Here is a 144,179-nt window from a genome sequence, read left to right as displayed (position 1 = left end):
CCTTTCTAGCAATGAAGCCAGGCAAGATGTCAGTTAGGAAAACAAGTACATGAAGTATAGTAGACACACTTACTGTGCTGCATTCTGTTATTGATCCATCACTTTGTGTCACCGATCCCTGAAATGCTTATGCCATTAGCATTTATATTAAAAGTTCACATGGGCCAAAACTGTTGCGTTTTGCATTGCCCATACTCCGAACATGGAACAAACCTTTAGCATTTTTAATACAAATTCCCTCAGGGTTTAAAGCTCTAATAAACATGAGGGGGGAAAAAAAAAGCAAAGCGAGTGATTTAACGAGGATCACAGGTAAGTTCAGGGTCAAAGTGATGGATACATCCTTCATTTCAAACTACTTTGCCATCTTCTACTCTGGTATTTTCTTACTCTGTCTCTCATGCTCTCTTTCTCTCTCTCACGCTGTCTCATGCTCTCTCTTTCATCATACTTCTCAAATGGCCACCCGGCTGCGTACTGGCTTGTATCCCACCCTGCTTTGCTGGCTGGGAGAGGTAATCAAGTCTTTTGTATACAGGTAAGCAAAACGTCTGCCAATAGTGTGGAGCTGGCTCTCTAGCCCGCTGGCTTTTAGCATGAAGTTCCTGACGCAGCCGACATGGACAGCGTGGTGCGTGGGATTTTTCATTGCGTTCGCTTCCATTTGAGGGTTGCTTTCTGATGCCGTGCCCTCTCTGGATCCGAGACTGCAAATAACACTACCGTGAACCAGAACGAATTCATATTACAGGGCAGGCAGCTTCAAGTTGAAAATTTTGCTGTTGTCAAAGATGTCTATATGCCAGCTTATCTTAGAAGAAGAAAGATCCACCTGACCCTCATACCTTTGCATATGCTGTTTTCTAGCAGCTGGAAGAAACCTTTGAATCTTTAGCTTAGACAAAAGGTAATGGGCTCTTTCTATCCAAGCTTTTTTTTCCTTTCTCCTTTTTTTGACCAAGTCTAAATTAAATTCTGACAAAATGGCTCACTGTAATGGCCTTCCCTTCATACAAGATACTGTAATACTCTTTATCTTTTATCTATCATTTGTCCCTTTGTTTTCTATGTGTCTGCATTGCAAGCTTCTTTATTGTTTCTTCCAGATTATGCTCCTCAGGGACTTTTGTATTAGTATCACTGAACATCGCTCGCAGCCATGCCAGACTGTGCTGTGATTTTATTGGATTTCACAAGCCAAGGTTAGGCCAGGTCAGAACTTGGTTGAAATAACGTAGACTACAAGATTGCCTTCTAGCTACTGGGAACACACACAGCAAAACCCCAGCCTAGCTGGTGAGGGAGGCAGCTCAGGCTGGCTCAGTGCTGTGATGCTGGTGTTGGGGGATCCGATAGCAAGGGGAGGTTCTGACCTGTACCCGTCACTCGAATTTGTATTCTACTGGTGGGGTGAAATAGTTCTGAAGTTTTCATTGCTTGCCTGATCTGAAACAAGATTAACATTTGGAAGATATTTCAGTGCCTTCAAATGAAAGAGCTCAGAAAGGTAAAAATTATTACTAAAAGTAACCTATGCAGAAAACTATACTTGAGCTTTGCTTAGAGTTGCTTGAGGTTTCTGACCAAAAGATTATGTAAAGATGAGTAAGTCTGTTCAGGCTCACTGAGTGCATACTAGATGGAAAATGGTATGCAATTATGCTGGAGTCAAAAATAGCTAGTTACAAAGGTTCATTATGTAGATCAGGGATTTTCTAATTATTATAAAGGTATTTGGACCTGTCTGTATTTTATTATGCGTAAGTCCTGGGAGTGAGCTGTTAAAAAGCCTGTAAAATAAAGCTGTAAGAGGCCAGAAAGTGACATCAAATAATATGTGATGGTGTGAATTAAAAGCCAAAATAATTTGGCCTTTTCATGTGCCAACCTTTGTTTCATCCCACCCCGCAGTGAGTCTGAGGGATGGCTGCTGGGGAATTCACTTCGCCTGCACCCATGCTGAACTGGTGCTAATGAAGTTGAGGGAAGAGCAGTGCAAACAGCTAGAGATACCTTGGTGTTCATAGATGTGCACTGATACACCTCGAGCTATTAGAGAAGCTTACTATATATAGCTGAGCAGCAGCTGTTGAGTACAACATAGCTGCTGAACACATTTAAAGAGTGTAAATGGTGAAGCTGCAGAGGAATTAGTTAACAAGGTGCAAAAGGGCAGAGTTGACTGGGGGATGAAATACTTCAGACTGCGTCAGGAGAAGCTTCCTGTTGGTTTAGGCTGCAGACTGATCTCCCAGGGTGAATATGTAAATGTGTAAAATTAGTCTGAAGGAAGAATGCTGTAATGTGTGGTACCTGCTGGAGCAATTTTGCTGTTGCAGGATATGGAGCGGACGCTCAGGTGTATACCGCTCTGGAGTATTTTCAACATTTGAAGGTTTTTGGTTTGCTTTTTTTAATTAACACCTGTATTTTGATACAGTCTAACTTACGCTTTTTAATTGAGTGAAACGTTGAGCTCTGTGACTTTAAAATACAAATTTTATGTCTCTACATAGACAAACTGGGGAGTTTCCAGATGCAATAGAAATATTGGATAAAAGTTGGGATTTGCAATCTGATTGGAAACATTTGCCCATTGGCTATTGAGCTTAGCCGTAATTGTTCTTAATTGGTAAATTATCTCTGTCTCTGATAATCCTAATTGTTAGTGCAAAGCTTGGCACTGCCAGCAGAGATATGGAAGGGTACTGCAGCACAGGGAGGGAAGGGGTCTTTTATCTCTGCCATCCCTTGTCAAGGGCTTACTGTACATGCAAATTCATCGGCTTCGGCAGTGGGCAGCATTTGCATATTTTGAAGAGGGTGAAATCCGGTAGTTAATGGCATTGTACGCTGCAGGGGCCCTTCTGCAGCACAAGGATCTGCAGGATGGGACCATAGTGGCTGGTGTTGCTGCAGCCCTGATAAATATGTAGGGGAATGTTCTGCAGAAGGGTATGAAAAGCTTTGCTGATTGATTCCCTTCCTGCCCCCTCTGTCTTAGAAAGATCCAGGCTGGCTAATCTTTATGAAAACAGCATGACTAATGTTCGCCTGCTGAACAGATATGTTGGATAAGATTTTTTTGGCTGTTGTTTTCAGCTGTTACTTACTGGATCAATAAAAATGATTTTCCAATTCAGGGCTAATTTTTTACCAACATGCTGCACAGCATGTAAGGTTGGAGTATTGGTTCTGCTCTTCTTCAGAACAAGTTAATTTAAAAATGATAGAGTTTCCAGCTCAGAATTAGTTTTTCTCTAGTACTAAGGAGACACGCATCTGGAAGAAACACTTGGGGGGAAGAGAGAATTGTACTTCAGAACCATTGCATTACACACTGCCCATGGATACTTTAATTTTAACTGCTGTCATTTAAACAGTAGTCACCTAACTATATACAATATTTCGGTGACAAATGCAATAAGAAATTTTAATAACAAAATGCAGAGTGGTTTTATTATAATCCTAGTTCAGTTTCTGTTGAGGTCTGTGAAAATTCTGCTGTTGACTTTATTAGGCATTGCTCATGCGCTCTGTAAAGTGCACTACGTTGTTTTGTGACTACTTGGAGAATATATCTTGCAATTGTGGAAGGATTGCATGCCATTAGCAAGTGTATTCATACATAAAAGAGAAGTTCCAATGCCATTCATTCGCTTTGCACACAACTCTTTTTGTCTAGTTCTTTTATGACCTGTTGGGAAAAGTGCATATAAATTAGACAGACAGACACACACACACACGTGCGCGTGCACGCTCTCTCTCAATATATATTACATTCTTTCCCCCTACATCCACCCTTCTTCCCCATGTGGGCTTGACTGTGCTCTTAAGATAAGAGTCTCCATTCTAAAAACACTGCCAGAATGAGACTTCTGGAGTTCTGCCTATACGGTTGGGTGAGATAGAGCTTTAAATGAGTAGAATCATGCATGTATCATTTAATAAATAGGAGCCACCACCTAACATCAGCAGAATTTTTGCAGGATAAGAACAAAATAACCAGCAAATGTTCTTCCATTTGCATTCATTACAAATGAACTTTACAGGCCAGGGATATTTCAGGATATTGCCTATAAAATATGCAGTTTGTGGAAGTCCACATAAAAATCAATTGAGAAGCTTTAGGTTCAGTCCCAAAATAGTGTAAATCCTCCTGTTCCATTTCTCTCAAAGTCTATGCATCTGTACATTTTATTCATATTTATAGCAAAAAAAAAAAATTATATACACAGTTTATGATTCCCCTTTCCTCCTTTACATATGCAGTGTATGGGGAAAAATGATGAAAGGCATATCTTTTTTTCTTATTTTTTTTAAACAAGCATTCAGCATTTAATGGTGAAGATTTCTTAAAAAAATAGAAGAGATTTCTCTTTATCATTAATAGGGTAAGTTTTTCTTTCTTTAAAGGATGAATTATGTCCTTCCACTAAGAATCTGGCTTTTGGATAGCTGTGTCAATGATAACAGCTACTGGCAATAGAAGCTTTCTGACACTCAACTGCTAGTATGTTAAAAGAATAATAGGAACAGCTGTTTTCAATTCATAAAATGTATTGAATAAATGGTACATCCACTTGTTATTTCAATTCCTTTGAATTTTAGTGAACTCATTTGGGGCTAGGTTTTCAAAAGAGCTTAGCCCACTGTAGCCCCACTGTTCTCAGTATAAACTTGATGACGAACACACTTGAAAACCACAGCTTTTAATGCCTAAAGGGGAGATGCTAACTACTGACAACGTCTAAAACTCTGGCCCACGTTTCTGGTCACTGAATACTGATCGTTACGGCAGGTTCATACATGCAATCTCTGAGTAATGCCCTGCATTTATCTGTGGTTGTATATATGATGGCTTCTTAATTTACTATTGCACTAGGCATTTTAATTTGAATTATGCTAATAGTATAGGATTAACTGTGGATTATGATTCTAGCATTTATTTTCCTAAAAGCAGAAGAACCAGTTCTTTTGCCTTATAGTCTCTTTCTCCCCTCTCATTCTGATATATAACGTTTTGTACTCAGGACTGGCCTGAGATTTTGATGAGGTTTCTTGTATTAGCTGATGCAATTGCTTAGGAAAAGGAAACCGGGCTCTTTTTATCTTCTGATGACACACTTGTATGGTGCTGAAGTGATTTGCAGAAAACTGTGGTTTGGATGGGCTCTTGCCAGCATTACACAGTGAGCAGTTCTGGTTTTGCCTTCGTTCTTCTATGACAGGACAAGGCACGTGTACTTTGCTTTTGCACTCTTGGCTCAAACACATGTAGGAGGAATCTAGTGCTCAGGGTTGTATTAAAACCTGCATAAAGGGTAAAGAATAAATAATAGATGCAACAGGCCTGAGCCTTTGTGTTGGTCCTTGCTAGAGGGAATAGCGGGAGGCCTATGCCGTCTGCTGTCTCCGGTACTGAAAAAAGCTTTGTAGTGGTCTGAGCTTGCTCTTCCTGAAGTATAACCTCTCCAGAGATCTCCTCCACTCCCAAGCTACAGATGGGCTGGAAGCACAAATCTGCCTTTTTATGTCTGCACTCGTTTCATTGTGTAGCAGCCTCGGATTCTAATGGCATGCGGCCCGTTTGCATAAGTGACTTGCTACTGAATTCATTTGTATTCCTCCAAATCCCACATTGGCTGCCTTTTTGTGGAGTGCCTGATGTTTCTGATGACTTTGTCTTATAGCAGCAGTCTAAAATTTGCCTTCTTCTCACTTTTTCCCTCCAGCTGATATTATTTCTACAGTCGAGTTCAACCACACTGGAGAGCTGCTGGCTACTGGTGACAAGGGGGGTCGGGTTGTTATATTCCAAAGGGAACCTGAGGTATGTGCGTTACTGTTGTAGTCCCAATAGCTTGCTACAGCCTATTTTTCTTTTTGATACTTTATTTGGATCTAACCAACACACTTGTTTATATTCTCAAGATTTAATAAATACTGAGTGTCATCTCTTTGGAAAGGAAGTGAAAGAGGGTAAGAGTCTTTTATTCAGAAGTTTGCTCTTCTTCCTGTCCCAAACAGAAATGCTTCAAAGTTCCAAAATGCTAAGCTAAGAAACAAGAAGATTATTTTTGTTTTATTTATACATTTTTATTAATAGCCTTTGTCTGTTTGATGGAACCGTTCCATTTAAAACAGTGCCTCTGCTGTGATACCTTTTCTGCTGCACTCTTAGATTCAGTCCATCTGCAGTATCTTTTGTACAAAGCTTTACAGAATAATCAACATTTCCTTAAAAAATCTGTCTGTTATTAAATGTTGCTTCAATACTTACAGGAAATCTCATTTCTGTAAAAACAAATCTGTCAATATCATGCTTCAAAGCAGAAATTAAATTACACTTTCAATATTTCTATGTTTATAATGCTGCTTATCTTACCCAAGAGCTGGAGATAATATATTACCATCATAAAACACGTTTTTGTTGTTCTTATTCTCCACAGAGTAAAAATGAGCCTTACAGTCAGGGGGAGTACAATGTTTACAGCACTTTCCAGAGCCATGAACCTGAATTTGATTATTTGAAGAGCTTGGAGATAGAGGAAAAAATAAACAAGATCAAGTGGTTACCACAGCAAAATGCAGCCCACTCACTTCTATCAACAAATGGTAAGATAGAGGAGACTATATAGCATGTATCAGCATTTTGCTCTTGTGCATTTTAGTGCTAACTGTATACACGTAAATTCCAGGTTCATTTTATTTTTTTTTCCAGTAATTTCCTGTGTCAGAGTTCACTGAGGCTGTCATGTTAGTTCTGATATCTGTTATTTATATATTTTACTCACAGCTGTAGGCTTTTTCCTATTGACTCTCCATAGACATTTAGAGAGCTATCCCTTGCCGCTATTGTGCAGTGCTATCCTGAAAGTAACTGTGAAAATGGCATCACCTTACTGAGCAGTGCTGTTTCATTAGGTATTTAGAATTTTGTCTGCTGTGTTTGTCATAATTTTTATCCTTTATAGATATGTAAATGAATGTAGGTGAGAGAGGTGAATTTCTTTTACTTTTCATTCATTATCATCAGAATGGTTCATTTAAGTTCTGAAGAGTTACCCAAGTCTTATACAAAGAAGGCAGTAGGAATAATATGAGGATATTGACACTGATTCATCTTTCCAACATGCTTAAGACCTATTGATTAAAAAAATAAAAATGCAATATCATAGCTAACAAGGGATATGCAGATGTGACATAGTGGGAAGAAACTGAATAGATCCTAAGATGTACAGGTGTCATTTAGGAAATACTTGGACACCCACAGCCTTTATTACTGCTGGAGATGCAAAAGACAAAAATACCTAGTTTAATTCTTAGATCCCATTGTAGTCGGAAAAGAATTTCTCTTATAAAAACTTGAGCATAATTGGGAATCGCTGAGAGAAAAATATTGTAATCTCATCTTTGGGAATTAACATTTTAGAGCAAAGCGATTACCTCTAGTTAAACTTTACAGCAATAAATAACACCCACATTAATCTACAGTAGATAGTTTATTATTGTATGTTTCATAATCTGTTTTCCTTAAAGTTGTCTTCTGATTTTTTTGGGGAGCACTGTCACAGTAGTTGGAATGAAATGTATCTATTATAGTTAGCTGTAATCTGTGCTAGTTTAATGATTCATCTGCTAATTAAGTTTGCGAGTTTACTTCTGCAATTCTACCTAGTTCCAAATATCCCTCCTACATCAAAAAACTTTTATCTAAGAACTGCTTCTTCCAAGAGCATGATACAAAAGCAGATTTAAAAAAGTAAACCTCTCCCTTTTCATTTTAAAATTTGTTTTTGGAATCACTGAGCAGTGCAGCCCAGTCCTCAGATATGCTGCATTTGCAGTTGCCCTAATAGACCTCACTTTTCTGCTTAATATTAATATGGGAGGGGAGAAGGGAGAATACCTTGAAATAATCAGTCTCAGTGTTGCTATCGGTTAGTCCAGTTTCAGCTAACGTTGAGCCAGACTAGGATCTGGCAAAATGCTTTACCCTCCTTCCTAATTCTGGAGCGTCCAGGCAGACCTTTTCCGGGAGGAGAGCGGAAGTGGTGCCACTGCCATAGCCTGCGGCTCTTGGCTTTGGGCTCCAGAACATTTTTCGTGTCCAGGAGAATTCCAAACTTCCTGGCACAGCAGGGTTAAAATCTGGACATTAATCTCATGGTGTACTCTTGAAGGTAGTTTTAATTTTAGGATACGGAAGGCCCATGTTGAATTCCTTGCTCTCAGGGATTTCCTGTGAGACGTCATTTACAACGTACATCAATTCCACATCTGTGGAGTGGGGATGATAGTGTTCTGCCACTTCGTAGAGAATCAGTGCACTGACAGTCGCACACGCTCACATTGGTCAGGTTGAAGAAACTCCTTGACTACTAGTTTAGACTTATCTCTGAGCCTGGTATTTTAATGGAATTTTTGAGATCTTGCCATGCGGTAGGTTAGCATCTGAAGCACAATTTTGGTCAGAAAAATGAGGATGGATAAACAGCATCCTATTATTCTGTAAAACTTCTCCTACAGAGCATGGTCTTTCCCCAGATACAAGTGCATATTGCCCACTGAGTTCGCTGGAAGAAGCATCTGTGTGTTAGGGAGCATGAGGGGAGAGTCTATCTAAATTTCACTCACAATATATGTGAGATTCGACTTGTCTGCACCTGCCCACATCTGTTTCCCTTTAAGGAAGACCTTTGTCTGAGGCTGCTCCTGCACAGGTCTCCTCGCTACCAGAGTGGGTCTTGATTCCTTTCCTGTTCTCACGTTACCATCAAGTTATCAGCTAAGCTCTGATTGCAACATCTTAATTAATGGATGCAGAAGGAGACCAAAGGGGCTTTCAAATCCCACTGTAGATTTGCAGTGCTTGCAGTTAGCAAATTCCTGGTTTGCCTTGTAAAGTGAACTAGTTTTGTAGTATGATAATGAATTATTGTGATTCATTGGTATCATTTGCAGCAGATATATTGGGGAAAATATCAAATGTAGCTCACATTGGACAGATCAGAATTTGGCCCATACAGCTCCTTTCCTCTGAGCGTTTGAGACTGCTTACCAGACATTAATTAATTTAAACTTCACAACACCCTTGAGACTGAATGAATACTGAACCTCACAAAGACATTTCTATACTTTGCAGAACATAATCCTGCTTAGAATTTCTAGGGAGTTTTTAATGTCTGGAAGGCAGATGAAGGAGAAGAAAACCAATACGTGCGATACACTAATAAATAAAAGTTTTCCCTCAAGAAAGGGATAGATTTACCAATAGCAGTCAAGTCTAACAATGGAAAATACACTCCTTACTCTTTCTGATAATATATTTTAGGATTAATTTAGGAAAATTTCAAATATTACAATAGATAAGCAGGAATGCACTATTTACACTAATAAAAAGTCTCATGCATGACATGACTTTTATGTATTTTTAGTAATTAATTAATTGTGATTGATACAAATGTATTGGATATTTAAGTGGAGTTTCTCAGTTGCGGATTGGAATATCCTGCAGACTGGTAAATTGTAGGATTTTTGTTGCTTGAGGATTAGCAAAGCAAAATCTTTAGGAGATGCATAACAGTAAAAACATTGGGATTAGTGGATTTATTCATTTTAAAACAAAAGAAGGTCTGAATTAAAGTTGCTATGGAAATGAGAAGTGATTTGTTTCCTATGATTCCTACATCCTGCCTTTAAAATAACTTGTACTAGCATTTGAGAAGTACTTGGATGACACATGTTGGGGGAGAATTTTGCTCCACTATGTGCTTTGGGGAAGGAGAGGTGAAGAAAGGGAGAGGGGGAGAATAAGAGATGATGCAGGAGCTGAGGTTAGTGAAGGCTCTGGCGGCAGCTAAAGTGCAGAGGCTTTGAAAGGATGTTGACTGCTCCACAGACATATGAGTAAAATAACTGCTAGAAGCTTGGAGAGAGATTTTTTTTTTCAGGGAACTGACATTTTTTCAGCTGACATTGGTTTTTCTGGGTAAGGAATGTTAATGTTGGCAGGTTGGGTGCATGACCAGAGTGGGAGTAGCCTACAAACAGTGTCAGGGAAATCTGCGGCTTTAACTACTATAGAAAAGAGGAGAAACCCCATCTAAAATGTTTAAAATGCCTATCTGTAGGCTTCATAGGCTCTTTACTAAAATAGAGGCATCATTATTCTACCATACATATGCTTCACCTGTAATGAAAAAGGAAAAAGTTTAGATTTAATTCAATTCCCTATGTGATTGGGATATTTTTCTCCCCACTGCTCTCTCCTACCCTTACCACACATTCCTCTCAGTTTCTTTTCCTGCTGATTTCCCTTCTTAGGAGGGAGAAATGCTGCTTTTTTCACGTGGACTTCCCTTTGCAGGAGCTTGTGATGTTACTCTTAAAACCACTGCCTATTCCCACAAGAGGCCAGCTATCATTGGTCTCTGTCTACTCCATGCTTTTCTTGCGCTGTTTATGAGTAACCCAGAAAACTGGCTTTAATAGCGAGATTATTTCCCTACAAAGTCAAATTGTGAAGCCTGAGCCTCACGCAGTGAACACAGCATTTTTGGTCTGTTCCACCTGTGAACTGCTGAGTTTGGTATGAGAGCATGTGGTCCACGCAGTCTGCCAGCTGCCAGGCACCTCTGACTCGCTTTGGAGCTATGGGATGTGCTTTATGAGTGTCTCTTCAGTTGGGAACATTGTTTGGACCAGCAAAATTGGGAGACCCAGACAACAACACTTCAACATAGGACTTGGCTAAGCCAAGCTGCAAAAACTTCTTTAGGGAATAACTATTTTGTGAAATGTGAGTCACTGAGTTCAGAATTCCTATGCTAACAGAAAACTGTTTTCTTATAAAGATAAAACTATCAAGTTATGGAAAATTACTGAAAGAGATAAGAGACCAGAGGGGTACAACTTAAAAGATGAAGAAGGAAAACTTAAAGATCTTTCTACAGTAACATCACTACAGGTAAGCTCCTGTCTTTGTTCAAAATATGTTTTTTTATCTGTACAAAGAAGCACGTCATTGCACTGACTCAGTAAAAGATGTAAATATGTACCTAATGTTAAGCAAATGCATGATGATCCTTATTGGAGTTTTAGTTGCCTTATACATTCTTGAATCCATCACACATTTTTCAAGGCTATCACAAAAATGTTTAGAGAGTTTATCATCAGTTTTATTCTTCCTGGTGAAGTTCTCTCAAGCATGGCTTAGCATGCTTTCGCACAGCATTCTTTGACTTAGTGTGCTGGAAACTGTCTACACAAGAATTAATTTTAAACAGTGTTCTTGCCTCATTCAGGGCAATTGAGTTAAAGAAAATACACCAAATTTCAGTCTCATCTTTTTGTCAGTAATAGAAAAAAATTTGCAGTAGATTGTGCCCCAATGAATGCTAGTGTCTGCACAGCTGAGGAGATGCAGTCATGGAGCTCGTAAGAGTGGGTATGATACTGTAATAGATTTCTGCTCCCAGTCTTTAATGGCTGAATTCACTTTTGGTGTTTTGGTAAAGGAGGTGGCTAAAGGTAAGAACTGGAAGGCCATGTTATATATTGCTATTATTTCTTCATTGTTTAAAAACAAACAAAGAACGCCTATCTCCAAAACAAGCCAATATATTGAGAGAAACTCAATATGAAGAGGAACACATGGATGGACTACTGATCTTTTACATATAATTAGGGAAACAAAACCATTTGGGATAGCTTATAGCCTAAGAATTTAAAGACTGAGCAAACCACTGTTTTTTTAATTGATAGGCCATTCTTTGTTCCTTTAGTGGCAGGCTAAATTCCAAGCAACTTATCTGTGTTCCTTTATAAACTATCTTGTGAAGTGATGTATGATAGATTGTTTTTGGTGCATGTTCAGCTACATTGAAAAGCCCCAGTCATCAACCACAGCCTTACTGTATTTAATGCTTTACCGAGAGGGAATAAATTGACAGTGTCTAGTTATTGAAGCATGACATTGAAGTGACAGACAGGGAAATAATGAGAGCACAATGGTCAGTGACAGTCTGTGGTTTATTCTTTCTAGGAGTACATATGTATGTACAGTATGTCAGTGCACTTACTGGCTTTGTTTTTAAGAAACCATTTTTTATGTTTTGGGGAAGTTACACCCTGTTCGCTACTTTTTTGAGACACACACATCAGGTTGCAAAAGAAGTACTGCCAGTGATTTACAGCAACTCTTCAGGGACACCAAAATACTAGGACTCCGCTGTCTGCTTGCCGGTGCCAGAACCTCCTGCATATGTGGGACAATAGCTCCTGCTGTGGGACTGGCCCGTTCTGTGGCAGCCACCAGTGTGTCCCTTCTGACAGTCCAGACTTTCCATCACTCTGCCTGGCTCTCCATGGCTCTTTCTGTCTGTGCCTTCTCTCTTGGCAGGGATGGCCTTGCCTAGCTACTCATCCATGGAGAAATTCGATTTGCATACACTGCTGGGAAGTTCTATAATGTCACTGTCTTTGAATGCTTGCTGTCATCCAGGCTCTCATCATGCCAGCAAAAATTTATCTGAAATTCTTACTCTCCTTCTGGTTTGTGTTTTGTTTTTTGCAGGTGCCTGTATTGAAACCTATGGATTTGATGGTAGAAGTCACTCCCCGGAGAATCTTTGCTAATGGTCACACCTATCATGTCAACTCAATATCTGTCAACAGTGACTGTGAGACATACATGTCAGCGGATGATCTCAGGATTAACCTCTGGCATTTAGCAATCACAGACAGGAGCTTCAGTATCCTTTACTGTGGTTCCTTGCTTAGTGTTGTGAGTATTGGTGGAGTTTAAGAGGACCTTTAAGATTAAAATTTTTCTGGAGATTTTAAATATATACCTTACACTCATTAGAATCTCTGCAGTATATATAAGAGAAAATGCTTAGACATCATAACAGACAGCTAAGAGGTAATAAAAAGCAGGGAATTTTATGTGAAAAATACAAATCTCAGAGTTGGTTAATTGCAAATAACCAGGAAACTGATGCCAATGGAGCGGTAACTATCCACATGACTATATTCTCTCTATATTCTCTGTATTTGTATTTCCTGAAAACATTTCATACTTAATTGCTCCATACTTCAGTCAGTCCTTACCCTGGCTGTGTCCCCTGCTCTCCATCATTCTGCTTCCCAGAAGCCTAATGTCTGAGCCGGGCACAGTTCTGGGCTTAGGCTCAGCTGCTTCATGCAAGTTGTTGTGTCTGCGATTAACTCGGTCATTTCTATATCGAGTGCTGGCACTGTCCTGAAAGCTGTGTTGTGGGATCATTGCAGTCATGTGTGAGGCTACCCCCTGCACAGCAACAGGATGGCTTGGAAGAGGAGCAAAAGAAAATGGAGCCAAGGAAAGTGATTCTCTGTGTTTTGCAGAACAAAAAGGGACCAGTAAGAAGAGAAATAGGTTATTTTATGCGACCAGCTGAGAATACTGCATTTCTTTGGTGATTTCTCTGTGGATTTGTATGAGGGACTGTTAGATATCAAAGTGAAGTTGTTGACCTACTGGGTGCAGATTCCTAAAAGAAAGCACTAAAGTGAAGGGAAGCTTGGAGTTTTTTCCCTGTTCTTGATGGTCTTCCCCACCCCCCTATCCCAAATCATCTATGGAGCTTGACTCACACTCTGTTAAAGTCACAGGAAGAACTTTCATTAAGTTAAACAAGTCTTAGTGTCCTTAAAAAGCAAAACCAACCTGAACTACCTGTGCAGTATCAAATGGAGGTGCTTTTACCTGGGAATTGTAGGGAATATCTCAATTAGTTTCCAAACTCATACTCTTTTTCTGTCTTCCACCTGTCTAGATTAAGCATATTAAATTGTGCCCTGTTTAATAAGCTTGTTTTAGGCACCAATTTCTAAGTGGTCCCAAATATATATAAATTTTCATCCCTTAAAGCATAGCTATGCCTGCCTTTAATATTCAAGCAACAGTACTACTGTCCTTTAGTATGAGAGAGCAAAATGGGAAAATTGTTTGCCAGCCCACCTGTATGCGGCAGCAGCAGCGTGGCTCCTGACAGCATCCTTCTTGCTGGGGCTTCACCCTTCAGTCTTGTGCCTGTTCTGGATGCCTCTGTAGATGCCTGCAATATATTTTCCTTCTCTTACCTCTACAGCAAAGCAGTGCGTTAGACCAAGCATGGGAATCTTGTATGTCTGTGTAGGATAACCAGACCAGCTTCCAGGTACTTATGCAAGATAAGTCTTTGCTTTTGGTGATCCTTTTGGTTATGTGAAAAGCTGTCTTAAAAAATATGGATTGGCAAGAGAAACATCTCTGACAACTTTTTAAAAAACAAATATATATTTATTGTATTTCATGAGTACAATATGAATTTTTATTAAGTGATTTCCCATGCTAAAAGCTTACTGACTGAAAGAAATATCAGCCCCAAATGAATTTTTAGACTCCAAATACGAGTAAATTCTTGAAAATAAAAGGCTTACTATGGAAATATTGAAATAATCAGAGCATAAGTACTGTGAATATAGCAGTGAAGAGTAATTGTTCATGTTCATGTAGAGCCTTGTATCTTCAAATCCTTTATACACATTGATCAACTAATCCTTACAAGAGATTAAAAGGGTGGTAGATAAATATATTTGTCCCCTAATCTACAGATGAGGAAATTGAGTCCGAAGGTTTAAAGAAACTGCTTATGAAAACTATACATTCCATAGCTGTGACTAACTGTTTTATTTTATTTGACCTTTTTATGAAAACTCTTGTATACAGTCTTCAGATGTGCTTGGCTTCCAAAGATGTTTCAAATTCTAGCAAAATACTAGGAAAGAGCTGAAAAACAGACTTTCCCTTATGATCTTTACTGCTACCATATACTTGATGGAACAGCATGGACAGCAAAGGTATTTGGGATTGAATAGCTCTGTTGAGGATGTTATTACTTCTACTCCTGTATGTTTAACTGTTGTATTTGATCACAGGCATCAGCACATTCCCTTTGTGGAATAGTTACTGGTAAAATGTTTTTGAGAGTTTGTGATTGAGTCATTGTTTTAACCATTAATACACTACACAGTTCATATATAGCAGAATGCTCAATTTCTAGGTGTGTTCTGAGATTGCTGAAGAGGGGGAAATGAAGAGTATGCTGCTGAGGGTTAGGATAGGAAACAGAGGCTTTAGGATACTTACCTGGATAACTTTGGGATACCTGCATTTGTATCCTGGATTCAGATATGGATATTACTGCTGCTTTTAGGTAGGCTTGAATGAACACCTGGCGGGTTTGTGGTGAGAGAGTTTAGGCAATGATAGGAGAGAACCTGAGGTAAATGGATGCTCACTATTTGGAGACACACAGTTCTTGCTACACAGGCCACGTTTGACTTTTGTGGCTGGGCACGGGCACGTATTCATGGGTGTAGTCTGGGGTAAACAGATTGTATCCACTTCTAATTCAGATGATACAGATTTTATCTGTACTCAGCTGTCTGATCCAGAGCATCAGACAGATGAGTTTTACCTACTGAACTTGTGGATAAACAGAAAGTTGAGATGGGTATTCCCAACTAGGAGAGCAGGAGAGCTGGAAGGAGGGGATGAGTGAGTTAAACTTTCATCAGACTTTCAACAGATACCTTTTTGTCCCTAGCAAACCTCGTAGGTCCTTGTAAAACTGCGGGGACACGTGTTCCACTGGATTTCAAAACCTGTCCCATAAGGAAACTCCATTTCTGTCCTGTGGAAAACTCAGCCGCATAAAGCGCTCTTGGAAGTAGATTAGCCCCTGATAAAAAAACATGGGGTGTGCAGTTTGCAATTAGGACTTTTAATGTGTCTATATTAAAATGAAAAAACTGTGCCAAGCAAACAGTTTAAATTATAAATGAATGTTGCTGGGCTTGCTGCCTTCTGCTACACACTTAGAAAGACTAAGCTTGGACAGCTCTAAAAATGCTTAGCTCGTACCTTTAGTAGATGAAAAACAGAAGTGAAGCATCTTGCTGTTTTATGTACAAGGTTTGAATCCTTGAAATACATGTTTAAAACTATAAATAAAAAATATTTTAGTCTGAAGTGTCATTCATTAATAAGGAATCTGGCAGCGATATGTGTTTGTCTTTCTACTCTCCCTCTGAGGCAGCAGTGCTACACGCAGTGAACTACAATCTGTTTACCCGAGAGGCTGGTTGCGGCAATGACACAGGCAACAAATACAGCATTAGAGTTTCTGGACGTTCAGCCCACGTTTGAACGTCTTTACAGGTTACATGGGAAATGCTGGAGAAAGACTGTCAGATTAGCAGCGCTATGCTGAGTTTTTTTCAAGTAAAATAATTTGCCTGTTGGGATTTTATTAGAGAAGAGTCAGATTTTAGCCATTATTTGGGCAGTTTTACTGAGCATTATTCATTTCTTTGCTGATGAAAAGACAAAGCACTGCAGATCTCTAGGTTGATTCTCCTTCTGGCTCTTTTGGAAAATATTTTAGATCAGCTTTGCAAAATTGACCAGAGTATTTGCCTTAGGTAAAGCCTTAGGCAAATAAAATATAATTAGTGGTTTTCTGTTTTGCTCTTCATTAGCATAAACACCAACTAGGGTGAGAAGCAGACAAGTGAGTTTTATGCTGTGGCTAGGTACCTTTTTGTGAGCAATATAGGAGACTTCTGTACATTGCTTCTCACTTGCAAGCAGATTTGCTCAGTATCTTCTGGACAGGAGGAGGGAAGGGAGAGGAGGTGAGAGGAAAGGAAGGAGGAAGGTCAGCTGGTAAATAATTATGCATACAAGGCTTTCTTCGCTAAAAGGTTTAATGTGTTTGGTTGTGTTACAGAGAAAGAGAGTCTGTCCTTAATTATAGAAGATACTCTGCACAGCAAAAGAAGTGAGGTGGAGGTTGGTGCATTTGTTAATGTTCTGTCTGAAATAGCTTAGCAGCGGTGCCCGTAGCTTAAGCCTGTAGATAAGTCATCCTGGGTGTAGTGAATGAGAAAACAGGACTGCTGGAAGCATACTGATAAGGCTTACTTCACATCAGCAGCAATCTTCGGACTATCTAGCTGTACTAAACATTCTTTATGAGAATGTATTTGGATTGCTCACACAACTCTGTAGCTTATAGCACTTGAGCTCCCTTCATTTCCTGGTAGCACACTATTTCACTCTAGAGGCTGTCATGGCATTGCTATGGAAACAACATCCCCATTTCCAGTATGTACTCATCTTGAGACTCATCTTGACTAAAATACTCATTTCTCAGTCAGATCAATATAGTCCAGGGTTATCCTGTTTTAATAAAAAAAAAAAAAAAAAATTCCTTCTTTCATGTCCCAAAAGGGTTAAGCTAATTAGCAAATCACCATAGGGCCTTTTTATAATCTAATGTATTCCAACATTTGAGGCATATCGTGGATATTCACATTGTTAGGCACTGTATCTTGGGGAAATTAATTTACTTAAGAAGTAAACAGCAACAACAAAAAAGCAAAGGCTTTGCAAGATCAAAGTAAGATGGTACACAGATGGAGACCAAGTTTGTGGCAGGTATGACTGCACCTGAATAACACAGGGCAGACAGAGGGCTCTGGGAACAGCCCCGAGGCTGGGGAAGTGCCTAGGCTTGCACAGCTCCTCCTCCAGTGCTATGCAATTGAATGCTAAGCTGAAAACAAATATGCAGGATTCTCTTGGCATCTGTGGAGCAGTAAGATGGTAAATTTGGGTCCTCAAGAGAGATAAGGTTTCTATAAAAATTCGTCAAACATGATGACTGCGCACAAGCTGCATTCACAATGCATTCTCTGCCCCCTTGAAAAAATGCCTTAAATGCATGACAGCCCGCTTCCCCCCTAGTGCTATTTTCCTCAAGCATTCACCTTCTGCTTCAAGAGTTTACAGACATTATTTCTCTTCCTTCGAGGCCTCTGTATAATACACTTTAGTACTTCTTGCTCTATCAAGGAAGGTTCTACCAAGCTCATGTTTTTAAAAGGTGTATGCTACACCATGGAGCCAGATTCCAGTTGAGCTGCTTCTAGCTAGCTCTGGCTAGAGCTTTTCCTCACATTTGTGTTCTTCTCTTTTATTCTTTACTTCCCAGAGGAGTCTCACCTTCTCCTGCATCGTCTCTCTCTGTATCTTGCTCTTTTAAAGGCAAGACGAGGATGCCTGCAAAGCTAAAATCAGGTCTGTAACTTAGAAGCAGGGGATTGTAGAGGTACTAGTTACCTTTACTTTAGGGGTGGCAAGCTCTTGTACAATACAGTTGTTGGGAAGTGTTTGCTTTGCTCTCCAAATGAAAACACTCCTAGGGAAACAAGTGAGGGGAAAAAAAAAAGAGTTTTCAACAGGCTGATTAGATTCTGGATTAATGTAATGTACTCTTTAGTCTCCATTACTTCAACAGAGGAGTACTGGCCTTCTAATAAAAATAAGAGTCAACAGTAGGAGAAAGATAAAGATTTTGATACCTAATTTACATCTGACCAATATCAATTGGAGATTTTCTGTAGATTTTGATGAACATTGAATTATGGTCTACTGAAGACTGCTGACTAAAAAGACTCCAGTGCCCTCTCTTGCAAAGCCATAGTGAAGAACAGTGTGTATATGAGAAAAAATTAAAAAAGAAGAAATTTATCTCATGAAACTTGTGAATACACAAAATTTGCACCAAGTACCAACACTTAACTTCTAGTTGCTTTGTTGCAGTTCGCCATTTCTCATCTGATATTTAGATTGCAAGTAGTTTGTGCTAAAGATCTTTCACTATATTACTGAAGTGCTCGTCATACTTTAACAAAATAAAATGCTTTATAATAATAATATTTTAAAATAGTTGTACTAAAATTTTAAGTTACTAAGACCTAGCCACACTTAATGCTTATATAAACAAAGATTGTTAGGGCCAAATAGGAGTGGTGGAATTTCAACCTAGAATCTGAATATCACGTGGTGAGATCCCACTTTACATTACTTCCATCCATATGTGGGATTCTTCATTAGAAACAGTGGCAAAATGTTCAGGAGAAATCTTGTAAAAAACAGAACTGAAGAAATGATAGGAATACTGTTTTATTTTGGGAAAATGTTAGTCAATGCATCTTTGCTCCATAGAAGGCTGTTGAACTGCCATGGTGTAATGAATGGGAGGGAATTTGACTGAGCATCAACAAGAGGTTCGTTGCTAGGGATCAGTTTTTTTCTGCATAGAGCAAAATGTGTGAAGGTGTTTTTTGTTTTGTTCATATGGCAACACTAACCTTGCAAAAATGTAGTCAGAAGCAAATACTTTGTTGTCAGATATAAAATAACGTTTGTTGCCAGTGCTTAGTATTTAGTCATTTGATGATGAATTTAGGAAAAGAGTCATAGCACCTGAGCCTATTTATCTCTCCCAAGAATTTACCTTTTAAGTAACTGTTTTCTGAAGCAATGTAAAGTTTTTTCATTTGAAAAATGACTGTGCTAAATAGTTGGAAATTCATGGTTAGCCATCTAGCAATGATCAGTGATTAATTTCAGATTGTTTTTAAGTGGCCAAAATTTCAAAGCTTTGCAAAGTGGCAGTTTCCATTGACTTTATCTGTTCACTTTAGGATTTGAAACCTTTCAGCTTAGACTATTTATGCATTAAACAGAAATGGTTTTGCAGTTACCTATACAACTGTAGATACCAAATCACCCGGTAATTTGAGGATTGTTTACACTAAGATAATTCAGTGTTTAGTTTGGCTAAGATGTAATTAATAGGTTGGCAGCATGTACTGCAGTTCTTATATAGTTCTTATCCCTAATGGTGAATCTTTCTTTGGCAGCAAGGCACTATATGTATGACTGGCAGTATTGCAACAGATCATTAATCAGCACAGTCACCGACTGTGTCCTGAGCCTCAGAAACAGGTGCGTGCTCCAGCACAAAGTGTACACAGTGTTGCTGATGGGACTGGAAGAGAGTGCTTTTCTATAAACACATGGTTGATGCTTAAGGATGCTTAAGAGAATTCCTGAAATACTGAAAAACAGTCTGTCATTTCTGGAAGGATTCTTTGCATTCAGCAATTGAGATTGGCTTTTTCTGATGCTCCAGAAAACTAGAGGATAAAGTTCTCTTCTATAATGAGGCATGACCTATTTTCCATTTCTAACCAGTATTTTCTCGCTCTTTCCACACTGATCATTCAAAGCTTAACAAGTATGCCAAGATTATAAATGGTTGCCTGAGTTAAGCTCTTCTACACAGTATTTTGGGGCTTTTTCAGTTAATATTATGGACCTGGAAAAGCAAGCATGACTGTACTATCTGATCTGATTATGGTACCTATTGAGGAAGGAAGAAGGAGGTTTGCCACCGACAAGATTAAGTTCTGCACATTTGTATCATTTCTTGTCTAATGCTCTGAACCACCCATATTCAGATAGTCTCCTTTAATTTTCCTCTTGGTAGTCTTAATCAGAAGTAAATCCTTGATTACATGAAAGTAAAAATCACTTTGTATTTTCATTAGTTGTTGGGAGAAGGACCATTGATTTCTTAATTGTGATGAAGAGTTCAGAGGTCAGTATCATTAATAAGCCCCAATGGAAATTAAGATACAGGTTTGTAGTTGGATGGGTCGTAACAGCCTGAGTTTCCAAATATCAAAAGTTTGTGTGTTCTCCTCGGAGATACAAGAGCTAGGAAGGTAACTGAATCGTTGTTAGCAAATTAGAGTTAGAGTAAATTTCATTGGTGGATCATGGCGGGGGGGGGGGGAAGGCACAGCAAAGTGTACTTTGACCTCTCTTTTTTTTTTTCCTCTCATACATGTTCATGGATCAGTTTGCTTTTATATGGTGTTTGTAACAGTATGTAACAGTAAATTAAGCCTCAAGCTGTTATGGTTTAAACAACATACAGTAGTCACTTTATGCTAAAATATTAACTATGTACCATACATTGTACAAACAAAGCTAGGCCGAGTTCCAATATCAAAATTGTTCATGCACTGTAAAAAGTATATTTTAACCTACATTAAACTGGAGAAAGACAGCTCGAACTTGGAATAAAACCCGATCATCATTTTAATGGAGCTGTTAAGCAGTTTTACTAGATATAAGTGATCAAATAAAGCCTGATTTTTCTTTGAACTGTTTTAGATTCTGTAGGGGTCCACACTAATTGGATATGTAACACTAGATAAATAATAATTAAGAATATAAAAGGAGGAAAGTATTCTCTCACTGCTAGGCTGGGGACCACCCTGGGTCCGTGGGTGTGTGGTTAAGCAATGTATCAGGCACCTGTTCTTTTAACTGCTGTAGTCGAACATGGCGTAAGCTAAAGAATTTCAGGCTTGAAGCAAAATATCGCATGTGACCGCCAGAACAGGATGAGGATTTTAGATATGCGATAGCTGGGAAATTCCTTGATGTGTGCTTTTCCTGCTCATTAGGAAGTGTGCAATAGGGATTCTTTTATTTAAATCACACAGGAAATGTTATTAGTGTCAACTGAGGAATAAAATTAGTAAAAAAGGAAAGTATGTGTAACTCATAAGTTGTCATCTTCTCTGAAATGTGTAAAATCCTGATAGTAAACAAAGCCTTTCTTGAACTCTAACAGATTCATTTGTAAGAAAAACTGTGTGTGTCAGTAGTGCAAAGTGGCAAGAGGGAACTGCATTTCTAGGATCATGTAAAAGACAACTTCTTGTAGATGATTACACAGATACAGCTTTTACAACAGTGTCGTTCCAAAGGAATGAGGCATTCAGTTGGCTCTTCTGCTTCTGTTGAGGTAAAACAATGTCCAGTTTGGACACGACATTGTTTCTAACATGCTCATCATTTATTGTCGACTGTCTTAATTGAATACAGTTTTACACTTTTCAGGGCAGGGACAGTCTTGTGTTCATACCTTAGCTTGTGCAAATTTTGGTCTTTATCTATAACTAAATACTGCAATCCAAATAATAGCCTTACTGGTTATAATTATTTTCTATGTGAATAGTGACTGTAAGGACCTAGAGGATGATTTGTTTTCAGGAAATACAGAGAAGTCTCAGTACCTTTTAAGAGACTAAGTCCAGATTTAGGGAGCTATGAAAACTATTAATAGATTTACAAAAGTAGTCATTCAAAACTTTTGGTTGATTTTGTCTTTTGGCAGAGGATACTCTATTATCCTTGGCAGAAACAATTGCTTTTTAACTATTCTCATCACCTTATATTGCCTCCTGTCTCAGGAATTTGGCTATCAGCCAGTCAAGTAGAAACGGATGAAAGAGCACATGCCTGATAGAGGAAAGATATCAGAGCTAGTTAAATAGTATTTTATCATTGAATCACTGTATGAGACCATTCTGAGAGATAGCTGAACTGTGTGTTGTAGCAAAAGCAAACAATACATTGCTGGAATATTGGATATTAGTGCCTTTGGAGCATGAGATAGAACTATGAAAATACTCATATCTAGCTGCCTTCCAAAAATAAATGAATTGAAGGAGCTGAGTCTGACTGAAAATCTAATTATAGTGTGTACCTTTGCATTCTCAGCAAAGACAGTCTTTTCCTTTACTGGAGTTGCTTTTAAATAAGTTAAGGTGATTTGAGCATAGCTATAGCCTTGGGATAATTACTGCACTGCAGATTTATTGTTTAATAAAAATATTAATTTGTTAATCAGAATACCTAATTTTCTTACTTATCACTACTGTCCATACACAGTTTGAATGAATATGATTAAATTATCCTTTAAATGGATTTCTCCTTTATCTAACTCTCCCTCCTTTTCTCTAATGCAGTCGTCCCCAGATTGTCTCTGCCCATACCTCTCATTAAGTTGCTGCAGAGGTAAGGAAGAACATAGCCAGAAGCATTAAAACATGCTTGGTTTTCAGAGCTGTATAGTGAATTGCAAAAAGGAAATTGGCTGGAATTTCAGCAGATGATAAAGAATAGGGTGAAATCTTGGGCCTGTAAAAGGCACATACCTCTCCACAGAGTGAATTACTTTCTAATTTACTTGAGACTGTTGTTCTGATTGTAGCAAACAAATAATTATCTTGTACCCAGGAACTCTATTTGAAATAACATTATTTCAAGCTTTCTCCAGTTTGTTGTTGTTAGAGAGAGAGAGAGAGAGAGAGAGAGTACTTAGTACTGCTGAAATGAATGTTAGCATCGCAAGCCAGACCTCCTCTTTCAGCTTAGTAGATTTTTCCATTAGAATATTCAGGTTTTATCCAGAATTTGAGATTCTTCAGCAAATGGAGACTTGGGAACTGTAGCAAAGAATATTAAATTACAGCTAAAGGGTAACATCATGAAACTGATGCAAGTAGGTAGCACTCACATCTTAGTATAATGTGGTTGCAGTCAATGAAGTTACTCCTGTGGAAGAGTGTAACAGGATTCAGTCCAAGATTTATTGTTTTACTAATTTTATTTCTTTAGTTGATGAGTTTTAATCAGTATGGTGTCATTGTGGAAGCATTTAAATTGCCTGTTTCTGTTTCCCTCTGGATTAATTTCTCATTGTACCATTTTAAAACTGAACCATTCTGTGTTGTCACAGGTGCAGGCGGTGTATCCAACTTGAAAAACATGTATTATGAATTTATTGGAAGTTAGTCAAAAAAAAAAAAAAAGCCATTTACACCATTCTAGGTACAATTATATGAAAAGATAATGTATAAATAATTCAATCAGCTTTGCCAGAGGGGAAGAATTCTCTTAAATGTGTCTAATTATTCTTGTTCCCATGTGAGTTTGGACTTGAAATTAACCTTGCAAAGCACAATCTTTTGCAGAGTGTTAACATAAAGAAGAACAAAATATAACTTACTTTGCTCATCAGCTGAAATCCTTTTAGTGTGACAAGTATTTCATACAAGAATGGAGATGTAACAAAAATCCTCATATACTCGTCTCAGGCATTGAAAACCATGCAGTCTGTACCTCTGTCTTCTATATGAGTCTTTAAAATCTGAGGCCCTGGAAGTTTTTGTTGCTATTGAAGAACCAGAGTAGTTCTCATTAGAATAGACATTTCTATTTCTCTTATCTGTTATCACCATCCACACTGGAAGGGGCTGCATTTCCATAGTACCTTTGCATTTGAAATTGCAATAGTTTGCTTTTAGGGCCTTTGGAATAAAAATGCTCTATAAATGAAGACAGTATTGCTTTTAACAAAATTACAGGACCAGAGATAAAAATATGCCTATCGTGGCTGTTTTAATATTGAATATGAACCATGCAACTTGCCTGGAATCAATATTCTGAAAATAGATCAAGCAAGCAAACATCTGTATGTTTACCACTTACTGAACCTCTTTGCCTTGGAGAGTAATCTTGGTGTTTAAAACTTCGGAATCCATATCTCTTTGCAGTGCCTCAATAGCAAGCTGCTGGGCGTTTTTGTAAATCCTTTTGGATAGATTGAACAACTAGAAAACTCCTGCTGCAAGTTTTTAAAGAGGTGTGTTATGTAATTTAGTATAGATAGTTTTGAAAACTTTCACTATGGGGATTCTGAGAACTGAATCTATTCTTCATTTTCATTTTCACATCGCTCATTTTCAGGGATTTCCAAACAGAAACATTGGTATAAATTCTGAATGAAAGCTTTTATTAGTATTTTTAAAGTACCTATTTTTCAGAAGCATCTGTCTAGGTATTTTAAAGTTAGTTGTATTTGACTGCTTATGCAACAAACATGCAGGGAAATGCAGAACGTAATGCTCTGAAAGACTTCTGGCTAAATGAGTCTTTTGTGACTTTTATTGTAACTTCAATTAAAATTCAGAATTATTCTACTATACCATGGTAGAAATACCGCTCTACTGGGACAAGGGCTTTCTGCAGGGCATGCAGAAGATTAGATTACATATTGGGACAGAAAAATCCCCCCCAACATACTCTAAGGGACTTCCTCCAATCGGAAATTATGCCTATGCCTGTTAATAGACAGATCTTCCTAAACTGTATGGGATTTTAATAAGTATTAAGAAATTACTTGGTGGTGATACCTGTTAGTGTATAGATTATTCTAAAAAAAAAAAAAAAAAAAGAAAGAAAAGAGACATATTTCAGTTGTGCTTTGCTGTAAGTGGCTTGGGAAAAACTCCCTGGTTATTTTTAAGATGGAGTTTAAGAAATTATGTATGTTATATATGTATCCAGGGAACTGGACATAGAAAACCAGGTCGGTCCTCTCCCGTTCTCTGTCATTGAATTCAAGAAGGTATTTTTGTGAATGATAAGAAACTATGGTAGTTTATAATTTGTTCTTGTTATTGTATTGAAGTTGTCCCCTTTGCTGGGAATACTTGCTAGTAAGCAGTACGAGGTGCCACTTATCATACCGTAAAGATGAATACTGCTAAACAGAGGCTGAGCTAGGTGACTTAATGGGTCTCTTCCATTCATAATTTATATGCACCTGAGGCACTTCTGGTATCTGATATGTTCCAAACATAACATTAAGCATCCCACAACAGTTTCAGACAAATGATAATTAATTACACATGCAAATGCATCAACTAAATATGACTTTTCAACCTTGCAGTGATTGAGTACTGTACATTGAAAAATATAGACGTGCGTTTAAGACAGGCCTTCTTCTGTTGACTGACCCACTTAATTTTGCTCTCAGCTGAGTGTGCATGTGTGTGTATGTATGTATGTGCATGTATAGAGAGATTTCTTTCCTCTTAAATTTGAATGTATATGTGGTCGCGGATAAAGTAGGCATCTGACTTTCTACAGATGAAAATGCAGATATTCCTTTTAAAAATGTACCTAAGAGTCACTTTTTAATTAAATTGAAGTTTTCTAGTGACTACTTCTAAATTCATCATTCTGTAAATAAATTAATCATTGGTATGCATATGAACAGGCCTATCTATGAGAAATTTTGGATGTGACTTGAACCATTGTAAGTACTGTTTCTTAGCAGTGCTATTCCGCAAGTCTCTGTATGCAGCTCTTATTCAAATATTGAAACTGCTTGGAAGGCAGTTTCACTTGTATATTAAATCTGTTTTTTTTTTAACTGACATACAGCAAAGTCTGTGCCTTTTACTAAATGTACTGCAGGAAAAGTGATTTCCCAAAATGTGGCTGATTAAATTTAAAATGTTGGGTTGATTCTTTTTTCAAGTAATATTTGCATATTGAAGATTTCGGGCTTCTGATCTTGCTGCTTTCTGATTTTAATCTAGTGAAATTTTATGGAGACAAAGTAATTCTGATTAACAAAGATCAGAATTAAATCTCTTAAGTTCAGAATGAGTCTTTAGACTACTCTGTGTTCTAGGGAAAAATTTCCAAAGGAGAAAAATACTAACAACAGAAAAACCTCTCACAACCAACCAACTAAGGAAAAAAAATGAGGGAATAGTTGCATGCTGGAAGTAATATGGGTAGGGAGGGGAGAGAGCACTATATTAGAACCCAGAGCTATGGCTCCTGCTGGCCATTAAACTGACCTTTGCCAAGTCTTTGCCACTTGATACCTCAGTTTACTCATCTGTAAAATGCTGACACTGATACAGACTCTCCTTTGCTTTGAACTTAATGAATGTTGAATGTTTTCTATCACTACTTTTAATTTCTTGCTGAGTGTCTCCAATTCTGAATGAAACTTGTGATGGAAAGTCCAAGAATTGCAGCTTTGGTTCAGAATTTTGCAATATTGTGCTCAAGTTCCATCACTCGTTTGCTGTTCAGCCTTGAACAAATCTTGTCAGTCCCTTACTATGTTTCTTATAAGCTGCCAATGAAACCACTGAAATATTGGTACCTAAACACATTTAAAGGATCTCAGTATTCACGTCCTGGTTCTTCATGGGTAATAAAGGTAATAAGTTCCAGAAGTACTCCAAGACTGTATTGAAAGAGGACTACACCAAATGAATTAAAATCATGTAATACTGATATTATGTGAAATGAATAAATACAATAATTTCTTTTACAGAAAGAATAGAGGGATGAAAAATTTTGTAAATTTTATGATATCAGGAAACATTAATAGAAAGCTAAACTGGGCATGAATCTGGGTGAAGCTTTAGACAGGAGCTTGCGAGGAAACATGGGCCACCTTGTACCAACAGTGTTAAACTGAGCATAAGTGTGAGGCCATTGCCCAAGGAGCAGCGCTGCGACAAGCAGACCTCCTTTAATTATCCAGTCATGATATGAATGTGCTTTACTACCAGTAAGAGAGGAGGATATACTTAATATATCACCTTATCTCTGAGCAAGCTCGATGGCAATGTTAGCGTTGTTTTGGTACCTCTTGGTGACTTAATGGCCTATTTCTGTTTTCTGGCTAATTCTAGCTGAGTAGCTGAAAAGCGCATTGCTGCTACAGCCTCTTTGCTATGACCATTCCTTTTATTCTTCCCTTAACTTCTCTTTTTTGTCTAACTTAAGCTGTAATGCTTGAAGTAAGAAGCCTGAAGTATACTAAAAGGTCTAAAGGTCAGCAGAAGTCTGTTAGCATTACTTAATCTCCTCTAGCATTCTCCATATGCACTTTGTAGTTGTTCTTTATGTTATAAGCCATCTTTTTACTTTGCGTTTGTGCAGCATTTAAAATAATTGTCCATAACTTGACCTTCCATGTAGAGCTAAAAGGCCTGTAGGAGTTTTTTTCTGTTTTTCTACCTCATGATCCTGATGCGAGGAAAAATATAGCAAAAGTTATCAGAAGTCTTTGTACTATCATAATGGCATCATATAAATGCCTTCAATGTCAGCAAATTTTATTGCCGATAACAGCAAGCCATTTAACTTAATTAAGTTAAGTTAATGTTTTGTTCCAGCAGAACACCACCAGTGTGAGACTGCTGCCAGAGTTCCCAACTCCAGTATGATATTTGAAGAATCATTGCTGTAAAGACCATGGAATTAAAGAATGGAATTGGGTTGACGTTATACTACTAAGTCATCTTTGAGTACTGGATCAATACCTTGCATTAGCAGATATTAGGTACAAGACAGCTCGAAGGAGCACACACTCATGCAGCAGTTACTGTTCCTGTGGTTCAGAAGAGCCAAATGCTACAGACAACGTAATTGCAACTGTCTAGGCTTTTAATAAAACCTATGGAGTACAAGCTTTTAGCGGAGCAGTGGTAGAATGGTCTGCGATAAAAAGCACTGATATTGTGGCTATTAGGGGTACTTAGAATATAAATACTGTGTCATCTCTCTTCCTAAGTTAAGACACTGGAATTTGAAGAAAAGGTCAAATCCATTAACCTATTGATAATACATTCCAGAAACCTTTAGCTCTTGCAGAACAAGTCTGAAAGATAGAGATTCAGAAATTGGACACTGTCCAGTGGCATTGTTACTATCATGACATGCCTATTGTAAAACTGCTGTTCAACAGTGAAAACTACCGGGTATCTTTAAGAAATGAGAAGAAAGGTGCAAGTCGATAGTTATTTAAAAGTTAGGACTTGTTTCTTTCTTTTGTAGTAAGATCAACTAATCAAATCATTATGTTATCAAACGTAGTGAGGCCAGATTCAGTCCCCTGCTCCCCGGATGTACAGAACCTGCACGAAAGAGTGTGGACACTTGAAATGAATTTCCTTAGCTGAGGCATGGCATAGGAATGACACAACCACCATGTAGGAAGTGTCAAACTGGTAGAGCTTGATTTGTAGGCATCACAGCTCACTCCTTACAATGAAAATAGTGTGCACTAAATGACTAACAGAGAAAACAACTGAGGGATGTGCTTACATTAAAACAGTATAAAGCCTCAGCAGGGCCACAGTAATCAATTATCCTAAACCAAAGTCCTGGCAGCTTCTACGAATTGCTATTGATTTCGACTACTAGTCAGTGAATCTTCCTAGGTCTAGACTAGAATGGAAGTGTGAAGTGCAGATAAAATTAGGAGCTGGAACAAATCTCTGTGGAAAACACGAGGAACAGCCAGGTTTGGGGAGAAATGCTATGCTGAAGTTTATTCTTTGAAAGAGCTTAAAAACTGCAAAGACACAAGTCCCACGCAGGGCTAAAAATGCAGTGTTGCAAGAGCATATATTGAAATAAGGTGAGAATTTTTATTTTCTTAGGAAGCTTCTATGGAAAATTCTTCCTGGCTTTCTAAATAAAGCCTTTGACCTACATAGCAGTTGAATAAATGGGGTTCAGTTAAATTTTTTCCTGTAGCCTGAATCCAACTGTATTGATACTGTCCTCCTGATGGTGAACCCACAAATTCTGTTAAAAATGATTCCAAAATTATGATGTAAGACTCAGTCTTTTGTGTGCTATAGCTAATGAGTTAAAAGTTTATTTTCTACAAAATCACATTCCTTGTAGTGTTCCCTGATGGTTTCTGGAAGAAGCAGCAACTATTTCCTTATGCATACTTTTCACTTCAAAAGAAATTTAATCTATTATAAGGAAAAATAGATGGCTGTTTCCATTATCATACAAGGAAACACATCCTGGAACCTTTTTTGCTCAGCAGGAACCTTGTGTTTTTTCCACGTTCTCATTATACATGTTTTGGCATGAGCACAAAGCAAGCATGCTCATTTATATTCTAGCTGATCAAGTGAAGAAGTCTGATTAATGTAAATTTTGGATCAAGGTGAGGGTCATCTTTGTAACCTGAAATGAAAGAAACTATTGAATGCCTTCTCCCAGAAGGGGATATTTCTGTTAGATAAGTGGCCCAAAGGCAGTGAGACAAATCCTTCTCTTGCCATCTTCGCTTTCATATCTGCTGCATAACAGCAGCACAAAATACTGGATTAGGACTGAACATACCATATAACAGAATTCTGTACTCAGATTGCATCCCTCACACCGCATGTGAACTGCATGGTGTTAATCACGCCTTTCCGTATGCTCGTTCCTCTTTCCTCTCGCACTGTTTTGCTTCCCTCCCTCCTCCTTCAGACCTTTCTTTAAAGCGTCCTTGCTCTCTCGATGAGCTCCTGTCCTGCCTGCTGATGTTATACTTCCTCTGCTGTGTCAGATTCGGCTGGCGCTCCCCTGGGTCAGGACGTGGGAAGGAGTGGGTGCGTGGCACCCCTGGGTGCTCTGGAAACCGTTCTGATGGGAGCCGGCTGGGACTGCCTGGACCAGGCTGGCTGTGGGGAGAGGTGTGGAAACTGTTCTGGCTTAGGCGGGTTGTCTTCCAGTGGGCTTCCTAGCTATGGAAACCTACCCTGTGTTAGCATCCGACTTGCGTAGAAGAGGGGATGCCCTTCTGTATCACTCTCTTTTCAACCCCCTGGTAAGATGTCTTTGCCTGCTACTAGTGATGTAGTTGCAAGATGGATCAATGCAGGATAGTACGATTAGGCAGGTCTGCATCAAGTAACCTATAATGCGATTAAAGTTGGTGTTGTGGGCCTTGTTCCTGAAGATGTGCACAGCACCTCATATAGAAGTGTAACCCTGAACTTGGGCTGAGGGTGTCTTTGCTGCCTTTACCACAATTAACTCCTGGTCTTCTAGCTCTACCAACTCAACTATAAGAATGTCATCTCTCACCAATGTGGTCTCCAAGCCTGCTAGGTTTTCATTTCTGTTTTGCTATGGAGAGCATCTGGAAAATCTGTTGACCTCTTCATCGCTTTATTCCATTTCACTGAGCGATGCAATAGAGGGGAGACCTGGTATATAAAAAGATAGTAAATGACTGGGTTAGGAGAGTCTGAGACCTGTTCTGTTTTTTGTGAGCAAGAAGGTATTTTATGTTGCTTGTTTCAAAGTTAATGAATTAAAAGCCTGCCAGTGCATCCCAGGCTTCAGAGACAGGGAAAAGCTGCCATGGGAAAGGTTGAAGTAGTGTCCGTGTTGCCCGTCTGTCAGAGGAATGCCTACTTCTAAAAGCTGGCAGCAACAGGAATGGCAGGAACATGTGCCAATTCAGCCTTCCCTTTGTGCGAGCGTCTACCACAGATCAGACTGCCCCATTCTTGGCAAGCGTGCACGTGGGTGACAGCAGCGTGAAGATCTTTTTCATTTTCCCAGGGAAAATCCCACCCTGGGACACTGGGACACCAGCATTTTTAGGACAGCAGAATTATAGCCCAGTGCACTGCCAATGGTAAACTGCTGTTTGGCCTTTCTGTCTCTTAGAAACCTTTGGTCTTAGGATTTGTTTTTGTTTGTTTTTTTTTCTTTTTCCATGCTACGTGTGGTACAATAGGAGTCAGATGTGAATGTGGTATGTCAGATGTGAACTGAGGGAGAAGGACTGTGAACCACTGAAGACATCCCGCCACGAGAGACGATTGCAGGGGAAGTAGTTAGCATAGGAGGTGGCTGACCCTACAGATTTGTGCCATTAGAATACTTTTCCCTTTAGCAATGGGATTTTCATTTAATCAGTTGCTGCCAGATTCCTCTTTGAACTCTTCAGGTTCACCAGAGGGCCTGTTTCTGAAGCGTGGTGTCTGGTCCAGTTGTTTTTATGTTTTCCTGCCATGCGATGTTATTTGTAAAAAGAAAAAAAAGACACAAAAGGGAAGATGGAAAAATAGAAATGCAAAGTGTCTCATGGGAGGTGCTTGCCCTTACCATGTCATGCTAGCTTAAATACAGTTCCCACACATCACATGTCAAGCTGTACTTGATTGTTTTCAAATAGATGGCAAAAATCATGAGAGGAGGAAAATGTTCTTTTGTGTGACACGTTCTTCTTTTGATACAGTGGTTTCTGTAGCTGTCAAAGCACAGGCTGTTTTTCCATCTATTATTACAAATGTACTTGGGGGTAAATCTCTTCCTCAACTCTTTATCCTTTCGATTGTTTTACTTTATTACAGGTGTTATATCGATTATTGTATTTTTTTCTACATATAATGAAACAGGGAGTTTTTTGTGGTGCATTTTCTGCATGATCCTCAAAAGGCCATGGGGTTCTTGCTCTCTCAGTGGAGATTTAGATTACATGTGGAAATGCAGTCTGTTTCAAGTATTTTATGCTTTTCTACTGGGAGGATGGAATATTTAATTTCATTATTCAGCATAGGATTATTCATTTTATGCAATGAAGGGAAATTCATCAATATTGTCTTCAGCTTCCAGAAGAATGATACTTACCCTGACTGTTTCACACACACTATTTATATTTTATATCTTTTTCATCACTCAGCAATTATTCATCTCTCTGCTGAAAGGTGAAATACATGCAATGAGTTACTGTAATTTTTCTGAACTCCTGAAAGCAATTCAATCACTGAAAGTAATTGCTTTTACTTAAAGATATTTCCTGAGACCCATTCACAATACAAAAAACTGAATAAAGTTTTTTTTTTCTTGTTATTATTCAGGAATATTTAGTGATGTTTTATAAGAGGAGGTAAATCGATGTTGCTGTGTCTTAACATTCATTGCAGTAATATTAATCATGAGGGATTCTTGGAGATGGATGCAAATGTGATACTGTAAGTAAGTGGGAATGCAGTTGAAATGCAACATTAATTCATTCCCCCTTGTTATTAAATGTCACAAGATATTCATTATTTTGCTGATATTTTCCTTTTAAAATCACTTGGTGTAAAAAGAAAATAAGAGTCGTTGTGATGTTTTGGTCTATGCAAAGTTACCGAGATCCTTATCTCTAAATCTTTCTTATTGTTATGTTTAATTTCACTGTAGTGCCATTAAATCTACATTTTAGGGAAAGATCAAAGTATCAGTGCCCTTTTCCCACAAAAATCAGTTAAAGGTTTTCTGTTTTCTTCAGTGGGAACAAGAACAGGCTTAATATCGTGACATATGGCTTGCCATCAGTAAAAGAGATTTCCACATTTATCTTATCCCCTGAGATGTTTAAATTTTGAATGTCAGTTGATTCAGATTTTATGGGGAATCCAGGCACTGAGATGATTTGTGCGTAGGGCGCAGAACTGGAACTCAGTGATCAAGGTTTGTTCTCTCATGTATTTCCCGTGTGACCTTATGCAAATCATTTATTGCCTCTCTTAGAGCCTCATCAGTAAAATAGGGTAATGTTACTTTTCTTCTTGTTTGAAGGGTTAGTTAACATTTGGATGGCTTATCTACAGTGAGATTGATAAGGGCAATATGAGAATGTACAGTCTTATTTAAAGGTACTGCTTTACATATATATTCTTTCCTTTTATGTCTCCATAATTATTACTTTCTTACAGCTCTCTTGTGGGACTCTTTCTTTCATTCTTTTCTTTATGAGCAATCTTCCATGAGCTGGCCTTCTCCTCCAAATATGCTTGTCAGGTCTTTCCTGGGTTTTATGCTCACCCAGGCAGGTAATGTATATGAGTGGATATATATCTGTGCATAATGTGAGCTATACTTTGTGTGAACAATCTTTGATGATCAAACTGACAGGCCTGTGCTCAGGAAACTAGATCTTTGATATATTTTTGTTCCGGATGTGTCCAGTTAAATGATTCAGGTGTACAGTTCTTAGTCACAGAAACTCATACTGATTTCAGGAGTAAGCATCTTTCTTTCCACAGTAGTAGATAGGGGAAAAAAAAACTAAGAAGGCCATTTCAGATTCTTCTTTCTGAAGGATTCGGGGCTGAATAGCAAAACCAATGCACAATGTTATTTTGTATCAGTAGAAACCCTGATTTTTTTAAAAAGGAAATTATATTAGTATATGTTCACACAGAACTTCCTACATACACACCTCTATGTTTGTCTGCGTTTGCCTTTGCAAAAATGAACATTTGTTGTTCTAGGCCTTTAGCTTAAGGTATGTGTATTATTTAAGTTAAGCTGCATGATCATAAAAGGCAGCAAACCCTTACCAGAGGGAACAAATCTCAGCTGTGCATTGTTCCCTATCAATCAGTATTATCTGAAATAAATCTTTCAATAGCAGTTATGGGGAAATAATGCTGGTTGTAATTAACAGGGAAATACAGGAGCTACCTGCTCTCTATTGGTTTTAACGGAAACTAGAATTCCAAAGCCCCTGAAATATCGTTTCTTTGACATCCTTTTTGCACAGAATGGGCAGCTGACCTACTAATGGCATCTGCTGTAAAGCTGTTATTGACTCTTGATGGGTTTGTTCTAGATGGGGCAGATATGGAATTTAAAAAAAGCCCTACTGCCAAATAAATGAGTGTACCTTTATCTAAAAGTGTGAAATGCTTGGACATCTAGATAAGCATACTTCCTTCAAGAAATGGTGAGAGTCATCATTTGCCTGTGAACAATTACATTTTCCTTAATGAAACTTCTATTCAGACATTGTAGATATAAAGCCAGCCAATATGGAGGACCTGACGGAAGTGATTACAGCCTCTGAGTTTCATCCCCATCATTGCAATCTCTTCGTCTACAGCAGCAGCAAAGGATCGTTGAGACTCTGCGACATGAGGGCATCAGCCCTCTGCGACAAACATTCCAAGCGTAAGTCCAGTGTCGTTAATGGGTCATTATTCATGGGCAGCGTGTGTAGGTGTGCATGCCACCCATGCTTCTTAGTTAGCTTCCTAGTTCTGGGCACGGTTGAGAAGAAAACAGCAAAAAAATACAGGAAATTTTTCTGCTCCATATGAATGTTTTCTGTGCACTTGAAAATGGTCACTTCTATGACTGGTCCCTCTTGTGATTCTTACTGCAGGGATGAGTGAAGAAGCTACAGCTGTCCAGCAAAAGACAGATGATTCCCAAGCAGTATTTTGAGTATGGATAAATAAGCAGATTATCATATTGTTTTGAATACACAGCTACTGTTCTGAATACTGTAGCAAGTAAATTTTGTCATTCAAGCTGCCTTCAAAATTTTTAATTTGTTTTCTAGATTCAAAAATGTTGAAGTCTTCCTGAAAATTTCATCTAGGCCCCAAATGTATTTTTTTGATAATATGTTTGTTCACTATAGGAAATAGTTAATGCACTAACTAATATCTGGCAACTCAAAAAAATGATACTGTGCTGCCATAGAAGGTGGTGTCTTGTCCTAATATGATCTCACGTGGCCTGTGAGATGTATTTAGAGAAGGTGTAACCAATTTATGACAGTACGTATTTGAAGGCTTCATAAGAGCAAGGAAGTAAAATGTGACATTGTCTTTGTTCTCAAAGTAAGGGATGAAGGGAGATACATGTTCATACTGTCTGCCTATCAACTCTTCATAGCACAGATAAGACAGAATATGGTTCTTCCCACCAGTAACCTGACAAGCCCAGGCACTTTGCCTTGCACAAACAGCCTGTTTCTTCCTGATCTTCTGAGACTGAAAAACACAAGACAGAGGCATTATGTCGTGTGACAGTCTCCTGTGAGGAGCTGAGAACTTAATCAACATGGTGGATCTGCTTGAGCCAGGTGCTTCTAGGACACTTCCATCTCATAGAATCTGGTCTTCAGTTTCCTTGGCCATGTTGAATCCTTGAGAAGGAAATTAGGAGGAATTCTCTTAGCGCAGAGGGCACATAAGAGGTTTTCTTATCAATCAATTGCTGCCTCATCCTTTTGAGGCACATGGGTCTTATTACTCGGAAATAAAAAAAAATAACTCTGAAGACTTAAGTGAGACGTAAGTCATGCACATACTTAGCACAGAAACTTTTCTTTTTTTTTTTACTGGAGTAGATGTAGTAAAGAGCCTTTGTTTAGACCTTTTGGCTACATGGAGAAATGGGCACACTCAAAACCTCTTACAGTGTGATCTCCAATTACATAAAATAACCTTCTGGGCAATTTACCTTTGTTAGCAGTATCCCCTTATACTTGCAGGGGGGGATTCAATACCATGGAGTGAGATGGGAGCATGACACAATTTGGGGCATTGTTGTGAGTTATCCGGTCCCACTTACATTGTTTTGTTCCATAATACTTTCATTTCTTTCTGCTAATAAGGCCTCCTTGCCCCTGTAACTCAGTGCCAAATGCCAATCATAACATCTTAAAACAACAATACAGTAACCATGGATAAAAAGAATGCATTTTATGCCAGAAGGGAGCGCAAGGTCTAATGGTCATTGATTAAACCCTATTTTCCAGATCTATGATTTAGAAAATAGCCATTTAATGTAGCATTGCTGCACTGAACCCAAGTCAAACTCACTGAGAATTTGAGTATGTAGAGCATGTGCAATGCAAAATTGATAAGGTGATGGTAGACCTTCCAGTGTGTTACAGGGAATATTGCTGATTGGAGTGGTTTGAATATAACTCTCAGAGGTATGCAACGCTAATTATGTAAAGCCTGTAGCAACCTAAATGGAGATGCTTTAAAAAACAAGCAATCAGGGAAATCAAATATTTGCAGGATCATCTCTCTAGTACCTTCCCTGTGAATCTGATTCCTCTTAGCACTTGCTTTATACATGGTGCACATGCGTGATCAGTACCCTACTCTCCTAGCTCAACTTGCATCCATACCCTTCCCCATAACTGACTCTGCTTCTTAGCTAAAACAGCTATGACTGTGATCACTGTGCAGCCTCACTTTCTGCCACACAATCCTACTTTCTTCTTTCAGTCTAATATCACTATGGTCTGTATTTCAGATGCTGTTCTGACACTAATAGGTTTCGATGTTTTTAGGGATAAATAAGGTCCAATGAAAAACTTGCACAAACACCTGGATGCTGAGCATATGTTGTGAACTTTGGGGTTTACTCCTTTTTAAGTCCCTTTTGTTACCTGAATCCCTACAGTTGGGCTAAAGTCAGTTGCAGCTTTTGGGAGAAGGGTCCTTCCATTTGTACGAGTCTAGAGAGTGCCATAAATAATTACTGTGCTATACTGTATAAATAAATTACATACTTAATATTTGTAGTGTAGGTCACTGGCACAGGATGTTAATAAGTCACAGTTTTTGAAGATTTCTGGTTTGCTAAACCCAGTGGCAAAATCTCTCTGTTCAGGATTAGTGACAGCAAAACTACGAGGTTTCCCTTATTAAAGTTTCATGGCTCTGACATGGAAGAGAGGAGAGGCTTCCATATCTGTTCAACCTTGGTGCTTATGCTGAGATTTATTAGCAAGCTGCCAATTTGTGGGATGAGTTGTAATGGGGACCTCTGTCCCATAGAAAAATGGGCTTAGGCCACCAACTCCATCCATAAGGCATCAGGTAGCAGTATCAGGTCAGTAGCCGAGTTTTAAGTCGTCATAAGATACCGATAAGATGTGATAAAATGTGTTGTTTTTCCAATGGAAACTGGTTCTTTATAACCTCTTCTCTTTAATGGATTGTTGAATGCTGGGCAAGCAATCAGAAACAAAATGTGTGGCCGTTACAAATGGATATACAGGAAAGCCTAATCTGTAACAGCAGAGCAGATACATACATAATACTGTCCCACGTTATTAACAGGCTTTGCAAGTAGTGGGAGAGAATTCCATGAACATATTCTGGAGAGGAGGAGAAAAAAAAAGAGATGCATATCCTTGCTTATTTGGAATATAGAGGGATGGGAATAAGAAAGGTGGTGTTCCCAGCAATCCACAAGGTTATGGGTAAAGCTTTAAAATGGATTGGAATGGCAGTCTCAAGCAGGAAGAAATAGGGAGTTAATTTAAATAATAAGGGAGCTTTCATTTAAAAGCATTTAAAAATGGCCCTACATGGTAAAACACCCAAAGGTCATCTTTGTGCCATTATTCAGGCAACATGCATGGCAATGCAATGTAGAAAGAAGGCAGAATGCTGGAAATCTGTGGCAGTAGTGAAACAATGGTAGTAACAGCTGAAAAAGTGTCATTGTTAGAGCAGTTAACTGGCAACATCCAAGAAATAAAAGAACTCCCTGCCCCCCGCCAATTCCAAAACTATTTGAAATTCTCATGGAAGGGATTCGGATAATGAAGAAGACAAACAAAAAGATATTGTTGCAGTAGGATCATTCTGACTAAAAGAATGCTTATAGCACTATAAAACAGAAATGTTCAATTAACTGATAGTTACTAATTTGGTTTGATCTTCTGTTGCTATTATTATGCTCCTTATAAATGTGAACGACGATAATATCCATCTTCCAAACAGTTTATAGACTAGATAGGTACGTGTGACTGTTTTAAGAAATCATCTGATAAAGCAGCTTGTTAAAGAAAACTGAGCTTGAGTATGCGAGAGAAATGAAAAGCTTTCTTCAGTAGTTCATCAGAATTATTAAACTTAGAATTATTAAGTGATAAATAGAAACTGCACATTTCTGCAACATGGAAATTTAAGTGACTCAAGAGTATAACCCTGATTGATATTCAGTGTAACAGCATTAATATCTTAAAGTCATTGCATACTTCAGAAAATGTTGCCTCAGAAGATGTAATCTACTTAAATGACATAAGTTGCTTTGCAGCTTTTTTTTTTAGTGTTCATTTCCTAATATGATTTTGTAGACTAAAAAACTATTTCTAATTATCCATTACCCATGTGCAAAGTTTGCTTAAAAAAAATTAAAGGAAGAAGGAAAAGCTACAGTTTGAAGTTTATTGCTCCACCAAGAGTGCCACGGTGGTCTTTAAAATGCAAACCTTTGTACATAATGCAGGTAGTTCACATCTTTGATCCTCCATTCACACTTGAGAAGCTTCTAGCGGCTGAGTCTCAAGTGGACCATTTTGAGGACCTGTTTGTCTCCACGCACTTCCCAATGTGCTAAAAGCACTGGCCAGCTTTAAAATGAGCTGGCACATCCAAAGCCTGTTGTGTGCCTTCCTGGAGAGCGTTTGACTAGGGAGGCATGTGTAGATAGATGACAGGCAATCTTAACATCTACCTTCTCTGGACTCTTCCAAAGAAGGGGCAAAAGACCTCAGCAGATGCCTTCCCTAATGCCATAGGATAGATAACAAACATCTTAAAGATATGAACTGGACTTCAGAGCAAAGCAGAGTAAATTTTGGGTTTGGTTTGTGACACAAAGATGTGGCGGTATCATTTTTTTCCTTGAGAGCCCTTTTCTACATTTTTATTTGAAATTCAGACATGAAAGAAATGCCAACCCTTTCTTTAGGATAAATGCCATTTTTCTATCGGTTTGGCAGTTAACTGAGTTTGGTTATCTCCTGTTTTTTGAGATCATCTTTGGTTTTAAACTTAGGAATTCAGGACCCTGGAAGTAGCCAAAACACAAATCAAAGAAAGACTACTAGAACATGTTAAATTTTAAAACTGAAATGAATTATATTTACTAACCTTTTATGGGAGGTTGCAATTGCAGAGATGAGACAGCTTTCTGACCTCTAACTGAATATGGATTATCCTTCATTTGAAACAGAGAATAACCAGATGCACAGAAAGCTTGTGACAGAACACCCCTGCTGGATTTGCTAATTAATATTGACCTTTCCAAGCAAATGATGCTTATTGTACAACTAGAAAAGAGACATGTTTTTCTTTTATCTAAGCTTTACATTTAAAATATGCTTTTTATTTCTGCATCTGGTCTCACGTCAGATTGTCATCTGAGAGACAGCCAGTCATTCCCCCTTTGTGCATGAGAGGCCACTGTCAAAGTAATGTCCACTTCAGGCAAAATCTGTGAGGTTTCATGTGACAGGAGTGAAACTTATCTGAGCTTCCATAATGATTTGATCCCACGCTTTAATAATGTTCTCCTTAGCCTAATTCTGGATTTATTTTCTAAGCAGGCACTACAAAGGCATATATTCATTGCTGGTTTTATATCATCAGTGAAAATGTGCGTGCGTTCTGATAATTTTGTAATTATGACTGTCACTAAAGATCTGTTATTACAATTTCACACATACTAAACTAGATCCTGAAAAGGATCCTTCCCTGTGTAGGAATCCCATTGAAATTCGGTATGAGACTGCCTGAAGCGTTGGCTCCAAAGCTTCTGTTCTGTTCAGTTTAGATGAGTGTATAATAAAGACATTAAAAACATGGGTAATGAAAATGAGAAAGTGCTGCTACAGAAATAGGATTGTATCTGTATAGTGTTTCTTCCAATTGTATAAAATTTGTTAAAATTAAATCAGAATAACAAAAAATCTTACTTAAGTACTTACAGCTATCAAATAGTAAGAGGAAGGAGAAAAGCCTGAAGCAATGGTAAATGATTTATGATTGAAGAGGTGTTTCATTAACCCCTCTTCCCCAAACACACACAGATAAAGCAAATAATTGCTGAGAGATTGCTTTAATTATTCAGTCTATTAAAATTCCTGTCTTGTTTGCTTAATTTTTTAATAGCAACAAAAACTGCTTTTTGTTGTGCCTTGAAACCAACATTATTCTGTCAAGATGCTGTTTTACTGGGGAAAAAAAGCATCTATTGTTAACCTTATATATCAAGATCTGAAAGACTTATTGCATATATTTTGCTGTACACAAGGAATAGTTTTATGTCCCATTAACTTCCATGGGATTGCTTACGAAACACGGCATTAAACATGCACATAAGCCTTTGTGAGACTGAGGCTTAACGATGCTTGATCTTCCAGTTCGCCCTCACATATTTTCACTTCCTTGTTGTCTTCAGCACCATTTCTCTTTATTAACAAACTCACTGGCAAAGTTACATTAACATAAGCAGCTCGGTAGTGGAGCTCCCACCCACTGATCTTTAGCTATTGATCTGGCTTTGGCTTTCAGTGCTAATGCACTGTCCCTTGGGGTTTGCAACGAGCTGCAGCAACTCACTGCAGATGGTAAAACAGATTCTTAAATATTGATTTGAGGCTCCAGTTTCAGAAGTCACACTCTCTAGGGGTATTGATGAGAAACCTGGTTTTAATAATGGGTCATTGGATAAGGGAGTGCTTTGCTGTAGGTGGGATTTCAGGCTCGAGGTGTGGGTAGCTTCAGAAACTTGCCTGTGCTCAAAGAAGGAAGATGATATGTAAATGAACAAGGTGTGAAGAAGTGCACTCAGAATGGATTTACTGGAATATAAAAAGATAGTAACTTTTTTGATTTATAACAGGATGAGCAACTACAGAGTGCTTGGGCTACAGTAATATAAAACAACGTTAAATAATTCTGGTTAGTTATTTATACTTCATGTCATCAAATAATTGTGGTTTTGATTGCATATTAAGGTAGATTCAAAAAATTTCATACGCAAACACCTGTATTAATGTAGAACAGGAAGGTAAGATTTTCACATTAGCAAAACAAACCTGATATGAAAGAACATCTGAGGAAGGTAGATGTATGAGTGGTTTAGCTTAATATAAGACAATAAAACATTCAGGGATAGTGAAGGATAAAGTGAATAATAATAGTAGATTGACCTATTATCATAAACAATGAAAATAATACATCTTAAAGAGACCATGAATTTCAGAGACACTTTTGCAATTGCTCTTGATTCACTTCAAATGAACTTGGGAGCTATTTAGTATGAAATCCTAAAGGAGATTAAAAGCAGTGTGTAAGAATAACTATACTGGGGCAGACCGGAGGGCCTTTTATTGCAGTATTATGGCTCTGATAGTGGTCAAAAGCCACAGCAGCAGAAAACGCAAGAACAGGGCAAACATAAAATCTTCAGCCTTGGCAGTTTGTATTTGTAAACTTGGGATTCAGGGATTTTAGAGAGAGATAGCTTCTTTATATTTGACAGTGTTCAAGTGGATGGGGTTTTTTTTCCCTTGAATTTGTACAGTTGCTTTTGAACCTGTGTATAATTTTACCACTCAAATATCTTTTAGCAATGACTTCTGTAGCTTTAGTAGGCATGGCATGAAGAACCATTTGCTCCTGTCTGTTTTGAATGTACCCTTTCCTAGTTTCATCTGGTGAGCCTTCTTGTTGAGTGGAAGAGACAGTGGACAAAGTGAGCTGTCGTTCCCTATTCATCCTCTCCGTGCCACTCATAATTACAGCCCTCTCCACGTGGTCTTTCCTAGGCTGAGGAGTCTCTGTCTGTGTAGTCACGGCCTGCATGTCAGTCACTCCCTACTTCTGATCATCCTTATTCCTCATTTTTGTGTTGTCTTCAGATCAATGCCATTTTAAGAGGAGACCAGAGCTATGCATAGCTCAAGATGTGAGCACATTTGGAAGCTAAATGGCACCAAAGTAATGCTTTCTGTTTGTTCTCTGTTTCTTTCTAACTCCAAATATTAGATTTGCTTTTTGACCACTACTGGGCATTTTGTAGACCTGTGATAACTCCAGGATGTCCTGAGTGGTAAAAATGGGTTCAGAATCTGTCAATGTGTAAACCTACGAGTTTTTTCTGAGTGTTTCTCTCTGTATTTAATTACCTGAAATCCCTCTGCCATTTTATTAACCAGCTATTCAATACCACAGAAAACTTCTGCAGTTCTTAGTCTTTTTTATGTTAAGTAATTTGGTACTATCAGCAAGCTTTTTCAGCACGTTATTTACTTCCTTTTCCAAGTCAGAATTGTAATTATTTTGATCACTATGATCCCTAGCACAGAACCCTGCAAAACTTCATTGACAGCCTCTCCAATGTGAAAACAAATCATTCCTTTTCTTCATTTCCATCTTTTATCCAGTTTCTTATGCAGCCTAGAACCTTTCCTGTTTTCAGTAGTTGTTTATTCTGTGAGCCTTTACAAGGGATCTGATTAAATCCCTCTTGGAAACCCAAGTAGGCTATATCAGTTGGATTTCCATTGTCCATTCACTTCTTGACTCTTTTAAGAATTCAAAAAATAAGATAATTCTTCGTATTTTTGTATAAGTGATTTACCAGTATGGTAACTATGAATTGGCATAAATTTTCCAGTAAAATTTGTCTTGGAAAAATATATGGAATTAGAAGTGACATCTGTACCGGAAGTTAGGCAATTAAATTTAAATTCAATAAAATATCATTCAGATTGGAACTAGCTTATAGTTAAGCAAAGACAATTAATACCTCAGTTATTTTTTCAACATGTACACAAATACCAGATGTTAACTGCAAAAGTTCTGTGAAAATAATCTTTAGGGACTTTTAAGAAATTCAGCAGTATCCATAAATATACTCCATACTGGCGTATATTTAAGTCATTTGCAAGATTTTAGCTTAGGATCGTATTTGCTGAAAAAGATTTTGTTAGTATAACCATATATGTAAGAAAAAATATGTTTAAAATTTTTATTTATCAGCTAGAAAGAGATTATATTGGTTCTTGTTCAATTTATAAATTGCTATGGCTAGTCTGTGAAGATGGGGGAAATTGTGTTCATTACAAAGTACCATTTTTCAGTACATTTTAATCAGATATTGCCGTCATGTTCATTTGGGATCTGAAATGAAAGAGAGGCTTAATTTAGAAGATAATTTTTTTGGCTTGGGACTGCATCTGTTTTCTGTGCTTTTAAAACTTCAAGCCTAATGAGAGATTACCTGATCCACTACCAGTATTTCTAGGTCTAATTGCATTACATATATTCTGCTTATACAGGGGTAACCCAGAGGTTATAGGTAAAAAGTCATTAATTCAGCATAACTGAAAACTGTATGCGTGCTTGGATAATAAAAAGGAAAAATCTTCTCATGACCTGCCCTGGCCCTGGCCTCTGCAGCCTACCCCCTCCACAGTGATCCCACTCTGCCTTCTACCCATTCGTAGCTGTGAGCCTTCAACAAGAGCTGGAGATCTTCCTACATCCAGTAGCTGGCCTTGGAGGAGAAAAGTGAGCTGTTATTTCATGGTGCCCACTTTCTGAGAACTTCAGTCTCAGTAACAGTCCTTAAAATTGAGTCATTATCTTTCCAGTATCTTTGGTACATTTTGTTACTGACAGAAGGAGTCAGCAATGAGGAGCCAGTTGCCCAGTTTCACTTTTTCATCCAGTTGTTTCTGAATGTTGTAGAAACAGATGCTTTCAGGGCAGGATACCAGCTATTAACAACATCCCCTAGAGAAATGTTTAAAAAGTTTTTATTTGTTCTTAAGCAGAAAGGAAGTAGCCTCAGAAAAAGCTGTGTTTTTCCATTAGCAGGAATGACTTTTTAGGCAGCTTATAAGCTCATCCTATGAGTGATGAAATTTCTTTACAGCTCTGTGGAGTTCCTTTCACCTTAGAGGTTTTTGGTTTTTTCCTTCTTTTCAGAGAATCACATGTTCTGAAATATATATAAGCATGAGTCATCTTTAGTTTTCTTTTAAAATCATGTTTGGCTCTGTAGTAGCAAAAAGTTGTTTTTATCTGTAGTTTTACTTTTGATCTGCAGTAACAGAAATTCCAAAGTCTGTATCTTTGTGCCTTAGGAGCATGTGGTATTATCAGGGTCTTCTCCCTTGCTGTCTCCTTTTCTCCCTTTGTTTTGTTTACTGATATTTCATAGAAAACCTTGCAGTTATCATCAAGAGCTCAGGCCATGATAACAAATTTTTGTCAAAGCTTATACTCTAGGTTTCTGCTTTGAAAAGCAATGAAACATTTGTGTAACTGAATATAGTTGACTTTTCTTATATCTCATCAATCCATTATACACTTATAAATTCCTATAGAAAATAAAAAGTAGCTTCAGATAAACTTCCATTATATTACATATATAGCTTTTCTAACACCTGCCCCCTATTATCTGGGAGATTGTTATTGCTTTCTCTTTAAATAGATCATTCTTCTTTTTGCTTTGAAAAACGTCATTCTCATTTGTGTTTTGGAATGATCTGCTTTGCAGCACTACTCTGAGGAGCTTGTGTTTTTATTTCATCCAATCGAAAGTGTGAAGGTAACAGAAAAATGGGAGTAAATGTTGAAAATAGCATTAGCTAAGGTCCTTTAATGTAATTCATGATAAAATATCATGAATATTCCTTGTTGAGATGATTTTGAGAGGAATACAGGTACTTGTGCGATATATTGGATTGTGATACTGCACCCACTCTGTGAACCATTTTTAGCATTATTTTTTTTTCTTAAGTTCACATATGCCAGAATTTACTCCCTTGAATGATTAAAGCACAGCCCAAGCAACCAAAATAGTAATTTTCAGTGGTACTGTAGTCTAGAGATCCCAATGACTCCATTAAAAATGTGCATCCTTGGAAATGGGTTCAGGAAAACAAAGAGAAAAAAGCCTTTTATGGGAACATGGCTTTTTATTAAGTTTTCTGAGGCACAAGTTACATTTTGCCCATTCTTGGGTTAATGGTTGGGTGACTCCTAAAATCTCACTTAGTTGCAATCTACTTGCTGTTTTTCAGAGGAGTATGCACAATGCTCTTTGATATACCATTTTCCTGTGTTCCTAGCTGCCTGATATCCCTCTGTAATCTGCCACAATGATGTATTTGGGAAACCTGTATATTGTTTTGCACTGAAAGGTAGCTAGTGATGCCAAAGAGGAAGGCAGTATCAGTGGTTCCTAGGAGGTCTCTCCCCAGACAACTGAAGTGGGATTTGAAAGCATGGGCTGGCGTCCCATGTCCCTTGTAGTTTGTGTGGTGTATGTTGAGCGGAGTGAGAAGGTCCAGTCTGCACATTATCAGAAGTTTTTGGCTTTTAGTATAAAACTAGAAACAAGATTTGTAAGAAAGGTCGGAGTCAAATGAGCAACCCTTAATTTTTTTCAGCCCTTAGTTTTTTATTTCTTGCTTGGAATTTGATATGAAGATTAGAGGGTTTCTTTTCTTTATTGGATGTGTCTTATCCCAGGTTTGTGCCTTTCAAATTTACAGATTCAAGCCCATATTAAAACAAAGGGGAAATTACAGTGGCATCACTTACCACCTCACTCACCTGTTGAGAGCTGGAAGAATCCTGGGAGAAGCATCCTATACAACTGCGCTGCTCTTATATACTTCCCTCTGGGCATCTGCTTTTGGCCTTTGTCTGGAAGGGAAGTTTTTAACTTTAGGCATCAGCATATATTTCTGCATGATAAATACACACCTTAAAAGTGCCCTTTTTATGCACTGTTTTTAAGGAGAGCCTCCATGTCTGCATTAGGTCAGTGAAATTCTACATTAAGGACCACTTAATCTTTTTAAATAAGAGACAAAAAGGCAGGACTGATTTTCAGCTGATAGCAGTTCCTTCTAAGAAAGAAGCAGCATATTTTTTTGTGGCAGATTTTCTTCAGGATTCAGGGAAACAGTGGTCTGGCAAGTGTTCTTCACCCAACCCATCCTTCTACCCAAAGTCTGGAATTACTTCTGTGAAAAGCTACCCTGCTTTTTAAGCTGTGAGCAGGAAGCCATGAAGAAGGGTGTTGAGCATTTCTGTTTCCCTACCAAGACTTCTCAGCTAAGCCATGTCCCTACCTGTGGAGAGAGGAGCAGGAATGGTGTCTTCCTAGGTGGCTTCGCTGCAGAATTGGCTGTGCTTGGAGATGCACTCGGCTTTGCTCTGTAATCCCATGGCATTTCTGTGTTCCTGTTGTCAAGGCCATATTTAAGTCTGAGCGGTGTCACGTGAAAGCTCAATACACCCCAGCATTTGTGATTGTTATGTTCATTAGCTTGCAACTAGACATAGTTTTATATCTTTTATATAATTAGCACTGAAAAGGTTTTCAAGAACATTATTAATGAAAGTTAATACCCTTTTTCATTACAAAAGTTAGTTATTAAAAAGTTAATCAAGAAATTAATAGGGGAATACAATAGACTTTCTAACTGAATCTTAGCAAAGTTCTGTTTCCAGATTCTAGTCTAACAAGATCTATTTAGACATAGAAAAGTAAGGTAGATTTGAAGTCTCTTATGTCTTTGGTGCTGATTGCACTGGGGCAGAAGAGCAGCCTTCAAAGGGTAAGTCTAAACTGTAATGGACAGAAGTTGTGTTTTCAGTGCATGTTGGCAAATCTGATTTTGCTAGCTGATTTCAAAATATGTCTGAAAATAAAGCGAATGGTGAGCTATTACCATATCTTCTCCTATCAGCTTGAAAAGGCCAGGGTTGAATTTGTATTGCTTGCCTGAACAAAAATCAAAGTTTTATCACCTTCACTACTGTTCTGTCTCCAGTTATATAACTTCCATTAGCCAAACTGAATTGAGATCATGCCTTTTTGCAGTGTACACCTACCATTATATTAATGCTGAAACCAGAGATAGCTAAGAGCCTAGGATGGTATATGTCACCTTCATTTCCTTAGGGCAATGCCTTGTTCTAGTTGTTCAGCCATATGCTGCTAGTTGCTAAGCTTTTCCTGTAGCGCTGGGAGTCGCTCCTCAGTTTCCTATAACAATTTTCCTGGTTTGCCTGTGCTGAGCTATCTGCAAAGAATTGCTGCTACTAAATTTGCTGCCGCTACCTTTCTTTCTGCAGTTTAATTAATGTAAGATTTTCCAGTACTCACTGGTAAGCACAGGAAAGCATTAAATAGTGCAGATAGATAAGGGATGAAATGGTTTAATCTCATTAATGGTCATCTTAATAAAATGCAGAGCATCCAGGTACTAATATTGCTCCTCTTCTAATCATTGGAAATTTGATTAGACTTCTATAGAGCCTTGTATTTGGAATAACTGAGAAAATCTATTTCAGCTGTAAATGAAGGGGTAGTACGGTGGGTTTTCTTTTTCATTCCTGGTTTAAATAGCAACTTCACATCATAATTAGGAGGATGAAATTCCTGCCAGCCAAGTACATAGTTTGGACAGATTAAAGGGAAGAGGTATGAGAAATGATAATTGCTTTGTGCTCATCAGACTTCTATTGAAAATCTGACAGGATAATTACAAAATATCTGCTTTGCAGAATGTCTAGGCAAATTTTTAAAGAGCTATTTAAAGTTGCTCGTTTACAGTCTGTCTGAAAAGAAAAGTTTTTTTCGCCCTTTTTGAAGTAGTTCATTACCATTTAGATGTGTTGTGCATGTTCAAATATAGAGCTTATTCTCATGTGCATGCCCGGCTGCATTTCATTGTGCACCCCCAAAGAAAATTGCCCATAATTTTTTGCATTACCCCTCATGCTTCGCCCACATACTCACCCTTAACTTTCAGCAGAACAATATTTCACCTGATGGAAACTCGAACCTTGTTGTTTTCAACAGTCTGAATCACAGTCATAGATAAATGATTTAAGAGAATAATATTCCAGTGGACTATCCAAAAAACTCTGTTTTGACTGACAGCAAGAAGTTGTTCTACTTTCTGCACCTTTTCATGTCTCAACAAGTAGCTTCTCTGAACTCACTTCTGAAACTTGGAAATGACACCCACCAAATTCTTAATTTCCAAAGAATATTCTAGACATAGATGGGCAGAATCCTACTGATTTCACTGACAACTGAAGGATCCAAAAAGCCTGACTTTCTACTAAACATGCCATTCGAGGTAATTCAGATCACAGAAGTGAGGTGTGGAGGCCAGCAGAAAGGGAACAGAATTGCTCTAAGCTCTTGGTAAGAGACAATGATTTAATGGCTTAGCTCATGTCAGCCAGCACGACCCTTTCCTATGGTCTCCTTGTGCTCCAACTCTGACAGAGCTAGAGTTAGTGAAAGCTGTTGAGGGAGGGATGAAGACACCTTGCTTAGTAGTTGACTTGCACCAGGTGAAGTGGGGCCCACTATTACCAGTCATTTCAAGTTTTCCATCTGAACATGAGGAAAAACTTCTTTACTGTGAGAGTGACTGAGCACTGGAGCAGGTTGCCTAGAGAGGTTGTGGAGTCTCCTTTCTTGGAGATATTCAAAAGCCATTTGGATGCAAACCTGGGCAACATGCTCTAGGTGATCCTGCTTGAGCAGCGGGGTTGGACTAGATGATCTCCATATGTCCTTCCCAACCTCAACCCTTCTGCGATTCTGTGAATCCTCCAACTAAGTGCGAACCATCAGGTACTGTTATTATATACAGTTGAATAGTGATGACCAGTATGCTAGCTGCAAGAGCTAGATACCCCTGTATGGAGGTAGTCCAAGCCATATTTCACGATCCTTTGCCTTGTCAGGATGTGAAGTACATTACACAGAAAAGTTAAGGAGTGCATATAGTGAGTTCACTGCTTCTCAGAAGTGTCAGCAGTTGCCTATGGAACATGAACATGGTTCATGTTTCCAACTGGTAAATCGCTCTCCTCTGCTCACGTTTTAGGAAAGAGGTAATTGCAATTTGCAACTGCTTCCCCAAACTCAAATTGTTCAGTCTCAGATGCCTTCAGACATGGCCAGAAGCCTGCAGACTGGCCAGCTGGTGCTGGCAGCCAAGCAAGGCTTTGAGGAGCCATCCTTCCCAGGGATGCCAGGGCCATCATGAGGCTACATGTCCGCCGAGAGGACAGTGCAACTGGTGCTTGCCAGGGACACCCGAATTTAGGTTATGTGTCAGGAGAGAGGATGTGGGCATCACCAGAAAGATGGCCATAGATGAACTGCCTTGTTGTAATGTAGCTGTGGTCAACTAACTGACATAGTTGTGTAATTTCTCCAAATGATGCTTTTGGCCCATAGCTGTAAGGTTAAGTACAGCTGAGATCATTTGAAGGCTCCAGGTGAGTTGTCCACCTTCCTTGGAGTGTTTTTCATCATCCTAAGTCCATCAGAAACTACACATTGAGAGATTTTGTCTTCATCTATGTTGTGTTGGATGCCAAATACAGATAACATGCCCCCCTCAAAAATTCCAGCTTTATTTAGCTTTTATTATGTAGTAAATAGATTAACTGGGGGTAAAGAAAGCTCTTCTGCTTTAGAGAAAATGAAGTGTGGTAATATTAAATACATCTTCTCTGATCAGCAGGGCTGCAGCCTCTAAAAATAAATAACTTCAAGACACAGTGAAGGTGGTTTGACTGAGTAGTCCAAGTTCATGTGTCACTCTCATGTCAGGGTATCTCCAACCAGAATGCCAGTGGGCACAGTATTTAGGATAGTGCATAAAATGATGTTTAAAGAAATACCTTGCTAAATTCTGTTTAAGACATATATCATCCCAGCAGTTTTAAAAGAAGACTGCTCTAATTTCTTTTCCATATATTTTTCTGCATATATGGATTTTTTTGTGTGTTAGGCTGCCACCCAGGAGTTTAAAGATTTCAGTCTTGGAATCCAAAAGTGGCAATATTTCAATGTTAGATGAAGCAGCTCTTTGCTGTAGTGCCATGAATTGTTTGGCATCAATCCGGATGAAAGGCATCTCGCACATGCACTACGATTCTGACAAATCAATTCTAAGCTGACAAAATTTGAAGTCAGAGTCTTTGCAAGTGCTTTCTTCAAGACTGTCCAATGGCCCGTGTTCTAACATACAAGGCCTGCAGCTTATATTTTTATATAAAGGTAACAGAAATAAGTTCAGTAGTGGGCATATAATTAATTCTATATCATATGGATTGGTACTTTGAATCATGTTGTTTCACAAGAAATATACAATACAGATTGTATAATAAAGCATTGCTTTTATAAAATTCCAATTTCTTTCTCGCTTCTTTTTCTTTAAACAGTTTATGAAGAACCAGAAGACCCCAGTAACAGATCATTTTTTTCAGAAATTATCTCTTCAGTGTCAGATGTCAAATTCAGTCACAGTGGTAGATACATGCTAACAAGAGATTACCTCACTGTCAAAGTTTGGGATCTGAACATGGAAACAAAGCCCGTAGAAACGTACCAGGTAGGTGTATCTCACTTTTTGAAGGGCAGCAACATAAGAACTAAGCTTTTCTCTAAAGTTCTCATTGCTTGGTCTGGGGAGAAGACGGTTAAGAGAAAAAGGTGATTTAAACCCTTATAGTGGCATCCTGGTATCTGCTGAGCAGACTGCAAAGGGGCACTTTCAGCATCAGTAAGGAAGTGTAACTCCTTGGGAGTCAGGGTAACATCCTCTGTGGAGCTGGCTCTTGAAAGAAACCATGTGTCTAATGAGGGAAATTAGCTCTTCAGTTTGGCATCAGTTTTCAAATGACACATTTCATAATTAATATGTAAAAGAAACAGGAAAAGATTCTGTGCATTGCTTCTCATTCTGCTCCCTTTGTAAGTGCTGAGTTTTTGCCGTCATCATTTGGGAACTTCTTTTCAAACTTCACCCATACGTTTCTCCTTTGGGTCTAATTTTAGAAGAGATTATTGTTAAGTCCTAACATCACCGCTGACGCAGCAGTCTGTGAATGCCAGACAGGCACATCTGGTTGCCTGAATTCACTGGGATATTATGCAGACAAAATGCCACTGGCTCCTGCCAGCGCTGAATTTGCGCTCTTGACATCTGCTCTGTTTGGCAGTAGAGGTTTGAGCTTACATTCTTTTGACTCTGCCTTGAAGAGGAAAAATATGTCTGTGATGCAAAAAATGCTTGCTTTGAAAATGCAATGAGAAAAAGCTGTTCAGCTATGTATAGAAGAACATGCAAAATAGGAAAAATATCATTCATCTGGCTCATACTGCTTACACAGAGACAATCCTGCAGAAGTGTTGGAATAATTCCTGTTTTCTTTCCCCTACTGTCTATGTAAGGGCAGGTGAGGTGCAGTAATTCACAGTAACTGTGTTTAAGATGCTTTTTTAAAATAGCACGTACTGAGAGTTTGTTAGTGTGACTTGTCAAAACAACCAAAATTTGACATTGGTAATGCTGGAGGTGTTTATTAGCTATAGCTGTACAGACAAAATGGGCCCCCAGTGCTGTCCAGTGCCTCATGCATCACCTTTCAGTGGATACTCTGTGGTATATCTCCTATTAGCATTTGAAAGTCTGAGCCTGTATGCCTTTAAAAATACAGAATTGTTTCTGTTCTGAAAATGACAGTACTTGTAATATTTAATACGTTAGAAATTTTGATGTGCTGTAAAAATAGGGTGGGGGGGAAATGGGGAGATTGTGTTTCACATACTAGAATCATATGTCAGATTTTAGGAACTCAGGTAATGTATTATTTTATACTTATGCTAATGGAGTAAGCAACTTTCTCCCTGGAGAGACATAGCTGGTCAAGCCAACCTGTTTGTCTTGATTTTGACATATGCTTTTATTTCCTCATGTAGGTAGCTTTGAAACAAGCTGGCTACCTTTAAATCAGTCTGACACCCAGCAGTGGGGCCAATTAAAAAGTTGTATTTCTCCATGCTGAGATGTGGAAAATGAGTATAATTTTTCAGTACTGATTATTGCAATCAGAAGCTTATAAAAAATAATAACAAACCTCTGCAAATTAAAGTGTTCTTGCTGCTTTGCTTTAACCTGTGGATTGCCTTTCTTTCTCAAATACTTATCCAGTACCTTGTAAAGAGCATTGACAGATGCATTGACAAGCAGCTGGCAAAAGGAGAATCTAGAAGTCGGTCAGAGACCTTAGTAGGGCAATATCGCAGGAGGACTGCTTAGGATTCGCCCAGTTCAGCTCCTCTGGACAACCTTAGGTCTTTTTCAACTGCAAAAAAAATTCTATTTTTTAAGAAAGAAAAAGTAGTTTAAATTACTCTTTTAAAAAATTCTCTTAAAAGTGTCTGCAGAAGCATCAGAAGGCAATAAATACATCTAAGATTTTCAGAGTTATGTAGACACATAATCAGGATGGTGTGTGTAAATTATGAATTAGCTCACACAAAACTGTTAAATAAATAAATAAAGCTCTTGGTTATTTAGAGCCATTCATTATAGCTTTCCCGATTCAAGCAGTAATAGTAGAAACAGCAGACGCCTCCATGACCAAAACATAGATTTGAAACATAAAAACATTAAAATAACTCATAACTAAAAAACCATTAAAATTCTCCTTTCATGCATTGCGTGGTAGCCACATAGATATTGTCTAACTGAAACTCGTGAAGGGGGTCATAATAGGAGATTTCCCCATAGGGTTGTAAGAAAGAGCAGAGTCTGTAAGTGCACTGCTTCATTATCAGGGTACAGTTTGTGTCATAAAAAAATTTTATTCCTCATGCATTTTCTTGTCAGTGTTGTGGCCAAAAGAATGCTATTGCATACAGCAGCTATTAGAGCCTTGCTGAAACATGTTAGCTGCTGGCAATGATTCAACATGATTTTCTCCTGTTTATGCCTCACATAAAAAAAACAAAAAACAAAAAAAGGCAAAGCATGTTGCACTGGACAGCACCAAAAGAGCATCAGAATGGAATGACCAGAGCTTGAGCTTGCGGGTGCCGCGATGTCCCTGCCTAGCATGAGACTCTTTTCCGCGCTGCGGAATTACCCCAGCAGAACCTGCCAGCAGCAACCGGAGGTGAACAAGTTCATAGCTGATAGTAGCTTGATTCACTTTGGCAAGGCATGTAGTATAGAGATTTGGACTAATTTGTCACTTATCAGCACAATTCCTGACTCTAAATATTCACTCCCAGTGAAATGGCTCCCCGTGTAGTCTTACCACGGTGTTATTCTGGAGCACAGAATGACTGGATAATGCCATGAAGGACTGACCTTGTGCAGTGCAATGCTGTGAAATGGTTATTACCTAGGAATGAATTTGATTGGAATTGGGATGTTATTTGTGTGTGATAAGAACAATATATACAGACAATGCACGTCTGTTTTTACCCATAATCTATAGTAGCAGATGAACATAAAAACAAGGACAAATTTTTTTCTTTCGTTTAGTTTTTCATAGTCACTCTGAGGTCTGAATGTGGTCAAGTGTAGTAATCAAATGGTCGAGATGAGGAGCAATCTGGTTGTCCACGGCAATAGTGAAAGTCAGCAGACAGAGCAAGTCAAGAAAAAGGAGCTGAGGCTTTGAAGAAATTCATAAGAAAACAGAGAGGAACCACAATACACTATTTGACAAGAGCTATAGGCACAGCTCAAAGCTGAGGAGCTGGGTGCACTTCTCAAAGGGGGCATACGTGACAGTGGTCAAAGATGTGGCTGCTGGAAATGGCAACGAGAAGAGGGAGACCTAGAAATGACAGTGGCAAGCAGTCAGTGAGGCAAATGTTATCTGTATTCCTTCTGCTTTATGTAACTCTTCTATTTCTTCCAAGGGTTGGGAGCTCACAAACCTGATAATGCAAATAACTTCAGGTCTCTCATGAATTACACTGCTAATAGAAAAAATAGTAAACAATGGAAGCATGGTAAAATCATGTTGTAGATGAGTGACGTGTAAGCAACAACAAAAAATATATTGAGGCTTTAAATAAAGAGAAAAAGAAAGCATTTCATTACTGAGTGTGCAGGAAACTGCATCAGTTCTAGAAGTGTTCTGACCTTGACTTACCATGAGGGTAAATGCATTTAATTGTGAAATACTTTATCTGCATCTACCATTAGCCTGTTGTTTGCTGTATGAGTATTCTGTTCAGCTGACAGACATTATCTGTTAATGCACAGCTCAGGGTTCATTCATCCATTTCTGAAAACTGAACCATGACTAAAATTTATAGTCTGTAAGAAGCTTATGTTACAAGTTTTCTTGGTATGCTATACAATTTAGCTATTGGAAATAGTGTTAGTTTAAATAAAATTTGAGTGAAAGGTCATTGTCCTTAGTCTGGTCTTGATAGAAGTTATTCTGCTACAAGAAATGTTCGAGCCCTTGGGCCAGAGGAGGATGCTGAGCATGTGCTGAGAGGAGAGCCGTCAGGAGACCCATAGTCAGGTGGGTGTAAACAGGAACAGTCTCGCTGGACTTGAAAGAACCAGCACCTCCTTGTGCCAGACCTGCACGAGGCCTGTAGGCTATTGGGTGGGTCTGTGTGCTCTCAGGTCATGCACACAACTTTGTTCTCCAGAGGAGCTGCTACTTCACAGGCTCCAGGTGGAGAGCAAGGCTTCCACACAGCTAGAAGGAATGAAAGTGTGTTAGTAAATACATGTAGGAAGGGGTTTTCTAGCTCATTCTTTCCTTGGGAAATGAAACCAGCCATCCAGAAGAAAAGCTAATCAGATTCAAAGGACGTTTATGTGAGATTTGTCTCTTTATGATAACCCGCATTCACTAGAAGTATGTAGCCTAGAAGAGAGATCTTCTGCTGGTTAATCTCACTTTCCAAATTTGTAAGTGAGAATTAGCAATGTTGTTTTCAAGTCTCAGTCAAATAGGATATAACCATGGGCCATATTAGTGTTTTAACTTGCAGTCTGTGCAGCTGCAAGCTTGTACTGCATTTGGCTTCTGAAATGCCTTATCCAAATGTATGTAATACCATACAGTACAGGCTCTTTTAAGTAGAGCAAGGTTCTTTTTCTGCCACAAGTGAGAGTCCACTTACCTTGGAATATGCTGATTTTTGTTTAGCGGTTTTTGGGTTTTTTTGGTTTTTTTTTTTTTTTTTTTTTTTGCTATTTAAATTACATTACTTGCACATTAATTAGCACATTTAGGCTATCAGCTGGTGAAATGTGTTTGAGAATCGGGCAAGCATTGAGATGATCACCTGAGCAGGAAACAGGTACAGAGGAGTGGTCTGCAGCCTGCTGAATGAGGCACGCTCCATGCCTTCCTGCCGCAGCGGTTGTAGAGCGGCTGGCTAACTGGCCTGTGGGAAGGTATGCTTAGCTGCTTTCATACACACTATCTTCTGCCAAGCTGCCAACCTGTGCGGCATGTTGTAAAAGTGAATGTGGGAGATAACGCATAGAGTTGGGGACGGGCTGTGGAGTCTTGTTTTGTTTTGTGTTCAAAAATAACGGCAGTTATTTTCTCTAAAACAGGTCCATGATTACCTTAGGAGCAAGTTGTGTTCCCTCTATGAGAATGACTGCATCTTTGACAAGTTTGAATGTGCGTGGAATGGATCAGACAGGTAATCCAGCCGAATGTCCGTCATTGTTTCAGTTTAGCCGAAGAGCTCCCATATGATGGGGAGCAATCAAAAAGTAAAGCATTGAGCATGGGTGTTTTGAATATCAAGTTACATCTCTATGTATCAGTGTTCAGACTTTCAAAAGGTGGTCAGATATTGATGTAGTTGTGTCTCTGACCTCCTTAGACATGACTTCTGCCTTGCTAATCTTGGCTCACACCTTAGGAAAAAACCTTCAAATTCTGTTAATTTTCACTGAAACTGAAAGCAGGTTACAAAATTTAAAAGAATGCCACTAGCTTGCACAGCCCCACCAACACACTGAGGAAGTCTGATGCCATATTTACATGTTAGCGTCCTCAGAAATCCAGTTCAGTTACTGGAAACTGGGAGAGAAAGGGAAAAGGAAAGGGAGTCACAGGGACCCACTGATGCTCTACAAACCACTGCTGCCTTTTGTGGTGCATATTTCTTGTTTAGGTTAAACGCTTCCCTAGAAGTTTATGTTTATGGGTACACCTCTCACATGGCTTGTAATTCCTTAGACTCAAGCTTCATAGTTGTAGAGCAAACTAGGATGATGGTGGCTTGTAACACTATAACTCGTTTCTGTATTATGGCAGCTAACTAGCACTTTGCCAAATTAATGTAATTAATACCAGTGTCTGCTGCATAAAAAATATGGTTATATTAAATACCTCCTCCTCTTTCCTTAGACAGAATTCCTGCTGACATAAGTGGCAGTTTCTACTAATTCCTACCCCTCTCAGAGCAGTCCCTTACCCTATGCACTCAAGGACAGGTCCCTGGTGTTCTTTGAGCACATTCTTGTTGGATATTTCATGAGGGATGTTGATACAAGTCAGAGAGAGAGAGAGAGAGGATGAGATTTGTTAATGCTATAATATTAGCAAATAGAGTCAGTACCTAGAGGACTAGGAATATTGTGCATAAAGAACTGAGCAGCCTGGAGGACTGGAATACTAAAAATGGGATAAAATTCAGGAGTATAGTGCAAGGTGTGGATTTTAGTTAAAAAAAAAAAAAAAAAAAAAAAAAAAGAACACTTTCATCTTATCAGTTGGAAACAACCCATAAGGACATGATACACTAGGTGACTGTGAAGGGGATTAGCAATCTAGAGAACGAATGTGAAAGAGAGCACCTGAGCCAGTTTTGAATGGCACACAGTGACTCCTGGCTCAGCAGGAGCTGATAGCCAACAGGCAAATGCTGCCGGTCAGTTTGGCGCTCGCTGGGAGCCTGGAACTGTGCCTTCAGCTCACGTAGCCTCTCATTCGGGAAAGAGGAAAACAGTCCGGCTCATTGCACTTGAGGCAGGCCTGTCCACCCGAACTAGGGAAGGAGTATGAAATGCAGTGTGCTGCAGCTAGGAAAAGGGCAAATATGATCTTGAATGGGCAAGACTGGGATGTCCAGCAGAGAGAAGAGTAGTGGTGACATTATATTACAGCCCTACTGAAAGACCTCTGGACTACTGTCACACGTTTCTGGTCTCTCATCTTCAAGGCAGATGAAACACAGGTGCACTGAAGGTGAATGAACTGATTGGACAAATGGACAGATGCTCTACAGAGAGGAGACTGGAAGAGTTTATTTTGATCAGCCTAGCAGAAGAGAAGCCATGATTCTACTTGCTTCTAATAAGTACATCAAGGAGGTGTATGTAGGCAGGAAGAGGATCTAGCTAAGCTAAATGCTGGTGATAATGGCAAAAGAGCAAATATAGGTACCAAGTGACAACTTGGCTGGAAACTAGAACTTGGCTAGGAATGAGAGGCAGTTTGTACCTGTTGGAGCAGCAGCATGGAGCAGTCTTCCAGCCCCAAATAATGGAGCTGTAAAAAGCCCACCTGTTTTGAGGCTGGTGCTCAGAAAATTTGGGGTTTTTTTCAGAAAAGAAATTATACAAGACATTGCTTGAAATGCCAAGCGACTGAACTCAGTAGTGCAGAACAGGGTGTCTTTCAGTCCTGTATTCCACAAATACAGATAAAGTGTAGTGCCTTACCTTCCCAGTGGAGAGCTTCTCTCTTTACTAAGAACTCAGACTTTTTCCTTTAATAACATTCAGAAGAAGTTATATCCTTCCATGATCTCTGATCTGTAAGAGTTATACTTCAGTTCTTTCACAAAGATACTGAGTAGTCCAGTTTATGGACTTCCTTAAAGAATAATGGAAACTGGGAGCAGGAAGGCCATCCTGTCCACGTAGAAGTGATTCATCCAGTCTTTGTATTTAGATGAGTCAGACAACTGAGATTCTAAAGCCATTTCCATAAGCTACTATTGCATGCCAGGGTAATGTGTTTGCTGACGAGGATTAACTCAGCACTGGGTATAGTCTCTCTCTGATACAGGCTCTGGCCATTTAAAATGACGTAGGTGGACCACACTGGGCAAAATCCTTCCCAGATTGTTAGGGCTACCACGTAGGAATGAGCAGATGAGCTGTCGTGACAGTAGTTTCAATATGGTCAAAAGTGGGAATGACTCATAGCAGTTTTAGAGGAATATCTAGGTTTTGAGGTGTTTCTCTAAACTTTCTAATCCTGTGTATGAATAGATGTTTTTAGCAGAGAGCTGTCTCAGGAGACTGAGCACTGCTTGATTTAGTCCTATTGGAAACACATAAAAGCCTTTCCTGGAAATACGCTGGTGCTGATCCCTGCCCAAATCTAGCACTGAAGAATCATACAAGCAAAGAGAAATTAATCAGATATTTTGAAACTCCCACAAAGATTCAGGGGGTTTCAGATCATTACAAACCATTTTTGTTCATCCTTAGCAGGAATTCCCAGTGCATTGTACAGGACGGGCTGCCATGTGGTTCACATGCCCAGAGTCTTTCTCCCATTGCTGAATGAAGTGCTACCATCCTCATTAGTGAAGTGAGCCCACTATCTGAATAGTATTATTCAATATCAGGGTGATACTGAGTGAGTGTAATATTTTAGTTCCTACTTGGCAGATCAGAAAGATCAATGTAGTGAGTAATCATTAAGTGGATGCATACCATTGTACGGGCTTAATTGATTTTACTGCCTCAACATTGACGGGTTGTTAGTCTTGCACAATTACCAATTCCATCACTAAACACAATACACTGCTCTCAATTTTAAGAAACTATTGAGTAGAGTAGCTGGCAACATTGGACAAAAGATAACAGTCAGCTTTAATTTAGTTGTTTCTTTTTACAAGTTGAATGTATCAGCACAGATGTTCATCTTTTAAGGAGAGGAAAGACTCACTCTTCTGAGCTTCTTGCTTCTGTGTATGACAAGTATTTTATTGTTTTGCTATATACTACAATGACTTTTTTGGTGGATCATAGTTTAAGTTATATAGAGGTACCAGTAACTCTTAAAAACAGTTCATTTGAATATTACGGTCACTTTTAATTTCATTCTTTATGGTATGTAATTTTTTTTTAAAAAACTACTGTAAAAGGTAAGCAATGCCTATTAGTAATGGTACTCTTAAGAGACTGTGTAATATAATATTTGTAGTATTAATACATATGCATAGTAGTAATAATTGCCATTCTAAACTTTTACTTTTTATCCTTTGCAGACTTTAAAACTAAAATGACAAGTTAAAGTGACAGGATTGTTCCGTTAAAAATAAAAGCATGTTTATTATTTAGGTGAAAATATTTTTTTAAAATCAATTATTTTTGTCATTATTAAGGAGCTAATCCAGGATAATGATAGACCCTGATGGTGAGGCTGTTTACAAAAAAAAAAAAAAAGAAAAAAAAAATCAATGTATATGAGCTCTGATTAGAACATGATTGATGCTCAGTTACTCCAATGAAGAGGAACTAATACAATCAGACAGACCTGATCTCATTTGCTGAAGGACACATTAATCATTCAGTACTTGGGCAAAAAGAGTGGTCAGGGGAGGAAGTCAAGCAGAGGTCTTAAAGTAATTCAACCAGATGAGCGCATTTTATCTGTAGTTGAGTATATTACACTGAAATCATGCCATCTATATTATATATGCATCATGCTTACATGGCTATGTAGATATATACTAATTTTATTTAATTCTTTCATTCAGCTCTACAGTAAAATCTATTAATAATGATCTGCAGGATACTTTCTTCTTCCCACTGTCAACCATAGCCCTTTTATTATTTCAGCTTTATGACAAAAATTAACACTTCTGGAGCTGTTTGTCTGTGAATTACAGGCAACACCAGCAAAAGAAAAAAATTAGTCTAGTACATTCTACATGGTAGTGAATACCTTAACTACTATTCTTTTTAATAAAGATTCCAACTAAATGGGTGTAGGGAAACCCTTCTAAGGAGACTTCTGAATACGAGCCCATCATGATAAGTGATAGGCTGTAAGCTGATGAGTGAAGTCACATACAACTGTTCAGTTAGTCCTTTCCTATTGAACTGTCATTCATGCCGGTGAGCATCCGTCAGCCTTCAGTCTAATCAGGCAGAATTGGCAGGTCCCAGTGAACAAAATGTTAACAGTTGATGCCTGTCTGGCAGCATGCTCTGTACTGGAGAGCTAGAAGACATCATTTTGTTATCAAGGCCCATCATCTCAAATAGTAGCTTGGAAGGACGTGGGGATCCCCCTCTTCTCCTTTCCAGTCCTATTGCAGCCACCTGTACCTAAGTGCCACGACCCTGATCTGGTGTCTCAAGTGTCAGCACACTCCCCCCGAGGTTTAAAGTGTGGCCTTTATGATGGGGAGGCACTTGCTTCACGTGGCGCAGAATAAAGTAAAATTCCCCATTATAAGTGGCCCGCCCCATTAATGAATTAAGCAGTGTAACAGTGAAAGGAAACTTGCTTGCAACAGTGCTTCCTCCTTCCCCTTTGTCCTAAAAAAAAAGGTCATTGCCCAGGAATAAGATTTTTGAAATATTTTTGTGGAACCAAGCCTTGCTTCTCATAAGGTCAGCTGGCTCTTTTGGGCCATGCATGTTGGTCCCAGAAGACTGCAAATATGTTGATCTACACTGGTACACATGGTATTGAAATCTTCCAAATTTAGGACTTGGCATATAACTGGGGGAATGGTGTCAGATCAAAGAAATTGTCTCTTTTCGTGCTGGGTGCCTACAAGGGACACCTTTGCAGCATGTCATGATAAAATCTGGAGATGGGGCTGATAGAAGATGCTCTGAGAATCTCCTCCCCTCCCACCTGCCTGGATTCAGTGTCACTTCTTTGTTGCTTCAGCGAATTCGGATCTGCTGCTACATTTGCAATTGGGGGGTGGGGGGGGGGGCAGGTTAGCAGGGCTGGTTTAGTTTTTCTATCATCCTTAAGCGTGGAGTGTGCTGGTTCTTGAAGCCTGCCCAGCTGTTCTCCCACCATCCATCCTGGGGCTTCCATGGGCTCCTCAGCAACTGTGAAAGGGGAAACTGTGACAAAAGCTGGATTTTCTGGACAATAGAAATGTGCAGCTGAAGAAAATTTTCTGTGCAGCTAGGAGGAACAATCTAGGCCCAAGTTAGTCCAAAACTAGTTTTAGAAGTATTATACACAAAAAAAAGCCAGTGCAGAGCAAGTAGTTTGGTTTTTGACCAGGCCTTAATTGCAGATGATATCCCCATAGCTTCAAGGCAAATCCTGACGGCTGCCTCGAGCAATTCTTTATGAACTGTTCATATGCAAGGGTAGCTGCAACAGGGACAACAGATTTAAGAGCTTCTCTTGCAATAAAGAAACCAGAACAAAATGTGGGAATGGCAGACATATGAGAAAGATGGAGTGATACCAAGCCTTACTAACAGGCTTGATGAAATCTCAATACCTAAATACTATGGTGGAAGAAAATATCACTGCAGTTCTGTACAAATGATAAAGTCCTAGTCCGATGGCCTTGGGGTTGATGAAATAGGAAGTTTGTTGACCCTCCTACAGAAGTAGGACTTTACAGAGGAGAAAGCCACAAAGCATTTCATTGCTCAGATACTGCACAAGCATTTCATTTAGCAGAGAGTCATGGCCAAAAAACAAACTATTCAGAGCCAGATGTTTTAAGGTATGAAGAAGCTTAAAGATGCTGAAGGCATCAGTAGTTGTTAGGGTGCTTTTGTAGCCCCCCCAGGAGATGTGTAACTATCTCCTTACCTATTCCTACACAGATGTAAAACTCTGGCCTTAAATTAAACATTCATTTTCATGACACCAGTAGCTGCACCATTAAACTGTTATTCATGGGTAAACATGTGCTGTTCTACTTTTGAGTGTCATTCCTACAATGTAAATAGGAAGAACTCTTTCTTCTTGAATCCTTTGTGCCAGAGAACTTTAGAGATTGAAATTTGGTAGAAAAGTTTAGTTTACCTGAAATACTGCTGGCTACCTGACAAGCAAGGCATAGAGCCCTGAATGCAGGTCCTGTACAGAAGAAGCAGTTAATGTTCTCTTGATTCGGAAACCACCTCTGCTGCTGCACTGCGCTCTAGTTCCAGAGGATTTGCAGAAAGGTCATTGAGCGCTGTGTCGTGATTGCCCATCTCAGAAGCAGATTACGCACATGACTGCATGCAAAAGCCCCTTTTACAGCCCTTGGCAAGAGTAAAAGTTCCTGCAAAACAGACAGCCTGCAGTGCATTTCCCTCCCTGCACCCTGTGGTAAGCTGGTAGGCTTTATGTGACTGACCAAGCCATACAGATCTCGCAACAGCTGGACATCTCTGGGGCCACAACCTGTATTACCAAATCCCTGTCAGATTCAAGAGCACAGGAACCAGTCATCTATATGTGATGCAAGAGGACATCTGCCCATCAGCTCATTTGTCCAGCAGCATTTATCCAGCCTTCAGCCCAAAGGGGAAGGCAAGGAGAGAAGCCTGAAGTCCTTGAGGGCTGAGCAAGTTGTCCATGAGAGTAAGCAGGAGTGGTGACCGAGGGAGATGGTAGAAAAGGATGAGCAGTAAGACCTCAAAAATGAAGGGTAAGAGGAAGAGAAGAAAAGAACAGAAGAATGGACAAGACAAAGTAAAGCAAAAGAGAGCAAAGCTAGGGACACTACTTAGCTAGCAGAAGAGGGAGAGAGAAGCAAAAATAGTATTTTTAAAACTCACAGAGCAGCCTAGATGGAAATGGAAAAGGGAAGGAAGAAAAGAAAAGAAAAGTTAACTAGAAAGTATGGTAAAGACAAAAGCACAAAACTGGATAGGGAGGGAATAGAAAAAGAGACCAGAGCGGCAACTAGGGAGGGAATAAAGAAAAGTCAATATAATAAAAGTAGGATTGGACTGCACTGGATTTTTTTCCCTTCTTTGTTTTTACATTTGGTAAGAGTGAGTTTCTCCTCCTTGTAAAGAAAAACCAATGAAAACCAATGGATAAGAATTTGAGCTACAGTGACCCAGTGTGAGGGACCTAATTGGCAGGGAGACTTTTTTTGTTTTCTTTAGCTTCTTGAGCCAGCCTTGATTGTGAGGATGCTTGGGCAGGCACTTGTAACAGTGCTGTGCAGGGCAAATAGTGTAGAAATACTGAGCAGACACTTTCTATATTCAGTTACAATTTTTATTCTTTTATATGTGTAACAGAAAAACCCTCCTTACCTCATACATGCATCGTTGTGCATTATATTTTCCTGAAAAGGAATAAATAGCAGGCTTACATTTAGTTCTCTCTCAATATTTTAAGCAGCAGGTAAGGTTATAATCCATCTGTGTTTATGACCTTGAACAAGAATGGGCACTTTCTCATTTACATAATGTTATTTTTTTTTACTGAGCCATTAAACTTCAGAAAAACAGGGACAGCATGAAAAGTAGTCATCTACATATGTTAAAAAAAGAAAAAAAAAACACGCAGAAAATCCAACTAGAGAAAACGGACTTTTAAAAACACGTGAGAGTTCAAGAAATTAAAAAGCAAACGGCCTGTAAAGGTAGCTTTACTGCAAAGCAGAGCAAGCAAAGCCTCATAAAAAGGATTTTTACAGACATTTACCTGCTTAGTTGGTACATGGGTACGTTGCCTGCATGGATACTGCTCCCCGGCTGTTCCTGGAGTCCTCCGGAGGGAGGGCCCCTCGCTCCTGCGGGGCCACATCCCAGCCCTGCGCTGCTCTGCAGCCCGTGGTACATGGGGCCCATCATTATGAACCTGTTTCAAAATATTGCCCGGGGGAATAAGCACAGTACTGTGCTGGACTGCTAGAATCACAGATTGTGTGTTAATGCTGAGATATGAAATAACCTCCACTTTTTCACGTTGTGAATAAGCATTACAGCAGGACTCCTAATGACAAGACATGGTGATTTGGAAGGAATGAGACAGTGCATTTACTGCTGTTAATTCAGCTTCCAAAATGGGCACTAATCTTGATCAGGCTTTCTGCTGCTACTGGGATACATTTTTATCAAGCTATTACACTTTGTTTCCCTCCCCCCCCCCCTTTATTTTTAAAGCATATGAGACTGTTACCTCACGGCACAGCGGCAGGCGGGTGGCAGGCCTTTGCCGGGAGAATGGCGAGGGACGCTGCCCTGCAGACGGCCGGACTGTGCCTGGTGTTTCTGCTCTGTCCTGGGCACAGAGCATTTCCCTGCCAGCACTGCCTCAACAGGGGTAGGCTCTGGAAAAAGAAAAAACAAACCAACCAAAAAAACCCTGAAAACACAACCCTTAAAAGACAATAACAGTGTGGAGGGTAATTAAAAGGAAGTTATTAAATATATTACATTTATTCAGTTGTTAGTGTCATGACATCAGGGTACTATAACTGGCATGGGGAAAAAGACAGGAAAAAACACTATTCACTTGAGAGAGTACTGAGAAAAATCCTGTGTTTTATATCCTTTCTAGTTGAAACCAGAAGACCTCTTATCCTGGGTTAAAGCTCACTGTCCTGATCCCCTCACAGCAGGCTTCATGCAACCTGCAATTTAATTTTGTCCTTTTTTCCCCCCTCTCCCTCTGCAGTGTCATAATGACAGGTGCATATAACAACTTTTTTCGAATGTTTGACCGAAATACCAAGCGGGACGTTACCTTGGAGGCGTCCCGAGAGAGCAGCAAACCACGAGCGATTCTTAAGCCCCGGAGAGTCTGTGTCGGAGGCAAACGGAGGAAAGACGACATCAGCGTTGACAGTTTGGACTTTACTAAGAAGATCTTGCACACGGCGTGGCACCCCACCGAGAACATCATTGCTATAGCAGCGACAAACAATCTGTACATATTTCAGGATAAAGTGAACTCAGAAATGCACTAGATTTATGAATATCCCTCCAATTTACAAACCAGCCTCTTGCGAGTTGTAGAAGGATGTGATCTTCACAAAAATTGTGGCTTCTGTGGTGGAATTTGTAGGCTGCATCCTTTCAGCCCTCGGCCTGTATTAGTATTGGTGGCAAGCCAACTGTTTTCCATCACTGCAACTGTACGAGTAAAAGGCACGACTGCAAATGCAGCGCTGTGGTCTGTGTCGGCTCCTTAGGCGCGGGGGGCAGCCGTTTCGGGAGTCCCGGGAGGGCTGCGCAGTTTGCGGGCCACAGCATTTACCACATTGTTAGAGCTTTTTGCCTCAGTCTCTGGATTTTTGTTCTTTTTTAAGTAAGGTTTTCCTGTCTTTAATTAAGCCAAACCTCTCTGTGAGTGAATGAGTAGCCACATCCCCTTATCTCACGTGCCACGTTAGAAGGGCCTCTTTACAGCTGTAAGACTGGAAGGAAAATTATTGCCATTCGTCCTGGCGAAAAGCTGCCCCGTCTCACCTGTCCCATGCCCTTCTTCACAGCATTTTCTTTAAACATCTGCTAACTTCGTACTTCATATTTTTGAGTGAATAAGTGACAAACTGATACAGTTACTCAGCCAGTTTGTTTTAAGTTCATTCTCCATATATCTCTTTGCTCTGGTTAAAACAACGATAGTATCTTCATCATGTGGAGGACAATTTAAGAACGCGGCATGGCTGCGCCACCACTGCCTGGCTGTTCAAATACCGCAATAGCAGGTTAAATACTTACACCCATACTACTCTTTGGGGGGTTGGAGGGCTAAAGGTCTTGGCTAAAATGCTGTCTGTAAAGGCAAGCATTGACCTCAAAGGGAGCAAAGTTAAGTCACTGCTCGACACTTCAGAAAAATCCCTCGTTTGTTCGTTGCAGCCCGGCTACCCAAATCCTGGCATTTGGGGAACATAGCCAATGCCATGATAGCTTTAACTATAAAGAATGGTGAATTTTATGTTTGTAAATTCGTCAAAGGCTGGATGACAAAATTATTCCTGGAAAAATGAGAATAAAGAAAACCCCCAAATTCCAAATCAAACAAACCCTTTTCCACATAAATACACTTAGATCTTTCTCCATTTTCAAATGAATAGTGATGTAAATGGAAAATGAAAATACATGCAAATGCTGTACCTCATGCAGGAAGCATATAGGTGAGGTATACTAGACAGGAAGTACTTCTTAATCCAGGGGGGAAAAAATATCAAAAATAAATAATAATGAAAAAAAATCTGTCTGCAACCATCTGATAATGGCTGCAGAAAAATTAATATCCCAAAGTATTTGTTCCCGAATGATGAACAGAAGAGCACAATTCAGATGAGCTGTTAATCTACCCTTATTAAAACTCTTCAGAAAAATAATCTTTAAGCCATTATGCACCAGTTTATTTGGTAAGTGGAGACTGTACTGGTAAATGGATCTGCATGCTTTTATATTTTGGTTTGGGGGAAAGGGTGGGTGAAAAATCTGCTTACAAGAACTAAAAAACAAAGTCTAAAGCTATTTTATATGACATCTTAACACAACACATGAAATCTGTATGTTTGAAGTTTTCTAGATCAATGCTGTATATTTTGTGTGTGTAGAAGCACAAACGCATGTGCATCAGTTTCCAGCCATACTAAACACATATGGTATGAAATGTGTAGGTTAATTTTAAAGAGAATGAGGAATGTTTGTTTATAAAATACTGTATGCTCTAGAAAGCATGGACAGTATTATATGTACATATTTATTCTAATGAAATTTAACAAAATTGCTTTTTTTCCTTGTAAAAAGGTTTAAGAATGTGGTAAATTGTATAGAAATCTTGTTAATGCCAAACTACTGCTTAAAGGGTGTCATACAATTTCTTTGACTTTTGGCCTCTTCCATTAACCTTTGCAGCTCAAAAAAAAGAAAAAAAGAAAAAAGAAAAAAAAAAAGAAAAAGCTATCAGCTCATATTGGCATTTACAGCTAGAAGTACTGTAAAACATATATTTAGCTTTTAACATTCTCAAGTAAGATTCTATAGATAACTTATTATAAAGCAAATCTTGATACATTTTTTTTTGTTTTGATTTTGAGTACCTTACTCTGTTTCTGCTTTGGGTACCAAAAAGATCATGATAAAATTAAATAAATAAATATATCTTTGGAGCTTTATAAAACTGTTGAAATAATACCCAACCAAAATACCATGAAGTGATTATAGAGGAAAGAAATAGAAATCTTTCAAAGACCAGTATTCCATTCATGTCTTTGACATCACTACTAGAGTTCAGTTTCCTGGTCTTCTTGAATGTATGGAAAGTTAACATCGTCATTGTGAACGTTTCCAACTTTCTTTCTCTTTTTAGTTTGAGCTTTCAGTGGCGTAGAGTAAGTGATGGTAAAGTTGGTAAATCTGATTGTTTTGAAAGCTGTTGTTCATGGCTGCATTCTTTGTGTTGCACAAATTAGCTAACTGTTGTTGACTAAAAATATAAATATGTTAATACCAGCTTTTTCAATAAAATTACAACAAAAAAAGGCATAAGTATATGAGTTTGAGCCATGGCTTATTTTTAAGCTAAATGTGAAAGAGTTGTTTAGCTCCTTTTACAATGGAGCAAGAGTCACATTTTTGGGATAGGGATGCACGGGGTATACTACTGCGTGAACCTAAAGCATTCTCGTGCGGCAGGAAAACACTCCTCCTACACCGCAGGGGCCGCGACGGCGACCCTGCATCCCCCACGAGTTGCTTTTTCCTCTGCTCTATACGCTGTGATTTTAGGAGATTGAATCTCGGTTTCCTATTGAGAGTAAAATGCCTGCCCTTCCCCTGGTCATCTTGATGCCTGCCCCAAACATCTGGGCTTTTCTTTTGAAGCTCAGTCTAAGGCAGCTGACTCTGCCTATATGCTCTATATGGAGCCCCGGCGCTCAGAGAAACCTGTGGGCATCAGTGCACACGAGTTAGCTCTCTGAAAGCGCTAAGTCCTTTTTTTTGGACACAGACCAGAATAAATTTGCTTCAGCTGTTAGATTAGGCAGCATATTGCTTTGCAGAGCTCACCCAGAGCTAATATGCCATTTTTTCCCCTCTCTTTCCCTTTGTGGGAAGACACAATCAAGCCCCCTCATTTAGATGGACAAATAGGACTAGGCACAGAAGAGATAAAAATCAGCTGGAAAAAAAAAAAAAACAACACATGAAGCAATATGCCATTTACAAGGGTAACCTGGTTTTCAGTTTCCCTTTTCATCCCTACATGCCCAGCAGTATGAGCACGAAGCAGATGGCTAACTTTGCTCTTGCAATTTTCATAAGCATATTCAGTAGCTGCACATGGCAGTTTAACTCTTTATGGGCTGGGGGTCGAGGAAAATGTTGACATGAGCCACCTGCTTCTCCTATTTGCCTGAAAGCAAGATGTGTTGGCTGCAGAGAGTTAAGTCCTTTGGATCCTTCCAAGGTTGGGTTATTAATCCCTAACAAGAGGGCAAGCATAAGGATTGTTCACCTTCTACGTCCAGTTTTCAGTAACGTTATTATCATCAGTTTGCTCCCACTCCCAATAGTAATCCTGTTTCATTTGCAGTCTTCTCAGTAAACTGCATTAAATATAAAAATTAGAGCATGAACTCACTTATCTTGCTCACGTGGTAGAACCTCAAAAGGCAACAGGGTTACTAGAGTGGGCAGAGGCTTGCAAAACTGGACCTAATTTTATGAGGTGCTCAGGACAGGGTAGGTCTCTTTTGCTTTGCGAAGCCATGAGGCGGTCTGGATGTTTTGTGCACGATAGTTTGACAGGCATACTGGAATGGTTTGCTTTCAGAGTGTACCAGGAAAAAGCTTTTATTAGAAGGGAATTTTGTCTTCTCTGCAGTTGGACTAGAATCAAACTTCTATTCATGTGAAAGTGAGCATGACCCTTTAGGCACTTGGAGAGCCAAAGCCTGGCCTGTGATGCGAAGTATTTCACGTGAAGCACCTGACAGAGCAAACTCTTGAGCTCCCTCAGCTACAAATGCTCCCATAAATACGGATCAGTCAGTCAAGGTACAGATCACTACTTGTTCTGCTGAGTGGAGTCAGTCAATGGGCAAGATATTTAAACAAACGATTGCACTAAAGAATTATTTTAAATTACCATGGTGATTATATATATCTTCTTGTTTATTGCATAGCCACTAAAAAGAATAAAACCTACAATAGTGGCTCTTCTAAATGAGGCAGGGTGTTTTTCTGGACAGTGACGGATTGTTTTGAAAGTGATACCTAGAAAGAGGAGTGGGCGTCTGCTCCATGGTATTGGAACGTGTACTTTCAATGCAGCAGCCTGATCCAAGATATCTCATCAGATCCCCAAGCAGATTATCTTTAAATACAGGGCCAAATTCTTCAACTGGTAATAAAGCGACAGTACTCCAGCAAAAAGAGTACTTGGCTCCAAGAATTCCAGAAGAAAAAAACCAAAACAAATTAACAAAAAACCCACCATCACCATCTTCTCTGGGCAAATGGCTTCATCATGGTTTCTTCAACTGAAGGAACAACTACTGGGGGGGGGGGGGGGGAAATCACTGTAAAAAACTAGTAAGACATTATTCAAACTGGCTAGGGGGGCAGATTGCTCTACCACAAAACAAATGCTGCCCAAGCAGGGCAGCAGTAAGCCCCTCCTGTCAATAATTTGTGTCAATACTCCAGCCTGGGCAGGTTACCCTTTTCATTTTTCCTTGGCATGGCTTGAGTACCTCCAACAGCTCTGCTAGCTGCCCTGGGCCAAGCTCCTTTTTAATTTAATGGGAAAGTGCAGGAAGAAGCAGTGGTTTCATTCAAATACAGATACTGGATTCATGATCTGTTTGTAATACAGGAGACAATGCTCACAGCAAATTTATGCACGTCTCAGACTGCCTCATGGAAGAGGTGGGGAGGACGGTGCCATTTCAATTATCATCCTCTGACATCTCTGCTAACACCTCTCCAAGATGAACAGCTGCAGTCTACATTTCTCACAGCTATTGATCCAGGCTTCCACAACCCCGGATAGATGTTGCTGCAGCAATTGCACTCTGTCAACATTTTAAAAATTTTCTCTGCAACCTGAACAGCTAAAGACTTACTTTAGAACAGAATGAAAGATGAGTCGGAGCATTGCATACCACCGGCATCCACACATTTTGTGAACAAGCAGGGCTCAGCTATGCTTCTTTTCAAAGTGTTTGGTTGTTTGGACCAATTACTGAGATTGTAGATATTGCTAATGAACAATTTGCCCAAACTGGCCGGGAGGTGCAACCTTTAAATCTGATATCCTGTGATCACTTTGTGGAGCTGCAAGAAATCTCTCTCATTGCACAACTTATCCCCAAGGAAAGTCTGTCTCATCAAACCCATCCCAAAGCCACACAGTCTCCTGAGATCCAGCCTTCATTATGAGAAATGAGAAGAGGCACCTCTGGCTTGGGGAGGACAACAGTAGCCTGATTAAACTGGCAGAGAGAAAGATTTCCCTTCCTCACCCGTTTTCTCCCACGTCCCCAGTATGCTTCTTTGTGCTTCCTCCCTTCCTGCTCTCCTTTTCTTTCCATCTCTTCCTATGACTTTCCCAATTTTCCTGCTAGTCTCCGGCCTGGGGCACATACAGTGACCAGAAACCACTAAAAGCACACCGAATCCCACCAGAGGACTGAACGCAGCAGGCTCTGCACACCGCAGGAGCAGTTTATCATGGGTGTAACAGCAAGTGCCCCATGATCTCCCAGTCTCCTGAGCTGTCACAGAAGAAAGTCCCATTTGCCAACATAGTATATCTCAAGTGGAAGACTTACAGAATCTGAGAGATTGTATCTTAGCAACCACAGATGCATTAAGAAAGCAGTTTATCTGTTTAAATTTTCAATTAAAAAGACCTACCACAAAGAGGCAACTGTCATGAACAACACAAAAAACCACTACATGAGTTCATAAAGACACGATTGCTTTATACACATCCACTTGCCAAAGTTACGCTGGGTGAATCTTTTCCCTTCCCAAAATAGAAGAGTCAGGTGTTGTTACAGCCCACCTCTACATCATGTACTCTCTTGCAGAGAGTGGGGTGGAGGAAAGGATTCGTTTTAGCAGAGAAACCCTGAGGTTTTGTATATTGGTCTCATTCCCCATAGAAGCCAAAGCAAGATTTTCAAGTTTCCAAAAGGAAATAAAGAACTCCCACAATGAAAACTCAGAATAAAATAGGTACGTGGCCATGATCAACGTACAACAGACATGGTGCAGATTTTATTCCCCGATTTGTACAATTTAGAACTGAAATACATTCTTTTACCGTGTAGGTTAAAACCTTTATTATCAGTCTTCAGAGACAGACATCTTTCCCTTGGTTCCCTCCTTCCATGTATTTGGGCCAGATTAGGAACCAGAGGCTTAGGAACCAGAGGCTTAGGAACCAGAGGCTTAGGAACCAGAGGCTTAGGAACCTAACTTCTGGCTTTAAGTGAACACCCCAACCAATAGCCATTCTGAGATTTTATCCTACCGTGCCCAAAGCATACCTAAATTTCATCCTTGACCCAGCAAAGTTATAACAAAAGCAGTAGTCTTCTGCAAAGGTCAGTTTAGATAGAGCACCATTTTCTACCTTGCAAATGTTTAGTAAAAGAAGTTTTGCCAGCTCTTAGTGCACATTATATTCCATTTTACATTCTTAGCCACCTGATCTGTGTTGTGTGGGGACACACTACAGCAGCAGGATGAACCCCAGCATCACTGTAAAAGGGAGCTACTAGGACATCCTAATATTTTGGAAATAAAGGGCTGTGCCTAATTCCCCCAAAGGGAACTGCTCCAGAAAAGCACTTGTTCAGAGTTCCGGAGAGCGTGGAGGGCTCACACCTGCAGACTGTGAGTTCTTGCACAAAAAGGTAGGTCTTTCTGTCACTCTGTCCATAACCATTGCTCCAGGCTCTGAGGCAATGAGGAGTGCGTCTGGAATTGCAAAGGCAGGTGTTTGCATAACCCACAGACTTCAACAGGCTGAGGAAGGTGGCAACAGTCATCTTGCTTGCTCTATCCTCATAGATGCACTATTTTGGAGAAACTTAATATAATAATCAAAGCAAAGTGAGGTGAACAGAAGTTCTGCCAGGACAACTACTGGTCCCAAAGGCCGGTTTTATATGAGAACCATTATATAAGGCACATGCATATACCCAGTGAATCTATCTGTCTTTAAAGAATATTTTACTGTCTGTGTCTGCTGCAAGTCAAAGCAGCTGCCCTGGCCTAGAGAAACTTCGGGATACAGGACTGAAACATTCCCTTGGAGACTCACTTTTTAAAACAACGATTATAGATCAACTGAACTGTTACTAGAAGCAGCATTAGGAGAGATTTATGAATCATCCACTTATAACTCTAGGAAAGAATCTTCTGTAAAGAGAAGACTGAAAAATCCATTTATTGCAAAACCATTTGCTGGGATCATCATCTGTCTCTCATGCTGGCATAGAGGCACATTGCACAAACAATGCCCTATCTGTTAACTGAATTTGGTCACTGTGAGAAGTTAGTAAATTCCTTAAACACATTTATTGCCATTTTGGTGCTTTTCAACAAAATGTAGCCCCCAAATAAACTTGTTTTGTATTGCATTCTCAAGGAACATGTTCTGATGTTTAAATACACATTTACTGGGAGAAAATTACAAAAGTTCAGAATTTGAAATTATTAAAAAGAAAAAAAAGAGGGTTATACCCTAAATAGAGGAAAATTTTTAGCTGGCTTTTCTGGAAAAAACATGTCATTCTAGTATTTCACAAAGTCAGTCCAAAAGCTATACACTGAGACTTTCACATTTTATTACAAGTTTTACTCATTCCTGACCACTAAGTTTTCTATTCCCCATTAGCTTATCATTGAGGTCTATTTTATGCAGAAAAACTGTAGCTTTCCTGCATTCATCACTTTCACAAATTCTGTTGCATTAAAGTACACCGAGTTACAGCCCCTGCACCTTAGCAGAATGCTTTTCACTTCTGAAGACAAGGTAAAACTTGGCTTTAATTACTCAGTTCAAGAAATTCTGACATGATCTGCCATGTCACTGTGCAAGATTCATCTTTCTGACCATTTTTCAATGAGACGGCAGATAAGGAGACCTGCTTGCTCTGATGGTCTGAGCAGTTGGATGATGCAGGACAACCTCTTCACAGCTCTTGGGAGGACTGGTGAAACACCTTAACGGACACACTCTCTCCTGCAGTGGATGCCTTGTAAAACAGGGCAGTTCAAGCTAAAAAAAAAAAAAAAAAGAGGCTCTGTCCTTCAACATCTATCTCCTTAGAGTATTCCAGTGGTGATTTTCATCCTGATATTTCAATGGTAGTTTCAGGTTTGATTCTAGGCAGATTCTTGGGCAGAATTCAGTCTATAGACTACTATTGAAGGATCTGAACCCTCTTAAAATAACATTTCCTTTACCTAAACAAGTAATTGTTTGACGCTATTTTGAGTGATTATTTACTGAAGTTATAGTTTGTCACCTGAGGCAATCGAATGGCTTGTTGTCGTGGAAACATCTCTGCTGTCACCAGCACTGAATAGAGAGGGAGGAACAGAAAAGGGAACTGAAGAAGAAATGCTTTGTTGAAATGCCTCTCTTCAAAGTGAAGAAATTATTTCAGCTAAAGACAGGCCACACTGAGATGTAGAACAGGCTTTCAGCATACACGAATTCCTAAGATATTAGGACACTTGCAGGCTTGGTTCAAGCCCTTTCTAATTTAACATGACACTAAGCTCCCACTGTCAAGCACAAGTGAACAGCAACATCTGCAAGTCCCTTTCTGATGCTGAACTTGCTTTATTGCAGAAAAATCCTGCCATCTTCAAAAATAGAACAAAAACTGTAACAACCTGCTGCAGGGAAGCACCACCTATCATCTCTATTTGATTTGTAAGACATTCAAATTCTGACTCTCGAGGCTTCTTGTCTGAGATGAGCCTTTACCTGGGGTGTGATCTTGACATGTAACCTCTCTGCCTTCCCCATACCAATGCTTTAATTCACATTGAATGGAGATCTAAAGTAAGAGTTGCAGCCAGAATTTCCCTTAAAAGAGTATGTCTTCTACCCAAGTTCTAATTAAACCGTCCCACAGATTTTCTTTCTTATTGTTCAGGTAGCAGAAAGTTAATAAAAACCTTTAAGCTATGCTAAGCACTGACTTATCTGCATCTAACCCATAAAGACACAAGAGAGAACAGAGTTTAGCGGAAGGGAAATCATGACTGCATGTTGTCACCATGCAAATTACAACAGAAGCAAACAATGCAGATTAACACAATAACACTTAGGCTGAAAGGTATCGGAGACAGCAACCTCAGAAAGCAGTTAAACTACGGAGCAGCTGGAGAGCACATTTCACAAGATTGCCATGCCCTTTTCCATATAATTAGTTTATTATTGCACAGTATTTTATCACCAGAAAAATATTTGCTCCCATTTTGCTCTCCCAGAATGTAGAAACACACTGCAGTGACTCTGCTAGTCACTTGGGTAATGCTGCTGGACCTGGGGTGGTGGTGGGAAGAGACTGGGTCTACACACAGTTATCAGTTTGTCATAAAAGATTTTGAAATTGCATTTCCTCTCTGAAACAGAATAAAACTAAAACACAATTCTTTTGTTCATTGGTAGTGTCCTCTGGAGACAGCATTAGAAAGAGAGAAAGTGCAATGCGAACCTGGAGTGCCATCTGATGGCACAAAATTAAAACCACAGAGGTTGCGGGTTTACTAGAGAAAGAACAGGTGCCCAGTGCAAAACTGAAAAGCACCATTTTCCTGCAAGAAATACTGAATAAGATAAAACACAGAGATATGCAGAGGTGCTCTTGCTGGAGATTAACGAAGCACCTATAATTATAGGCAGTACCCTCCTGTGGGCACAGCATTAGCTAGACTCCTCTGGACTATCTTTTCTCACTTTTTAAGAACACATGTTGAAGAAGTATAACTCATTAACAGTTCAGTGATGACTTTTACTGTGGTGCTTTTGGCATCCCACATCTCATCTCACAATGAGATTGCCACCAAAAATTAACAACGGAAACATGATTTGTTAATTACCTTCGTGACTTCACTGACTGACGCCTTGATAAAGCTGATGCAGATTTCACTAACCCCAGCTAACCCAGCTCCATAATTAATGAAATGGAAATCAAGACCAATCTACAAGTTTAGCTGCAAACTGAAGAGATTTTTAAGGCATGCTTAGCTTTTTTTTGTTTTTTAGCCCATAAAGAGCACTTGCTCCTACTCTCTCAAAGTTTAACTTGTTTATTTAAAAAGTATGCTGATGTGTAATTATGATTCAGGAAACAGGGTTAAGAAAACATCGCCTGTCATTAGAGAGGGAATAAAACTGTAAGAATTAGCAATGCCACAGGAGCAGAAGTTGTGCACGAGCTGCGAGTGGCCTCTCTGTGCTCAGGTACAGAGGGTTCAAGAGAAGAGTTTTGTGGCAGAAAAGAGGGTGCAGCCCCAGGACTCTGGACTCTGCCATGCAAGAGCCCAAGCTGGGATTGTAGCTGGGCTGTACTTGAGGCAAATTGCCTCTGCCAGGGACAATTTACACAGAGGTGGTAAAACCCTTTCTCCCAGGCTTTGGCGCTACGACGCTCATGCTGACAGAGGCAGCACTGCTCGGGAGGAATGGCATGCTTAATATTTATCCAAGGAACAGCAACACATCCATGGTCTAATGCTGAAACTTATGTGCTAAAATTTTGTGATTTATCCCATCACAAAGGTTAAAAATTCCACTTCCCAGTCACATTAAGATACTAGATTTTAAGCTGACAACATTCTGACCACCATATGCATGCACAACTAATCACGTGCAAATCTGCTTCAAGTTATTCTTAGGAGAGAATAAACATTTAAATTCCCTTCCTGTCCAAGTCCAGTGGACTTTGCAATCCAACTGCACAAACAGAACATGGCTAAACGTTGGCAATAAAACATGTGAAATTAGTGGATCAGTGTCAAGCGATAGCTTCCCAAAAGCATTCTTTGTAGCTCCCAAATTTTTATGGCGCACTGACTCAAGCGGCTCTAGAGGTGCGGTGCTTTGATTTCACAGAGCTGCACAACGCAGCATTCATACCAGGCAAGCAAGACAAGTAGTGATGCAGAAGGGTGTCCTCACTGAACAATTTCAGGGACCCTACAGAACATCCTGAGTTAAGAGGCTCTCTACACAGCCAGTAGAAAAAGACAGGCTGTGTTGGGGAAACTCAAGACATCTGAGAGTTTCCTCTCTGAATAGCCCCTGAAAAAAACTGTTTCACGTTTTTTAGAGACAGCTTAGGAGAGAAGACTCTAATACCTTCGAAAAAAATGGTGTGACTGATACAAAAGTTGCAACAGAAAAATTTTGCAAGGAGTCAGGTTACTGCACAGGGTGGCAGCAGGAACGGCGCACGCTAACACCCCCCTTCCAAACATAGGAGCAGCAGGGCTGCGTGCCAGGATCAAAGCCCTGCAAGTGCTGTGACATGACCCAGAACCATCCCTGGGAGCTCAAAATCTACCCTGCACAGTCCAGCACTGTTACAGCACATTCCAGCCCTGCGCAGCTGCACAGAGGCCCCACAAAGTGCTTCTCCAGCACCGAGACTTGGACTTTCAGAGCAGCAATCCCTCCCACCAGGCCAGCAATAAAAGATGTACCTCTTCCAAGCAGAGAATCCCTATCAGCTCCAGACCCAGGATAACAGAGACACCAGCACTGGAGCAGGAATTTCTGTATGTGACCTTGCCCAATTTCTATTAGTGGTGACAGCTGGGAAAATGCAGAACTAATTGAACTCAGCCTCCCTTGTTAAATGCCCCACCACACACATGCTTCAGTAGTCACAAACCTGTGGGCAAGGCCCCCTCTTCTCCCTTTTTAGCAGGATCTGCAAAAGGGAGGAGATGCAGCAGATTGTAAGTGTGTTGGGGCAGACAATCCATACAGATCCACCCCAGTGGGAATACCTCTGCTGCAGGCAGCCTGAAGCCACGTGAACCGTCTTTGGCTGAATAGCACCATCACCCTGCAGGACTACACATATCCACCTAGATCAGGCTGTGAATGTCTGGGCTGCAAAGTCACACTCAAATTTTTAGTGTTCTCACTGCCCTGGGAACACATCTTAAGTTTTTGTGTGTTTGAAGATAGGAGCCTACTGCCTGCAGTCAACTGTGGGAAAGCCTGCCTGTTTGTCAGGACAAATGGTGGGAGTGAACTGGGAGACATCAGAATTTCACTGTTTTATTTTTCTTGCTGCAAAGTGAGGCAGTCAAGGTGGAATTCATGTGCCCGCCCACAGGTCATTTGGTAAACTGTTAGTGAGGAGGAGAAGGGGAGGTACGGCTAAAAGAGTCTGCCAGGTGGCAGTCCTGAGGGCAAGAGGCTTTGTCTTTCAGGTAAACTCTAGCTGCATGTTTACATAGGCATAGGCAAACATGAACATCAGCTGGCTCTGGTGCAAAAGCTATGTGTGTATCCACTATATATGAGATTATATATATACATATATATATATATACACACACACACACATGCACATAGGTGCCAGGCACGTGTACCTTGCTTCTTGGCTAAAAAACTGAATATTGATAACCTTCTCCTGTTATCTTGTTTGCATCATGTTTTGGGAAATGTGATTGCATATATGTATGTTTTTCTGTCGACAGCACTGCAAGGAAATACCTGACTTCATCAGCTTCAGATGCTCAATACTACAAGTCACTCAGCACTCAAATCAAAACACATTGTAAGTAATGCTATTCACTGCATGAAGTCATGTGAAAATTTTGGAGGATGAAAATGAAGAAATGATTGTTATGGAGTTGCAAGCTTACAGAAACTGCTTCTTACAGCTGTCATCAGGAACATATCTGTGCTGTACATTTCTTCACCACTGTAAATATTTTGTAAAGGAAGGCTCCAAGCAGTGCTTTCATGTTCCTGTCCTGCTGCAAAACTAGAAGCAAAGTTCAAGGTGGATAGAGATACTGAAAACAAGTTTTTTCAGTGCTGAATATCCTTCCTTAACAGGAGGATGAATCTCATCTTTTACACGAGTCTTTAACCTACAAGAGGAACTTGAGGATGCTAATTAGCTTTTCCATAATGAAAGATAATTAAAGCCTTTTAGTAATAAAAGGAAAACAAGGAGCTATCTTAAAATAATGCAAATAGACAATGTGATTTGAGTGTTTGGTTTCGAACCATTTCTATTCCTATTTAAGTAGCACTTGTACATATATAGAAAGTTGTTAGAGCAGGTTTAATATCTATTTACAAGTTGGTAAGTTCCACCTAATTTTTGCTGCACAGATTAGTAGTTTCTTAACTTAATGATTAAGTAGCAGTTATTCCTTAATAACTACCTGCTGGCTGCTCAAACAGTTTTAACTGGAAAGTTGTGATCAGAGCCCGCCTTCTCTTAACTGCCTTCATTTATTACTGAATATGACCCTTACACTGAGTGATTGCAATGAATTAAGAAGGCATTAAGAAGACACTTAAAATCCTGAGATTTACTTTGCTTTTTTCGTTGGAAACAGAAAAGCCAAGAGGAGACAGACACCGGTGCATTCTGGAAAGGGGCATATTGTTTTGCATCAAAGGCTCAAGTTCTCCAAAAGCGTAGGAATATAAGTAAGCACAGTGCTAACTCTACAGTAACATTCTTATTACCATGTATTACCAAAAAAAAATTGCAAACAAACTTATAATTAGTAACTATATCATGCACTTAAGATCAGTTTGTGCTAGGAAAGAAAAGTGCATGCAATTCCTACAGATTCCTTTTTTTTTTCCTCTAGAAGAACTGGGCAAAACAAGTTATAAACTCCTTGCATCCTTGCCTTCCACAGGAGGCTGTTAGTCATTACAGAGTGGGCTCTTAAATTATTCAGAATTTCTGTATGTGTTTTGCTGTTTTTCCTGTGCTTACAGAATAATGTATCAGTTTGGAGAACAGGCAGTACTTTTTCATGTTACTTTGAGGAAGAAATTCAAATAATGAATATTTACTTTATTTGTGTATCTTCTAAATGCTAAATCTGAGCTTAGAGAAGTACAGCTGTACCTAATTTAGATGTGTCAATAGCCATATAATCTCCTCCTCCTCAGTTAATTAATACTAATTCAAAAGATTAAGTTATCAGCCTTGTAAAAGGGCACCTATCTTTGGAACTGTTTAAAATTCAGCATGTCTTCAAAACTGAGTAAGAAAATAATAAATGCAGAATTAATTGAATAGTTAGGAGCAGCTGCCATATCCTGTGTCTCTCTCCTTTCCAATCTAGAAGACGGACTGTTTTGGAATATAGAACTGTAGAACACATCAGTAGGACAAAGTTATGCTGTGCTGTTTGCCTGAAAGATTTGAGATAAGCTCAAACAGCATTTCAAAAACACCTTGCCTGGGACTGCAATTGTTTGTTAAGTATTAGTGATTTTGTGCTTGTCAGCTACAACAGGAGTTAGAAAGAAAAGATTTGCCAAGGGTTTCAGTATGCTGAACACTAGGCAGACAAGAAAATGGAGTACCTATCATCACATTGCTGCTAATGTGTCCTCTTTTTCCATTAAAAGAAAAAAGGACCAAGAAGGAACACCTGAGAGCTGGACATTAAAAGGCTGCATTTAAAGATTCTGAAGTCAAATCCACCTCTTCTTTTCCTTTCAGATGCACACAAGAGCTGGAAATATCATAAACATGGAAAATGAACTCCTATGTACTAGTATTAAGAACTTTCCATCTCCACTGAAGAGAAGCATCCATCAAATTAAACTGTCCCCATTAGGCTGAGCTGTGTGCCTCTCTCGTGCTCTCCCAACAGTTCCTAGTTAGGAACTTCCTGTTAGAAGCAACACAAGCTGGAATCCTAATTTACCCTCTAGTGATTCTGTCACTTTTGCATACCGTGTCCTCTCTGATAGCACAGTCATGGCACTGGGGTCACAGGCAGTTATTTTCCTAATTTACCCTCTAGTGATTCTGTCACTTTTGCATACCGTGTCCTCTCTGATAGCACAGTCATGGCACTGGGGTCACAGGCAGTTATTTTACTCGCTCCACTGTGTCACCCCTTAAATAGCTATGTTGTTAGTAAATACCAATTTTTTGCCTCGTTCTCATAGAAAACACTGAGTCAAGGAGAATCTTGTTCTCTAGCGCAGCAGTCAGATACCTTAAAACAGAACTGTCCTTTTTGTTTGTGCAACTCCTCTTCTGTTTTTTGCAACACAAGGTGGGTATCCCTTCAGCCAGCTGTTTGCTCCATTACAAAAACCTGATTCTCCTTTAAGAAGCTCTGTACTGAGTGAGGCAGTGGCCCTTCAAAGGGGAGAAGTAAGCACATAAGTAAAGACTGCAAAATACTTCTGTATTGATCTGTGTCTCCTTCCTACCATATCACAGTCTTGTGCTAGTCCTACATTGGCTGAATTGAGCTGGCCAGGGCATGAATAGCATGAGGGAATCACTTCTCAGTACCCCTGTTCCCTAGGATTGAAAGTCCCACTCAGCAATTCAGCCTGGACTGGAGCATGAAGACCAAAGACAGACAAAGATTAGGGGCAATATGTGCAGAAGAAAGCTTTGGACAGTTTAGCTAATAATCCAACCTATCATTACTGAACACACAAAAGCCTTTTTTCCAGGATCTGGCTAATTCATGGCTTGTTTGCCATCTAAGCACATGAAGGGAAGCTGTACAAACTGAAGTCTGAGGGATGTCGGTATCCTTCAGTCAGCCACTGCTCCGCCCTGACAAAGAAGTAGGGACTAGAGAGTTTATTAGCTAATCATTTGAAGTGGCTGAACTAAAAATCCAAAGGTTGTCTATATTAAACCTCAAAACAAGGTTGTGCTGTAGATAGGAAACCGAGGTACCTGGATTAAACCTTTTGTCTCATCCCATAGAACAATTATTTCCGAATAAATAAATAGAACCAAGCCTTCCCCTTTTTGCAACACTTTCCACATCTGACTTCATGCAGTTTTCCCTTTTTGGAGATGTGTAATAACTTCCTCAAAATTCCCCACAGTATATCAGAAAATTGATATCCTTATGCAAAGAGTAAAAGCTAAAAAGAGAAGAATTTTTTAACTTTAGTTCTGAAAACTAAGACTGCTTTCTTCTCCCGACAAACACATGAATAGAAGTTAAACACGTAACTGTGTATAAGCAAAAATAAAAAAAACAAAATCTTTTGTGCCTAAATTTCAGAGCCAGGAAGGAGATTTAGGTATTTAAAAGGAGCCTATGGATATTCTAAAAAAGGAGGATAAAAGGTTAGGAGATCAGGTAAGCTAACTTATTCAAAAGGTACCCTGCTGCCTTATGGTATTTCTTTTCCTCAGATAGAAAGAAGAGATGGTTGAAAGTTTTCATTCACACTAGAAGCATCCTGCAGACGCTCTACTCCAAAGATTTTCTGAAGGGCTCAAGAATGACTACGTGGTTTTGGAAGGCAAAGGTTTCTGGTCTGCAGCTTAGGAGTGGCCAAACTGCCTGGGCTCTGGGAAGCGCGCTTCTCGGTGTCTTCGGGTGTTTCCATACTGCAGCCCTGGATCAAGTTTGAGGGGGTCCCAATAGCTGAAGTGCAGCCACGTGCCCCATTTTTCCAAAAGTTTTCCCCTCCCCATCAAATGTGTTTTCATTCGTAACTTTTTTAATTAATGACTGATATGCAAAGGCAAAAAGGATATAATGCATGATCAACAGAAGAGTGTTCAGGGAAATAGTGCGGCGTATCTGTGAAATCCTCACCCCCTCAAGCCACTAGTTAAAAAAAGAGGTGGCAAGTCGCAATGAAAGCAGGAGTAAGGAGTATCTCCAGATCTCATAGGTGCAAGAACTTGGCCTGACATACTCTAATTTTACTGCTAGCTTCAAATAACATGAAGTTCAGTTTCAAGTATCTCATATGAGGAAGTTTAAAACATGAAAAATACAGTTTAGAGATGAAAGCACCATAAACAATTGCTCACAATGTCAAAGCACAATGATCAAATGCTGTATTCCATTTTAATTCAAGTTTATATTTTATATTTATTTGCACAATACAAATCATTAAACATTCTATTTCAGTTTCCACTGTAGATTTTTTTATGTACTGTTTTCAGTTGCTTTGGCTTGTCTGTTACTGGCACCATCACAATACCAGCCTTACAATACAGTGTTTGTCATTCACACACCAGCATGGATAATAACTTAGCATCATATATGTAGCTATCATAACCAATTAGAACAAATAGCATATTTTGTAGAGAACATTTAAAGCAAAATACCAACTAGAGAGCTCTTTTTACAACCTTGCTGGGGTGTGAAGTGGTGTGCCCTTTCAAAAACTTTAAAATCACTATCTTGCTAAATAGTGAAACAATGAATTCTGTACACAGATATCACTCATCACCAGGTACTGACTATATGACTATCACCTTTATCTAGAAAACACTAAATAAATACAAGGCATACAACAGCTTGTGTTGTGTATCAGATATCTATTCTAAATCATACACGTGAAAATACATATAGGCATGTGTGAATAAAGAGTAAAGTGCTTTTAACATCAAGCAAGTGAATGAATCTAGTGTCGTACCACAGGCAAGTAACATGTCCATTTCAGACAGAAGAGTGTCCATGCAAGTACACAGCAGCAATCCTCCACATTCACTTACGATAATATTAAACTAGTATATATCACTCCAGTCATAAGGTGTTTAATGTCAGGATACCGTGTATACACTTACAAAACCCAACCAGTACTCTACGCTAGCATACATTTTAAGCATTACTACAGCAGGATTTTTTTTTTCTCCTTTTTAGAAGCCAAACCTTTGGTAGTGTAAATGCAGTGTACATTGAAGATGCTACTGAACCAACAGAAGAGTTCATTATGCAGCTGACAGGAATGGGAAGAAGAAAAAATCAAAAGCAAATTTAATGGCTTTATGCACTGTGCTCCTCCAGTCATGCTCTATTTTCACATGCCTCCCTGCAGGTAAGAGTTTAGACATGCAATTCAAGCAAGTGATTGCTTTCAGTTCAAAGACAGGCCATTTACTGCCAAGACGACCCTCCAGAATTGTGCTGAATTCAATTACGCTTCCTTGCCTTAAGTTCAGCAACACTTTCTTAAACTCGTTGCTTGCCTTCAGCACAATATCTTTGGTTATATCATCCTCCTCTACAGACTTAGTTCCATTTTTGCTGCTGAAAGGCATGCCCACAGTTATTTCAAATTTGTACCGATCAAACATTTTCATGTGACAGTTATGCTTTGTCAAATACTTGAGACGACACAATTCCTCCTCCTCCATAGTAACATTTTTGGGGTCGCAAAGAGGGTAGGTTTCACCATACAAGCATCTCATCCAATCGCCAATAAAGAGCGGAAGCATATTTATTGCAGACTCCGCGCTATTGTCAATTTCTGTAACGCGCACGTACTTGAACCGCCCAGTCCATGTCACTCTGTGTCCTTCCAGGTGACTACATAAAATCTGAGTACGCGCCATGTTGGTCTCCTTCCATGAACGGGGTCCACAGAGGAAAGCATACTGATTCCATGTCAAGGTGGAGTTGTAAACTTTCATTCCCTCTGATCGATAGACATAGAACCAACAAAACAACACTACGGCTGTAATCCACACCAAAATGAGCTTCACAATTGAGCTTCGAGTGAGGGATTTAACCATTTCAACTACAGAGAAGTTAGCTTTTGTCCACCATCGGAAGAGCAAAGGAACAGTACACAAAACCAGAGTCACTACAATTTTCATGAGTTCCAGAGACACGAACCACTTAATAAAATGGACCAAACACATGAGCGCGATGCCTACGCCTAGCACTGGGAGCGCAAAGAGAAACAGAAAATAACCTATTGATGCACGAATGAGTCCGATACCAGAGGACTCCCGCAGAATGACCACAGAGAGCTCGCACCACATAAAGCAGACCAGATATGGGACCAAGTAACAGTAGGTACCTTTAAAATTCCGTAATTGTGCCATTCTGAAGAAAAGATAGAACAAGTACAAAAACAAAAGGCACGGAATGCTTACATTTATCACAAAGAAATGGCCTACAGGAACGGTAAAGAAGGTTTTACCTAAGAACTTCAAGTAGCCCAAATTCACAGGTAATACCTGCAATAGGGATAAGCAACCAGCTGCTATCTCAGTCATTAGTGCTCTTCGTGTGTAGGGTTCTGCGCATGTGCTTAAACTCATGTAACTTGTCACCGTGAAGAAAACAGAGACAGTAGCTAACTCTGAGCATGGCATACAGTCTTTGCTTGCTATAGGGAAGGAAAAAATGACAAAGAATACTGAGAGCAAAAAATAAATGTACGGCTCTAAGTGATTCCATCCAAAGTTCACCTCAGCTTGCTCAACATCTAGGTTTGGCTCAAAACGAAGCAGTAAGTCAGTCAGAGTACGGAAGTTTTCCCAGGCCTTACTATCCTGAAAAACCTTCAGTGTGCAAATCACCATAGAAATGAAGGACAGATAGAATATGACCAATGGAATAATGAAGGCAAAAAAATCAATTGTCAGATTACTGATAATGAAGAAAAAGATGAGAGCATTGATATGGTGTGTTGGAACAATGGTAGACAGCCAGTGCATTCCTGCCTTTGATGCAATATCTATAAGGTACTCTTTAATTTCCATAATGGCATGAAGTGGATATTTTACAACCTGGAAAAGAGAAAGAGACATTTTATTTATGAGCAGTTTTGTACCTGGTACATCAGATTCTTAGCTGAAGCAGTCACAGTAAGTTGTTTAACCTCCGCTGACATGAAAAGATTTTCATTTCAGAAGAATGTTGCCAATAAAATGAGATTACTTTGTCTGAGATTATTAGCTCTGTTTTGATTAACTCAGTCAGATGAAGCTCAGAGGCTATTTTGATTTCAGCAAAGAAGATATTTCATTACCTTTGACATACATAATTAAATGGCTTCCTTGTCAAATATTCTGCTCTGCTAGCTTTGTACTGAAGATAAACTGCGTGGCTTCAGTCCTGTACTATCTGAAGTCATTACCTGAGCTGTGAGTACTGTAGCTTAAAGCACTTAACTCTGCCACAGTTCTGCAAGGGTTATGTTATACATTCTGCATTATTATATGCACTTACAGCAAGCCTTTAAAGCTGTGGTTTATTTAAAAAAAAATCGTTCCCAATTACCTAGGGATGCAGCTGTCAAAAATCTCTGTATTTTCTGAATAGCAAAAATACCTTGCCCTGAATATGTAGTAATTTAATTATAGCTATTCTTTTAACCCTATAACCATAACTGTACAGGACCTTAAAATTCTGCCTATCTTCTGGGGCATTTTCCTATACAGGAACATGACAACAGTGGAACTGCTGGATCAAATCCTCCACACCACACTGGGGGCCAGCCACATTCTTTGTGTAGGATAAAGATAGTAATAATAATAAAAGACAAGCTAGGCGATAGGATTTTTCAAACAGAAAAATATTCAAATGCTAGCACCTGTACATTAGATACTGCAAACAACCCTTCTTCCCTCAGAAAAAAGACAGCTTTTACATTTGCCCAGAACTTATGCTTTTATATATCAATTACTTCAAGGGAGAGGTCAAGACTGCTCCACCAAAGATCTGTGCACAATGATGAACTGGGGCAACAAAGATGACTTGGGTATAAGGCTATTTATTGGTGGAGCTATCCCTGTTCATCCTCCTAAATGCATCTCTTTCAGGATATTAGTTATTCAAAATGCTAGCCAAAGATAACTGTTCTTTTCCCCTTCATATGATAATAGAGCTCAATGACAATAAAAACTCTGATGGCAGCAGGCAGAAATTCCCTATCGCTTGAAATTTATGCCAGTATTGAATGTATGCATCCTAAATCTTCCCTTCTCCTTTCACTGCCCAAAGAAACGTCGCTATATGAAAACTATTGGCAGCAAGTTCCACCTTTCTTAAATTCCTTCATAATAGAACCTTTTTACACCTCAAAGCCATGGATAATGTTCCCTGCTTATCCTTCTTACTTAAATAGGAACGGGCATGAAGTATATAACAACATCTGCAATAAAGATATGGCAGCTATGACAAAAACATTTAAAACCTCACTGAGACGTAACCAAGTTAGACTGACCCCTTCCAAGGAAAAACATTATACCTTTCTCCTAAATATATTCCTCACATATATAAAAATGGTAAATTGTAACACAGAGCTCCCAACTTGCACCTAGGCAACCAACTGACTCACAGCCCTGCTGGCTGAAGCAGAGGGTCAGATAGGAAGCAGCAAGGGTTAAACAGTAAGTTTTGCCCAGCCATGCCCAAGGGTGAGTCGGATGGGAGCTGTTGGCAATCAAGAAGAGTAAATGGGCTTGAATCCAGCAGTCAGTCTCAAATGTTTCTGAGTCAACTGGGCATTTTCCTGTGCCAGTTCAGGGATTGCAAAACCTATGGGCTGCATGGGATGGGGATGCATGATGGTGCAATTCCCCTTCCAGGCACAATAATATGGTCTTCTCCTCTGGACAACTCCCAGTACCTAGAAAGAGCTTGGGAGAGCTGCTCTTAGCTCTTGATCCCGCTCTGGGTGAGATTTCCAAGGTAAGGCCTCTCTGGCGGGAGCAGCCAACATCTGTTCCCAGGAGAAGCAGCCACCTACCACCCCCGCCTCCAAGCTCAGCCCAGGGTTAACAGCAATCTTTTATTCCCTGCTGGTACTGTCCCAATCGCAGTTTTAAACTAAGAGCCCCTTTTGTTAACAAATGTACATCTAAAAAGACTCCATGAGAACCAATGTAAGTTTTTTTCATTTAAATAGGGGCTCTCTACATAGCTAGAGAGAGAGAGAAGTAGAAGAAAAGAAGGAAAGCAAGCAGGTCCAAACCCCATACCCGAGACCTTCACTCCACTCACCACAAAGCTTAAGGACAGATATAATCCTCCTCATTTTATTCTTATGAGAAAGTGAAGCTCTCTCTCAAAAACACTCTCACACTTTCTTTCTCTTTTCCTAACACACTCAGACAGACTTCTATCTTTAGTCAGTCATCTTTGCTCTAATTCCTTTAAATTGTTATTGGATAATCTTTCAGATTCTGGAAGATCCCTTTGCCAGAGGAATTCCTGGGGATATAGTCCCTATTTGATTAAATTGAAAGCTGCTGAATTAACAAAGGACTGACTGAAGATATGACTCTTTCTTTGTAGTAGAAATCCTGTATTACCAGCAACTGATATTTTTAAGGAACCCTGTAACAAAATACGTATGCTTGTACATTCCTGTATTTTGCTTCTGTGAAATCAGACTCTGAATTTACGAAAGTTGTGATCTGTGTGTGTGTGTGTCACACTGGGAATTTGGACCTTAGCCTGCTCACTTACTACCCTCAGCCTTAGAGATTCCAAATGTGTAGGCACCATTTGAACTAATTTCCCCAAATCAGTTTCATTTTTGCATGGAGCATGCATGTTTTTCCTAGTCACAGGTAAAAGCCCTACAGGTAAAAAAAATATATATATATAAATGAAGTAAAGTCCAAAAAGAAATTACAGCAACATTTCTTCTGGTGACCTACAGAGGCTACATATTAGCTTTGAGAGTCAAGTGCAAGTCACCTCTGTTTTATCCTAAACGCTTAAGTTAAAACCCCTTCAACATATCATGCTCATTATTAGCTTTTTACCTTCAGTCGCAAGGGTAGCTCTTCAGGAGTCTTCCCTGCCAATTCATCATCTTCCTCTTCCTGCATTATCAGGTTAGATGGGATGATTCCCTTTGCATACTTCTTGGTAATTTCAACAAAGTCATCCAAAGCAATGTATTTTTTAGCTAAAAGATAAAGTGAAAACTCTGAGTAAATAGTCTGTATCAGTACCGCACTGTATGGATAATAGGAGTTGCAATATTAATTCTTCTTTCTTGGTATTAAAGAAGTTCCACTCTGGGCTTCAAAAACTGAACTACTGATAACACAGGCCTACTTTGTGACTTTTCCAGACACTGGTGCTGAAAACAAGAAACTGCTTGTGCCAGCAATATGACTACTCTAAATCTTGTCAGACTAGTAGGAAATTGTATTACATTCATAAGTAGGAAAACAAAGCAAGTGAATGTAGTTTATCTGCAAATATTCCTGGGAAAAGAGAATACTGGATTAGGTTACACAGTTTTCAGTGACAAACTATTATACTTGGCAATTTCTTTAGAGAAATCTTTAAGTAACAGACATTGAAAAGAAAGAATTGTGCAGGAAAAGTAATGAATTATCTATACCAAAAAACTGACTTCTGACTTGACGTGCTGAACAGTCATTTTTCTAAGTTCATAAGTAACAGATGAATTATAATTACAGGAAAGGCCCAATTATTCATACCTACAAGACTAAATATAATTACTGTTCATGTATTAATTATATATGCTATGTGGCTATACAATAAGCCTCCCCCAAATATATGAACTACAATTTAAAATAAATAGCCAACAACAAAATATACTTTGCTCAGTTGTACACAGCAACAAAATTTATCATTCTGCCTATTTGAAGAGTCTCCAAATAGGAAGCACACAACTCAGTTACTGGCATAAAGTACCTCTGCCACTGATATTTTGTCACCAACTTGATAATACTGGCCATAATTCAGTAGGTACACATGGCTCCACAAAAGATAATGGAGAAGAACACACCTCAGACCTCAGGAACTTCAGAATAGAGTGGGTTAAAATCAAGTAAGGTGCTGTTCCCAGAAGCCTGGGAGGATTTCAGATAGGAATCTGTATCAGAAACATCAGTTCAAAATGCTGATTTTGTTAAAAAAAAAAAAAAAAATCATGCTTTTGCCATTCCCTGAACTCTAACTACCTGGGAAGTTCAAGGAGCAGGGGCGCTCCACCAGGCAATAATCAGGAGCACTAGGATATGGACACTGACGGCCAGCAGCCCTCGAAGATCCTTACCCACTTTTATGAGTGGAGGGAGGCAATACCTCAGAAGTGTCCTGCTACAAGGCAGGAGGTGATTTATACACTGCTTCCAACTTTTCTCCACAGCCAGTTCCTTGCATTAGCATGGATAGCTAGTTTCTATGGCAGATAAGTTTGATGTCGTTTGTAAAGGAGGATAATTAACTGGAGCTTTTTCCATACACTAAAGCAAGTGACATTGCTGCAGATATGAAAGACTTTTGAATGACAAAAATCTGTAACACACCTCCTACACAGTAAGTTTTGCTAGTCAGCTGACACAAAGATATGAAAGCCGGCTTGCTTAATACTAGTTTAAGCTTTTAAAGAGACAGAAAAATTGAACTGTTTCATTAAGCTTAAAGTCACAGGATTACTGGCTTTGAGCCTGTAATTTTTTTAAGCTTATAAAAACACTACATTTACGTAAGTTATATATAAATACATTAGTATATTTGTTTTAATATTAAAAACTCCATAGATACGGAACAAAATAACGTACTTGTGTCAAAATATCTACTACAGGAAAAGATGTGCTGAAGGGGTTAAATTGAAAAAGCAGCTTACAAAATATCTTTTGCTTCAATCTTACAACTTGGATGTTGACTTCTGCTTGAATCTTCAAATCTAAAATTTTTTCCATTGCACTGCATGTACCCGTATGTCATACAAAATACCATCTGGCATTCCTCCCAAGCGACAAGAAATGATTTAACCTTTTGGTAACTATTCTTATCATTCACAGGCTGTGAGGCCACATTGCAAGGCGCACAGAAATCAGAGAATCCTCAGCTGTCTTTGGTGGCCTTCAGATCAGGCCTAATACCAAATACGCCATCTAAATCAGCCGCCCTACTTGAACAAAAATACAGCAGCAAGATAGTTTTTTGCCGTGGGATCAGCAAGCAGACAGGTTTAGAACATAGCAGTTCTTTCACGGGACCATAGGACATTTTGAGAGGGAAGGAGTTAACAGCTTACTGTGTACAGATGGCCTGTCGAATGTGATGACATCTATACTCTCACGCAACTGTCCATTGACAATGTCACCTCTAATACTCTATTTGTGCCTCCATTAAGTATACCCCAGATCAGATATCTGAAAATAAGTACCTGGCTTAAAAACTACCTTCCAAGTATTGGTAATGTATTAAAGCTGAAGGAAACTCCCCTACTGACAAGATAAACAGCAAAACTCATTGGATCAGAGTAGTTAATGCTGGATAGTATCAGCTATGCTGTTCATCCATGAGCAGACAAAAGCTCTCTAGAGAAGAGGGAACAGCTTAACTCCTACTTTAAGTGTTTCATGAAAACTTTTCATTTTTAAATGTTATTAGTATTTTGTCACCCAAGTGTCTCTTAAATTGATATAAAAAGCATATGTTGTAGATTCTACTTTATTATTCAAAGATTTTTTTTCTTCAATTCGGTTATGACAAATTCCCATGCCTCCTCCATCCGCCGTAGAAAAATATGCACATCAATTCCTGCCTACGCTTACATGTAGGTTCATTTACTCTCCTGTTATTTCATCTGCCATTTAAGCCTTTAGAAAAAAAAAAGAAAAGAAAAGAAAAAAAAGGATTACCAGCTCCTTTACTGACACTCTCTGAATTACTGAAGACTCCAGAACAAAGTGACTTGCTTTGCACTCTTGTTCCATCAGCATGTGCCAATTCAGCTAACGGATGGAAAGAACTCTAGTGTCATCCATTAAGTGCCAAAGCAACACAGCCCCAATGAACTTGGATACATCTGTGTTAGGAGAAGATGACAGGACAAAAACACAACAACCTTACCCTTGAAGGACTACTACTAGCTTTCCAGAAGTGGTAAATGAGTCACAAAAACAACTGACCTACTACTGCAGAAATTCTGATAGGACCAGCAGCTTGGTCTCCAAGATACACTTCTCTGTCACTACTCTCTTGCGCAAGTACACAGGCATGCCTTTTCTACTTCTATGAAAGTTAACATAAAACTGAAATACTCTATTCCTCTCAGGAATGTTATTTTCCATGAAAAGTTGCACAACTTCATTCAGCAGTTATCTGTGTAACAAATACGGTCCTTGAAGCTAAAGGCCAAAGCAAATTGATGAAATGTAAACCTAATGCTTCAAGGAGTTTAGACCTGTCTACACCCAAATTTAGGTTAGTAATCCATCTATGACAATTTAGTTATACATATTCTAAACTGCAGATGTATTAGTAAGTAATGTGCTGCAGGACATTTAAAAATGCTTTTCAAGAACTGAGCTAGGTTTCATCTGATTTATTGCATTTTAATAAAATGAGAGTTTTCTGATAAGTGATAAATTGAACCTTACGTTAGATAATGTTCTTGAAAAAGTACACATGCTGCATTGCCAGAGCAACACTCCACGTAGTTCGATATCCTGTTTGACACCAATAATACTAAGTGCTCTAGAGGAAGATGTTTAACAGCAGTCATTTGGCTTCAGGATGAAATCCTTAAAAAGAAAACCAAACTCCTTCATAAATGTGTTTTGCTTTTCATTTTTATTATTATTTTATTAGCCACTTGAAACATTAACGATTCAGTCCTCAATGTTCTGGTGACAAGCTTAATACTTGCTTAATATGTTGGGCAAAACAGAGATAAGAGTGTCATTCTTATTTTTTAAATCAGGTTCTGATTTGCAGCTTTTTCATATTCTTGAATGCCTATTGTTGAACTGCAAGAAAAATTATGTACAGCTCTTCTGTAGTTTGACCTTGTCTGCTAAACCAGGGACAATCCCAATTTTAAGAACCAGTTGTGGGCCCAACCACTCCCCCCAATCTTTTAGACTATTCATGATTGGGATCTACAGCCTCGAGCCTGTTAATTCTGTTCTTCGTGATAGCAGCACAGAAAAAATGCTCATTTGCATTCTCACTCATAGATGATACCGTTTACATCCACTGGTTTCTTCCCCTTTCCCCAAATGCAAATGAGGCTGCACAAAACAAACATGAAAGAGCCAATAATAATGATTTGCCTTTTCTTCTGAAGGCTCAGCTGCATGGCAGCCTCTTAGACACATAGGGCTGCAGAGAACTTTATTCAAACTCCAACAAAACTGTATCTCACAAAACTCCTTACAGATTTAAGTCTAGGAATCTGATCCTGTGTATACTGAGTAGTTTAGTTCTTCCCACTACAAGAACTGAGCTGTCCCTGCACCCTATCTCTGTCCAAGTGATGAAAAGGATATCTTGGTGCACCTTTCCTGTATCAGTTCTTGAGCAAATATGAAAAGACAAACATTAATTATTAGGGTATTGCAAACAGAAGCAAGGCAAACAGAGTGAGGGGTCTGTTTACATTAAAAGGTTTACATTAAAAGTGATTAGCTTACTGTAATCAGAAAGCTTACTACAATTTAGAACTAAAACTTACTGAAAGTGCAAAAAAAAAAGTTTTGGCTGAATAGCCTTGTGAATTCTGGTAGAGGAAGAAAATAAGTATGACAAATGACATGAAAATTCCTCTTCACATACTAATCACTGACAAGTTGACTGTGATGATTATGTACTCTATGGCTTAACATGTAGGTCAATTATTTACCTTGTACATATAAACTGACACAATCAGTTTACAGCAATCTAAACTTGCTCTACATCTTTAGTCTGGCAGCACAAAGTTGCTTAGCAGAACAAAACAGAAAACTAAAACCACAGTCAGAGACTGAAAGCAGCAGCACGCACTTACATTCACTGCTCACTAATCGCTCCAGCATTCTTCTCTGCTTCTGCACTGACTTTGGGACTGGGCCAGGCTGCTTCTCACCATCTGGTTCAATAGCAGAAGTTTATGGAAAGTCAAAGTAGTCAGTTAAAGTAATCAAACAATAACTGGAATGTTATTCAAGCTGCAATATCTGGAGAACGGTATTTCCTCAAACTCAGGAAGAGACAAACATACGTATAAGCAGGTAGGAAATGACTACATATAGTTTTTCATATTCTTATTACTATACTAGAAAAAGGAATAGCATTTATATAGCTAACATATATTGCTGTAATGGCAGGATAAGCCAGATGCCTTGAAGACTGAGTTTATAAATTAGAATACCTAGTAGAGTCATCAGGATGACTGCTAAGGAAAAATATTAGAGAAAGCAAAGCCATAAAAGATCATTTTGCAAGGATTTCAAGAGCTGAATGAAGATATTTTTAATATTTAGTCACTTGTATGAGTGCTTAACCAAATCAAAACCTACAGCAAGAATTGGAAGGCCTTATGAAGTACACTGTATTGGTCTAGAGAACATCATTATTAGAAGAGAGTTAAAGTCATTAAGAATTACTTTTTCTTGAGATCACACATTTACTTTCACCACATGCCTGCTTATTTATAAAGACCTTCAGGTTTCTAACTGTATTCTACGTTTAAGTTTAAATATATAAATTTAAGTTTGAATATATTCAATTCCATAAGATCAGAATACAAACCTTCATTGTCAACTTGCCCAACATTTTCCAGTAGTTCAGAAACTGCTAATTGCTTCTTCTTCTTTGGGTTTAATTTCCAGTACATGACTAAGGCAGCTTTTCTCACAGCTCTCTCCAAGTCAGTCTCAGATGATAATTTTTTTACTTCCTGCTCATTCTCAGAAGTGATGCCTCAAGAAAGGAAAATACATTACATACTATTATCCCACACTGAGGGAGAAATGCCCACAATTTATTCCCCTCCGTTTAGTCTGAAACTTTAAGTTTCATTCATATCTTGATCACCTAAGTAAATTACTCAAATGCCCTTCTGTGTCCACAGCTTATCAAAATCACGTTATGTCAATTAAACTGTAATTCAAACACTGTGCAAGACATGCATTATCCTTATGTCTTGTTCAACCCTTGAAGCACGACAGTTCAGGCAAAAGGTAGCGCAGATATATATCAGTGATATGTAAAAGGTAGCAAGAATTTTGTGAAGGATTTTTGGTTTTTTTTTTTGGTTTTTTTTTTTTTGAGAAGAGTTCAGATACTTGGCAGACAAGGGGAGACCATTCCAAGCGTGGGAAGCAGCGTGATGGAAGGCATGAATCTTAAAGTGGGAGAAGACAGCACAAAAGACCAATTAGGGGAAAGGCTGGAGATAGGCAAAAGAATGAAATAACAGCAGATATGTAGGTGGTATGTGGTTATATATGACCTTAATGGTCAAAGCAAAGAAGTTTCAATGAAAGGTGGGGAGGGGAGGGATGAACATGAATTCCATGAAGGAACTGAAGTACATGATTAATACAAAGGCTTTTCTAAGTAGTATCACTAGAACATTGCTTTTTAAATGATCTATTTTAACATATTGCCAGCAACTACTCATGTAATTTTGCAATGAACATTTCCACTGAATTTTAACCCTCTCTTTTCAATGTTAAAATGGACAGTGTTATTTCAGATAAAGTAGAAAGTACAAGCAAAAAAGTCTCAGAGAACCCATACCTCTTCTGTCTGCTAAGCATCTACGCAACAGTTTGACAGCTTCTCTTCGACCTTGCTTAGCAGCAAGGATGAGCCAATCAACTCCACTACAGTTGTTAAGTTCTTCATCCTCCTCTTCTGCTAATCTTAAAAAGTGTTTTCCCACCTAGAATAAGTGGCAAACAGAATTCCTTCAATTACTGAAATAAACTCTAGTCATCTTAGTCTCTCTCCTCCCCAAACCCTCCCTTAGCTAGAGTAAATTTCCTCGAACAAAAGGTCAAAACATTTGCTTCTAGCACTGAGGAACATAGCTGTAAGTTGATCCTCTTGCCACTGCTCTGCAGACAAGGATCAGCTTCCAGAACTGGAGGCAAGAGGGAATTGCAGCACATTTGACCAGATCAGTTAGACCAGTGAGTTAGTTGCATTAGTTTTTGAGCATCTAGCAGGATCAGGTGAAGCTCTTGGTGTTAAAAATAGTACTAAAAATGAGTTTGTCTTGGATTCTTTTCCTCCCATAACACTGGTCAGACAGTATCGCTAGGCTTATTTTAACAAAGCAAAAATTGAGTGCAATAACCTGGTGCCAGTGACGTTCAGAAACTCAGATGGAATGAGCTATCTATAAAGGACCTTGACATGGATGGAGGCTTCAGGCAGTGAGATGATTTACTCATAGCAGTTTAGCTAATGCAGGTCAAAGCAAACTCACAATTAATTAGTGAACAGAATAAAACTAATACTGCTTAAGCATCAAGCAATATAAGTGAAACAGCCTGTAAAAATCCTTCTATTTTGTACTATAGATAATATGGAGCAATTGGCTATATTACTATTCTATAAACAAAGACCATCACCTTTATTCTTCCTTCTGTGAAATTGAAATATATGGTAAATTATGCAACAGCATGAAACGCTTCTGCTTAGAGTACCCCAGAACACAAAACATTAAATGGCAGAAAGCAGGCAAAACTACTGGACATTTTATTTGTATATCTGGAGAACCTGGGCAACGCTTTTGCTTAACCCACTGTTTTCCCTCTGTTTGTACTGTTACTTCACTTACATTCTAGGGGTGGGTTAATGCAAAACGTTAGAGCCTCACGTCTCCATAAATCCACAGTACTGTGTGCTCCAAAAAAACTGTTTGACAGCTACTCTAAAACTTTGCTTATAATATCACCAATAAAGGTGGCTAAAGCAATACCTCTGGAAGATTAATAATCCACAATTCTTACCTGCAGACTAAACATTCTGATCTCATCAAAAAGATCTTTTACTTCCATTAAAAGTTAGGTCTCCAGCCTTTCAACTGAATCCACACACCTAACATGGATGCTCCAACAACTTCTACATATACAGTTACTGGGTAGACATCGTAGTGATCAAATACTTAGAACATGCAGTGAAGCTATCCAAAAACATGCAGAAATGAAAATAAAATTCAGACCAAGTAAACCAAAAGACAGAAATATACAATCACGAAATCATGCCAGACTTCAACAAAGTAGAACCACGCACTGATATAATGGCAGATGAAGAAGAGAGTATATGAGAAGGAAAAAAAAATTAAAGATTTCAGCCTTGATACTTTAATTCCCCAGTATTTGTCAGCCAAATGCAGATGTACCTTCAGCTACTTATTTAAGGAAGGAATTGCTTAAAGAAGTTCCACAGCAAATAATATCCTCTGACAAGTGCAGCTGCTTCTTCAGCATGTTTATATTTATAGCCATTGAAATTCTCAGCAAAGCATCAAGAGTAGTAGTACTTAATGATGCAGTTCTTTCAAGTTTATAAAAAAACCTCTTAGTCACACTCATATTGCAACATAAAACAGCAGATTCTGGAATTAGCCACATTGCTAAGGTTTTTGGGGTCCTCCTTTTTTGTTTGTTTGTTTTAAAAGTTCAGCAGCAGCATCAAGACTTAATCATCTAAAAAAAACCCAATAAAACACTCCGCAAAAGCCAGAGTGTTGCCCCCAGAATTCGAGCAACTAGAAAATATTTTCCCTTTATTTTGATTATAAAATTACAAACTTTGTGTATGTCAAAAGTTCTGGTGGGAAAAAACCCTCCAAATCCCAAACATGCAAAAAACAGGTAAGCTTTCCATGAAACACTGCTGAAAGGTCCAGCAGCTCCCTCTGAACGAGCACTGTGCCACAGCAGCCTTGCACTGTCATAGCAAAGCTCCTACATGGAGCCACTAAAATCAAAGATGGCTGCAAAGCTTCAGCCCACAGTGATCAAATGAGGAACTAATAGGAAAGAATATTATCCTCAGATTTCTTTAATGATAAATTAGGGATTCTCTCTCTTTCTTTCTTTTTTTTTTTTTTTTTTGGGGGGGGGGTAGTTCTGGTGTTGGTGCTAGGCTTGAATGGAAGAATGCCCAGAAGAAACCTAGGAAAAAGAATGCCTCGGATGTGATGAAGAGGATTATACCGTATCGTAGGCCTTTTTGGACTGTGGGTGTATGGTGTCCTTGAAAGGTGCCTTCTCGTACAACATCTCGGGGGCTCCAATGAGCTAGAACTTGGAAATGAAGTCATAGCTGATAATGACTTGCATAGATCTTCACACTGTACTTCTTGAAAGGTTGTTCCCTCCCTCTCACCTTGGGCTTTTGCTAAGTGAAGCAGTTATCTCAAACAGTCCCCTTGCAGAGATCCTCTAGTTAAAGACACAGAGCTGCCTTTTCTCCAGTACAGATTTCCAGCTGTGGGTGTCTCATTTGCATAATTGCTGTACGGTTATTTGTCAATAAAGAAACTATACAAAGCTACGGTAATACAGGTTGACAGCCACTCAGCACATTTATTTCCATAGTCATTGCAAGGTTATTTTTGAATAACCTCATAATAATAACTACAAGCCACTGAACTGAATGATTTCTTGTGTTTGATTTTGTAATTTTTAGCAAACTATGCAACAACGCCATCTCGACTTCTCATTCTCACAAAAGGTAACAAATCAAAATATATTTTTCTGACTGGATTCTAAAGGGAAGTATCCAACGACAGAAAGGATTATTTTTTTAGCATTTTTTTTTTTAAACCAAAAGATAATTTCCCTCTCCACCGGCCATTAAAAATTTGATTCCCTAAAAACAAAAACTGTATCGGGTTCCTTTTCGGACAGTCAGTTTGTCCTCAATGAATACTGAGGATCTCTCTGGGACAAGAATACTACCATCGTGTGGGAATGGAAAGCGTACACTGTTAAAGACCTAAAAGGAAGGAAGTGAGGGTGGAATAAATTGAGAAGGATAAAGATTAAAAAAAATTATTATTTATATATATACAGACACACACATCATATAGGCTTAGATTACACAATGTATTTTTTACTCAACTGGAAATTATATCCTGAAAGGATATTTGTGGGTTTTGCTCTCTTTTGTGTGGAGGAATAGAGCCAAAATGTGGGTCTTCTGGCAGTGATTCCCTCAAGGCAAAAGCTTCATTCTCCCCAAAGCTGTCGGCTGCTTCGGACATGAGGAATTCATTACTGCCTCGTGTTACTACTCCAAGGACAGGCTGCCCCTCAAACAGGCTGAGGTATAATGCAGAGTGCGCCTGGCACTGCCGTATTATTACCAGCTTTCAATGGGTTTCTTTCTCCCCTCCCCCTTTTATTAACATTTATCTGCAAGAAGACTGGTGATCTCTGGAAAAAAAATCCCAAGCAACAAACAAGTGGGACACAACAACCACTTCTTTCTATCATCAAAGCTGAAGCTCGAACAGGATGTTTAAGTGATTCACTAACCAAACTAAATGGGAATTACAACTCCTTTAAACAGTTTTAAGCTCTTTGTAGTAAATCCGTTAGACCCATATAACGGCCTAATGAGATGGATGAGGAAACAGTTACAGTTTTTCCAAAATTATAAGGAAACCTAAGCTGCTAACACATACAGGGGCAGAACTGACGTTACTAATTCAAATACATATGCCCGTGCACAGCCAAATAGTAGCTAATTTCAACAAAGCAGGAGGGGCCTCTTTTCTAAAACATGTTAATTCAACACAAACAGTATAATACCAAAACATCAATCCTGTCAACCTCTGATATCTCTGCTAATGCACCTCATAATGGTATTTTTTCTTCCACAGAGTCCAACATAAGAATCCTGATACCTTTGTACGCAGTGAAGCACTGAACCGAGTGTTGGTTCATCTTTCATTTAGATGAGCAACTAATTTTGTTCCAAAGGGAAAATTAAATCTGAGCAGCGTTCAATAGTCGCTACCTGCACACCTTATCACAAGTGCAATGGTCTTCGGCATATGGTTAAAAAAGCAAAGCACCATGCCTTCCCCATGCTTTCAGCCTAAAACCCCCCAGTTTTGGTATGCACCCTAAAGGCTTATGGAAGAGTTGGACCTGAAACCAATAACGTTGCCAAGGAAGCAGCATTTCTTGAGGCAGAGAGGCCATCTGGCATCACCTTTCTTTGACTAGTTCAAGATCAGAAAGATATGGTTCAAATAAATATCTTTGGAAGAGATAACAGTCCTACTAGAAGCAGGCAGTACTATTTTTGGAATTAGGAGCAAAATAAAACCGACACAGAGCACATAATATTACCTCAGTTTGTGCTTTTGGTTCTCCAGCTTTGGCCCTCTCAAGCAGTTCCTCAAAGAGCACCTCAGGTTCTTCCTTCATGGCCTCTACAAATTAATTTTGATAGCGAAAACTGTTTACTAGCAACATTTGGAATTTTATAAATTGTTCAGACATTTGGCTGAATAATTAAAGGAGCACATATAAAATATACAAAGTGAGAGTCTTACAAGAACTGCAATGCGAATTAACTAATTGCAATATTTATACTCGACCTTAATTTCCTACTTCAGTGCATTTCCTACTACTTGTTACTTAGTACCTGCCACAGGGTGATATATGCAGTTAGCATTTTCTCATTTACTTCCACAGGATGAATTTCTCAATAGAAGAATTTTCACTACAGTAACTATGAACACCCATAGAACGTGTGGTAGGGATCAACTGTTGTACTATTATTATTCCTATTCCTGCTAATATCTCATTCAAAAAGAGCACTTGAGTCTTCCACCAGGGAGCCTGTTTATTCAGTAACGGAGCCTTTGAAGAGTTTTGAATAACTAACAAATCTTTAAAAAGTATCCAGTGTATTTGAAAGCTCAGCTCTTCAATCTCTGGAGTACACAGAAGCCAAACATAATTACACCTTTATAAAACTCATTATTTTGTATCCAGCTCAACACTTGATGCTTCATTTTCTCCCCTTTTTATCCGATCTTATACATATGCAGATTTAAACAATTTTATACTTCTTCAAAAGCATCATATTGCTGTCTTGGCTAATCATAAAGAAAGGTCTTCAGACCTTTGTTTGATAAGCACTGTTCGTAAATAAATTCATGCTGCATGCCATTTTACGAATGAAGACGAAGTTTCATGGAAAAGCTGATGAATGCCATAACTGCTACTTTTTATGAGAAGACTCTTACACTTCAAAGTTATTTGGGAAGAATTGTAAAGAGTAAAACAATAAAACTTACATGCTGTAAGTTGGGTAAGTGTAAGGAAGGATGACGTAGCACTGATTCATAACAACACTTACTAACCAGCCTAGAGTTGGAGCTAGAAAGGAAGATCCAAACTCAAAAGCAAGCTCCAAAGCTTGACCCTTACCGCTTTAATCCACGAGGTCACCAAACACACCATTGCACTTGGTAGGCTACGTATTTAGGACGCAAACGGAATGAGAAAGCACAGTTAGGAAGCAGAGTTTCCAGACATAAGAAAGCAATGGAGAGCAGCGTGCTGGCATCTGCTCAAAGTTACAGACTTTGGTCTCTACCTAATATGGGCAGCAATAACGCAACAAACTTGGTGAGTAGCCGAGTTAGATGAGGTGCCCTTTAATATCAGTTATTTTTCAAAAGGTGGTAGGAGGGAAGAAGTAAACTGGATTCCAAATAATCTCCCAAAGAACAGCACTAGGTACATTCTTTAGTATCCCTGGTACTGGGACTATTTCCAAACAAGAACAGGCTACAAGCCAATGCTTTCATTAAAATGGGTGCATTTTAACAAGAGCAAACCACGAAGCAAGTTTTCTCCTTTACCATGCCACAGTTTTGTCTGCCAAGTTGCATTCGGAAAAATACTAACACCAGATTATAACATGCTGTCTGGCTAAACAAGGCACATAATGAAAAATAATTTTCATTTAGTACTCCCTCTTTTCAGAAAGCTGTAAAAATATTATTGCAAAATAGGCAAACAGCATCTCAGCAAAATTAACCACTTAATCTCCTCCTGATACATAAGCAACAGCACTGCACTCGGAACAAGCCAGAAGCCTGTTTTCCAGATGGCACTGCTCACAGCAGCCTGTAGCACTCAGGGGCTCTCTACTAACAATGAGCAAGAAGTGACAGAAAGGAGCATATTGTTTGAAAGCAAAATATAATATTCATTCATCTACTCCGCCTAAATGAAAAGGGCTTGACAAGGCAGCACTCTTTTGTTTATTCCTGTGTGTATATTTGTTCATAAACTTTCTCTGAATCAAAATTTCAGCAGCAGTAGTCTCAGCTATTGGTTTTTTTCTTCTGTTCAGTATTTTCTGTGCTTTGAGGAGACCACCACAAACATATTGGTGATACTCTGGACCAACAGAGAAGGCACTATTCAGAAGTTAAAGTTTTTTATAATTAAGTAGAATTTACATATAAAAAAATTAGAGAAAGCAGTTTGCTAAACTGATACAAGCCCTCACAATCAGAGTAAACTCCAGAAGCAAATCATCAAGCAGTCTCTCCTTGAAGGGATGGAGATGGCTGTGCTAGGCTGAGGAGCCCAGCCTTACGTTTCATAGGCAGAGCTCGCTGCAACAGCCAGGGAAGGGGCTGGCAGGCGTAGAAGCGCCTCTCCAGGTCCATTTGCCACCCACAGGAGCAGGGCATGGCTCTAGCCCCTTCCACCTCTCGCTCCGATAAATGTTCATTAGATCAGAACGTTTATTACAACAGAAAGCTGTAAATCATGCCCATTTTGTTTCTTCAGCACTGGGATATAGTTACTTTACAGCAATTACATTGCGGATCAACATGTAAAATAGTTTGCTTAAAGACAATGATTTAAAAAAAAAAAAAAAAAAAAAAAAACACGCGAAATTAAAAGCATGCACCCTTATGGTCCAACCATGACAAGCCTGTTAAGTGTTTGTTCTAGCAGAGCTGAGTGCCAGTGGAAAGAACTGCTTCCCGCTGTTATTTTCAACCTATTACCCACTCCTTCCCACTCATTTATCACTTTTGACTGCCTATGTGCCATCACATATGACCTATAAATGTAAATGAAAGATAGCTAATTAAAATCACATCTGTGGGTTGGTTCTGTAGTTGCAGGGCAAGGGTGAAAGAGCTGATTGCGTTGTGTTTTGGAGATCAAAATTAGAACAGCTTAGTTTCTTAGTGTTCCCATTACTTGCAGTATTTCCCTTTTGCTTACTTTACAGGGCTGGCTGAAAGGCTGAGCAAGAGGATAGTAAACCGATTAGCTACACAGTTTGTTACTTGCATCAGTATACTTCTTCAAAATATTTAGAGGAATCTTAGAAGGTAAAATGTGCAGTCAAAAGCGTGTTTTAGAAGAAGGATGGACAATACAGACCTCCAATCCAAGTGAAAACTAGAAGGACAAACACTCTGCAAGAGTAAACAGGCTAAATGATGATGTATAACTGATCACCGCTGTTCTTTAGCATGTATTTAGTTAGAAAATCTCTTGATGTGTATTCCTCCCACATAAAACTACCGCAGTTAGAAATGCTGTCAGTAGAAGCTTTTATTTTCCAGCTTTGCTAAAAACTGATGTCTTTTTAATGTCAAGTTTTACTCTGTCTTGAATATAAAAATTTCCAGAAGAGAGTAACATTCATTTTACAATACTTCATGCATCTTCTATGACAATTAAAATAGACTTCACTAGCTGTTGTGTGTCGGATGCATTTATATAAGCCAACCAATTCTATCAGTTATTCAAGGTTCACAAGCACTACAGTCATTCAAATCAAAGTATGCCAGTGAAAGCACATGAACTGTAGGTGGTCCTTAGCATTCATATAAGCAGCAAATTAAGACAGGACGGTGAAGTAGAAGGATAGCTAGGGCTTAAGATTTGACTTTAGTTCTTGTTCTGCCACCAAGATCCTGCGTGAACCTCAGTACAACATTAGGCTTCAGTCCCTAATTTACAAAACAAGCTAGTTATACCTCCTCAGGCAGGTCACTCAAAATCTCCAATCATTCAAAGGACATTGGGACAATGACATTATTAATAAAACTCAAGAACTTAAGGTATGAGCTGATGCGGTACCCTTTAGTTTTCTCAGTTCCTCTCCAAAAATGTAAATATAAAAGTGATGGAAACCAAGCTGGAACATTGTCACTTTACCTGCATGTCACCCACTACAAAAGCTTCCTTGTTTTTCAGTAAGGCACAGTATCTATTGCAATGAGCAATTAATCACATAAGTCTGCATAAAGCTAGTTATCTACAGTATCCACCTCCTCTTATTTTGTGAACAAACTCCTTTTACACAGGCAGAAACTGTAACTCTTGCTCAAAAATGTGCATCTTCTCCAAAAATATAAGTTTTGCTCAAAATATGAGTTCCTCTGATCTATCCACCTGTGCCTATCAGTGCATGATATCTTCCCTCACCTCCCTGCACGTGTACACAATTAGGGACACAAGAAAGTGGAAGCATATATATAAATGATTTCTGATCTGCAAAAGATGTAGCAGATGCGTATTTTCCAGCCTGCTACTTTTATGTCCTCATACTACAGAAAAGTATTTAGGTCTCTGAAGGGCCGCAGAAACATCTGGTGTAGGTATTTAGGCACTTCATTTAGATGTTAAAGCTGTCACTTAAAATGTATTTTATTAAAACACTACTATTTAAAAAGATTCAATACAATGAAATCCATGAAGGGCTGTAAGCATTTCAGTCATATGTAGCATTTAAAAGAGTAAGCTAAAGCTGCACATTATTAGCTGATCGATTTTTAAAGGTGCTTTTGAAATATATTACTAGGGTAATTTTTGTTTACTAGTGAAATGTATATTTTCCAATTCCAGAAAAGATGCAAAATATAGAATTAAATCTAAACACAGCTGTTTAAATTGCCAGGTTATGGATAAGCTGATGAATACAAAAGGCTACTACTTAGCTTTTGAAACTTTATACATTAGCTTGCATATTGACTACACAAAGTAAGATTCCAGTTTAGAGAACAGCCTTGCTGCCACAGGCTTAAACAGAAGTTTACTATTTATTTCAGCAGAGGCAGGCACTTTTACTGCTTCTGTTAGGCTTTTACAGGAAAGAGGAAATGTTGCAAAGGGAAATATTTCAGTTTTAAAAAGAATACTAAATAACACCATCTCAGGATGCAATTCTTGCCCCCTAACTCTGAAATACAGCAATTACATTGACAAAAAGGCAGTTAATCCATAGAAGAAAATTTGTCCAGGTGAGATTTTTTAAGCACTGATATCTCTGATTTTTATTTTAGAGTTGCAAAAGGAACACATATCATTGATTAACATGCATAAGCCTCTTCTTTGGGATATATCAAGGATTATTATTATTATTTTTTTTTTTAAAAAAAAAGCAAGAACTGTTCAGCATTCATACAAAGTTTTGAAGAAAGGGCTTACACAGTCTAGAGAGTAAATCTTTTCAGTGCCAAAGACTTCAATGAAGGCAAAAGTTGGCCATAGTTGTCATATAGCTTCCTTCTCAATGTCCTAGCACAAATCAATGCTGGATGCTATATAGCCTTCCCACTGACAGCTGAAATGCATCATCTGTGAATTACTGTACTTGAGTTGACTTGTTGCAAAGTTTCTGATGTTACGTGTAGCTGGTGTTTTACACAGTTTAGACAAACAGGGTTTAAAAAAATATTGGCATTTAAAAACATCAGCATTATTAATGGACCCATCAATATACTGTGTATGACACTTTCATTCATGAATTCTAAAATATTTAAAAGTACATAAATAATAATCCGAACAGGTAAGAAAAGAGATTTTTATACCTATACACATACACAAATGTCATCCCACTCCCCCCAAAGCAATACCAATTTTATGAATTCCCTTCCGACTCCTAGAAAACTGTCTTCCCTCAACCAAGTAAGTTTTACAGTTATTCCATGCAGAAAGAGACAATAAAGTGCAGAGAGAATAATAAAAATGTTTATTGATATACTTTCCTACCAACACAAACATACTACCGCTCTCGGGAGAGTGAATACACCCAGAATAAGGGAGTTTTAGCACCTCATCCACTATTATCATCCACTGGCCAGGTGTGCAGAGCCCTTTCTTCTCCCCATTTAGATCACAACCACCTCAGACCTGAATTTTCCAGATAAGACAAGAGGAGAGAGAACATGAAAAAGGAATATCAAAGCTAGAAACTGATATTTTAAAGGATTACTTTTTTTTCTCCAATTATACACACCCTTTGAGCTAAAGCTCTTATTTGTTCACACAGTTATATGGGCTAGTCACAAAAGACAGTTATGTTGCTTTGCACAATTTATCCATTTTTACACATACACAGGCCAGGACTTCCAAGTCCTTTGAGCAGTGGAAACTAATGAAGAACAGGGTGAAAGGAAAACTGGAAGCAGTTTCTCAGACAGGAAGCAATAATGAAGACAAAATATTCATTTGAAATATATAAGTTTTAAAGAAATTATAGGTTTTACAAGTGAATATTAAAGCTGCATGGAAATGCTACTGAACAAGAGATTAATGCATTAAGCAACACCCACACTAAGCGTATGAAGGAGGCCTGTATGGCATACACACTTTACATGATCACGACTACAAGCATTCATTTGGGCTCAGAGAAGAAAGTGACAATGACTTGCAGGAGGAGGAGGAAAAAAATCCATGTGTTCGGAAGAATAAAGGTTTTTAGATGACAAGATATGAAACAAAATTTCTGGATTCAACTTCCCATTTCATTATTATAGGAAGAGTTTTGAAGTGACTGAAAATAGTAAGAATTAGGTGTATGCACAATACGTATGTTGCATTCAGTCCTAATCAGTGGTAACACACTTCCAAACTTACTGAGTACACCACTAGAAAAGTACATAAGCATTTTTACCATTTCAAGAGAAAATCTGACAGTTGTCAAAGCTGGAAACTGCTACCAAGGTGGCCTAGTAAAGTGGCCCAAACAACAATAGTGAGTCTCCTAATATCTGGTATTTGATTTTGCAAATTTTAGTTTTTTTAATGCAAGATTTTAAATGCAGTTTCCTAGATGTTTTGTTTGAATAAACATGATAAAGACATACTGTGAAAATGAGAGCAGCAACAAGGCCAGAAAGCAGTAATGATGACCTCAACTACCCTCACAGACAGAAGATGAATATCACATTCAGGATTGATGTCAAGATCAAATTTTCAGAGAAATTTAATATATGCTTCATAAAGCATCCAGTCAGGGAACCCAGAAAAAACTCCTGCTTCTAACTGAGCAGTGCACAGAATCTAATTCAAGAGCTCAGTGAGATACCCTGTAATAGCAGCTTAGACTTAACACCCTTATAGGAGTGTCAGAAGCCAGAGATCCACTACAGCTGTATTTAAAAGAATATATAAAAGCAAGGAAATTTTACTGAAGAAACAGTGGGCAGTCCAAAAGACAAAATGTTTACAGGGAGTGGAGAGTAATTTGTTTTTAGAGACTCAAAGCACATACACGCCTATCAATAAGAGTTTAGGAAGACCTAAACGCAAAGCCAGCATGAAGAGAGAAAGAAACAAATACAATAATACACAAACAAAACAAATAAAAGAAAGAATGCATAAATCAAAAAGCTACAGTTATGCCAAAATAAATCTAACCAAAAAAATACCCCCTCCCCCAAGTCTAAGGTTAGATTTAAAACATACACCGTGACAAGTCAAGAGAAAAAGGTTGGAAGAACAACTTAACAACTTGATGCAGGATCTGTTACAACTTTTTATGCCCTTTTCAAACATTCAAGGAACAAGTAAGCTTACCAGTGAGACTACGGGGCCTATAAGTAACTACACTACAACTGAATACTTGGAAAAGAGAAGACCACAGTAAAAAAACCTAAATCATTTACTAAAACATATTTTTCTCCTAGCAAGCAGTAGCATGGAGAGGCTCCCATGCAGGAACTCTTTTTTTTCTTTCTTTATTTGAACGAAAATGTGTTGGAGGAAGAATCTCAAACGTAAACATCATATTTTAAAAAGCAGCTATGGAATCTTTTAATTGTATTTATTCAAGTGTTCTAATGGACTAAAACCTATTGAACTACATACTATGGTGTCTAAGCTCTCACTTAAAATCTGAGGAATGGGAAGCAGCAAATGTGACACTAGAGAAATCCATGATAACAGAGACCATTAGGTCTGACCTCCATACAAGGCAAATAGATAAAAGAATTCATAAGTCCATGGAGGGGACAAAAAAGATACTTTGGGGAAAGTCAGAAAAGCTTTTGCATAAGAAGCCTTGGCTTTAGCCCTCTCTGAAGGAACCAAAAGGTTTGAGGACAGGTAGATCAAGGTTATATTTATATCTTGAAGGATGCTGAATAAGGCTTCTCACAAAGGTCCTCTAAAGAAATTAGAGAGCAGGGCATTACATGGATAAACAAGAGAAAGAATAAGAGTAAAACACAAGGCTCGCATTCTCCCTGGGGAAAGAATATCAGTTTAGACCCAAAGGGGTACGTGATAAAGCCTGTATTATTCAACAGGTAGGTGATGTGGAAAAAGGGACGAAGACTAAGATGACAATCTGATGATGATTATGTGTTATCCAGAGAAAAAAAGGGCAAAGAGTGCAAAAAACTGCAGAAGGAATTCATGACTGAGTGATTAAATGATAAAAGGGCAACTGAAATTCAGCGCTGATAAATGCAAACAAGAAAAAGCTATCCTATCATTGTGATACACAGTGATAAGCTCTGAACGGACTATTACCATTCAAGGAGTGAAACCCTGGAGTCGTAACACTATTTTATGAAAACAACAGTTCAGCGCTAGTAACACACTATTATTCAGGACTTTTTAACCTGGAGAAGAAACTGAGGAGAATTATGCTAGAAGTCCTAAGAACAATGAGGAACACAGAGAATATGCTCCCATTCAATACCTTACCAAATACAAAAACCAAAGAGCATCAACCACCACAAGCAGGCAGCAGGTTAGGCGTCTTCCCAAAAGTCAATGCCTTCCCAAAGGTCAATACTGGACAAACCAGCAGTAGAAAAGAAAATCCAGAAAGGCCTATTAAAGACAAAGACCTCAGCTTTGGGGCAGTAAATCTCTAAGCTAAAAAGCATGAAAGAAGATTATTCTGAGAAGGAAACACCTACTCATGAGCATCTCTGACATCTCAGTAAAATATGAATATAATGAAATAAAGAGACTGACACTACATTTAAGAAAAGCTCCCCTGCTCTAACAGGCATACTGTGAACAGTAGTGTAAAGTATTCTCACAGAAGAGATAAGAATTTTGTACTGCAAGAAGTTAGCCGCTGTCCAGATTCCCCTACAGTAATAACACCAAGCATTGACACCAGCTCCTGCAATCCTTCACGCAGATTTTACAGACAGTAACCAGAATATTATTTGAGGTAGGGGAGAGGAAGAAGTACGACAGCATGCACAGAAAGCATAACTACACTTTAATAACTTTATCCAGTAAGGTCTCTGCTTGCATAAGTGGATTTTGTATTGATAAGAAATCACAGGACATCTAGCATTTCCCTCAGTTCCATGCTCTTAACTGACAAGAGTAATTTACATGTTTGATAAAGAGTAGTATGGAACAAGCTTTCATCTGCAGATTTTTTCCACCAGCTAAATCAGTGAGGAGAGCAGGAAGTCTCCCTCGACATTAGATCTTCTCCCACACTTGAACAAGTTCTCCACATACCATGAAGTGTACTGATGTCTGAATTGATCCATGGCACATACTGTGTCAGGCTGCACTTTCTTGAAGCTTAAGGCCTGCATCACTTTACAACTTTGGGATTCTTTATCAAGAAGGCCTTATTTTAATACAAGTTGAAAGGAAGTAGAGACTGAGTTACAAAGAAAATTACTGTACTTTTATGGGATACCAATATGAATAACCTATGCTCACTGCTGAACTCCACCCCTCCAATCATCCTCCATAAAAGGAGACTGAACAAATAAATACATATGGAGAGACAGATGTAATATAGAGAAGATAGATACAGGATTAACTACTACAGTTGAAAGAGCCTCTTTTATGGCTTTCTCTATGATGAACTTAAACCCGGATATTTATTCCATCTTTTATGTCTAGAGAGTTCTGCAATAACGTGGCTTGGAACTGCAACAGGTAAACCTCATCCCTTACTTCAGGTTAAGATAATAAAGGCACCTAAATAATACTTAGAGACAGCGCCAAATTGTTCTCCTACTATAGTAAGTTCTGTAGCTCAGAATAACAAACACACTGTGCCAGAAGTTTCAACATGGAAACTACAGTTTAATATAAACTGTAGCCATCTCACTAAGCATTGGGTAGGCTTGAAAAAGAAACAGCCAGTAACAGCCCAAAAACATGCTATAAATTCTGTCTGAAAGAAGCTAGCGTGGGGCACAGTGAGAATGTGTATCACCTCGATCACTTCCACAAACATCTGCAAAAAGAGAATCAGCCTCCATGAAGCCAGTCTTGTTTCAACATTCATTTTTCCTGGAGAAGTTGTACTTAAGGGCCCCCAAATACATTCTAATCCCTTGGATTTCAGGGCTTTCTGCACAATAAAGCTAAGATAACTAAATGGGGAAAAGCACTGTCTCACTTCTTAAAACCAAGCATCCAAGAGCTACAACAACCCACCTGCAGAAATGGTGTATTTGCAGACTGCTTTGAAACATCGGCTCCCAGAGTCATACTGATTCTCAGGCCAGTGTTCACAGTAAATTCTGTCTCCTGCCCCCCAGGTCTCATCAGTCTTTTTCTCTGCTCCTGCGATATTTACCTCTACTAGAGTTACAGCCAAAAAGAGAGGCTATTATCTTAAAAATCAATGGAGATCTTGCAACCAAGCTCAAGATGATGAGCTATAGATAATGAACTAGTCTTTTTAGGCTGCTAAAAACAAAGCACGACTGAAGCATCAAAAGTAACAGCATGATTCTAAACCGAATGCGGTAATTTGTAATGGAAGATGGGGTGAATTTGCTTCAAGTTCACAGATTAAATATATTAGCTATAGAATATCATTTTCTTGCAAACTCCCAGCAATAGTCCATTTGCTATTAAAAAGAAAATTTCACTATTTTGAAATCTGAAGATTTTATAGCATTAAATAGGGAACAAGAATGCATACATACACAGAATAAATAATGCTGGCATATTTGTTCAAGCAATAAAAGTATTCAAGGAAAAACTAGGAAACTGAATGCCTATGGGGCATGCCTACACAGAGATAACTGACCAAAACAGATATAGCAGAATACACTAGAAGGTATTTCTTTTGGAGTCGTGCTCTAAATACACTTCCAAAGAAGGTGCAGAGATGGTAGTTATTCTACAACAGCATCACACAGGATTTTTGGAATAGCGTTCATTCTATAAGCACAATTCTTATAGCTTTATTGTTTTAACAACAAATCCAAAAATTTCAGGGAACAGTTTGCAGTTCTTTATTATTTTTTTTAAGCTACAAAACAAACTTTCTAGAATCTGGGTGACACAAAAGAGCAAAGACAGACATTAATGACAAAAAAAAAGCCTTCTACTTGCTAGAAGATGCTATGTAAACATACCTCCAAAGTGGAAGGTGTTTGATGTATTTTTCTTTGGCAATGGAAGATTTAAAGTGGTTCATCTGGGGGTAGGTTGTCTGTTATCAATGTGCTTTTAGAAGAAGCTAATCCGTACATTTTGTAACAAAAATTAGTGTTCTAATAGCTTTTATGTGTCACCGGATTGCACTATTGAGCTTTCAGTGTTGAGAAGAGCCAATCTGAATCTCTAGAGAAATCCTCCTACTCACTTTCCATAAGCTCCAGAAGTTCACTGGTATTGTGTGCAGTACCTATGTAGGAGTAAAGTTTCTAAAAAGACTCATATTCCACTTAAAAGCTCGCACTAGGCATCGTGTCATGAATGTGATTTGTTCATATAGAGTATAAGGACACAAACAGATGAGCTGACTGGAGATACAGAAATATTTTATAGAACAAATATCACTGTTTTGGTAGTTGTTTTTACTAACGTTAGACCATTATTTACTCATCTGTGAGGGTTAAATCCTTTCATCCATCCAGACACCTGCTAACTTATCTTATTCCAAAATAAGGGCTTGATACAATAAAGAACACATTGCACATTGTTCTTCTATGCACTTCAACTTCCACATTATGATCTTATGATGGTCCTGTTTGCCCCAAGAACAATTAAAAACAATTAATTTATATTAGCATATGTTGTCAGGCATTCTATTTTTAAAGGTCAAAACAGGGAAGGAAGGGAAGGGAGTGACATTTGTTTAAACTGGTGCTGAAGTCTAGGACTCAACTCTGCTTTCTCCAGGAGCAAGAATGCTTCTGTAGATATGATAACAGTCTTAGTCACACCACAATCGCAAGTCATCAAATAGCATTAAATTGAAAAGGGAGCAACTTTTGCACCCCCACAAAATGAAGGCAAATTGTCAGGAGAGCAGTGGAAAAAAAGCAGGTAGGTGGAAGACTAAGAGTGATGATATTATAGACACTATACATTTTAAAAGTGGAAGGAAAACTATTCTTAAAAGGTATTTCTTTCCAGCATAGCTATTATTGTACAATGATCATTTGAAGTCATTTAAAATAATTTCACACACCCAACTAATGAGGCAGCCCTTCTGCTTTTTCTACACAGGATTCTTTATGGCAGGAGCACCTCTGATTAAATCCTTTATCAATAAGTGCTGAGCTAATTCTTTAATGTGTTCCAAAACCAGAGAGTTAAAAAAAGTAATTAAGTTTCTTCTCATTTCTCAGTTGAAATTCATCATCATTAACCCTCCCCGCAAAACAAAAGCTTCCTAAAACAAAAAAACACCCTAAAGAAAAGCAGTGTGAGAAAGAGCTGAAATCATAACTCTCACCAAACCTACATATTTTTGGAAGTGAAGATCAAAAGTTATCTCCGCACAATGTTCAATGGAATTTCAGTGCAGTGCAGCTCTTCAACACATACATGCTATTAATTCATTAACTTACTGCCTTAAAAAAAAAAGAAAGTGATTTGCAAGTGCACAGTGCCTTATTACATTCCTTAGTAAGCACTTCAATAGTTAACTGCCTTTTCAGAGAATTGGTGTTATTTCTCAATTTACTTTTTCCAGTTGCAACTTCTAACTTTTGCAGCGAAGTGGGCCTTCTGCTACTATGAAGGACCCTCTAACAGCACAACAGTTTCAGATCTTTCCTATGCATTGATTACTGTGGTGTAATAGGGATTTGTCGCAGTCATATTTGAAGATACATATATGGATATTAGGTGCTTCTAAATGTTTCCCTCAAAAGCCACTGCAAAAATGTCTACAAATGTTAGTCAGTCTCCAGAAGTTCTTGCTGCTGATGAATTCAGGTACATTACATTAGAAACTTGCTTCAGATGAGGAATGTGCTTTGAACTTCAATCGTTCCCATTTACTGGGTTTTATTTGCACAGTGGAAGTGCACAAGTACTGGATTCCTTTCAAAAGAAACTAAATTGAAAGACTGTATTCCAACTGCTAGGTTAAATTTAGACCTGATTAAATTTAGTATAAAGTAGAATCTACAAGATGTGTACAGTATGAAACTTGGGTCCTTAGCACCAAGTGCTTGACAGGTCCACTCCTATTTCATTGCACTACCTACTAATATGAACATTGCTCTTCCCCGCCTATTGCTCATTTCTGTCCCTGTAACACCTTGGTACAGGGGTGGCACAAGTGTATCGTGATCATGCACTAAACTAGATCAGGATATATATCCCCCTGAAAAATAATGGAGGTAGAGGAAGATTCAACTGGAACACTCCTTAATCTGGTTCATTGTGAGACTGCAAAAATTTTTTCTGCTGGCCCAGCCCATTGGATAGGAATGAATGGTGAGGACAACAACTTCACCTACCTGTGGAGAAACAGTTTTTCATCCTTAAGCAACATATAGGCACGTATCCAGCACCAGAACACATGCCCTGCAGCTTCAGAGATCCAAGACTTATTTCTGATAAAGGAAATACAGTCTGCAAGTCTTAGCTATCTGCTGAAGAAAACATTCATATATATTGAATGGTGAAAAAGGCCATGATAGAGAAATATTTTCTCACATAAGCAGGTGTCCAATCCTCCTCCCACAGAAGGTAAAAACACCAAAATGCTACTGACACTGATAGTAGCAGACTTGAAAATGCTAATTCCCATGGTTCTACAGTTAGTATGACCGTCCCAAAATGTTACCTGAGAATACACAGTCATTGACTTTTGTTTGGATAGAATCTTTTTTCCACACTAATGCTTGGCAAATGAGCTTTCAAGAAGCCTTAGTAGTTACAGGCAAAGTTTGAAGGGACATTAATAAACTGACAGATAAATTGTTAAGCAATTAATACTTCAAGGCACAGTCCTCCCCTTCTAACAATCAAAGATTTTTCTGAATTTTCCCTCAAGCTTTGTGCATTTCACTTTTCCTCAAGAGTTAGTCTGTACAATAGAGCTGTCAGAAACTGAAGACACAAGTGCTAAAACAGAGCTTTGAAGCAAAGGTTCTTTGCAACCTTAACTGGAAGAGGCTAAGACTTTGAAAATACTTGCAAGTTGGAGAGATTCCCTGTTCATTAGTCTTCACTGAGCAATGCGTTGGAAACATGTAAATTGTTTAGAAGGTTTTTCATATTATTTATAAATTTCAAGTCACAGGATTTATAAAATAATCCTCTTCTGAGATAAAAAAAAGTTACCTTCCTAAATATGAAGCAGAACTCCACACATCTACAAACAAAACACAAGAAATTGACTCCTGTCTGCAAAGCTCTCAATACAAATACCTTCCCCATATGTTCTGGATTCCAGAACAAGGGATTTTTGTACCTAATTCTCTAACAGCAAATACATGGAAAAGGTAAAATTAGTTCTCTAACAAAAGAGATGCTTCTTCAAGTACCACAACTTAGTCTCACAGTGCTCTCAAAACTATTCAAACTCTCACCTTTGAATTCCTACCTGATTCAGCTTCTCCAACCTTACTGGTCAACAAGTGTACATGAACAATCTAGAAAACAAATAATTTATTGTATGCAGGTGAAAGGGGGTTTATCACCTTCACACTGCTTCCTAGATTTCTCTATTGTTCTAGGATATCCTCTTTTACCTTCCCTTCTGTTGCTGACTGGAAGACATTTCCCTATAAATTTTTAAGATGACACTTCACATGCTAGAAAGAAACTACTGATGCATGACAAGAAATGGAAACACCTCCAGATAACCTGCAGCACAATAAATATTCACCGGGGTTGAGAGTCAGTCTGGTTCAAATTACTGTTACAGTTGACTTGGAGCAATGACTTGAATCCAGACATCCCAGGCAAGTATTCAACCACTACTGTGGAGAAGTTTCTCTCAAACCCGCTTTTCTGAGCTGAAGAGTGAAACATCCACCCAGCCACAGAAAGAGCTATTTAGTAGCTCAGCAATACAAAACACTTGGATGTGGATTCATGCATCTCTTCCAAAAAGGTAATATTAATACCAGCAGTATCCAGATATCCACGTCAACTAAGTGAAGATGTTGATTATGCTGTCTGTTTTTCTAACTATGCTCTATGCACACACACAGCCAATTATTCCACTCACAAGAAGGATGTTTTTAAGCCTACTTGGGAAACTCAGTGTTGGGCCCTCCAGGGCTCTGCTCTGAGCTATTTCTTTGTGCATTGCTCTAGTTCTGTATATCCGAAGGAAGGAATATGCATACCAGAGCTGATGAGATATAGATGCCAAGAAGATGCAAGTTCTTACAGAGCAGGCAGCAGCTGGACAGAAGTTTTGAGGGGCTTGGGCACGCAGGAGGCAGAAAAAGCTTTTTAGGCGATTTGGACCTTAGTCTGTTTCAACAGTCTTCGTCAGCCTTCATCACCAAGCAGGCACTGGTCTTCCTTGCTATAAACCATGTTTCTCTTGGCCCAGACAACTAAACTAATGGCAGAACTTTGTTTAAGCAGCTGGCAATTCTCCTGTAATTTTATTACATGAATACTGATGACTCACTGGTTTTAAATTTCAGAAGCCCTAATTAGTAGGACTCTCTCACTAAAACTTCCTGTCCGGGCACATCCATGAAAGAGTAACAACTCTGATTTTTACATAAAAGTCAATATATCGTTATTCATTATATTCCCAATACATACACAAAACTCAGTAACTTTCATAGGCAGAAGCTTTCTAGAGAACATAACAGCTTTGGTAGGAGTAGGAATAAACCTCTTAAAAAAAAATACAAACAAAACACTAAGATCTACAAACTGTCTTAAGCTTACCAGCTGAATATTGGTGCTTTCATCAAATCTAGATTTGATTTACATATGAAACTCTCAAAGTATTGTTCCTTCCCATGGTGAAATGAATTACATAAGGAACAACAACAAAAAGATTACCTCACAATAAATTAGCAGAAGGTGGCCTGAAAAACTGCTAATAAAGAATTCTTTAGTATTGGCACCTGACCCAAACAAAATATATATCCAGCTGAGGATAAATATGTGCTTAAGTACTTTACTGAATGAGAGCCAGAGCATTCATTTCTTTCCTGGATTATGCTGCAAGATATAGATAATGCTGTAGGACTAAGAGATGGGTGTTTCCAGAAACAAATTATTTAATGTTCATATTGATGCTATAGCTTTAAATCCAGTATATACAAGCAGAGATTGGGAGGAAAAGGTACAGACAGGAAATACAGGTGCTTTTGGCAGGAATATTCCAAGGACATGAAGTAGACAGGCCTTGAGGTAAAACTATTTCAGGACAACGTTTTTAGAGGAACACAGTACATCTCCTTATCCCCAAGGAATCATAGCTGTTTACTTAAAAAATAATTTTCTAACAAATTTAAGTTTTTCAGATTTTGTAAAAAACACAAGTCATCAATAAATAGAAAGCGTTCTACATCTTTAATATATATTTAATATCTTTCTGCACAACAATTTGCTGGCCTTTTCCATCCTTTTTTACATCATTCCTGGTTTCAGTCATCAGAGAATACTAATGACACATAGCGCCCGCTCAAAGTAACCGACTCCTTAATCGTCCAAGGAAGAAGTCAGAACTAAGCCTTTCCCAGGGATTTTGCTGTATGTAATACATTTGTCCTTTCATAAAACCAGAACACTTAACAGAACTACACACCATGGCTAAGAGATCAGATCCTTCATTCCTCCTGGAACTATCAGCAATTTGAGCTTTATCTATTGATAAGGGCTCCAGTGATTCTAGGCAATACCTTCTTTGTCAGTTTGAGTATTTTGAAAATTGCCAAAGTGCCAACTTTCTGCTTGAGGGAATACTCTTTACCTATTTATGTTTCCATAAGCACATATTTGAGTGTGTGAACTTCTGAGGACTTCTATTGCTCCTTCTGGAGTATTACTAAAATCCTTGTTTTTAAGTTTCGATGACCAAGGCTGCAGTGGGTGGAAGAATTCTCTGTTGGCCTTCTTTCAAATGAGATTTCAGTTCTAAAAACTGTTAGTATTATGGTAAATGACATAATTCAAAAATAACAGTAGAAGAAAATATTGGATGAATAAACATTTTCTCATTATCACATTTGCTATCTAAATTCACCAAAATCTTGGCTGTAAGAGACTCCGGCAAGACACGAGGGCAACAGCAGATCATTCTGCAGCATTAAATACTTGAATATATTAAGAGAATGGAAAGGGCAATTACAGTGACACCAAGCACTGAAAAGATTTTCATGGAAAGAGATTTAAAGTAATCAGAAGCGAGTCATGATTGAAATAGAGAAATATATCAGTGCTCAATACTCCTCTTATATAAGAGCACAAACAAAAGCACCTACAATAACAGGAACAGCATAGGGATGCTCTAACATTAACAGGCCTGTAAAGAGATAGAACTGAGACAAAACTATGTTTTTAAAAGTCAGATATTTATAAAGAATAAGGAAACTTCCAAATCAGCTAGAGAAGAATACCTGACAATCTCTATTCAAAAATACCTGACAATCCCTATTCAAAAATACCACTAGACTGATAGTTTGCATTCATTTTCATAAGCTTGCATGAATGTGGGCACCAGCAACAGAAACCTAGGCCTTCCTCTTTTAAGTGATACTATAATAAAACCCAAGACATCTCCATGCTGTATTCCTAATATTGTTGCTATTTTTTTCTTTTTGAGGCATACTGAGGAGCTGGAGAATGAAGAAAGGGAGAAAACATACCTGTTAGTACTAATCCTAAATTAAGAATCATGTAATTAATGTCAAAAGTGTCAATTCTTCAAAAGGTCTGAATTATTTTACTGGTGGGCGAAATGAGAAAGTTAGTAATGACACCATGAGGCATGTTAGAAATTCAGTATGCAAAAAATTTATATTTTCTTAGTTTGGAATGTGCCCTTTGGTACCAAAGAACCCATAAGGTTTGAAAATCAATTTTAAATGAGATGCAAATACTATATGTGCTAACATAGCCACAGTATTGGCCTGAGCCATGTGCAGAGCTCACCTGCATCTGATACATCCCAGGTAGACATTCTTGCATTCACACATTTAATAGCTTTAAACTCCTGGATAACCTTATTACCTTCAATAAAGCAACTTACATTTACAAATGTAAGGGCATGCATGTAAACTGTTTCAGAATCAAAGGCCCAGTTTTAAAGAAAGCTAAAGAGCAGTAATCTTGCTAGACTTGGAATACAAGAGTTCTTGCAGAAGTGTTACATTACAAACTGATTTTAAAACTGTAACTCACGTGCTGAATACAGGAGCCAGATGTTTTTTTCCTACCTTTCTTTCTACCTAGCATAAGACATTTCTCTCATCCCACCATCACTACTCAGTCTTACCCCCCTGCCCCAGTGTCAGCCTATTGAGTTTCAAAGTAGCATTCCAACTTTGAAATTGTATCATGATTCTTAATCCGACTTATTTGCCTGCTAATCTTAACTTCATTTCTGTTGCTCTGGTTTCATATATCAGTTTATTATTCTCTTAGTCTGCATTACACTGGTATCTATTCATCTAGATTAGAATTCATATTAAAGCTATAGTTAGCATGTGGTCTAGTCAACTGAAGAAATTAAATTGAAACCTTAATACTTTATACTAAATTACATTTAAGTCTTCTGGCCAGTTTTACAAGCAAAGCTCATTCCTGTTGCTCTGTGCACACAGGAAAAAAAAAACGGTGGAAAAAGTGGAAAGTATGCACAAAATAAGCAGTGTAAGAACAGTGTCTTCAACAATAGGTTAAGAAACATTAGAGAAGTTTATTTATCTGCTCGACAGTTTCTCTTTAAACAGGGTTTAAAACACAGACACACACACACAGACATATACATAAATATACATACATATATACATATGCACGCACACACATATATGTACATATCTGTCAATCTCCTGATGTTTAGTGCAAGTCTTGCATAAAAATTGCTTTCATACTTACCATTTTTTTCAGCTCTCTCTCTGCTATGGGAGTAGCCAGGAACTGAAGTAGAAAAAGTTGCAGCATCTCCTGAAGGTGGTCCAGATTTCTGACTACTCTCACTGTGGTCCACAGCAGCAGCATTCAGCTGGGATCTTCCAAGATGTGGCTGTGAGTGAGAGGGACTTGTGGGGGGATCAGGATCAGAATTCATTTCAGCTGCAAAGGAAGAAAACAATAAGGATTAATGATTACTTTGTAAAACCAGAGTAAAAATTTAACATCTGAATGTATGTATACAATTAGTTGAACAAAAAGTCTAGAAAAAGGAAAGAATGCTGGCAGCTTCTTCAAGATATATCTATATATTCTTGCATAATTCCAAGCATGAACAGTTATTATGGAATAAGACATCATATATAGAATAATTCAAGAATAGCGACAGTCTTTTCTCACAACTAAGTAAGAATTGGTTTTCAAGTACAGATAAACTCTAAAATTCACAGATCAATCCTGCAAATACTGCATAGCTCCTTTGAATCCAACTTTCTGCTTACCTGCAGGAGCGAGAAAGATAAGCACTTATCTTTTATAGAACAGTGCTGACATGTCCATACTGACAGCAAAACTCACTGAGTATCAAGGGCCTGGTTTACAGCCACAGGGAAAAACAAGAAAGATAAGAAGGCAAAGGAGGAGAAGGTGTGGGACTCATCACTGGAAAGGAGTGAAAGAAAGATGGGGGCGGGGGGCAGACACCACTAGATCTGCTCTTGCGTAGACATTTGCAATAGAAAGAATGAACACACCCAAACTAAGTTCTCTGACTTTATTTCCTATTCAACTACTCTCTGCTTTTATGGAATAAAATTTACACAAAACTCACTAAGGCAAGGAGGGAAAGGTCTTACCAATTCTTCACAAAAGGCCTCATAATTCCCACCGTAAACCTTCTCCTAAAGGATAAGGAAATCTCTGTTCTAGAGGAAAAGTTATAAAAGTTTACTTATTGATTTAAGGAAAAAGTACTGATTGAGAGTTGAGCTTTTACAAGACAGGAAGCTATATACAAGACAGGAAGGTATGCATATAACATCAGAGTATGATGCATAGTAACTCCAGCTGCTCAGAAGCAATTCCCTGGAGTTTACGCAATTCCCACAAACACCATAGAAGGTATCTGCCTACAAACTGTGCTTTTAAATTCCGTATGCTCAGAACGTTGGCCAAGAGATGCTCTCATAAAAATAAAAGTTACATAGCCAAAATCAAAGATCGAATACCTAATTGAGCTGAAACTTGAATTCTGCTTAAAGCAAGGACACTAAAAATGATGACAGGATGCTAAAAGCACCAGCAATACTACCACTGTGATACACAGACTTTGCAATTTGGACATCCCCTTTGCCTAAAAGCGAAGACATTTTGCCGAGAGAAGTAAACGCATTTCTGCATCACCCTTCCATACAGAGTCATAAATAAACCAGCAGAGCTCAATTCAGCCTCCAAGCCGGCATAGGAAAACACAGCGATTAACATACTTTCCCAGTAAACCGGCAAGATTATTTTTAACCATCACACAACCACAAAAGTTACTTTACAGTCGGTTTTAAACTCGACCTTGGTGCTTTAAAGCGGGGAGGAGGGTAAGCCGAGGCACGACGAGGCTCCGGGCTGGTACGGGCGGGAGGCGAGCAGACGCGCTCCGCAGCGGGCCCGGCCCCGGCGCCGGCAGGGCCCCAGGGCCGCGCCCGCCAACGCGAGGGGAGCGGGGACCCACTCACCCCGAGGGGAGCGGGAAAACCCCGCGGCCCCGCCAGGCGCCCCGCACCGCTCCCGTGCGGTGAGGAAGGCCACGGAGTTTTCTCGCTGTAGGAAGAGGAGCCCTCCCCTTTCGGACGGAGCAGGAACTAACTTAAGTTTGATTTTAGGGGTTAGTCCGTGATTTAAAAGGAAAATAAAAAAGGAGGAAAGGGAAATCGGGCTTTCCGGGAGCGCAGGAGCCGCCCGGCCCCGGAGCCCGGGACGCCCGCGGCCCCGACGCGACTCACCGCTGCCGAGCCGCGCTGCCCCGGCGGCGGCGGTGGGACGGCGGAGCCGGCGGCGGGAGAGGGGGCTGCTCCGCCGCGGCGCCGGGCGGCGAGCGGGAAACGCGGCGGCCGCGAGGTGCTGCCTGCGCCCCGCCCCAACGCTCCCGAGCCAGCAGAGCCGAGGCAGCGCCGCAGAGTTTCCCGGTAGCGGCTGGGCGCTGAGTGGAAGCAGCACCGCGCCGCCCGCCGCCTTAGGGGCGGCCCCGGCCGCCGCCCCCCGCCCCGCGGCGCCTGGTGAAGGGGCAGCGCGGCTGCCACTCACCGTCCGCCGCGGCCCGGCGGGGCGGGGCGCCGGGAGGCGGGAGCTGGGCGGGCCGCGGCGGCGCCTGGCGGCGGGGCGAGGGCCGGCAGGGCAGCGCCAAGATGGCAGCGCGGCGCGACGCCGCGGGGAGAGGTGGCGGCGCGGGGCCGGGGCCCGGGAAGGGCCGCTGAGCCGCCCTGAGCGGTGGCGGAGCGGCGAGGGGCCGCGGCCCGCTCTCTCGCTGCCGGAGTTGGGCCCGGAGCGAAGCCGCCTCGTTTGGGCGCGGAAGGGAGGGTTTGGGGCGGCTCCTCCCGAATGGTGGAGAAGGGGGAGCGGCCGGGGGGGGCCAGCCCGCGCCTTCCTGCGGGGAGGCCGTAACCGCACCTGTACAGCGGCCTGAGGGAGGGGCAGCTCCCGCGGCGGAGCTGTAGGGAACAGGGGCAAAGAGAAGGGAAAAAGTGTGGTAACTAAGCAACTAGTCATCACTAAATACTCCTGTAAGAGTGTAGGTTATAACAGACTTCTGTCGCGGGCATAGAGAGTTGGTAGGGCTAGTGTAATGAAAGACATGAATTTATCCCAAAGTGTTGCTGCTGTTCTGGCAGTAAACTCATTTCTCTCTAGAAATAACGGATTATTTCTCATTTTTGAGCCACTTAAACAAACAGTATCTCCGTCTCTATGTGGTGCTGTGAATAGCTCCTAATTAAATAAAACCACAAATGCCGAAGAGGAGATTAAATTTAAACTTGAGAGTCATTTGGATGAGTAATTTAATCGCTTCAGCTGATTTTCAGAAGTTCCAAGTTTGCAGCATATCATGGGGAGCTATAATATGTCTCATTTTTAAAATGTCAGTTGGATCCTACTTACTGACCTCACTGCATGTTTTTTTAATCCCTAAATAAAAATATGGTCCCCAATGTCCAGGCTTGCTTTATTATTTCCCTTCCTTGGAAGTCATAACATAATTCTTCCTTTTACCCAAAGTAAACATAGAATTAAACTTCCAGTTACTTCAAATGAAGATAAAATGTGGAATAAAACAGGGTTGTTTTTAAGAAGAAGCTTTTGTAGTCTGAATCTAACAGTGTTTTACCGGGGCATAAAATGCCTGTCTTGTGTTAACTGCTCAGTTGTTCCTTTAGACTGACAGTATGATTTAACTCGGATATGACAACTTTTACCGCAGCAATCTGCTCCCCCAGTTATTCACATTTGCTGTAAGACGTCGTTCTGTACAATTGATTTGGTATTTAGTGGGTGTGCTTAACGGATGTGACTTGCATAGCGAGCAGGTGGGAATGAGGGTGGGAGCTGGAAAAGCAGCAAACAAGGAAGCGTGAAAGCAAGCCTCCCTCTGCTGCTCGTGCCCCTTCCTCTGCAGCACGAGGCGCAGCCACACGTGGCACAGGCCATTCCAAGGGAGTTAAGTTCAAGGTTAAAACTGCCCCCACTGAATGCTAACCTACTTAACAGTGAAACTCAGTGTGAAATATATTCTGCAGTTGCCTATGAGTAGTCTTACACTGGATTAACGCTTTTGCTGAACTGGATCAGATCCTTACTTTAGAAAATGCCAGCTAAAGCACTGCAGTAAATGAATTGTCACACTTTATAGACACACACCTATTACATATAAATACACATGGTGTTACTGAAAGTGAATCAAACTCAAACATGGTGGCAGCTTCCGTTGTCAACCCCACTGATTCCACTTTGGCTCACCTTTCCCGCAAATGATTAGTTTGCATTTGGCATTATCACAATTGTCAATTGTTACAACTAAAGAGAATAAACATGGAAATACTGTAATAACTCATTGCAACATCTTTTTAATTTCACTTATGTACTGTGATTAAAAAAATCCTATTGCAACAAGAACACAATAAAAAAAAAGCCTGCAGTTCAGCCTGTTTTGTCTTCATTAAATAACCAATAATCCTTTTACAAATGTTTCGTAAGGTTACAGAATGGTGTTAGTTGATTTTAGCCAATTTCGGTAAACCTTGTTTACTCAAGATACGATAAAATGTAGTATGAATGATAGCCTGAACACCTTAAGTGCAGTACTCAGATATAAGCTGAAATTAATTACTCTTTCATATACTCATCAGTGAATTCTAGAAATATAAGTGAACAGGGACATCTAATGATCCAAGTAACTCGCATAAAGCCTCTGTTAAGCTGCAGTGACTCTGGGATGTGCTATGAGCTCTGAAGTTTTCACTGAAGTTCTTTTGTAAAATTTCTGTTGCAGCATTTAGGTATGTGTGTAGTATTGAAATGATTAAAAAGGTCTGTCTCTTAGAAAATTAAATAACAGTATGGCAGGATCATGCTGAGCAACATCTTGTTATTAAATCAATCAATGCAAACTGATTTACCTGTCATACTGCTGAAATGAAATCACACTTGTAGCATTGCTTGCATACCAGCAGCTTCTCACTGGCCCAGAGAAGAAACTATTCAAACACTTCTTAAAAGGAAGAGATAAAGCAGTGATAATCCAAGAGAACAGATCTGCGTGAATCACTCCAGTGATTAGCCTCGAACTCGTATGCTTGTCACAATACCTTTGAATAGGAGTCCATTTCTTTAGTCTATTTTACAATCAGAAACAGATCTGAGGTGATTAGCCTGGATGTTTCTGGAATATGATAATCCTAGCAAAAAATTGCTGGCAGTACTCTCGTTATGAGAGAAGGACTGAAAAATTCATAGAAATGTCATGTACATCTTCAGTAATTACATATTATGAAAGGAAGGCATAATTCCTTGACAAAGGGAAGACAAAGACAAAAAGGAATTAATTCTATATTATGAAAACAGAAATATCTAAGTGATGTTAAATAACCTATAGTGAAAGTTGTCTTAAAATTATCTTTTTTACCCCACCTTTCCAATTAAGAGAACAGCTATTATTTCAAAATAATAGGCTTAGTTGTTTACTCTGTTACACCCATTTTAACAGTATATAATTTAATTGACTGAGGAATTACATCAGCATAAAATTAGTGCAATAAAAGCTCTAGCATGCCTCATGAGTCGCTGGGCACTATATTTTCATTAGACTAAGGACCAACTTAAACCAGACCTTTTTTTTTTCTGGACAGCATGTAAGCCTCAAGCAGTAAGCGTTTTCCGTCAGAAGAGCAGTAAGCACACTGAGACGATAGGCGTAGAATCGAGAGGAGGAACAACATGATGTCAATGGTTAGGACGTTAATGTCATTTGGGATGGTCATTTGGGAGGAAGAACTAATAAAGGCAAAGGTGGGAGGGAAATGGAAAGAAAAACATGAGAGGAAGAAAGTGGGCAGAAAAAGGAGATAGAAATAGGAATCAAGGAGTTATGTGAAGATTGGGAATGAAGAATCTTCTTCCCAGGTCTGCATGTTAAATATCACTAGCACCCCAGGGCTGGGATAGCCTGTGTTTTTCCCTGTGCAGGCAAAAGTATATAGGGTAATGTGAGCATCTTCCCCTGCCCCCTGCTTTCTTAAGCTCTCTCTTTATTCCACTGCTTTTATGCCAATTAGTCTTGGAATGGCAGCATGCAAGTAACATTCATCATCTTTGCTTCATACAAAACGGCAACACAGTAATTCTCCCATAAGCTTGAACAGCAGTAAGGAAAGGGACCACATTTGCCTTCTCACAAATGCTCCGTTTTGTGGCGTCAGATGTTCAGTTTTCTATTTGTCTCCACAGCTGTCTTTTCTAACCACAGACATACACTGTGAAAAACAGAAGGATTTTAAAAACAGGCACAGAAACAAGCAAAAGCCACACAGGCTATAATTACGTAAGGCAGCGGGCTGTTAACACTGCAGCCATTCTGAGATAACTGCTCAGGTGTATGCAAAGGGGAGCATACTCCTCTTCCTCTTCCTTGAACATTCAGTGTTGCTCTTTTCACAACTTTCCTATGAGACAGCTACCGATTTCATTGTTAATCCACAATCTAAATGGGACGTAGCTCTATACAGCCCAAAGCTGCACCTGAATCAAAGTTGCATTTATTCTGTTGTGTTACAGTCTAGAGAAAACAGGCTGGTTTTCTCTAGAGTGAAGGAATATTAGCTCAGATCCTTATCCATTAAAAAAAACAACAACAACAAAAATCAACAAAGTCTGGAGCTATACCTTGAATTAATTTGGTGTTACCAGAGATGAAATTTTGTCCAAAATTAAATTTGACATCTTTAAACACTGAGAATTTCTTGGTGTAGCTAATTTTTCACATTAGGATTTGTAAACAATTTGTAAATAAACCAGGCTGTAGTAAGTACCATGGCCAAACAACATATTTAGCACAGATGAGTTCACATCAACCTTTCAAATTGCAAAGTATGCCACAAATTTTGTCCTGTAAATTAATGTATTAGTTTTCTTCGCCTTCGAAAGTCGAGCATAATCTTTTGCACACAGTGACCTCTAGTGTAAACGAATGAAACAGTTTGGATACTGGTCTGAGAGCTGACTTGATTTCAGTTAGAAGCAGACTTCCAGATCCAGTGTCATGGTATGATATACATAGAGAACACCGTATGCATTGACACCGTTACCTGCTCAAGGGGACACACATGTACCATCTGTTTGACTATATGACAGACTGTTTTATGGATTAAACAAGCAAGCAAAGCAGGAACAGGAAACAGAACAACAAAAATGTTCCCTCATCCACACAAAATAAATAAATCTAAAGAACTTGAAAATCTTCCCTGATTCCTATGTAATTTTGCTAAGATTTTTCTTTATGTATTAGTCAAAAACAAAAAAACAAAAAAACCCCAAGTGTGGTTCAGGTAATTTCCAGCAGTCCCAGCATGCAAGAGATTGCTTTTACTTTCTGAAGTACAGCTCTGTATTAGACTTTGTTTCTGAGATACAAATCAGAAGGCAGTGATGCAAAAATTTCTACAAGGATTGCTGTAAAATGTACAGATTCTCCAACCCCTGGCCCCAATATGCCTATGAGTTAACCCTAATACAATACATACATACATACATACATACATACATACATACATACATATATATATATATATAACTCCAGTATATCCTGGTAACCATCTTTCCTCTCTCATTTTCTGTACAATTTGAATGGATTAAAACTTTTAGCTTTAGAGCAAGAGCGTTTTTTGTCATATTCCTACCAAGCTGCCGGGCAAAAGAAGAAGGTGGAGAAGATCATTATAGAAAGTCAGTTGTCAGTGAAAATTCCTGATGGCTGGCAGCGTTACATCTGGTTAAAGGGAATTTAGCTCTGGAATTAGTTAATTCAACCTCCGAATATTAAGAATTCATACTATAGGCATCTTCACTTATTTTAGGAGGAAATAATCTCTGGATCACTTTGGACAAATAGTAGAAATTACCATCTCTTTGTTGAACAGACCAGTTCACATGACTTCAAATAACAAGTGTTAGCAATTTGCAAAGCATACTACAAAAAGTTTTCTATAAACCACCTTCCCACCTTTCCATGATTCCATCTGGTACACGGCTACATAGACATGTTGTTCTCCATCCACAAACATTATGTATAAGTTGCTATTTGAAAAGCCGAGTTGCTACTTCTCTGTATCAGGTACTTTTAATGTGAAGAATTCTGTAATAGAGATTTTGTAGAAATTTTTTTAAAAGTGCAAAGCAAATTTCTGACAAGAATACATGCTCTTAGTCATATATAAGTTAGATTAAATTTGTCACATTGTGGCTCTCAGTGTTTTTAGTCAGGAAACCTTCTGAGTGTTATATTAGTCATTACACTTTCAAATAATATTTGTGTCAGTACTGATGTCTCCAAATCCTACTGCTTCCTGCCTAAGAAATTGGCCACTCATTTGAAAGCTTAGAATACAAGCGTATTTACATAGGTGTGGAAGTGAAGTGTTAATGAATTATTATTATTAGATTTGTTAATATCTGCAAAAGTTCACATTATTCATTGTCAATTATATAAAATAACCATGACAAAGTTAATTTGAAATACAAGGATTTAAAGGCCTGGTTTTTGTCCATTCAGCTTATTTCCACAAAACCTTTTAGAAACAACTTCTTTACTATATATTTCACTATGCCTCTTCAGATTTTATTTACACATTTCAGTACTCCAATCCTGTTAGCTAACTTTAAAAGCAGTGGAGTTTGCTAACTTTAACAGTGACTTTACTTGACTTTAAGGGTAGGGGCGGAATTCAGCTCTTCCGTGATGCTGTTTTGTCATAGCAAATGCAGTTGTCTGGTAATTCTCCTGGTGCCAGCTGTAGTCTGCATTCCCTCCAGATGGTGTTGGTCAGTTCGAGCTGTTTGAATATCTTTAAAATCCTGTTGGTAATCCTTAAGTTGATACATACCAGTCTCCCACCAGGTGGCAATAACACTCTTCATTCTTTAAAGCATTTGCTGCATTTTAGATAGTAAAAGTGTATATTGTGTACTAATTAGAGGAAATAAAGTGAGTTTATATTTATATATATAAAGTTTATATTAAAATGAAAGTGACAGAAAATGTGATTTTCCTGAACTCACAAGCACTTACGAAAAATGATCTGTAAGTGGGAACAAGGTGCAATGTGCTGGGCATAGTTTCACAATAGTTATCTAACTCTCAAGTGTCTTGTCATGCACAAGACTAAACTGCTTAGTTATTTGCTGTTATCAGTATCTGTGATAACATTAAGGACTTTTTTTTTGATTCTGGGTTTGATGCTCTTCAGAGCTCATTACTGGCCTCAGCCGCACTAACATAGCGAGAGGGAAAACTTTGCTGCTGCTGTTCCTGGTCAGCAGGATTGATTTGACCTCAGTCGCTTGCAGGGGCCAAAGGAGCTGCAACGCTTGTCAGCTTGTGCTGAATACTCGGGCTTCAGTTCTCTGTTTTCCTGAAATAAAGCAATCTGTGACTCCCGCAATAGAGAGCAGGCATCACATTTACAGGTGTCAGGGCACAGCACAACCTGCTGCTCCCTTGGGTTTGAACAATCAGCAGCTCCTAAAGCAATGCTGCAACCATGTATGTCAGCGCTTGAGAGCAGGTCACTCTAGCTGGATTGAAACAGAAGCATAGTAAATATTCTCAGTTTTAGTGTGTTTTTCTTGCTGCACTGAGTAAAGAGAGAATAAGTTTCTTCTGGTTCTGAGCAGATGCTAGCATCAGTGGCAGTACACTAATGCAACTGAAAAGGGCTATGGATATTTTTAAAGTTACTTGATTTCTTCAGAGCTGATGCTTCTTAATCAAAATAAGTTCCTACGGATCAAGCAATATCTGGTGGGCAGAGACATCACAGAGGAGCCTTCTGGAGGAATTTGCAGGGGGCTAAGTAGACTCTGTCCTGCCAGAATGGAATAAGGACAGACAACTGGTAAGAGACATACCTATGCTTTACTATTTCAGCTTCTTAACATTTTTTAATTCTAATTAACAATTGTAAAGAGAATATTTGATCATTGCCTGCCCCAGAGGAAAGAAAACTGCAGACCTGCTGAGGTGAATCACTGCTGAAAGACAGGAGACTGCATCTTGGGTCCAATTACGAAAGCAGGGAAAAGAAATCCCATGATTCCACCTTGACAGACAAACATGTGACTATTTGCGATCACAGTCCTAAACAACGACACTTGGAAAAAACAATTAGACCAAGAGAAGAAAATGTCTGATACTTTTAACAGACATAAGCTTCATGTAGGTTCAGTGAAGTCTTTTAAATGACCTTAAAATTCTTTTCTACCTGTGCTAAAAAGCCTAGCATTAATTCACAGAAAGGTTCTCGGAAGGCTTAAAAGGTCTTAAAAGCTTTTGTAATCCTAAATCTGATTTTTAACTATAACTTCATTAATAATTAAAAAGAAATTTGCACAGAAAAATGACTTAGCATCATTCAGTATTTGCAGATGAAACTGGAACAGCACTAGAATCATGCTAAATTTTTGGACTTTTAAGAAATATTTCTAAATGCCTTCAGAACCACAAAATCTGCTTCCAACTCAAAGTGTTGATTCTAAAATTGCATAAAAGCTGCTCAGCTTGAGAAGATAGCTGACATTTAACAGTACAAGAAAATTAATACTTTCATTATTAACTCCTAATTTCATTGTTTCTCTCACAGTAGTTCAGACTGGAAAACAAACAGTCCAGTAAATGCAAAAATGTATTTTTGTTTCTATTAAAAGTGTTATGCTGTATCTGGTAACTTTTTCAGACTGACTTCCGGATAACGCTAGCAGAAGATAGAGGAAAAGGGACTCAAAATTTTCAGCTTTTGAAATGACCAAAGTGTTTAAGCAGTGAAATCATCAACATGAAAACTGAGGCAGTAAGACTGGCAATAGCAAAAATATAAGGTTAAGAACAACAAAGACTGATCCGAGAAGAAAGAAATTATTTTGGTCTTGCTTTTGCTGTAGACTGAAGCACGGGAGCGCAGGAGACACTGTTGTTTACAGCCCTGCCCTGGAGTGGGCTGCTCTTCATAGCTCAGCAGCTCTACTACCCTATTCTTGAGAGAGTCAGGCCAGGAAGGGGTGAAAATGTTCCTTCGATTCCCAAAGGCAGCTGAAATCTGCTCTATAAACCTAAAGGTTTATAGTTCCTGCATGGAGGTACTAGGCCACCACAATCATCTCCTTGCTCTGTAGGGGTGGAATCAGACTTGTAGCATCAAAACAGGTGGGAAAACAGAAAAAGAGACCCATTGCAAGTGAGCAACTGTTGCTGTTTTAGTGGTTAATCTGATCACATCAACTAAATTGGAATAAGCCAGTTTTAAAATCTGATGCTCATCACAGTCAAGCAAGTGTTGTACTTGGCCCAGGACTGTAAAACCTTGTTGCAGGACCAAGTTCTTGGCATGCAAGGTCAGGAAGAAGATACTGACTGGTTATTCAACTGCTTTCAAAACTGGCTTTTAAGTTTTAGACTCTATACACAACAGAGAATGTATTGCTGAGGGACAAAAGTGATAAGGGATGTCCTTCATTAACAAACTGAAGCACTATAATTAACTTCAAATGCTACACTGATTTACTGTAAGCTGAGGATTTGGCTATTTCTTTCCTTTTTCTTGGGGGGGGGAGGGGGGAAACAGAGGAAAGACCTGTGAAAATGCTTAAAGACTGATGGAAAGCGGTACAATCATTTACTGTTACTAGGGTTCCCCCCCAAAATCCCCCAATAAAACCAAAATGCAAACTGAGCACGCAGCAGGGAAAACACAAGTTAGGTATGCAGGGTAGAGAGGCAAGGGAAGAAACATGTAGTTTCTTCAATAGTTACTGTAAGATGAGCTCTAGAGAGATGCAGGGTGATGGATATTACTGAAGAACTTTTATTCAAGATTATGTAAGCTTTGTTGTCCATTTATCCAGATGCTATTTCTGTAACTCTTTGTAAAAACAAACAAAGAAGAAATCCTCTTATTCTTCATACTTGCATTTTATAAAGGAATAAAACTGTGGTGTAAATACTGTATAATTATCAAATTCGCTAGCCTTTAAATTATCCAGTTGTGTTTTTTTTTAATTAACTTTCTTACCCTTCTTTTTAATTCACAGAATTCAAACACCTTACTTGTTAAAAACTAAACTGAAAGTATTTTTAGCACTTTTCCTTCATGTGTCTGAAAGAAAACCATACAGGCATCAGAACCAAAATATGTTATTAAATTTAGCTATGACTACTAGACCTGAGCTTTACAGAACTGGAGGATGTTATTCAACATGAAATGAAAAGGGGACTGCACAACCATGGTATCAATAAAATAGTTATCAGCATGGTTACAGCTCAGTTTTGTGTAGCAGTTTTCTATGAGGACTGGGGAAGAAATATTCTTGTATTTGCATGTGAAACAGAGCATCAGCAGGATAAGTCTGCAGCCACAGCGTGTTCTTTACATTTGCTCCCGTGGGACAGAGAAAGTATTTTATTCTAAATCCTGACAAATTAATGTGTTTAGTTCTTCTTGAAAAATGTGTTCCTCTGAATAGTATTTTCCTGAATGTCTCCTTCAATCCTCAAAGCTCATTTAAAAAACTGCCTTAAAGGCTAACCATGAAAATAAGTTTTTTGTGTTTTTAAATTCTCCAGGCCGTAGATCTTCTGGCACAGAATTTCAAGGCTTCAAATTGCCAGTGAAGACACACAAAAAAGCTATTGCCTATGCTTCTAATCATCCTGTTCCCAGACAAATTCGGCATCAGAATAGAAAGTTATACAGCAGCTCTAATAGCCCATACTCCAAAGTTGTTAAAAAAAAAAAACAAAAAAAAAAAACACCACAGTACCTGAAAGCACACTCTGGCATGAACACTCAGGAAGCCTGGAATCTAGAAGAGGCATTCATTAGTGTTTTCATTCTCTTTAATCATGTCTTTTTTCTTTTTAATCCTTGCTTTAATCATTTCATTGTTACATTTCTACTCATAAAGTTACGATTTCCTGGCATTGAAGAGGTAAGACCAACACTAAGATTTTCTCTTTTTTTATGTATCCTGCAGTGATAGAGAAGAATCAGTATTGTAATACTGTAGCATTTTTTTAACCCTAAGCACAAATAAATCTATATATTTTAAATGAATCGTATCAGTTTACCTAGACATACTTATAAAAACCCTGGTATTAAAAAAAACGGTAATGTTGAGCAAAGCTTATCGACTCAAGTGTTACAAAAGAGAGGACTGCCTGCTTAGATGAGGTTTTAAAAATGAGAGGGTCGTATTTCCAGACGCTGCTTCAATTAAAACTAACAAAAAAATCTGTTAGAATTCATTTCGTTTCTAATTATACTTCCAGTCATGCACAGACACAAATATCTTCAACCTACACAAAGTGTTCAACAAGAAACATACATTAAACAGGCTGAGTAGGAATTATTCAAATACAATGCGTGCACCAAGCTTTGTCATCTTCGTTGATCTTTATCTTTCCAAGAAACATTAGAATTAGTAAGGAATTATTTCATGTAACATTAAGATACAGTCACGTCTGTGGTACAGTATGGTTATTGTTTATCAGTACAAATAAATGTTTAGCACAAATAAATGATGCAAAATAAACATTCCATTTAGCAGGGAGAAAACATAAATTTTTAAGTAGGTATACCAATATGAAATTTTGTCAGGATACTGCAGTCAACACTTAATTTTGGAGTTGTCAAGAAGTTTCTGAAACTGTAATCCTCATATAATTAGAGTTCTACGAGTCAATGATTTCACTAGAAGTAGAAAGTTATGCCCCATGAGTGCCCACAGCATCCAAATATTTTAAACATTAAATATTTTAAAACTGAATGTTGTTAAATGTATGATAAAAAGAGCATACAGAAAACAAGTGCAGAAGAAAGTCAATATTGTTTTACATGGCATACTACAGAAATTTGAAGATAAACTCCTGTAAAAAGCAGAATTCTCTTAGGAGATCAGAATCCCAAACTGAAGCCACTCTGTGGTATTGATTGTCTTAAAACCATCATTCTTGTTCTTCCTTCTAAAGTCCCCTCTGATGTTTGAGGAACTTGGGCATTTCTTCCTCAAATGTTCTAAAACAAAAATGGTGAAATGGGTCTCAGCAATACTGAAAACTCTCTCTTTCTTTGAAAAGCAAAGGTCTTCCAGTAAAAAGTTGATGCATTTCAGATGCTGATGACTTCAGAGTAAACATATAAAAATACAACTGCATTAAAAAAACCAAACACTAAAATACAGACTTGAAGACATGGCTTTCTCTGCAGATTCTGAAATCAAATATACCCTGTAATTTACATTTTTATTAATGACAGGGAAAGAAAAAAAATGCAAGATCAGGCTTCCAAATTTCAGTGCTGAATCAGACAGCCATGTTAAAATATCAAGCCATGTCCAGGCATAGACTTAAAGTCATCTCTGCATATGCTTTAACGAGCTTCTTCCACAGAATCACTAACATCGGTGACTACAGTGCAACAGTGTCCAAGCAAGCAAACAGACCTTTTCACGGATGCCTTTTTGACTGTAGTAGCTGAAGCTGTCTGTTACTCTGTGTTCATACCAGGTCATTGTTTCATCCACCTGTTTATCTAAAAAAAAAAAAAAAAAAAAAATCCAGAATGGTGAAACTAGAAGTGTCAGCCAATATATACTAAATAACTGACACACATTGTCTGAAAGGGGAAAACTGCCACCAAGGGTTACAGAGAGACTACATTAAACAGAACAAACTAGGCAGGCAATGGTTTTAACACTTTTGGGCAAACCCTAATTCTGCTGCTGTGAAGGGTTTTGTACGTGGTGGGAGGTGCATTTAATACAGGTGCATATGCTCGGGATCTCCCCTTGCTAGTGCAAATACATCTCATGGACACGCATCCACAGAACTCCTCTGGCCTCCTACTTTTTCAGCTTCAAACACCCTCAGAGGATGAAAGAGGACTGCAGCATCCACTTCTGTGTTTAACTTGAAGCCCTCACAGCTCTGTTAGAAAGCAACTTTGCTTCCTGAGATGTACCATTCATCTGCCTTCTTCCTCTTTGGCGTTCCTCGTGTCAATCGGGAGTCGACCTAAGAAGAGAATTTCAGCCTGAGAAGCTTTATTCTGTAATAATGTCACTTGCTTCCTAATGAGAAACACGAAGATTGTCGTATCTGTCAGGAGCTGCATATAACACCTCCAACCTGAAAACAAACATACTTTTACTGGGGGGAGAATAGAAGGTGAGTCATCAGGAGACACGCAAATCGCATGTAAAATGCTTCTTCAGGGACAACGCCCCCAACATATGATGTTAACTATAGCTGAGACACACAGACAGAGCCGAGTACAAGCAAAAAATTAAGCTACTGCAATAAAGAACAGCAGCCAGGAAATTCACATTCCCTTAACCACGACGGAGCAATCAGTGCAGTAAGGTGTACTGACTGGATACCCTACTGGACCGTACATGAATGGTCACGGCAGTCTGCTGGCAGGGACTGGTGTTACGAGCAGCGAGATTTGGGTTCTCTCCCTAGCTCTCCCACTCACTGCCTTGCGTCAGGTACCACATTTATCGTTTTCTATAGCTCTGCTTCTCTATCTGCAAGAGCTACTTAACTACATTCCTGAAGTGCCCTATGAATCATTACGTATGGCAAAGTGTTGGAGAGAGGTAATCGCTTTTATTAGGCAATATGATATAATTCGAGAAAAGGCCATCCGGGCTTGTGGACACGCGAGCACTCCAGGTATTATGAAACATTACAACATTTGTAAGAATTTCAACACAGACAGAAGCCCATCTGCAAATCAACCTATCAGTTTTCATTAAACATTACTGGTACTTGCATTTGTCACCATTTAAATTCTCCATACTAAGAACACAGAAATTAAAATTAAATGCTATAGCAGTAACAGTTTTTTTCCTGCTCCCCCAAACCCAAACAGCTACACAGAGCACTGTATCTTTCACCAAGAGCTGAGTAATATAAAAGCCCCAAAGACAAAAGAAATTAGGTTGCAAATAAAGGCACCCCCCCCCCCAATACATCTGCTTCTATCTAGGAGGCAGAAGCAGTTGCAAAGTCAAGTGTGGTCCCTCCTAACTCTGGACCACTTGCCTTTGTAGTCTTAGTATCCTTTAGTTTAGGTCTGGGTATATTTAAGCAAATGTTGACAAGAAATGTTGACAAGAAAATACCAAAGTTAAGAGCAGTTATCTGGCTTTTAATGTGTGTTATCTATTCCTCTCCAGTGCTAAAATGCAATATTAATACACTTGCATGAGTTACAGATACAGCAAATGCTTCATTCTGAGATACACTTCCTAAAAATACTGGTCCTGATGAAGAAACAAATCATGTTATTCTGCCTTTTGTAAAAAGAGAAGTATAGAAGCAGTAGCACATTTCCAACATGTGAGCGAATCTGTGGTTCCCTGTTTTTCCCTTGTATATTAATCAGAACATACCCATTATATTTTGCTATTGGATCCAAAATTCAGATGTACTTTTCATAGAGGAAAATTACCTATTTCCCTCAGTGGAACTAGGGCTTATCCACATGGCTTAAAACAAACAAAATACAACAGTTTGCACAGCTCACTACTGAGGAATTGTCCTCAGTCACTTCCCTGCTTGCTTTGTTAACTGTAAAGAAAACATTTAAAAAAAAGTTATATGAAAACACAGGACTGGAAGGGATTCAGAAACAATCCTCTGCTGCTCCTCTCCTTATCCTAATGCATGATCCATGCCTCTGCTGGAATTCATCCAGGAAAGATTTAACAAAATGACCCTTCACCTTCAAAGACAATCTGCTACAGTTCTGCGCTGATCTTACCATTCAAATAGACTGCAAAAAGAGAACGGGATGAAATTTAATGGGAGCGCACACAGGATGCTGTGCTTTCTTGCACACTTGGTCTATGCCCTGGGAGAGGTCCATAACAGAACAGGTCAAAAAGGCAACATAAGATGAAGAATAACTGGCTAGGTAGCAGTACAGTAGGGATTACATTCGATTACACCCTGATAAATGGAGAATGTCATCCTGTTGGAGATAAAGGCAAGCACCATGCTGGCCCGTACAGCGCACCGGCGGTAATCCTTCCACTGCCCAGCGCTGCAAGGCCACAGCTGCCACACTTCAAAAGCCAGGTCTGTGCTTTGAGAAGGAGGTGAATCATGTGGACAAAGTCTACAGAAAAGCAGCGAGTGATCAAAAACTTAGACAGACCTTAGGAAAAAGGACTGAAAAACCTAATCCTTGGGCCTCATCCAAGAAGATATTTCAAAATAGGTAAAATCTTCTGTGAAGAGAATGTTTTTAGTGTCCTAGTGTTTAGTGTACTAGTAAAAGTATTAATAGATTAAATTGCAGCAAAGGACATTTAGATAAGACGTTAGTTAAAACTTTACAATAAGAACACTGAAACAGAAACCTTTTTTTAAAAAAAAAAAAAAAAAAAAAAAAAAAAAGAGGAGATGATACAAGCACCTATAAGGAATATCCAGGCATGAGGGAGAATGCCTTGGAGAACAAGATGGTTCACATAGCACGATCAATCTAGCAAAATTTCATCCAGCTCTGATTTTTAAGAACATTCTTTCATTCTTCCAATGTAAATTGTTTCTCAGCTTACCAAAGGGGACTTGCGAACTGCTCTTCTTTAAACAGGCTGTGATAAGCTTCAGAACTGTGACACGTGTTCAATTCCATTTGGCTTCTATAATAAATCACTTTAAAAAAAGATATGATACTTAGAATACTCCCTTTTTGTTTTTAATCCCACAAAGTTATACAAGAAAGGCATACTTTTTTTTTTTTTGCTCAACACAACTGAGGCTACTGATGAGCTGGCATCTTGTTTATTTTAGTGAAAGCCAAATCTGGATGTCTGATAATCATAATGCTTTGCTCACTCAAAATATTACATAGCTAATTACATAGCTAAACAATAGTTGACAACATATTCACAATTAACAATTTGAAAGCCAGTAATACCTTTGTCTTTTATTTATTTATTGTACTTTTATTGACATACATACATGAATCATTGCATTAATTAATCTTGATGAAGTAAGAGATTTGCTGTTTACACATGTTCAGTGACATTGTTTTTTAAGCTAAAATGTCTTCTAGCAGAGTGGGGAAAATGACACAAATCTTCAAAAACCTTGAGGGGCACAGCATCAAAGGACCAACTTAGTACAGATTGCCTTTAGTCATCGCAATCCTACCTTGAACTTCTTTTGGAAGAGTGATGGGGGCAAGGAAAAAGTGCATGGAATTTGTTTTCTTCTTTTTTCCTCTTTTAAGCTAAATAAATGATTTCATTAAAATGCACTCTGAGGATTTCTAAATTTTCTAGGCTATAAATTTTTAACTCACCTAATCTTTCCTCTGGGCCATTCTCAAAGCCTTTAGAATATGCTAAGATTTCTTACAGCGAGGGCTGCAATCCACTTGAAATGCTTCCTACAGGAGAGCACCCTGAGAGAGCAAGTTACCAAAATAATTCAGTACTGTCATCTCCCTTGTAGGCACCCGAGGAACCGCAAATTCCTTTGGCAGCTTCATTTTAACTTTCCTTTAGGCCAGATACCATTCATTTTCTGAAGCAGTGAAATACTTTGCATTACACTGCCTCACAGCTGACACTGCTAAGCATTTTATATACCCTGTGCTTGCTTCACTCCACTTGAGCAAGGGGGGGTTCTCCAGGGACAGGGCAGTCTAAATGCCAAATGTAGTTGCACAGATATCTTGAAGAAAAAAGGAAGGCAAGAATGATGCTGAGACTCTGAGCATCTTGCAGATGTCCTGGCTTTACCAGATTAAACCGATTTTGTATAGTGAGCTCTGGGATATCAAGAAACAGTGGTTAATTGGCTTGTGTTTTTGCAAATCTCATTTAGATGGGCTTTGGGAAATTTGGCAAGATGCTGTAGGGAGAGTGAATCAATTTGCATACAACACCTGCAGGAGAAACATATCGTCTCAGCAGCTCTCTCTTCCTGCAGTAAATCACGAAGCACAACCAAAGGAGGAGTCGCAGGGGAAAACCCCAGCTCATGAAGAGACGTGGCTAGAGCTGGGCCGCAGTCACCTGCGTGGCGATGAACCAGGCTGCCTTGCAGGACACAGCACAGCCGCTGCCCCAGCAGGCCGTGAATTTACCAGCTCACAGTGCCGGCTCAGAGACCTCCACAGCCCGCAGTCAGCATTCGCACTCACCACCCTTGTCTCACCCGCATGTTCTTTGTGTCTTCTTACAGCCTAATTTGCACATGCTTTCTATTATCATGTTCATGCTTTAGGTGTTTTAACCGTGCGCTCCACTACCATGGCTGGACAAGTCAACTGGGCCTTTTCCAGTTACACATACAGAATCACCTCACAGGAAGCCCCACCACATTTTCCTACTGCTGCTCTTTAACTGCGACTGCAATTACACTGTTTAATTAGAATTTCCTTGACATACACCCACATTGTTTCTTATCCTTTATTTGCAATGCAATTCCCCCCTCCACAAGAAAGTGATAATAACAATCTATGCAAGCATACATTATTCAGCTATATACAATATATCCGGCCTTGTTTCGTCATACCAAACATACCTTTTGCTCAGTCTTATTTTTCTCATGTCTGGCTGTGCTGCTAACATAATACACCGAAGTACCCAGCACAGCAGATTACTGGGATAGCTGTGAAGTATCTGAGTGCTGGAAGGCGTTTTTCTGCTGCTACCTAAAGAAGAGAAAGAGGGAGAAAAATAATAAAAAAAAGAGACTGTGTTATTTGGATAGGAGTTTATTTACGCAATGTTATGCACTCAAAATTGTGACTGAGCTCTGGGCAGCGTACTTTAAGATATCAATTGATTTTGTAGCTCTTCCTAAGGATATATTTGGTAAATACAGGACTAAAGTCATTGAGCCCATTTAATCTTTCTGCTTATTTACATTGTGTTTCATTGAATGTAAGTGAAATCGCACTGCAAGTGCTTAAAGGAAGGCAGAACAATGCAGACAATGCAACAACTCACAAAAACAATTTTTTATTCTTAATGTAAGATTAATAATAACTGAAACTGATACAATCAATTTTTAAACTTGACAAATACTTGTGTTTTATTTTCCTCTGTTGCACATTAACGAGACACTTAAGAGAGATTAAATATGCTTTCATTAAGTACACAAGCATCCAAATTCCATATCCCCAAGGAATTTACTGACAGCTAGGGAATACTTGAGTTATTTTGCCTTTAAGCATTTCAAAGAAGATTGATGATGAAACAGGAGCAATTGTAGTATCTTCACTGATAAATATCATGCTAGTGCATCACTGGGATGAGTAATGCAATGCCTCTGCCATCCTCCACAGTGCGTAACTCTCCGATTCAGCATCTTCTCCCCTGGATGGCAGCTGGTCTTATTCAAGTTCTATTTCTAAGGAAAGACCACCTTCAAGGTTCCCAGTCCTGCTCCGTCTTTAAAGAGAGCTGCCTGCAGCGAGGCACAGCAGACCTTGCACATCTCTTATGCTCAGTTACCCCGTAGTTTCCCAAGACCAGAAAACATTTGGATCTTCTCTCCTCGTTTAACAGGGAAAAGGGAAGGAATTCACTAGGCTACCTATTTGTCTCCCTATTCCCCTCCCCTTCTTCACAAACATGAATTTTATGACAGCAAACCTCTTCTAAGAAAGCCTACATCTAGGGGAATCCATTAATAGTCCCCAAAACAAAGACCTTGCAATTATCCAAGGAACAGCAGAAAAATATTTCTCAATTTTGCATACTGATTGAAGACTTGCATCACTGTGCATAACAGAGGCTGTTGTATTTTTTAAATCAACATTTCTCACCAGCTGCTAACCTTTGAAGTGAATATTTTGTATTATATATTGACTGCCTGCATTTTTCAATATGCAGACCTCCAATTTACACATTTTAGAAGATCACAAGTCACATAAATACATATGGAAAGTGGCATAGGGCCACAAGGACATCAGGTCCAAATCTTGCCTCATTAATCCTAGACAAATCCCATTGCCTTCTGTCGAGTATTATTGCTTTAACAAAGAAGATACTGACCCAGCAAGCTGCATTCAAATACCATTCTGTCAGGTGTTAGATAAATTCAATTTCCATCCAACACCTCAAAGTTCAAGACTTCAATAACCCACTCTAAAAATGGAGCCTTTAGCAATCACTGACAGCTAATAGTCAGGTGGTGAAAAATAGGGAACTCGGGATGAAAATTTAGCAAATGCTTCAGACAGAAGAAAAGCACATTTAACTACTTTCTAACTGCTTTAGGAGTACTATGATCTTCAGTATGATTAAATCCTGATATTAATTGGTTTATTAACAAGGCATATTTTCTTTTTTTTCCCCTTAGCACCTAAAGTTTGTATTAGAGGAATACTACAACTCAGAGTTGTCAAACTTACATAATACTTTATTACACAAAGATCTTGCATTTGGAAGTTCAAGAGTATCATGACAAGAAAAAAAAATGACCACAATTTCATGTTTTTAATGGCCACGTTTAGCAGCTTTTTTTCCAAAGCTCTGAATAGCTTACAGTGCATTATGTACTAAAGCAGGTATGAGCGAGCCACAGACAAACATCCTCAGAGAATTCCTTCTTAACAAGTATAATGGCTGTTGTTTTTACCTTTTAATCCCTAGTCTCTCTTTATTACAGCTAATCATCTCAACATATGCAATAAAAAGAGCTATGCAGGTACCATTAGAAATCAATTGCCATCCAAAGCTCAAGCACTTCTTTCTACAGCAGTACCAGTGACCAAACACATATTAAGGTATTGTAAAACTTAGCAGTTTTTCCTCCTTTAGCATGTGTCACATGCTGTATTCCCATATTCCATAGTATAGTCCTTAACTATCTACATATGTTGTCATTATCAATTTGATATGCAACTGCATGGCAAGGGATCTTTTAACCAAGTTAGCTGTACCTAATGCTTATGATAAATCCTAATTTTGGGGGGAATATATTCACAGAAGACTCATTCGTCTCTTAAGGAAAAAGTGATTCCTCAAAAACAGATATCAGAAAACACTAAAAGTTCATATATATCCACTCAGACATATGCTCTTACACAAAAGAAAGGAATATTGTACAGTCCACTCGGCGCAATTTTGAAATTTAACTTGTGATTGTTAAAACTACATCTGGAAAAGAGGACACATTTCAGCTCTTACCTGCAGTCTCATTCCCTCTGCTGCCTACCCGAAGGAGCCTTCCGAGGTGCTCACCCGCAACGCTCAGAGGCAGCTCGCGCCTCTCACCTGCACACAGCTGGCAGCTGCCTGAGCAAAACATGGCTTTACTACCACAAAAAACCCCAAACCCCAGCTCTTCCAATCCATCTTGAACCTCAATTAGAAGTATTTTTGTTTTAAATTAATAGGAAAATGCTATTGTTTTAAATGAAAGTCCACTAAGAGTTTCTGAATGCTGTAATACCTTACAAGAAGGAGCCTTATTCTGTTTCAGCTACTCAAGCCTCTCAGCCTCTTTGAAATGAATGCCTTGAATCCAGCTTTCCTAGAAAAACCATTGCCATGCAAGCTCACAAACAAACCCTTTAAATTGGATAATTACAGTCTGCCTACTGAAAGGTTCCCCTAAGAGTAGTTTATTTTTCCTTTCTTGTCCTGCACAGTGTTAACATTAATAATATTCAGTGCCAAGCAGTGAGAAGTTTTAAATTTGGCCATATATTATACATAATTGTTGTAGTGTTGTTACGCGCTATTAAATAGTTGCCTGCAGGTGGCTGCATTTCAATGGGAAAAAAAAACCATTCTGTGTAAAACAAAATTCTGTCCCTAGACATATACTTCTGATTTCCAATAAAAAGAATAAATCAATGCAATCATTTTAAATTTTCAGCAGGAGATAATCTAGTCCCTTGTGTGTAAATCAGTTCTGAAGTTCTCCAGATCTTTTTCCATAAAAGAAAAGAGAGCTTAAAGCATTACAATTACTCAGAGCTGAAGTTTTAAGAACTTCTCATACCTTGAATAGCATAGTGGGAAGGCCACCACTGTTAATAAGGGCATTTTATTATTATTAAGAAATTAGGGCTAATTTAGATCTAGGTTTATTCATACCTAGAATTCTGATATGCTTCTGCTAGGCCACAGGCTTCAAAGTCTTTAAGATGAATATACCAATATTAAAAATGGATCAACTTTCAGTTATGGCTTGTCCTTGAAATTTTATTTTCCTTTATAATTAATGTATTAATTTCTTGTATAATTAATGTATTCTATGAGTACAAGAAAGTCAAAATGCCTCTTATTCTAACCTGCATAGCTGTAAAGTCAGCAAAAGGGTTTTTAATGAACTTTTAAAGTGTTACTTTTAAGCGTCAACTCTATTCCCATTAAACTAAGTGAAGAATTTGCACTGATTTTAAGAGATTCAGAACAGAGCCCAATATCTTCTTGCACGGCACTTTTCATAGTTGATATTTCAATCTGCTTTACTAATCACCAAGCCCAGAGCTAGAAAGCTGGCAGCACAATAGCCATATGGCCAGTAATAACCTATCAGCCACTCACTGGCCAAAATGTTTGTCTTCCCATGTAGACTTCTGCACTTCACAACTGCGTGCTGCACGCGTGCTGCACTTCCCAGAAGCCTCCCGCGTTGTCGGGAGCACCACAGTTACCAGGAGGTACCTGGCTTAGCTTTTGGCTGCCCACCAGAATCCCTACATTAAGTTGGGCCAGGCCTGCAGGACCTGGTTGGTCTCTTGCAGTAAGATAAGCTTCCCACTGAGGCTAGCACAGCTTCACTGATGTAACACTAACATTAAAAAAAAAAAAAGTCAGATTTTTAATGTCTGCCTTTATTGCATATTCCAGTCTGTTGGATGTTCCACATCTACTATTAACATCAGTTCTTCTGGGATGGAAAGACTTCTTTACAGTACCTCTGTGCAGCACACACAGCGCAATGGGTCCCTCAGTTTGAATCCAGTAATGATTTCTAGACGTTAGTGGATACAGCAAACCACACGCTCCTAAGGGACTGCTCCAGAGTTCGTAAAGTGAAGGATGCTCTGCAGCTGAGAGGACCAGCAGGTTATAGATCCAAGTATGACAGGCAGATAGTCTTTTTGAATTTGTGCAGACAAGAAGATGATGACATATCCTTACTTTTAAATGAAGCCCATCTACGTACATTAAAAAAGTTCACTCAACATTTAATTAACATTAACATTAATTAAACAATTAAGGAAGAATACTGAGAAACAAAGCACTAGCTAGATTACTAATTTCATCTCCTTATTTATTTTAAGTATTTTTCAGCAAATGATAAGTAAAAAAAAAAAGGCAACTCATTTTAGAGTAATAACCCCATGCATGAGCCCATTATAAGCAAACCCTATAGAGAACACGCTGTCCTTGTTCAGAACACAGCATTGCACAAAACACAATGCAGATATAAGCATATATTGCATATAATATATTCAATAATATATGCAATATGCATATATTATTTAAGAGTTCAGGTTCCACCACAGGACATAGTTCTCCACCAGTGCCTCCCAATTCCCTCTCTCTCTGACTAGGGCAAGAGTTAACGCCCAAAATTCCTATAAAGAATGGTTAGATAGTAGCAAAAGCATAACCTAACATGCTGCTTATTGTTGTTTCATTCATGCAAACTTGGAATATAGCAAGTAATAGCAACTAGTAAATTTATCGACATCTTTTAGAACCTAAACATGAAACATTGACACCTGATACTGTCTTGGAAAATGGAACAAATAAGGTGTACGAAGTAATTAAGGCCAGCTGGGACCTTTAATTCTCATTGATTTTTAAATCAAAAAGCATCCTTCTTCCCAATAGAGAAGAAACTTTTGTTATCTGACTATGAGCATCCCTTCAGCTTCTGTTGGAAATACGTCACTTGGAAATGGGTGAAAGAGACTTGTCTAAACTTTGCTTAATACTCCTCAGCAACGGATGTTCCCTTCTGGTCTTAATAGGTGGTTCTGACTGTTTTATTATCTTTACTGTTAAAAAACGTGTTCCATTTCAAGCTTGGTTTTGGAGTACTCCAATTTGCCATCAGTAGTTCGCATTATGGTTTTGTCTGCTAGCCTGAAAACTCCCGTTACCAAATGTCTGTGGCCACGTTGCAGCCTGCTCACTCCAGAGCCGCCTTTCTGATGACCGGTATCGATCAAGCTCCTTGAGTACGTTTGAAGCCTGATGCGTGTTTCTTACCACGTTTGTGGTTCTTGCTTCAAGTCCACTAGCTATTTTCCATATCCACCTTGTTTCATGAAACTAAGTACGGACCTGGCATGCCAGAAGCAACAAGACCAAAACCAAAGATAATACAGCCCTATTTTCTCCTTGATGTCAGGCCTGCTTACACTAATAATGCATCAGCCCTCTCAGCATAACTTTGAGCTAATTATCAGGATAGGCCCCCCCTCATATTTAGCTGAATCGAAATACAGCTCTGTTCTGCACTCTGCAGAGTGCAGCTCTAACACTGAACCGCGGCCAGACCAACAGAAACACCCAAACTGTGTTTCATACAGGTGCGCTCGTGGCAGATGCACAGCGGGGAGGACGAGGCAGCCTGGCCCAAAACAGCGAGCAGAGCCCGGGCCCGGCGGTCTCCGCAGACCCCCGCTCCACGCTCGCACCGCAACGAGGTGTTAGGCGGTATTAGGGTTTCCAGCCGCCTGGCCCGGAGAGCAAGCGCCAGCAGCCGAGCTAATCTGAAACCCCGCGTCTAATTCCTCTGCGCAACAACAGCGCCGAACACAAAGCTGAAGCGCTCGGTACCTTCCCATCACCTTATTCCCGCTGCGGGCGGTCCGCCGTGACCCAGGCGGAGCGGCGCGACGTCTGCGCGCAGCGCGCACGGCTCCTCCGAGCAGCGGGGCGGGGGCGGGGCGCCGGGGCCGGGGCCGCCTGCGGAGCAGGGAGGGCGGCGCCGGCGGCGACCTACCCCTGCACCTGCCGCTCCGCTCCCCGGGCAGGCGGCGGCGGTCCCGCCCGGCGGGGCGGGGCGGGGCGGGGCGGAGCTGCGCTGCGCGGCGGCGGCGGCGCGGTGCGGGGGCGGGCCGCCGCTGACAGCTGGGGCGGGGGCCGGGCGGCGGCCGGCGCCGGCTCCGAGGTGCAGCCGCCCGGCGGTGCGTCGCGGCTCCGTGCGCATCGCGCTGCTGCGCCCGCGGCGGCGGAGCGGCGCAGGCGGCCGGCGGGGCCTCCGCCGGGGCCGGCTCGGGCGCGGCGCGGGTGAGTAGCGGCGAGGGGGCGGTGCTGCCGGGCTGGGGGGCTCGGACCGTGCGGGGGTGCC

At 39.2% G+C, this 144,179-nt stretch overlaps 2 protein-coding genes and 3 long non-coding RNA genes across 11 annotated transcripts in view; 1 reads left to right on the top strand and 4 right to left on the bottom strand.

Annotated features, from left to right (window-relative positions):
* PPP2R2C (protein phosphatase 2 regulatory subunit Bgamma) overlaps positions 1–67,301 on the top strand; it is a 198,527-nt gene extending 131,226 nt beyond the window's left edge. For all 5 annotated transcript variants that reach the window (XM_064511456.1, XM_064511457.1, XM_026121979.2 and 2 more), the window contains 8 exons: positions 5,736–5,833; positions 6,453–6,618; positions 10,860–10,972; positions 12,581–12,758; positions 34,208–34,372; positions 50,257–50,426; positions 55,425–55,516; positions 64,465–67,301. In XM_064511456.1, coding sequence (XP_064367526.1) covers positions 5,736–5,833; positions 6,453–6,618; positions 10,860–10,972; positions 12,581–12,758; positions 34,208–34,372; positions 50,257–50,426; positions 55,425–55,516; positions 64,465–64,756 — 1,274 coding nt within the window. In that variant the 3' untranslated portion in view covers positions 64,757–67,301. The remainder of the gene's footprint in view (positions 1–5,735; positions 5,834–6,452; positions 6,619–10,859; positions 10,973–12,580; positions 12,759–34,207; positions 34,373–50,256; positions 50,427–55,424; positions 55,517–64,464) is intronic.
* LOC135328314 (uncharacterized) lies at positions 29,373–50,263 on the bottom strand. The gene is made up of 3 exons (XR_010389137.1): positions 46,125–50,263; positions 45,601–45,693; positions 29,373–30,627 (listed from the first exon to the last, which is right to left on the bottom strand). It is a non-coding gene; the product is annotated as an uncharacterized LOC135328314 (long non-coding RNA).
* LOC135328313 (uncharacterized) lies at positions 56,594–64,652 on the bottom strand. Its single transcript, XR_010389136.1, has 4 exons — positions 64,534–64,652; positions 63,967–64,117; positions 63,490–63,645; positions 56,594–63,127 (listed from the first exon to the last, which is right to left on the bottom strand). It is a non-coding gene; the product is annotated as an uncharacterized LOC135328313 (long non-coding RNA).
* Positions 67,302–81,841: 14,540 nt separating the features above from the next.
* WFS1 (wolframin ER transmembrane glycoprotein) lies at positions 81,842–120,331 on the bottom strand. The gene is made up of 8 exons (XM_026122007.2): positions 120,070–120,331; positions 118,040–118,237; positions 98,840–98,922; positions 94,260–94,404; positions 93,267–93,437; positions 92,524–92,604; positions 87,527–87,672; positions 81,842–84,538 (listed from the first exon to the last, which is right to left on the bottom strand). The coding sequence occupies exons 2-8, from the start codon at positions 118,230–118,232 to the stop codon at positions 82,730–82,732; spliced, it is 2,628 nt and encodes an 875-aa protein (XP_025977792.2). The 5' UTR covers positions 118,233–118,237; positions 120,070–120,331; the 3' UTR covers positions 81,842–82,729.
* Positions 120,332–131,116: 10,785 nt separating this feature from the next.
* On the bottom strand, positions 131,117–143,753 carry LOC112996454 (uncharacterized). Of its 3 annotated transcripts, none has more exons than XR_003262446.2 (5): positions 143,677–143,753; positions 137,430–137,559; positions 135,452–135,548; positions 132,841–132,893; positions 131,117–132,411 (listed from the first exon to the last, which is right to left on the bottom strand). It is a non-coding gene; the product is annotated as an uncharacterized LOC112996454 (long non-coding RNA). The 3 variants fall into 3 exon arrangements; XR_003262447.2 differs by lacking the exon at positions 132,841–132,893 and having other exon boundaries at positions 131,117–131,895; positions 132,323–132,411; XR_003262445.2 differs by lacking the exon at positions 132,841–132,893.
* Positions 143,754–144,179: the final 426 nt, after the last annotated feature.

The sequence above is a fragment of the Dromaius novaehollandiae genome, chromosome 4, assembly GCF_036370855.1.
Source record: "Dromaius novaehollandiae isolate bDroNov1 chromosome 4, bDroNov1.hap1, whole genome shotgun sequence".
NCBI classification, from domain to species: domain Eukaryota; kingdom Metazoa; phylum Chordata; class Aves; order Casuariiformes; family Dromaiidae; genus Dromaius; species Dromaius novaehollandiae.
This window is presented reverse-complemented; position numbering and strand designations above follow the sequence as displayed.

Excerpts from the sequence above, each read along its gene's own strand:
- WFS1 (XM_026122007.2), bottom strand. The coding sequence starts at position 118,232 with ATGAATTCTGATCCTGATCCCCCCACAAGTCCCTCTCACTCACAGCCA. Across the intron at positions 92,605-93,266 it reads TGGGCAAGTTGACAATGAAG|ATGGTGAGAAGCAGCCTGGC; the intron begins GTTTGTATTCTG and ends CTATTGAACCAG. Across the intron at positions 87,673-92,523 it reads GCGATTAGTGAGCAGTGAAT|CTAAAAAATACATTGCTTTG; the intron begins GTAAGTGCGTGC and ends TTTATCTTTTAG.